The 144,179-nt window shown below is 45.6% G+C and overlaps 1 non-coding gene across 1 annotated transcript; it reads right to left on the bottom strand.

Annotated features, from left to right (window-relative positions):
* Positions 1–133,728: 133,728 nt before the first annotated feature.
* LOC131832736 (5S ribosomal RNA) lies at positions 133,729–133,847 on the bottom strand. Its single transcript, XR_009354149.1, has one exon. It is a non-coding gene; the product is annotated as a 5S ribosomal RNA (ribosomal RNA).
* Positions 133,848–144,179: the final 10,332 nt, after the last annotated feature.

Genomic DNA, 144,179 nt, shown 5'->3' with positions numbered 1-144,179 from the left:
TGGAAAGTAATACCCCAATCCGAGAGTGTCCTGCGTCTGCGGACCAGCATTAACTTAGAGTCTGGTTGAAAACACTCAAAGAGAGCAAATGATTGTGGGGGGAAATTGTGGGAATTGGGGCAGCTAGGTATAGGGGCTTAAGTCCCTGAACCCAGGACAGCCACCCCTGGCGATGAGCCAGAGAGAGTGCAACAGAGAAACCAGGTCTCGGTCCTGAGCCGCCAGCATGCCCGAGATCGCGTGGGGTCCAGCTCCTGTGAGGGGCTGGGAGCCTTGCCAGAAGGCAGAGGCTCCAGAACCAGAAGGCAGGTACAACAGAGCCTGAGACACGCGCCCCCGCCTCCCTGGCGCTCTTAGACCCGCACCATTCTACCAGACCCTGAGATGTGCGCTCCTGCCACACACACTCCCCTGAGAGAGGTGCATGCAAGCCCAGAGATCTTAGACCCAGAAAGACCAGGCACTCCCAGCCAGGGCCAGTGGGAAAATCTCAGCATGTGATCACTGCTTGGAACCTCTCTGGCGGTCTGGAGCTGGCCAGACAGCCGCCACTGCCGAGGTTTGGGGTACAAACAGAAGATCCTGCGTCCCCAGGGACCGCGACGTGGAACCTGCTCTGACAGCAGCCAAGGGGGAATTTATTTGGGCTCTGCAGCCAGAATGAGGCTTCTCTCTCAGAGGGAGGTCAGAGTGCAGTTTGCTTTCCTCTAAACCTACAAAAATCATGAAAAGCGGTCAAGACAAGGAAAAAAAAAAAGTGAACAAACATAAAAATCTCCAGAGAACAAAAGTCTGAAAAACAGGTTTCCTCAGAGCCCAGCCCCTGGGGGCAGAAGGACTTAATTCAGGGAACATCATTGACTAAAAACGCACATGGCAGGACCCTCCCCGAGAATACCAACCAGGAAAGAAAAAAAAAAAAAAAAGACAAGAGAACAAAAACCACTACTTCATAGGACAACTTTTATTTTTAACTCATTCCCACTATTCTGGTTCATTTATTTTTTTATATACATAATTTTTAACCTATTTACAATCACAGTTAGATGTCCAGTATATCAAATTCCATAATAACCTTCTAACCTAAACTTTTTGATTCATACACCTGTCTTTTTCTTTGGCATTTCTATTTTTTATTTTTTTAAATTTAGTTTAATTTAGTCTAGTTTATTCTTTTTATATTTTTATTTTCTAGTATTCATAGAGAGTTAAACTTCAAGATAATCCCCTTTCCCCAATCAATGCTACACCTATAGGTAAACCAATTTTTAATCCCCTTTATCTTAGTAAAGTTGAGTCCTTTAACAAAGATATCAAGATACATCCAGGAAGAATCAAAACAACGTTCCTTGCCCACGCGGAGAATTTATAACGACTCTCCTATCTTTTCTTCCACCAGTGTTTCTGTGTTTTTGTGTTTCTCCTGATAGTATATAAAACTTATACATGGGGTTCTTTTTGACGAGGTTCTCCTTTTATTTGCATATATATTTTTTTCTTGTCATATACTTTTATCAGTGTTTTTGTTTGTATACTTCATAAATCTTACCTTGGGGCCCATTTGGGCTAAACCTTCTCTTTTATCTCACCTTTCTTTCCTGTCTCTCTCCCTCTCTCTTTTTATTTCTTTTCCTTTTCTTTTTCCTCTCATTTGGGTGGTGAACCCTGATTGCTCAGAATCATACCAGGGTGCACCATGACTGCACCACAGTTGATACATCCAGCTACATCTGTTCAGTCATCTCCCATCAAAATGACTAGGAGGAGGAATGCCCAACAGAAGAAAAATAGAGAGGATGGACCTTCTGAAACAGAGCAAATGGCTATAAACATAGACAATATGTTGGAAAGAGAATTCAGGGTGACAATTATCCAGGCAATAGCTAGGTTGGAGAAAGCCATGGATGACCAAAAGGAATTGATTAGGGCCAAAATGAAAGTGACCAGAGAAGACGTTCACAATGTTAGGGCTGAGCTGAAAGCTACAAGGGAAGAGGTTCAAAAAGCTCTCAATGAGTTCAAATCTAGTCTAAATTCTCTCAAAGCTAGGGTAACTGAGACAGAAGTTAGAATTAGTGATCTGGAGGACAAACAGATAGAGAGAAAGGATCAGGAAGAAGCCTGGAAAAAACAGCTTAGAAGCCACAAAAACAGAATCAGGGAAATAAATGATACCATGAAACGTTCCAACATCAGAATTATTGGAATCCCTGAAGGGGAGGAGAAAGAAAGAAGTCTAGAAGATATAGTGGAACAAGTTCTTCGTGAAAATTTTACCAATCTCACGAATGGAACCAGCGTTCATGTACTAGAGGCCAAACGGTCTCTACCCAAGATTATATATTCCAGAAAAAACATCAAGGCACCTGATAGTCAAACTGAGGAATCATAATTGTATATATACTCTCTTGAAAGCAGCTAGGACAAAGGGGCTCCTTACTTACAGAGGAAAGCCCATCAGAATAACGTCAGACCTGACCATGGAGACCTGACAAGGAAGAAAGGGCCGGCAAGATATACTCAGGGCACCAAATGAGAAGAACATGCAGCCAAGAATAATTTATCCAGCAAGACTGACATCCAAAACGGATGGAGAGATAAAGAGTTTCCAAGACTGGCAAGGCTTAACAGACTATGCAACCACCAGGCTGACACTGCAGGAAATATTGAGGGGGGTACTAGGTATATAAAGGAAAAATCTTAAGAATAACATTGACTGGAAATATAGAGAGAATCTACAGAAATAAAGACTTCAAAGGTAACACAATGTCAATAAAAATGGATCGATCAATAATCACTCTCAATGTGAATGGCCTAAATGTGCCCATAAAACGAGACAGGGTTGCAGATTGGATAAAATGACAGGACCCATCCATATGTTGTCTATGAGAGAACAATTTTGAACCTCAAGATACACCCAGACTGAAAGTGAAGGGATGGAGAAGCATTTTTCATGCCAATGGGCCTCAAAAGAAGGCCAGTGTAGCCATTCTCATATCAGACAAATTAGACTTCAAACTAAAGACTGTAGTAAGAGATACAGAAGGACACTATATCATTCTTAAAAGGACTATCCACCAAGATGATCTAACAATTGTAAATATCTATGCCCCCAGTATGGTAGCAGCCAATTACATTAAAAAAAAAAAACTGTTAATCAAGATAAAGAGTCATATTGATATGAATACGCTAATCGTTGGAGATCTTAACACGTCTCTCTCAGAAATAGACAGATCATCGAAGCAGAAAATCAATAAAGAAACAAGAGCATTGAATGACACATTGAACCAGATGGACCTCATAGATATATACAAAACATTCCACCCTAAAACAACAGAATACTCATTCTTCTCAAGTACACATGGAAACCTCTCCACAACAGACCACATACAGGGTCACAAATCAGGACTCAACTGATACCAAAATACTGAGATGATTCCCTGCATATTCTCAGATCACAATGCTTTGAAACTGGAGCTCAATCACAAGGAAAAGTTTGGAAAGAATTGAAACACCTGGAAGCTAAAGGCCACCTTGCTTAAGAATGTTTGGATCAATTTTTTATATGCACTGGGAAACCAAAAAAAAATAATAATTTGATTTAGTTTATTGAGATAATCACTTTATTGAGGCAGTTGGAACAAAACCCACAAGACCTCTGAAGTTTATCTCTACTATACTATATACATAAAAGTTGCTAAGAGAGTAGATCTTAAAATTCCTTACGATACATGCATAAAAAACAGTGGCAACTATACGAGATAGTAGATGTATTAACATTTTTATGTAGATTATATTGCAATAAAGATGTATACCAATTTATCAAATTGTACAAAATTTACACAATGTTAAAAGTTTGCAATGTTATAAGAAATCATTTCTTAAATTCACAAATTATAATATGTTGATATTTTTCAATAAAGCTGGAAAAAACTTAAAAAAAAAAAAAAAAAAAAAAAAAAAAAAAAAAAAAAAAAAAAGAATGTTTGGATCAACCAGGAGATCAAAGAAGAACTGAAACAATTCATGGAAACCAATGACAATGAAGACATTTCGGTCCCAAACCTCTGGGATACAGCAAAGACAGTCCTAAGGGGAAAATACATAGCCATCCAAGGCTCCCTCAAAAAAATTGAAAAATCCAGAATATACCAGCTGTCTCTACACCTTAAAGAACTGGAGAATCAACAAAAAGTCAAGCCAACTCCACATATAAGAAGGGAAATCATCAAGATTCGAGCTGAGATCAATGAAGTAGAAACCAGAGATACAGGAGAATGTATCAATGATTCTAGAAACTGGTTTTTTGAAAGAATCAATAAGATTGATAAACCATTTGCCACACTAATTGAAAAGAAAAGAGAGAAAGCCCAAATTCATAAAATTATAAATTAAAAGGGAGAGATCACAATGAACACCAAGGAAGTAGAAAAAACCATCAGAAGTTATTAACAACAGTTATATGCCAATAAGCTAAGCAGCCTAGATGAAATGGATGCATCCCGGGAAAGCAATAAACTCCCAAAATTGAACCAGTAAGAAATTGACAAGCTGAATAGACCGATATCTAGTAACGAGATTTAAGCAGTGATCAAAAACCTCCCAAAAAACAAGAAGAGCCCAGGACCTGACGAATTCCCTGGGAATTCTACCAAACCTTCAAAGAAGAAATAACACCTATTCTCCTGAAGCTGTTTCAAAAAATTGAAGCAGAAGGAAAACTTCCAGATTCTTTCAATGAAGCCAGCATTACCCTGATCCCCAAACCAGGCAAAGACCTACCAAAAAGGAGAATTTCAGACCAATATCACTGATGAATATGGATGCTAAGATTCTCAACAAGATCCTAAGAAACAGGCTCCAACAGCACATTAAAAAGATTATACACCGTGACAAGGTGGGATTCATCCCTTGGCTTCAAGGATGGTTCAACACTAGCAAATCAATCAATGTGATACAACAAATTAATATAAGAGAGAAGAACCACATGTTCCTCTCAATGGATGCAGAAAAAGCATTTGACAAAATCCAGCATCCGTTCCTTATTAAAACGCTTCAAAGTATAGGGATAGAGGAAACATTCCTGCTCTTCATAAAATCTATCTATGAAAGACCCACAGCAAATATCATCCTCAATGGGAAAAAGCGTGCAGCCTTCCCGCTGAGATCAGGAACTCGACAAGGATGCCCACTCTCACCATTCTTGTTCAACATAGTATTAGAAGTCCTAGCAGCAGGAATCAGGAAACAAAGAGAAATAAAATGTATCCCAATTGGCAAAGAAGAAGTCAAACTCTTTCTGCAGATGACATGATTCTTTATATGGAAAACCCAAAAGATTCCACCCCCAAACTACTAGAACTCATACAGCAATTCAGTCACATGGCAGAATACAAAGTCAATATACAGATATCAGTGTATTTCTTATACACTAACAGTGAAAATACAGAAAGGGAAATTTGAAAATCAATTCCATTTACTATAGCACCAAGAACCATAAGATACCTGGGAATAAACCTAACCAAAGAGGTAAAGGGACTATACTCGAGGAACTACAGAACACTCATGAAAGAAATTGAAGAAGACACAAAAAGATGGAAACCCATTCCATGCTCTTGGATTGGAAGAATAAACATTGATAAAAAGTGTATACTGCCTAGAGCAATCTATACTTTTAATGCCATTCTGATCAAAATTCCACCAGTATTTTTCAAAGAGCTGGAGCAAATAATTATAAAATTTGTATGGAATCAGAAGAGACCCTGAATCGCTAAGGAAATGTTGAAAAACAAAAGTAAAACTTGGGGCATCACGTTACCTGATTTCAACCTTTACTCCAAAGCTGTGATCACCAAGACAGAATGGTACTGCCATAAAAACAGACACTTACACCAGTGGAACAGAGTAGAGAGACAAGATATGGACCCTCAACTCTATAGTCAATTAATCTTCGACAAAACAGGAAAAAATATACAGTGGAAAAATGACAGTCTCTTCAATAAATGGTGCTGGGAAAACTGGGGGGCTATAAGGAGAAGAATGAAACTCAACCATTCTCTTACACCATACACGAAGAAAAACTGAAAGTGGATAAAGACCTCAATGTGAGACAGGAATCCATCAGAATCCTAGAGGAGAACATAGGCAGTAATCCCTTCGATATCAGCCACAGCAACTTCTTTCATGATATGTCTCCAAAGGCAAAGGAAGCAAAAGCGAAAATAAACTTTTGGGAATTCATCAAAATCAAAAGCTTCTGCACAGCAAAGGAAACAGTCAAGAAAACAAAGAGCCAACCCACGGTATGGGAGAAAATATTTGCAAATGACAGTACAGACAAAACGTTGATATCTAGGATCTATAATGAACTCCTCAAATTCAACACACACAAAACAGGCAGTCATATCAAAAAATGGGCAGAACATATGAATAGACACTTCTCCAATCAAGACATACAAATGGCTATCAGACACATGAAAAAATGTTCATCAACACTAGCCCTCAGGGAGATTCAAATTAAAACCACATTGAGATATCACCTTACACCATTTAGAATGACCAAAATTTACAAGACAGGAAGCACCATGTGTTAGAGGGATGTGGAGAAAGGGGAACCCTCTTCAACTGTTGGTGGGAATGCAAGTTGGTGCAGCCTCTTTGGAGAACAGTGTGGATATTCCTCAAGAAATTAAAAATAGAACTTCCCTATGACCCTGCAATTGCACTCCTTGTTATTTACCCCAAAGATACAGATGTAGTGAAATGAAGGGCCATCTGTACCCCAGTGTTTATAGCAGCAATGGCCACGGTCGCCAAACTATGGAAAGAACCAAGATGCCCTTCAATGGACGAATGAATAAGGAAGATGTGGTCCATATACACTATGGAGTATTATGCCTCCATCAGAAAGGATGAATACCCAACTTTTGTAGCAACATGGACTGGACTGGAAGAGATTATGCAGAGAGAAATACGTCAAGCAGAAAGAGTCCACAATAGCCAAACTATGGAAAGAACCTAGATGTCCATCAACAGATGAATGGATCAAGAAGATGTGGTATATATACACAATGGAATACTATGCAGCCATCAAAAGAAATGAAATCTTGCCATTTGCAACAACATGGATGGAACTAGAGCGTATCATGCTTAGCGAAATAAGTCAAGCAGAGAAAGACAACTATCATATGATCTCCCTGATATGAGGAAGTGGTGATGCAACATGGAGGCTTAAGTGGGTAGAAGAAGAATAAATGAAACAAGATGGGATTGGGAGGGAGACAAACCATAAGTGACTCTTAATCTCACAAAACAAACTGAGGGTTGCCGGGGGGAGGGGGTTTGGGAGAAGGGGTTGGGATTATGGACATTGGGGAGAGCATGTGATTTGGTGAGTGCTGTGAAGTGTGTAAACCTGGTGATTCACAGACCTGTACCCCTGGGGATAAAAATATATGTTTATAAAAATAAAAAAATTTAAAAAAAAAAAGAAAAGAAAGAGTCAATTATCATATGGTTTCACTTATTTGTGGAGCATAACAAATAGCATGGAGGACAAGGGGTGTTAGAGGGGAGAAGGGAGTTGGGGGAAATTGGAAGGGGAGGTGAATCATGAGAGACCATGGACTCTGAAAAACAATCTGAGGGGTTTGAAGTGGCGGTGGAGTGGGTTGTTGGGGTACCCGGTGGTGGGTATTATAGAGGGCACGGATTGCATGGAGCACTGGGTGTGGTGAAAAAAAAAATGAATACTGTTTTGCTGAAAATAAATAAATTAATAAAAAAAGAAAGAAAGAAACCTGTGTGAGGGGGAAGAAGGTATGATTCACTGTCATGTGATGAACTTCCCAGAAATCATAAACCTTTATGACTCCAGGGACTGGGTATCGTGCCCTCCCACAATTCCTTTGTGTTCACCAAATGTTGGTTGATGGACCCTTAAACACATGTCTGTCTTTGATCACACCATGAGGTTCAGCGTGGAATTTGGAAAGAGTTATAACAATGAAGGCTTGTTGTCATAACAGAAGTTGTTCCCTTCAAGTTGTCTTTTTTTTTTTTTTTTCTTTGACTGTGGCTTTTTATTTTTTTTTTTTTTATTTTTTATTTTTTATAAACATATATTTTTTATATACATATATTTTTATCCCCAGGTCTGTGAATCACCAGGTTTACACACTTCACAGCACTCACCAAATCACATACCCTCCCCAATGTCCATAATCCCACCCCCTTCTCCCCAACCCCCTCCCCCCGGCAACCCTCAGTTTGTTTTGTGAGATTAAGAGTCACTTATGGTTTGTCTCCCTCCCAATCCCATCTTGTTTCATTTATTCTTCTACCCACTTAAGCCTCCATGTTGCATCACCACTTCCTCATATCAGGGAGATCATATGATAGTTGTCTTTCTCTGCTTGACTTATTTCGCTAAGCATGATACGCTCTAGTTCCATCCATGTTGTTGCAAATGGCAAGATTTCATTTCTTTTGATGGCTGCATAGTATTCCATTGTGTATATATACCACATCTTCTTGATCCATTCATCTGTTGATGGACATCTAGGTTCTTTCCATAGTTTGGCTATTGTGGACATTGCTGCTATAAACATTCGGGTGCATGTGTCCCTTTGGATCACTACATTTGTATCTTTAGGGTAAATACCCAATAGTGCAATTGCTGGGTCATAGGGCAGTTCTATTTTCAACATTTTGAGGAACCTCCATGCTGTTTTCCAGAGTGGCTGCACCAGCTTGCATTCCCACCAACAGTGTAGGAGGGTTCCCCTTTCTCCGCATCCTCGCCAGCATCTGTCATTTCCTGACTTGTTGATTTTAGCCATTCTGACTGGTGTGAGGTGATATCTCATTGTGGTTTTGATTTGTATTTCCCTGATGCCAAGTGATATGGAGCACTTTTTCATGTGTCTGTTGGCCATCTGGATGTCTTCTTTGCAGAAATGTCTGTTCATGTCTTCTGCCCATTTCTTGATTGGATTATTTGTTCTTTGGGTGTTGAGTTTGCTAAGTTCTTTATAGATTCTGGACACTAGTCCTTTATCTGATATGTCGTTTGCAAATATCTTCTCCCATTCTGTCAGTTGTCTTTTGATTTTGTTAACTGTTTCCTTTGCTGTGCAAAAGCTTTTGATCTTGATGAAATCCCAGTAGTTCATTTTTTCCCTTGCTTCCCTTGCCTTTTGCGTTGTTCCTAGGAAGATGTTGCTGCGGCAGAGGTCGAAGAGGTTGCTGCCCGTGTTCTCCTCAAGGATTTTGATGGATTCCTTTCGTACATTGAGGTCCTTCATCCATTTTGAGTCTATTTTTGTGTGTGGTGTAAGGAAATGGTCCAATTTCATTTTTCTGCATGTGGCTGTCCAATTTTCCCAGCACCATTTATTGAAAAGGCTGTCTTTTTTCCATTGGACATTCTTTCCTGCTTTGTCAAAGATTAGTTGACCATAGAGTTGAGGGTCTATTTCTGGGCTCTCTATTCTGTTCCATTGATCTATGTGTCTGTTTTTGTGCCAGTACCATGCTGTCTTGATGATGACAGCTTTGTAATAGAGCTTGAAGTCCGGAATTGTGATGCCACCAACGTTGGCTTTCTTTTTCAATATCCCTTTGGCTATTCGAAGTCTTTTCTGGTTCCATATAAATTTTAGAATTATTTGTTCCATTTCTTTGAAAAAGATGGATGGTACTTTGATAGGAATTGCATTAAATGTGTAGATTGCTTTAGGTAGCATAGACATTTTCACAATATTTATTCTTCCAATCCAGGAGCATGGAACATTTTTCCATTTCTTTGTGTCTTCCTCAATTTCTTTCATGAGTACTTTATAGTTTTCTGAGTATAGATTCTGTGTCTCTTTGGTTAGGTTTATTCCTAGGTATCTTATGGTTTTGGATGCAATTGTAAATGGGATTGACTCCTTAATATCTCTTTCTTCTGTCTTGCTGTTGGTGTAGAGAAATGCAACTGATTTCTGTGCATTGATTTTATATCCTGACACTTTACTGAATTCCTGTATAAGTTCTAGCAGTTTTGGAGTGGAGTCTTTTGGGTTTTCCACATATAGTATCATATCATCTGCGAAGAGTGATAATTTGACTTCTTCTTTGCCGATTTGGATGCCTTTAATTTCCTTTTGTTGTCTGATTGCTGAGGCTAGGACCTCTAGTACGATGTTGAATAGCAGTGGTGATAATGGACATCCCTGCCGTGTTCCTGACCTTAGCGGAAAAGCTTTCAGTTTTTCTCCATTGAGAATGATATTTGCGGTGGGTTTTTCATAGATGGCTTTGATGATATTGAGGTATGTGCCCTCTATCCCTACACTTTGAAGAGTTTTGATCAGGAAGGGATGTTGTACTTTGTCAAATGCTTTTTCAGCATCTATTGAGAGTATCATATGGTTCTTGTTCTTACTTTTATTGATGTGTTGTATCACATTGACTGATTTGCGGATGTTGAACCAACCTTGCAGCCCTGGAATAAATCCCACTTGGTCGTGGTGAATAATCTTTTTAATGTACTGTTGAATCCGATTGGCTAGTATTTTGTTGAGTATTTTCGCATCTGTGTTCATCAAGGATATCGGTCTATAGCTCTCTTTTTTGGTGGGATCCTTGTCTGGTTTTGGGATCAAGGTGATGCTGGCCTCATAAAATGAGTTTGGAAGTTTTCCTTCCATTTCTATTTTTTGGAACAGTTTCAGGAGAATAGGAATTAGTTCTTCTTTAAATGTTTGGTAGAATTCCCCCGGGAAGCCGTCTGGCCCTGGGCTTTTGTTTGTTTGGAGATTTTTAATGACTGTTTCAATCTCCTTACTGGTTATGGGTCTGTTCAGGCTTTCTATTTCTTCATGGTTCAGTTGTGGTAGTTTATATGTTTCTAGGAATGCATCCATTTCTTCCAGATTGTCAAATTTATTGCCGTAGAGTTGCTCATAGTATGTTCTTATAATAGTTTGTATTTCCTTGGTGTTAGTTGTGATCTCTCCTCTTTCATTCATGATTTTATTTATTTGGGTCCTTTCTCTTTTCTTTTTGATAAGTCGGGCCAGGGGTTTATCAATTTTATTAATTCTTTCAAAGAACCAGCTCCTAGTTTCGTTGATTTGTTCTATTGTTTTTTTGGTTTCTATTTCATTGATTTCTGCTCTGATCTTTATGATTTCTCTTCTCCTGCTGGGCTTAGGGTTTCTTTCTTGTTCCTTCTCCAGCTCCTTTAGGTGTAGGGTTAGGTTGTGTACCTGAGACCTTTCTTGTTTCTTGAGAAAGGCTTGTACCGCTATATATTTTCCTCTCAGGACTGCCTTTGTTGTGTCCCACAGATTTTGAACCGTTGTATTTTCATTATCATTTGTTTCCATGATTTTTTTCAATTCTTCTTTAATTTCCCGGTTGACCCATTCATTCTTTAGAAGGATACTCTTTAGTCTCCATGTATTTGGGTTCTTTCCAAACTTCCTTTTGTGGTTGAGTTCTAGCTTTAGAGCATTGTGGTCTGAAAATATGCAGGGAATGATCCCAATCTTTTGATACCGGTTGAGTCCTGATTTAGGACCGAGGATGTGATCTATTCTGGAGAATGTACCATGTGCACTAGAGAAGAATGTGTATTCTGTTGCTTTGGGATGAAATATTCTGAATATATCTGTGATGTCCATCTGGTCCAGTGTGTCATTTAAGGCCTTTATTTCCTTGCTGATCTTTTGCTTGGATGACCTGTCCATTTCAGTGAGGGGAATATTAAAGTCCCCTACTATTATTGTATTGTTGTTTATGTGTTTCTTTGATTTTGTTATTAATTGGTTTATATAGTTGGCTGCTCCCACGTTGGGGGCATAGATATTTAAAATTGTTAAATCTTCTTGTTGGACAGACCCTTTGAGTATGATATAGTGTCCTTCCTCATCTCTTATTACAGTCTTTGGCTTAAAATCTAATTGATCTGATATAAGGATTGCCACTCCTGCTTTCTTCTGATGTCCATTAGCATGGTAAATTCTTTTCCACCCCCTCACTTTAAATCTGGAGGTGTCTTCGGGCTTAAAATGTGTTTCTTGGAGGCAACATATAGATGGGTTTTGTTTTTTTATCCATTCTGATACCCTGTGTCTTTTGACAGGGGCATTTAGCCCATTCACATTCAGGGTAACTATTGAGAGATATGAATTTAGTGCCATTGTATTGCCTGTAAGGTGACTGTTACTGTATATGGTCTCTGTTCCTTTCTGATCTACCACTTGTAGGCTCTCTCTTTGCTTAGAGGACCCCTTTCAATATTTCCTGTAGAGCTGGTTTGGTATTTGCAAATTCTTTCAGTTGTTGTTTGTCCTGGAAGCTTTTAATCTCTCCTTCTATTTTCAATGATAGCCTAGCTGGATATAGTATTCTTGGCTGCATGTTTTTCTCGTTTAGTGCTCTGAAAATATCATGCCAGCTCTTTCTGGCCTGCCAGGTCTCTGTGGATAAGTCAGCTGCCAATCTAATATTTTTACCATTGTATGTTACAGACTTCTTTTCCCGGGCTGCTTTCAGGATTTTCTCTTTGTCATTGAGACTTGTAAATTTTACTATTATGTGACGGGGTGTGGGCCTATTCTTATTTATTTTGAGGGGCATTCTCTGAACCTCCTGAATTTTGATGCTTGTTCCCTTTGCCATATTGGGGAAATTCTCCCCAATAATTCTCTCCAGTATACCTTCTGCTCCCCTCTCACTTTCTTCTTCTTTGGAATCCCAATTATTCTAATGTTGTTTCGTCTTATGGTGTCACTTATTTCTCGAATTCTCCCCTCGTGGTCCAGTAGCTGTTTGTCCCTCTTTTGATCAGCTTCTTTATTCTCTGTCATTTGGTCTTCTATATCACTAATTCTTTCTTCTGCCTCATTTATCCTAGCAGTGAGAGCCTCCATTTTTGATTGCACCTCATTAATAGCTTTTTTGATTTCAACTTGGTTAGATTTTAGTTCTTTTATTTCTCCAGAAAGGGCTTTTATATCTCTCGAGAGGGTTTCTCTAATATCTTCCATGCCTTTTTCGAGCCCGGCTAGAACCTTGAGAATTGTCATTCTGAACTCTAGATCTGACATATTACCGATGTCTGTATTGATTAGGTCCCTAGCCTTCGGTACTGCCTCTTGTTCTTTTTTTTGTGGTGAATTTTTACGTCTTGTCATTTTGTCCAGATAAGAGTAAATGAAGGGGCAAGTAAAATACTAAAAGGGTGGCAACAACCCCAGGAAAATATGCTTTCAGAAAGTGGTTGTTTTTCTGTTTCCAGAATTGCTGTTCTTCTTCTCTTCGATCTGCCGATGGATTTTCAGGTGTTTGCAATCTTTAGATAAGCTATCTAGCTGATCTCCGGCTAGCTGAAGCAGTCTCAGCTTGCTACTTCTCCACCATCTTGACTCCTCCCCCCCTTCAAGTTGTCTTAAGTGACTCTGAGGTTGCTGTCCTTAAAGGTACCAATGGAGAAGTATTAGGAGAGCCCATCCCACATGTGGCCAGTGGCATTCATTCACTAGTTAATTGGAAAATCAGCCTCAGCCCTGATGTGGTACCATGAGATGCATCTCATTGAGTTTTAACTTTTGTTTTGTGCTCCTTTTCTCTGGTACCCTTCACGGCTGGATTTGTGGAGGTTGGTAGAGCTGTTTTTAAGTAGAAACATAACCTTCCAAGAGGAGGGATAGACACCTGCCCTGGGGCAGGTTCCCTGAGGATTGAGTGACCTTAGGTAACCTGTCCCAGGGCAGGTGTCTTCCCTCCTCTTGTCAACACAGCCATGTGGACACTATGCAGAAAAAGAAAAGCTCGCTGTTCACAAGACCACCAAATATTACACCTTACATTTTAAGTAGAGAGGCATTGCTCACTGATTTTTGAAAAGGGGTGTTGAATTGTAGGGATAGTCTGGTTAAGTCCCTGGAGAGTGTTCATCTCCCAAAGACTTAATATCATCAGCTTCTGCATATGAACTGAGGGGCTGGAGGACCTAACTTTCAGTCCACAGCACCTGCCCATCTAAACCTGTGGAGGGATAAGGTCACAAGCTCTAGGAACTTCCATAACAACAAGTGTTCAGAGGAATCCAAACACTTGAGTCTTTTCATCTCAGATGGCCAGGTGACCTGAGCTCTTTCCATGCTCTGCCCTTCTTCAAAGCCAGTCTGGACCACACATGGAAGAAGGATTTTTCTCATGTAATTCCATGCCTACAGCAAACTGTCCCAACCTTTCAGCCACATCAGGTTCCTTAGACACTGTTCTTACATGCTGACTTTCCACACTGATTCTAGCCCTGAGCACGGAGCCTTCCCAGAAGTACATATCCCCACTCTGGTGTGTGCCACACATTGTTATCTTCACCATGCATGCCCCCCCCCCCAAGCCAGGAGGCCACCTTGCTAACCTCTGGGAAATGCACAGCCTCACCGGAGCTGGAGAGGGAGAGGAAGAGGAAAACCAGTCTCTGTTACTTAAAGGTGAGAAGAAAATAAAGCCACATGAAAATTACTTTTTGAAACCTCTTAGGAGGTAAATCAGACTAACACACTGGAGGTGTCAATGTATTTGTTGGTCCATTTGAGATGTGGGGAGAGTGGTGGAGAATCCTAACATCTTGTCAGTCCATCCTTTCTAAGCCCTTGGAGAGTGACATTGGTGGGGTAGTGAGAGTGGGGTAGTGAATCCCACAATGAGAAGAGATGACATGTAAACAGAGGACATGAAATCTAACATATTTCAGGGGAGAAAAGGAGCTTGATTTTAGGTAGGACAAGGGCAGAGGCAAAGACAGAAAAACTGCCATTCCTCGGTGATTCACTGGTACTCCTTTCCATGGGAGCATCACAAGGTACCAGGGCCCTGGGACACATGTTCTGTAGAGGCACAAGCTGTTTTTGATCTTTTCAAAATAATATTTGAACAAGGTTGACAAGCAAGTTTAACTCAAGCTGCCAAATATTGATGTGACCAGTTATCACAGGGGTGTGGGAGGGCTCCATTTTGGGCATGCTGGTTCTGGGAGTGAGAAGGGCAGCTACTACTGTAAGAAGTCTCACGCATCTGCTCCTTGGACAACTATCACGTGTGCCCCCTGCTCGTGGCTGCACCACAATGGGCTTGGTGGTAACACAGAGACCCAGGCCACGTGCAGGTGGCCCTTGGGAAAATGGCTCCACATATAGGTCATGTAGGACTCTTCAAAGGCCCCCCGTGCATCTTGATGAAGGCAGGAGTCCCACCTGGCCTCCAGGGAGGGCCCAACCCACAGCTCCCAACACAGGACAGAGGAGACTCACAGCAATTTCTCAGTCACATACACTGACCAGGGAGGGAGGCAGGGCGCACCCGGGCCTGGGATCAGCAGACCTGCTGGGCCAGGGGACCCTGCCTGGGAGACAAAGTGGGAGGAGCATGTGGCTAAGCCATCTTGGCCCCTCCCACTTTACCCTAATGTCAAGGCTGCATGTAATAGAGATTCCACTGTTAAGTCTCACAGCACCTTGTCTCCAGCAGGGGAAAGGCACGGACTGGCAACGTGGGTCAGAAGCACAGTGTCTTTCCATATTATGAACTGACTCCCAGGTTGAGCCCCCATCTGGACTTTTGCTGCCCCCCCACCTTTTTCTGCCTTCCACTGGGGCCGCTCTGATTTCAGCTGTAGGAGAAGGCTCATGTTTAGGATCCCTGTCTCTCTACAACTTCTATTTGAGGAATCAATTCCCTTCACCCTCACAGATTCACTTGGCTTCTGTCCCAGTAACTAACTAGCCCACTTTCACCCCTCTGCTTTTAACCCCAGCCACCATCTCAGGGTCTGCCCTGAGACCTGCCCAGCCCTGGCCCTGCCCCTTCCCATTTTCCAGCTGAGGAGCTGTCTATCCACTGCTCAGAAGGTCCTATTTCCTGCAAAGCAACCCCTTATATTGCAAAACCAACCCACATCCCGTCCTGCCCACTCCCCATGGACATTGATTTGGACACAAGATTGCCCTTTTAGGAACCACTTCTGAGGCCAGGACATCCCATCACTGACCCCCACCTCCTCCCAGCAGCTACCCTCACCTGCCCTGCAGCCCTAGTCAACCACTGCTCTGTTTTCTGGGCTGTAACTTAGATTGATATTTTCTAAAATTTCCTGTAAACAGAATCACAGTATACACGCTTGTGTCTGGCTTCTTTGGCTCATCAAACGTGTCTGAGAAATCCCCGTGCTTCTGCACACATTGGTTTGTCAATTCTGTTGCTGGGTGGCCTTGCACTGTGTGGACAGACCATTCTCTGCACCCATTCACTGGCTGATGGACAGCTGCCCTGCTTCTTGGTTTGACAAGGATGATTAAAGCTGCTATGAGCATCGTGCACAAAGCTCTGTGAAGACAAGTGTTTGCATGTCTTAGACAAATACCTGAGTGTGGACGCCAAATTTCAAGATAGCTGAGCTGTGTGTTTATTTCTAAATGAATTGGCCAACCCTTAAAGTTTAGGAATATTGTGAAGAAAATCTTGCAGAAAAGAGGGGTAAGTATTACAGAAATGATGTCAAGGACGTGCCATCAAGTCAAACCTGGGTGGAAGCAGGGAGGGCTTCCCGGGGGAGGTGGCATTTGTGCAGAGACTCAAAGCATGAGAAGGAGTTTGTCAGAAGGACAGGGTTACTGAAAAGGACCCAATGCAATGTGCAAAGAATAGTGTCCAATGCTGGTCTGAGGTGCTACAAGCAGTTTCCAGAACAGAACACTCTCATGGTGGTTTCATGATGGACACTGAGTCAGTACCCATTTTTTAATTAAAACGACTCAAAATGTGTTGTTTATATTAACCTAAAAGCAAAGGAGTACCAGGGGAGCAAACTGCAATCTGATGAGAAGCATAACACGTTAACAACAGACCTTTGTTTACATGGAAGCTGACTCCCGGGGGGCAGAAGGGGAGGGACCTCGGCAGAGCTCCTCTGTCCCTGAGGCTCCCTCTCCTCCCCATGCTGGGGCCCCAGAAGAAACCCTGCCTGCCTGTCAAGCTTCTCAGATACAAACTCCTCGGTTACGGCCACCATGCTGAATATGGACAGAGCTCAGAGCATAGCCTGACACTCAGGACCAAACAATGCCTGGCTGGTGGGCAGAGTTGGCAGGAGATGAAGCCAGGATAGACTTCTCTGCATCTGTCTGCTGGAAGCCCTGTCCACACACTGTGGCTCCCTCCTTGGCCAGGGGTTGAGGCTCTGCTGGGCCACGCATGGAGCTGTGGGAGCCCCACCTGCTGGAATCTGCAGAGGGACGAAAGGGGAGGCTGAGATGCACCCACCGTGGTTCTGACTGCAGCAGACATGCTCCATCTTCCAGGAATCTCTGCCTTCTGACATGAGACATGTGACATATGACAGGAGGTGATTAACTCCCACAGAAACCAAGAGGTGCCCTGTGTTTCTTGGGTCAAAGATGCAAGGTCCTTGTGCTCTTTGGCTGGGAGAAGTGACCCCAACACACCTGGCACCCCATGCCTTGGGATCCAGAAGCCAGACCCTTCTCTGCCCTTGAGTTGGAGGCAGAAATACTAGACCAGGGCCTGGGGTGTCCCAACACCACCCTCCATGCCAACCTCCCAGAGCAAGGGAGATCTGGAGCCTTCAGGGGCTCACCTTCCAGAGAAGTCACTATCATCCTTGGTTGGGGTGTGCAGGCTCTGCACACAGTTACACAGACACGTCCTTCAGGGAAGGGACTGGGATCCTGGATACAGGTGCCTTTCTGGTCAGCTAGGGCAGCCAGTACAAAAACCCACAAACCCTACAACTTCAGCACCGGACAGTTGTTTCCTTGCAGTCCAGAGGCTGGAACTCCAAGATCAAGGTGTCAATACAGCTGGTATCCCAAGGCCTCTCTCCTCGGCATGTAGGCAGCCGCATTTTCCTTGGGCCCTCATGGGGTCCTCTCTGTGTGCTTCTGTGTCCTGATCTCTTCCTCTTATACAGACACTGGTCATATGGGATTAGGGCCACTTCTATGACCTTATTTTAACTCCATCCCCACATCAAATGCATGATACATACCAGGGGATGGAACTGAATGTATGAACTCTGGGGAAGGGGACACAACACAGCCTCTAACAGGTGCATGAGCTGTGGTGGTAGTTTGTTGGTTTTCCAACCCAAGCCCCTCAGAGACAGCTGCACATGCAACTCGCCAACAGGGTCACTGTTGCCTGATATCACCGGTGATAGCCCTCCTTAGTGCTAGAGAGTCAACATGAGATCAAGTGTGACCTTGAATAAGGACAGAGGGTTTTCCCAACCCTCTACCCAACTGGGGTTCATTTCTTGTCTTCTCTTTCTCCTCGGTGTCTGGACTCATGTCTCCTTCCCAGTATTCCACATATGCACAGCCAAAGCCCTCATCGGCACCCAACGTGCATTCCAAACTAGCACAGAATGGTGCCATGCAAGCAAGGAGCAAAGACAGTCATGTTTAGAAGTCTATGAAGCAAACCAGTACTAGCGTTTATGTCTGTGGGGAGAGAAGGGGACTTTTAGCTTTGGACACTACCAACTTCTGTGGTGGATTTTCCAAGTGAATGGGATTCCTTTAACAATTAACCAAAACTGAAAACAAAGCAGAAAACAAAGAGGGTATTCATTATTTAGTCTTTCCTGGTGGGTCTGGGGTCCTTTCATGGGGAGGTGTGAAGTCCCAGGCCCCACAGGTCTTGCGTGGTTGGTTTCCAGGGAGGCACGTGGAGCCAAACTGAGTGCCAATCATGACAACTGCATGCACCCAGGAGAACTAGGGAGCCACATGCTTGATTCGCCAATGCAGGCCTCTCTCTGTTCTGGCCTGGAATCAGTATGGGGCTCCTGGCATTTTTGAAAGACTTTGGCCCCCTCTTTTGGACAACCTATTGTCCAGCTGTCATCTTCCTCTGAGAGAGTTGAACACATTACAAGACACAGAAATCCAGCATGAGCAAGTGTTACCCATTCACCGCAATCTTCATTTTGATATGCTTGGAAGTGACTGCTTATGTTTCAAAGAGGCAAACTCCATGAAGCGGGACCCTCTGTGTCTGGTGCAGACTGTTTACTTCACCTGCATCCTGTTCTCTACAGAGGCTCACAGAGTTTTCCATTACTATACCAACAAGACAATTAAAACATTTTAAACTAATTTTTTTATTAACAGCTTGCTATTAAGTTTCAGCCCAAAACATGAAGCCCCCATACCCATGTTTTCCCTCTCGGTAGAAGCCAAGGAGACAGACAGACAGCAAAGGGCCTGTCCTCACACATGTCCACACAGCCCATAGTACTGTTCCTGTTGGGAGAAGGGAGGTTGGGGAAATGACCATATTAGGCCATGGTGAGACTCAAGTCTGTCAGAGTGCAGAGGCTCTGGGACTTTGTATGGCTGAATACTGACCCCAAAGATGTCCCCATCCATGGAACCCGGGAATTTGCTGCCTTAGGGAGCCAAAAAGACGTTGTAAGATGTGAGTCAGTTAGGAAACTTGTGGGGAGGTTAACCTGCTGTAGTTCAATGGGCCCAGTGTAGTCATCAGGGTCCTTGTAATAGGGAGATGGGGGGAGCTGACCACAGGCAGACAGATGGACAGAGGAAATGGCTTGAAGATGCTATGGTGCTGTCTCAGAAGACAGAGAAGGGGACCACGGTTCAGGCGGGCTCTAAGAGCTGCAAATGGCCAAGAAACAGATTAGCCTGAAGCCCTCCAAGGAGTTTGGAAGTCCTGACCTCTAGCCTATAAGAGAAGAAACTGTGGTTGTTGCAAGTCCCTGAGTTTGTGATGTGTTACAGCAGCAGCCGGGCACTAATATGGCTTGTAAAGGTAAAATGAGGACATATTTGTTTCCTAAAAGGAGGGACAGAGAGTTCCTGTTGCCTGCAGGAGATAATCAGCAGAGGGCCAGCTCAAGGTGATCCACTGGAGCGTGAACGCAAGGGAACATTCCCTGACCCTGCTCATAGTTCTAAGCACCAAGGGACTGGGACAGATGCATACCTCAGGGCTAAGATATTTTGCCTTCACCTCCTTCAATGTAAGGGAAAGGGCAAAAGCAACCATGAAAACACTTCCAGACCAGAGACATATTCATCTCTTCACTGTGCCCTTTCAAGCCACACATCCCTGACCAAAGACTCTCACTACGAGTGTTAAAGAAGAGGCTTTTTAAAAACCCTTTCCATAAGGTGGTATTCCCAGGGGCAGCTCGTGCAGCTCTGAAAGCAGGCAGAAAGCCACAGAATAATGACAATAAAGTCCAACATCACTTGTATAATACCCACTCAGCCCACCCAGCTCCTTTCTCTAGAATAAATGTGTGGGGAGTCTTTAATCCCCACACATTAATTCCGCCATGTCACTGGTGGGACCACCGCTGTCCCAACAAGTTTGTGTTTTTCATTTTGAATTTTGTGGAATGAAACGCCTAGGAGGAACACAGCTTCCTGAGAATGGCACATAGAGTTTAAGGCAATCTGGAGGGTTTTCACTTGTGAGTCAAGCCCACCCACCAGAGGAGAGAAATCTGGAGGCATCCAGACGTGGCTTTATCCACCTCTGAACCTTGCACGACAGGCCCATTCTGGCTGACCCAGATTCTTCTCTAAACACTTGTTGACTAACTGAACAATTCTCCCAAAGAGTTACTAATGCATCCTCAGGAAGTGAGATTATGTATCCTGTTTTCTTCTCCTTCTCCTCTTGAAGACAAAAGCAGGCATTAATTGCAAGGTGTAAGAGCTTTTCAAAGCCAGCCATCCAAAGGGTGTCAGTTGTGACACCGTGGCAATCGGTCTTCCCACGTTCCTCCTTAATGACAGAAAATGCAATTTCAAAAGTTGTCACATAGTAAATCTCTTTTTGAAGGAAACAGAGGGGAATTCAGACCCACCCCCATGGGAGGAAATGAGTGCTTTCCAAGCACTTGGAAATGAGTGATTTCCAAGCCACTCACTTATTACCCAAACTCGCTTGGCCAGAACATACTTCTCTTAAAAACACAGGAATTTGAAAGGAATAAAACCAAAGGTAAATATTCCCAGAAGAAAGAAATTAATTATAATTTTCTAGTATGATCTTCAGCAAACACTCTACAGTTCTGCTCAAAGGTGAGCAAAATCATGACAGAAACATCAACAGATCTGTGCCTTCGTTTGAATATGGTAATGAAGAGAAAGGAATGTGTCCTCACCACCAAGGGTCCTTAGGAGCCAATGCTTCAAACATCTAGTGATGGGTCCCACCAGTTTCACATTTCTGTCAGGAAGGATTATATTTAACCTCTATCAGAGCCAAGAGAGGACCAGATGATTCCACAGCAAAATGCTGAAATCACAAGAGGAGCCATGATAGTGCAAGTAGAAACTGTCTTCCTCAAGCACCTTCCAGAACAATTTTCACTGGTCAAAACAACCTTGCCTTCTATTGAGCATTTATATGTTCTGTCCATGTAAATCACACACACCAGATTTTTTTTTGAGAGGACAAGCCACCAAAGTGGAAGGTAGAGGCAGAGAGAGACACAGTCTCCCCATTGATCAAGGAGCCCAATGTGGGACTAGATCCCAGGACTCTGGGATCATGACCGGAGCTGAGGGCAGCAGCTTAACTGACTAAGCCACCCAGGTGTCCCACACACCAGATTGTAAAGATTAGGACCACAAAGAGAAAGTAAAATATCTCCTTTACATTCAACACATCTCATTGACATATTTGGTTATATGGGATTAAATAAAACATATTGTTAAAATTAATTTTACCCATTTCCTTTTTTTTTAATACAATTACTAGGAAATTTTTAAATTACAGAAGTGCCCACCTCTGAGGCCAGAGCTGTGCCCTTCTTGCATAGTTCTGGTCTAAACAGAGCTCGAGTTCCCTCCAAGGTCTGTAGCCTGGTTCCACTGCCCTATCATAATAGGACCAGCCTGGGTCTGCTCCAGCCGGCCATGGCAACAAAGCAACACCAACCAGGAGTTTTTAATAGAGGCCATAAGTCTAAAATCCAGGTGAGACAGATTTGATCCCTTCTGGGGCCATGAGGGAAGGATCCGTTCCAGTCTTGTCTCTGGCCTATAGACGGCTGTCTTCTCTCTGTGTGTCTTTATATGTCTTCCCTCCTTGGGTCTGTGTCCAAATCTCACCCTCTCTAAGGACACCAGTCGTACTGGATTACAGCCCAGCCCAATGCTCTCAAAACAACTGGTTCCCTGCGTCAAGACCCTCTCTAAATAAGGTCACCCTCTGAGTTACTGGGGGTTAGGACTCCAGCACATGAATTTGATGGCAGACACACAATGCAACCTGAAACAGGACGTGAGTCTGGAGAAATCCCCCCTGGATGAACAGGGCAATTTGTCAAATCAAAGGAGTGGCAGTGTCCCACAGCGGTGCTTACAAGACTGCCTCCTCTGTTTGGCAAATCACTCTCCATATCCAGGTCGTTTGTACCAACCTCCAGTGGCTGCTACAGTAATTCCCCTCTGATGTCACTGAAAGCTTCCATTTCCTACAGATTTCCCCCCAAAGACTCAAACTTCTCCTTTTTCTATGTTTTTCTAATTTTTCTAATAGAAAATCCAGCTATATAAATGCATAATTGATTATTAGGGTCACTACGGAAATGTTTAAGCTTAAAGTTATACAGGGTGGCAAAATTCTTTTTATTACACTTCATACAATTTGTTTTCATTTCTATCTCAATTAAAATTTAAAAATGTGTCTGAATTTTTAATCCCTAATTTCAAAATCTGCAACTTTGTTTGGCTATGAAAGTTGGCAGCATTATAAATGTGCAAAGCAGGCCAGTTTAGAATTTTTTATATTCTCCCTATGCATACTGCAGGAGGGCATAAGGAGCTTGAAGAAAGAAAAGCAAATCCTGGGCCTAGGACGGGTTTCTATAGAGGCAAAGTGGAAGGAATCTGTAGAAACTAAAGACATTTTTGTAAATAATTATGAGAATGCTGACTTCTGACTTGATTTGAAGTCACATCTGACCCAAAGTCAACCTGTTTTACAGCTGACCAAGGATCGTAGGCCTGGATGTGAGTGGCCAGTGGTAGCACTCAGATATCGGGAATCCTCAGGGACAGGGGGCCCCCCAAGAGGTGGACCCAGATATAAGGGCTGGACTTTTGCTTGTACACAGTGATCCTCCCACTCTGCCGCCTGCCTCACATTGGGGAACTTGCAGTGTTTAGGACAGTTAGACAGGTGTTCACCGGTGACCAGGTTCTAAGATGATGAGCACAGCAGCTCAGAGCTGATTAACTTTTCCTTGCCTGAGACAAAGAGCAAATGAAATAAAAATCACTAGGACATCATATGAGGCTTCTAACCCCACCTCCTGGATTTAGTGTCCTCACTTTCTTTATTGTTTTTTTTTTTTGGGGGGGGGTGTGGTTTGTGTGGGTGTGTGTGGTTTGTTGTTTTTGTTTTGTTTTTAAGGAAACATGAAGAAAAGGCAGAAGACCCTGTGAGTTCAGCCACACAAAGCCCGGCCCACCTCCCACCTGCCTTCAAATCTTCAAGTGCCATGAAAACTGTCTTTAACCCGAGCCATTCGGGCTGTTCTTCTGATGCTTTCCCAGGCAGAACCTGATACATGCTTCCCTCTGGTGTGAGCTGAGGAAGTAAACCCTAGAAAGAAGCAGAGTGTTAGGGCCCCACAGAGTCGGAGCGGCCCCTGGCTTCCCACATGGAGGCTGGAAGTAGCAGTTCCTGGATTTCAGATGCGAGGAGTAGGTTTCCTTCGTCATCTTCATGACCTGAGCCCAGATAGCACACCCGCGCCATACCTGCATGCTCACTGCTGTTCCAAGCCCGTAGCTACAGTGTGGCTTGGGGCTAGGGGCCACCTGTCCCGTGGGTAGCCACCAAAAGGAGCTGTCCTGTGCGTGTTGTGGGCTTGCCCATTAGGTGAGGCTCAGGGAGATGCAGGCTTTCTCCCTTCCTAAAGGGCAAAGGTACCACTTGACCCTCCCATTCTGAGAGCACATCTGGGGACAGCTGCATGGGGCTTGTCCATGTGGATCAAGGAGCCATGGGGGAAACTGTATGGGGTTCATTCCATGTGCGTGAAAGAGCATGCGGGTGGGGGCATCCTGCAGAGTGGGACATTCGCACACAGGGACCACATGGAAAATTCAGCACTAAGATTCTATAATCTCTCCTGATCTTGCCTTGGCGTCCTTCAAGATCTAACTTCTGGTCCTTTGGAACACATTATTTAACAAGCCGTAACCAGCCTGTGCTGTAGTTTGAAACAGCAGTTTGCTCCTCGCTGGGGTGTAAACCTTTATAGTGCAGCTAGGGAAGTCACCCTGTCAAACAGGGGCAGCGGAAAGTTGGGGAGAAACCATTTCTACATGGAGGGCTCTCTCGATTCCTTTGCCATTTGGTGGCAAGTTCTGACCATGCTACTGACCCATTCCATGCTGTTTTGTTTTACAGTGAGAAACATCTACACAGAGCAATTTAATCCTAATCCGGACAGATTATTCTACTGGTGTGGAAGCTTCTGGAAGAGCTCCAGATCAGATTCAGCCCCTCCTTTTCTGGGGGACAGGGAGGCATCTGTAACAACACCAACTAAATAATATGGGGAGTTCTTTCCTCTCGGACAGAAGGAAGGAAAATTCACCATCACATCATATGTATGGGGCTCAGAGCCCTTCCTGTGTTACCTAGAAAGCCCATCCTCTTTATGAACTTGAGAATTTAAATAAATGAAATAAAGTGTCTTGGGTTGGGGTAAAAACCATAGGTGATGCAAGGGCCAGATGTGGGGGGGGGGCATGGCTGGGTCAGGATGGCCCCTCTCCCTTCACTGTGCTCTCAGCCAGCCCAGCCCCCTGGGTTTTTTTTTTTTGTGTGTGTGTGTGTGTTTCTTTTTTTTTTTTTTTTGAAGATAGAAATAATATATGTATTTTATTTTATTTTATTTTATTTTTTATTTTTTATTTTTTATAAACATATATTTTTATCCCCAGGGGTACAGGTCTGTGAATTACCAGGTTTACACACTTCACAGCACTCACCAAAGCATATACTCTCCCCAATGTCCATAATCCCACCCCCTTCTCCCAAACCCCCTCCCCCCAGCAACCCTCAGTTTGTTTTGTGAGATTAAGAGTCACTTATGGTTTGTCTCCCTCCCAATCCCATCTTGTTTCATTGATTCTTCTCCTACCCACTTAAGCCCCCATGTTGCATCACCACTTCCTCATATCAGGGAGATCATATGATAGTTGTCTTTCTCTGCTTGACTTATTTCGCTAAGCATGATATGCTCTAGTTCCATCCATGTTGTCGCAAATGGCAAGATTTCATTTCTTTTGATGGCTGCATAGTATTCCATTGTGTTTTTAATGTAAAACTTCACCATTCTAATTTCCAACCTTGGTCTTCTCTTTGACCTAATTCAGTGAAGGTTTTACACAAACAGGCTTCCAAAAATTAGTGAAAAAATAAAGAACAAAATTTATTTTTTTTAATTTTTTATTTTATAAACATATATTTTTATCCCCAGGGGTACAGGTCTGTGAATCACCAGGTTTACACACTTCACAGCACTCACCAAAGCACATACCCTCCCCAATGTCCATAATCCCACCCCCTTCTCCCAAACCCCCTCCCCCCCAGCAACCCTCAGTTTGTTTTGTGAGATTAAGAGTCACTTATGGTTTGTCTCCCTCCCAATCCCATCTTGTTTCATTTATTCATCTTATTTCATTTATTCTTCTCCTACCCACTTATGATGTTGCATCACCACTTCCTCATATCAGGGAGATCATATGATAGTTGTCTTTCTCTGCTTGACTTATTTCGCTAAGCATGATATGCTCTAGTTCCATCCATGTTGTCGCAAATGGCAAGATTTCATAAGAACAAAATTTAAATCCCAGATAGAAACTTCATCTTTTGAAATTCAGCACCAGATCCAAATTCACAACCTACATCCCTCAGATGATTTATGAGTGGACAGTGAGCCATAGATAGTTATTCCCATAAGGGAAAGGTAGCATCATTTCAGGAAGTTAAATAAATGAATGTGCACTGCTCTGAAAGAGAAAGGAGATGCCTTTTCATATGGTAGTTCCCCAGGGGATTTCTGCTCCCCTCCTGATCCCTGTGGGGTTTGGAATCTCAGAGCTAATGATGGAAAATATAATACACCAGGAACACAGAGTTGACGAATCTCAGAGCTAATGATGGAAAATATAATACACCAGGAACACAGAGTTGACGTCAGATACAAAGTCCTTAGAAGATCTGGCATTTTGTGTCCACAGAGACAAGGGAAGACAGTTCTCAGACCACTTTCCTCATTACGAGCAGCCCTACAGCATTATCTGAGGCACAAAAAAAAAAAAAAAAAAAAAAAAATGGAAGTGAGAGAAAGGCAGCTTTTGCATGCAAAGAGCCATACAGACAAAATGCAACAATACAGACTGAAACAGTAAACAGTTTATTAATGGGTGAAGTTTTAAAGAAAAGCAAAACAGGGGATAATGAATTAATCCACATAATAACACACTTGGTAGCAGACTCACAGTGGACCAATTTCTTTGGAGAGGATTATGAGAACCTACAGGTCATCATTGACGCTAAGAACTTATTAAATGGCGCATAAAGCAAAGACTGAAGACTCTGACACTGTCACAAACTTAATTTACTCTTTTGCCTAGTTGTCTCATTTCTTTGTGTTGCAAAGAACTTCCAGCAGAAATAATGGCATCACAGTTAATGTTTGTTTTTCCTGCAATTGATATACGCTCACCCTAAAAATGTCCCCGAATTTTCCAAGAGTAGATACATTAGGGAACACAGTCAAGGCCATCTTGTATATAGATGATGGGTACAATTCAGATCTTCTATTGCAAGAGAGGCATCTTGGCTTTTGTAATCCAAATGCTCGTGATCAGTCTTCATGTACAGCTGTATCCAGTACACCCACAATAGCTTGGATCAGGTCTGTCTCCACCCTTGCCTTCTTTGGATTAGTGTCATTTTCTTCTGTTTTCTGCAGTGACTCCTCTCTGGCTTTCTTCATGTGTTGGTATGTCTTAGCTACCTGTTCATGTTTGTGGAGTGGAACCACGACTGCTGGAGAGCTGGTTTCTATCTCCTGAGTCCAGATGAAAACCCTCTTCCCTGGAAATGGATGTGGTTTGGAAAAGAGGAGGCTAGCTCTGGGTGATATATGCAGTGCAAGCTTTCCTCCAGAGTGTGGGCATCTCTGATTCAGGTACTTTCCTGCTCTAACCTGCATTACCCTCCCGTGGCATTGCCCATCTCTCTCAGACACTCAAAGGTCAAGGGGCATGGATTCTTCATTTCCCCATCTCCCACTTACCCTATTGGACTTCCAGGCCCCTCATGCCATCAAACAGCCCTCCTGATGATCCCCCCGCATCATGTAATTGTCTTTCCCAGAAGATCTCAGGCACCACTGTACCAACTCTCAGCACCAGGGGACAACTGTGACAGCTCACACCTCTGTAAAGCTCTCTCTGTGCCACAAACCCTCCTGGTTTACTTCCTGCCTCCCAGAATGTCATAACTCCCTCCAACTCCTGACCAGGTGCTTCCTACCAGACTCAGGCCTCAGCATTCTCCTTTCCTTGTTCTCTGTCCTCACCCTTGCCTGCTCTCCTCATCTGTGTATGGAAGACACGATACACACAGGCACTCCTGTGCTGATGAATGAATGAATGAATGAGCTGCCAGGTTGGACTGAGCCCTCCAGCACTCTAATTAACTCCTTCCTAGCCTGGGGGCATTGACGTCTGCAGGACCACTCAGAACACCCCATTGGGAGCTCCCCAGGGTATGACTTTTCCCAGCATGAACTGAAATGGCCCCAGACACGTGTCATAAGCAATGATGCTAGTGGTCCCCAAAGTTCATTCCCTATTCAGAGAAGGAGCACCTGAGAACCTGATGCTAGCTGACAACTTCAATATATTATAAGTAAAACAATGACATTGAATTCCCACAGGCATATCACAGACAACAATGATTTATTTAACAATAAACACAACAAAAAAATGTGTTTGATTTTCTGCGGTTGTCTTAAAACAGAAGTAATGAGTAAATGCTGACAAATAAAATCTATTCAGAGCAAAGTCCTTTCGAATTCTGTATCACAGCAAAGCAAAATAAATAGACCAGAACCTTCGAAAGCCATTCTGACGTGCAATATTATATTTCCTGACAGTCTAAGTTATCAATTTTATAAGCAGCCATTATCTAAACATAAAAAAAAAGAAATTCAAACTTTGTTGCTACTTTTCTAGTTGCCAAGAAAAGAGAAAGATATATGGAAAGATCAAATGTTCTTTAATGACGAAAGAAGCCATTGTTTTTCCCTTGTAGATACTACAGTAAGAACTATGTATTTATGTGTCTAGACATATGCTTCTGTGCTCTTTTAGATAGTGATGCATTTTCCTTGTATATACTATACATGGAATTTGAAACTGAAAGTACGTGAAAGAAAAATGAATAAACCCTCAAAAAATAGGAAAATAAAGAATAACACTACCAGGATAATTTATCTTCACAATTTTTATTCTGAGTGTTTGGATCATATTTAGTGCTTTGAAACCTTAATATGGATGTATATTCAAAAATGTCGACTTCCACAGAACTTTTCCATTTGATTTTTTGTACTAACCAGTAAAAGTCCCCTGGTGCACAGCTGGCTGATTCGGAGGAGTGTGTGACTCTTGATCTCAAGGCTGTGAGTTCAAGCTCCACATTGTGTGCAGAAGAGACCACAAATCGCTAAGAAAATGTTGAAAAACAAAAGTAAAACGGGGGGGGGGCATCATGTTACCTGATTTCAAGCTTTACTACAAAGCTGTGATAACCAATACAGCATGGTACTGACATAAAAACCGAGTAGAGAGCCCAGATATAGACCCTCAGCTCTATGGTCAAATAATCTTTGACAAAACAGGAAAAAATATACAATGGAAAAAAGACAGTCTCTTCAATAAATGGTGCTGGGAAAACTGGACAGCTATATGTAGAAAAATGAAACTCGACAATTTTTTACACCATACACAAAGATAAACTCGAAATGGATAAAAGACGTCAATGTGAGACAAGAATCCATCAGAACCCTAGAGGAGATCATAGGCAGTAATCTCTTCGACATCAGCCACAGCAACTTCTTTCAAGATATGTCTCCAAAGGCAAAGGAAACAAAAGCAAAGATGAACTTTTGGGACTTCATCAATATCAAAAGCTTCTGCAAGCAAAGAAAACAGTCAAAAAAAAAAAAAAAAAAGAGGCAACCCACGGAATGGGAGAAGATTTTTGCAAATGACAGTAAAGACAAAAGTTTGATATCCAGGATCTATAAAGAACTCCTCAAGCTCAAATACACAAAACAGACAAACATATCAAAAAATGGGCAGAAGATATGAACAGACACTTCTCCAATGAAGACATACAAATGGCTAAGAGACACATGAAAAAATGTTCATCACTAGCCCTCAGGGAGATTCAAATTAAAACCACATTGAGATGGGACACCTGGGTGGCTCAGTTGGTTAAGCAGCTGCCTTCAGCTCAGGTCATGATCCCAGCGTCCTGGGATCGAGTCCCACATCTGGCTCCTTGCCCTCCGCAGGGAGCCTGCTTCTCCCTCTGACTCTGCCTTCCACTCTGTCTGCCTATGCTCGCTCTCGATCACTCTCTCTCTGACAAATAAATAAATAAAATCTTTAAAAAAAAAAAAAAAGAAAACCACATTGAGATACCACCTTACACCAGTTAGAATGGCCAAAATTAACAAGACAGGAAACAACATGTGTTGGAGGGAATGTGGAGAAAGGGGAACCCTCCTACACTGCTGGTGGGAATGCAAGTTGGTGAAGCCACTTTGGAAAACAGTGTGGAGGTTCTTCAAGAAACTAAAAATAGAACTTCCCTATGACCCTGCAATTACACTCCTGGGTATTCACCCCAAAGATACAGATGTCGTAAAAGAAGGGCCATCTGTACTCCAATGTTCATAGCAGCAATGGCCACGGTCACCAAACTGTGGAAAGAAACGAGATGAATGGATAAAGATGTGGTCCATATACACTATGGAGTATTATGCCTCCATCAGAAAGGATGAATACCCAACTTTTGTAGCAACATGGATGGGACTGGAAGAGATTATGCTGAGTGAAATAAGTCAAGCAGAGAGAGTCAATAATCATATGGTTTCACTTATTTGTGGAGCATAACAAATAGCATGGAGGACATGGGAAGTTAGAGAGGAAAAGGGAGTTGTGCGAAATTGCAAGGGGAGGTGAACCTGACCGAATATGGACTCTTAAAAACAATCTGATGGGTTTGAAGTGGCTTGAGGGGTAGGAGGTTGGGGTACCAGGTGATGGGTATTATAGAGGGCATGGATTGCATGGAGTACTGGGTGTGGTGCAAAAATAATGAATACCGTTATGCAGAAAATAAATTAAAAATAAACTTAAAAAAGGAAAAAAAGAATGAATACCCAACTTTTGTAGCAACATGGAAGCGACTGGAAGAGATTATGCTGAGTGAAATAAGTCAAGCAGAGAGAGTCAATTATCATATGGGTTCACTTATTTGTGGAGCATAACAAATAGCATGGTGGACAAGGGGAGATGGAGAAAAGAAGGGAATTGAGGGAAATTGAAAGAGGAGGTGAACCATGAGAGACTCTGGGCTCTGAAAAACAATCTGAGGGTTTTGAAGGGGTGGGGGTTGGGAGCTTGGGGGAAGCAGGTGGTGGGTATTGGAGAGGGCAAAGATTGCATGGAGCACTGGGTGTGGTGCAAAAAACAATGAATACTGTTACGCTGAAAAAAATAAATAAACTTTAATAAAAAAGAAATTCTCAAAGTGTAATAAAACATCTACAACCATGCTAAAAAATAATAAAATAAAATCTTTTAAAAAGAATAATGAAAAGTCTCTGCAGAATAGCAGTGTGCTACGCGCTGTACAACACCTCCACCTAGTGGCCATGTGGATTCATTACATAGCAGCCAAAAATGAACTTCACCACCTTAAAGAGGGGTTTTTTGTTTTGTTTTTTGTTCTTTGTTTTATTTAATTTATTTTTTATTTTCAACATAACAGTATTCATTATTTTTGTACCACACCCAGTGCTCCATGCTATCCATGCCCTCTATAATACCCACCACCTGGTACCCCGACCTCCCACCCACCCCCCGCCCCTTCAAAAACCTCAGATTGTTTTTTAGAGTCCATATTATATCATGGTCAAACTCCCTTCCAATTTCCCCATAATCCCTTCTCCTCTCTATCTCCCCATGTCCTCCATGCTATTTGTTATGCTCCATAAATAAGTGAAACCATATGATAATTGACTCTTTCTGCTTGACTTATTTCACTCAGCATAATCTCTTCCAGTCCCGTCCATGTTGCTACAAAAGTTGGGTATTCGTCCTTTCTGATGGAGGCATAATACTCCATAGTGCATATGGACCACATCTTCCTTATCCATTCATCCATTGAAGGGCATCTTGGTTCTTTCCGCAGTTTGGCAACCGTAGCCATTGCTGCTATAAGCATTGGGGTACAGATGGCCCTTCTTTTCACATCTGTATCTTTGGGGTAAATACCCAGGAGTGCAATGGCAGGATCATAGGGAAGTTCTATTTTTAATTTCTTGAGGAATCTCCACACTGTTCTCCAAAGAGGCTGCACCAACTTGCATTCACACCAACAGTGGAAGAGGGTTCCCCTTTCTCCACATTCCCTCCAACACATGTTGTTTCCTGTCTTGTTAATTTTGGCCATTCTAACTGGTGTAAGCTGATACCTCAATGTAGTTTTAATTTGAATCTCCCTGACGGCTAGTGATGATGAAAATTTTTTCATGTGTCTGATAGCCATTTGTATGTCTTCATTGGAGAAGTGTCTGTTCATATCTTCTGCCCATTTTTTGATATGATTGCCTGTTTTGTGTGTGTTGAGTTTGAGGAGTTCATTATAGATCCTGGATATCAACCTTTTGTCTTTACTGTCATTTGCAAAACTCTTCTCCCATTCCGTGGGCTGCCTCTTGGTTTTCTTGACTCTTTCCTTGGCTGTGCAGAAGCGTTTAATTTGGATGAAGTCCCAAAAGTTTATTTTCACTTTTGTTTCCTTTGCATTTGGAGACATATCTTGAAAGAAGTTGCTGTGGCTGATATCGAAGAGATTACTGCCTATGTTCTCCTCTAGGATTCTGATGGATTCCTATCTCACATTGAGGTCTTTCATTCATTTTGAGTTTATCTTTGTGTACGGTGTAAGAGAATGGTCCAGTTTCATTCTTCTACATATAGCTGCCCAGTTTTCCCAGCACCATTTATTGAAGAGACTGTCTTTTTTCCACTGTATATTTTTTCTTGTTTTGTCAAAGATTATTTGACCACAGATTTGAGGTTCCATATCTGGACTCTCTACTCTGTTCCACTGGTCTACTATGTATCTGTATTTATGCCAGTACCATGCTGTCTTGGTGATCAGAGCTTTGTAGTAAAGTTTGAAATCAGGTAATGTGATGACCCCAGTTTTATTTTTGTTTTTCAACATTTTCTTAGAGATTCGGGGTCTCTTCAGATTCCATACAAATTCTTGGATTATTAGCTCCAGCTTTTTGAAAAATACCGGTGGAATATTGATCGGAATGGCATTAAAAGTATAGATTGCTCTAGGCAGTATAGACATTTTAACAATGCTTATTCTTCCAAACCAAGAGCTTGGAATGGTCTTCAATCTTTTTGTGTCTTCTTCAATTTCTTTCATGAGTGTTCTGTAGTTCCTTGAGTACAGATCCTTTACCTCTTTGGTTAGGTTTATTCCCAGGTATCTTATGGTTCTTGGTGCTATAGTAACTGGAATCGATTCTCTAATTTCCCTTTCTGTATTTTCATTGTTAGTGTATAAGAAATCCACTGATTTCTGTACATTGACTTTGTATCCTGCCAGTTGCTGAATTGCTGTATGAGTTCTAGTAGTTTGGGGGTGGAGTCTTTTGGGTTTTCCATCTAAATAATCATTTCATCTGCAAATAGAGAGAGAGTGACTTCTTCATTAACAATTTGGATACCTTTTATTTCTCTTTGTTGTCTGATTGCTGTTGCTAGGAATTCTAATACTATTTGAACACGAGTGGTGAGAGTGGGCATCCTTGTCATGTTCTAGATATGAACGGGAAGGCTGCAAGCTTTTTCCCATTGGGGATGATATTTGCTGTGGGTCTTTCATATAGAGATTTGATGAGGTTCAGGAATGTTCCCTCTATCCCTATACTTTGAAGCATTTAAATCAGGAACGGATGCTGGATTTTGTCAAATCTTTTTCTGCATCCATTGAGAGGACCATGTGGTTCTCTCTTCTCTTATTAATTTGTTCTATCACATTGATTTTTTTGAAAATGTTGAACCATCCTTGTAGCCCAGGGATGAATCCCATCTGGCCATGGTGGATAATCTTTTTATCCACCATGCAAAGGGTATTCGTCCTTTCTGATGGAGGCATAATACTCCCTAGTGTATATGGACCACATCTTTCTTATCCATTCGTCCGTTGATGGACGAATCTTTTTATCCTATTTGCTAGGATCTTGTTGAGAATCTTAGCATCCATATTCATCAGTGATATTGGTCTGAAATTCTCCTTTTTGGTAGGGTCTTTGCCTGGTTTGGGAATCAGGGTAATGCTGGCTTCATAGAAAGTGTCTGGAAATTTTCTTTCTGCTTCAATTTTTTGATAAAGCTTCAGGAGAATAGGTGTTATTTCTTCTTTGACAGTTTTGGGCCACATCTTCCTTATCCATTCGTCCGTTGAAGGGCATCTTGGTTCTTTCCACAGTTTGGCGACCGTGGCCATTGTTGCTATAAACATTGGGGTACAGATGGCCCTACTTTTCACGACATCTGTATCTTTGGGGCAAATACCCAGGAGTGCAATGGCAGGGTCATAAGGAAGCTCTATTTTTAATTTCTTAAGGAATCTCCACACTGTTCTCCAAAGAGGCTGCACCAACTTGCATTCCCACTAAGAGTGGAAGAGGGTTCCCCTTTCTCCACATCCCTTCCAACACATGTTATTTCCTGTCTTGCTATTTTTGGCCATTCTAACTGGTGTAAGGTGATATCCCAATGTAATTTTAATTTGAATCTCCCTGACGGCTAGAGATGACAAACATTTTTTGGGAGATTTTGATCACTGCTTCATTCTCATTACTAGATATCGGTCTATTCAGGTTATCGATTTCTTTCTGGTTCAATTTTGGGAGTTGATAGTTTTCCAGGAATGCATCCATTTCATCTAGGTTGCTTAGCTTATTTGCATGTAACTATTGATAATAATTTCTGATGATTGTTTCTACTTCCTTGGTGTTCGTTGTGATCTCTCCCTTTTCATTCATAATTTTATGAATTTGAGCTTTCTCTCTTTTCTTTTGGATTAGTGTGGTCAATGGTTTATATATCTTATTGATTCTTTCAAAAAACCAGCTTCTAGTTTCATTGATACATTCTACTGTATCTCTGGTTTCTACCTCAATGATCTCAGCTCTAATCTTGACAATTTCTCTTCTTATGTATGGAGTTGGTTTGATTTGTTGTTGATTCTCCAGTTCTTTAAGGTGTAGAGACAGCTGCTGTGTTCTGGATTTTTCAATTTTTTTTTTGAGGGAGGCTTGGATGGCTATGTATTTCCCCCTTTAGACCGCCGTGGCTGAATCCCATAGGTTTTGGACCGAAGTGTCTTCATATTCATTGGTTTCCATGAATTGTTTCAGTTCTTCTTTGATCTCCTGGTTGATCCAAGCATTTTAAGCAATGTGGCCTTTAGCTTCCAGGTGTTTGAGTTCCTTCTGAACTTTTCCTTGTGACTGAGCTCCAGTTTCTAAGCATTGTGATTTGAGAATATGCAGGGAATAATCTCAGTCTTTTGGTATCGGTTGAGTCCTGATTTGTGACCCAGTATTCTGGAGAAGGTTCCATGTGCACTTGAGAAGAATGAGTATTCTGTTGTTTTAGGGTGGAATGTTCTGTATATATCTATGAGGTCCATCTGGTCCAATGTGTCATTCAATGCTCTTGTTTCTTTATTGATTTTCTGCTTCAATGATCTATTTCTGAGAGAGGTGTGTTAAAAGCCCCAACGATTACTGTATTTATACCAATATGACTCTTTATCTTGATTAACAGTTTTCTTATGTAATTGGCTGCTCCCATATTGGGGGCATAGATATTTGCAATCGTTAGATCATCTTGCTGGATAGTCCCATTAAGAATGATGTAGTATCCTTCTGTATCTCTGACTACAGTCTTTAGTTTCAAATCTAATTTGTCTGATATGAGAAGAGCCACCCTGGCCTTCTTTTGAGGCCCATTGGCATGAAAGATCCTTCTCCATCCCTTCACTTTCAGTCTGGGTGTATCTTTAGGTTCAAAATGGGTCTCTTGTAGACAACATATGAGTGGGTCCTGTCGTTTTATCCAGTCTGCAACCCTGTGCTTTTTTTATGGGCATATTTAGGCCATTCATATTGAGGGTGATTATTGATAGATACGTTTTTATTGACATTGTCCTTTTTTATTGACATTACCTTTATAGTCTTTATTGCTGTAGATTGTCTCTATATTTCTGTTCAATGCTATTCTTTGGCCATTTCCTCTTTTATAGAACCCACCTTTTATATTTTCTGCAGTATTGGCTTGGTGGTTTTATAGTCTTTTAAGCTTTGCTGGTCTTGGAAACTCTTTATCTTTCCATCCAATTTGAATGTCAGTCTTGCTGGATAAAGTATTCTTGGCTGCATGTTCTTCTCATTCAGTGTCCTGAATATATCTTGCCAGCCCTTTCTGGCTTTCTACGTCTCTGTGGACAGGTCTGATGTTATTTTGATGTGCTTTCCTCTGTTCGTAAGGATCTTCTTTGCCCTAGCTGCTTTCAAGAGGTTCTGCCTACAATTATAATTCTTCATTCTTACTATCAGGTGTCTTGAGGAAAAACCCTCCAGCCTCTAGTACATGAACGTTGGTTCCATTCACGAGATTCGGAAAATTTTCATGAAGAACTTGTTCCACTATATATTCTAGACTTCTTTCTTTCTCCTCCCCTTCAGGGATTCCAATAATTCTGACGTTGGAACGTTTCATGGCATCATTTATTTCCATGATTCAGTTTTCATGGCTTCTAAGCTGTTTGTTCCAGGCTTCCTCCTTATCCTTTCTCTCTATCTGTTTGTCTTCCAGATCACTAATTCTATCTTCTGTCTCAGTTACTCTAGCTTTGAGAGAATTTAGATTAGATTGGAACTCATTGAGAGCATTGTGAAGCTCATTCCTGGTAACTTTTATCTCTTCCCTAACATTGGAAACATGATCTCTGGTCGTTTTCAGTTCAGCCCTAATCAATTCCGTTTGGTCACCCATGGCTTTCTCCAACCTAGCTATTGTTTGGATAATTGTTAGCCTGAATTCTGTTTCTGACATATTGTCTATGTAGATAGCTGTTAGCTCTGTTGCAGAAGGTCCATCCTCTGTATTTTTCTTCTGTTGGGCATTCCTCCTCCTAGTGATTTTGGTGAGAGATGGCTGAATGGGTGTAGCTGGATGTATCGACCATGGTGCAGTCAAGGTGCACCCTGGAATGCTTCTGAGCAATCAGGGTTCCCCACCCAAATGAGAGGAAAAAGAAAATGAAAAGAAAAAAAGAGAGAGAGAGACAGGAATGAAAGGTGAGATAAAAGAGAAGGTTCAGCCCAAATGGGCCCCAAGGTAAGATTTATGAAGTATACAAACAAAAACAGACAAACAAAAAGACTGATAAAAGTAAATGACAAGAGAAAAAATAATACATATATGTCTATTTGCATATATATATATATATATATATATATATATATATATATGCAAATAAAGGAAGAACCTTGTCATAAAGAACCCTGAGTGTAAGATTTATATACTATCAGGACAAACACAAAAACACAGAAATACTGGTGGAAGAAAAAGATGGAAGAGTGGTTGTAAATTCTCAGTGTGGGTAAGGAAGGTTGTTTTGATTCTTCCTGGATGTATCTTGACATCTTTGTTAAAGGACTCAACTTTCCTAAGATAAAGGGGGATTAGGAATTGGTTTACCTATAGGGGCATTGATTGGGGAAAAGGGATTACCTTGAAGTTTAACTCTATATGAATATTAGAAAATAAAAATTAAAAAAAGGAATAAACTAGACTAAACTAAACTAATTTTTTTAAAGAAATTTAAAAAATAGAAATGCAAAAGGAAAACACAAGTGTATGTATCAAAAAGTTCAGGTTGGAAGGTTATGGAATTTGATGTACTGGACATCACACTGTGACAGTAAATAGGTTAAAAAAATTATCTATATAATAATAAAAAATTATCTATATAAAAAAATGAGCCAGAATAGTGGGAAAGAATTCATAATAAAAATTGTCCTATGAAGTAGTGGTGGTTGTTCTCTTGTCGTCTTCCCCCCCCCCCCTTTCCCGGTTGGTAATCTGGGGAAGGGGCCTGCCACGTGGGTTTTCAGTCAATGATGTTCTCTGAGTTAAGTCCTCCTACTCCCCTCAAGGGGACGGGCTCTGAGGAAACTGGTTTTTTCAGGTTTTTGTTCTCTGGAGGTTTTTATATTTGTTCACTTTTGTTTTTCTCTCTTGCCTTGACAGCTTTTGATGGTTTTTGTAGGTATAGAGGAAAGCAAACTGAACCCTGACGTCCCTCTCAGAGAGAAGCCTCAGTCTGGCTGCAGAGCCCAGATAAATCCCCCCTTGGCTGCTGCCAGAGCAGGTTCCCAGTCGCGGTCCCTGGGGACTCAGGATTTTTTGCTTGTACCCAAAATCGTGGCAGTGGTGGCTGTCTAGGCAGCTTCAGACTGCCAGAGAAGTTCCAAGCAGCGATTGCACACTGAGATTTTCAGGCTGGGAGTGCCTGGTCTTTCCAGGTCCGAGAGCACAGGGCTGGCGCCTATAATCACCTCTCTCAGGGGAGGGCATGGGGCACGATTCAGACTCTGATGGCATGGCAGGGCACTCGCGTGGGAACTGCAATAAGGCTGTGCTTCTGTTGGCTGGCAAAGCTCCCAGCCCCTCACAGGAGCCTGGCCCCATGCGCTCTCAGGTGCACTGGAGGTTCAGGGACCAAGACCTGGTTTCTCTGCCGCACTCTCTCTGGCTCTGTGCCAGGGGCAGCTGTCCTGGGTCTGGGGACTGAAGCCCTTGACCCTATCACCCAGATTCCCGCAATCTCCCCCCAGTGATCCTTTGCTCTTTTTGAGTGCTTTCTACCAGACTCCCAAGTTAATGCTGGTCCCCAGATGCAGGGCACTCTTGTATTGGGATATTACTTTCCCATGGGTCACCTCTGGTGGCTCCCTCCCCCTTTTGTTTATCTTCTGATATCAGTCCAACTTTCCCACTCTGCTTTACCTACCCACTGTCGTCTTCTGCTCTGGTAGAGATACAGACGTGTATAATTCTGATCTCAGGCTGATTTCGTGGGTAGTCAGAGTTCTTTGGAAGGTAATCAGTTCACTTTAGGGTACAGGTTGAAAGGGTGCCTCCTCTGACTTCCCCACCATCTTGTCTCCCCTCTCCTCTACCCCTTTTTAAAAATGGCCAATGTGAGCCAGAAAGGGACAGAAACTAGTTCCTAATACAGTTTCACTTAAAAAATTATTTTGAGCAAATGTGTGCTTCTCTGAAGCTCCTAGAGGTCCTTGCAGCTTTATTCAACAGCATAAACCCAGGGGTCACCCCCGTGTTTCTCATGATGCTAAGTTACGACTGTCCCTTTGGGTAGTACATAACATCCGAAGTGCAAAATAGTATTTAAACTCTTCAAAGATTATTGCTTTAATAAAAATGTGCAATTTACTTAACAATTCTGAGCTCTGGCTTCTCTCTAAACAGACCCAGGAAGATAAGCTGTAGTCCATGGCTTGGCCCCTGAGGTGTGTCCATCAGTAGACAGCACCCCACAGACACCATCACAGTCACAGCCAAATTGTCAAGAAATCCTGAAGCACCAGAAATTTCCTTAGCAATGCATTCTCTGATGCCGCATTCATGGCTCCTGCCTGTTTTCATGTTCATGCTCTATGTAACGGCATTCATTCCATACCTGTGCCATAAATATTCAGAAGAAACCCAATTAGTGGGTAACAGAAGATGTCCTTGGAAATACTTATCAAGGGTACATTTTTTTAAAGCTGACAGATTTTTCCCCCCAGAGTTTGGCATGTTTTGGAGGATGGGTTGTTTTCCACTTTCTTCATTATCATTTTGAAATCTGAGATGTCACGATGACTCACTAGCCTTTCACTTTACTTAACTCTGCAGCCTTTCTTATCATTCTTTTTAAAATATATATATATATTTATTTGGGAGAGAGTGATAGAAAGCACAGCAGAGGGGGAGGAGCAGAGAGAGAGAGAGAGAGAGAATCTCCAGCTGACTCCCTGCTAAGTGCTGGTTAGCCCAGCTAACCCTGAGATCCTGATCTGAGCTGAAATCAGGAGTCGGGTCCTTACCCACTGAGCCATCCAGGTTGAGTATCAGCCAGCCACGGGTGTCCATGTTTATTTCGTTGTTACGTATCTTCACCCTGCTCAATATGACCCACTTCTTATGCTGATTAGGGAGCTAGTCAGATTTCCCAATCTGTCCTAGGAACAGCTGACCCCAGAGCCATGTGCCCTGGCCCGCTGTGAATTCCAATGTGAGTCGCCTGGCTTCCGAGCTTCCTAACCAGGCTCTTCTCTGTGAGAGGATATTACACTAGCTTGGGGGTGACATTCATTCTTAAGAATCACAATTGTGGCTGACGCTGCTATTCTTTGTGTTCAGGCTCAGGCTGAGTGTGTGACAGATGGTTTATCAGCAATTCTCTGAAGCAAAGAAAACCACAGCTGAGTTCTTCAGTGGGTAGCTCTCTGCCAGAGGATCAAACCCAGACTGACCTGCTCAGAGTTTGGAGAAACCCAGCATCCTGGCTCCATTGCCTGCAGGAGAAGCAAATCCCATGCTCATGTTTTGTTGATATCTGGTTATTTGTCCCTTCTTAATTGCAGTTGTGTTTCTTATTTGATTAATTTTATTCTTACAATCACTTTGCCTACTACTTCATGCAGTTACTGTATTTTTGTTTTGTTTTGTTTTGTTTTTTTCTGGGTTTTGGTATATAGCCTAGTCCTTTTCTATACTTTCTTTGAAGGTGCTTGTTGATAATTTACTAGAAACTCCTGTTAGAATTTTTATAATTAATAACCAAGGCACATGCCAATAATTTCTGAGTAAATATGATACCCATCTTCCATTCTTTATTCATCATTTTCTTAATTACAAGTGTGAAGTACTTTTGGTAGTAGGATTCTAGAATGTTTGTGTGTGTTTACTGGGAGAGAAAAAGAGAGATACAGAGACAGACAAAGAGAGAGATTTATTTTAAAGAATTTGCTGACTGTGAAAGCTGACATGTTTTAATTCTGCAGATTGGTGGCAGACCAAGCTGATGTGGCAATTTGAGTCTGATCCCTGCCTGGAGGCAGAACTTCTTCACACTTGGGGACCCCAATCTTTTCTTTTAAGACCTTTAACTGATTAGATGAGGCCCACACATGTTATGGAGCATAATCTGCTTTTTTCAAAATTTAAGTGAAAATCACATAAAAAAATACCTTTGCAGTTACATCCAGACATGTATTTGATCAACTATCTGGTTCCTCTGGCCTACACAAGTTGTCACATAGAATTAACCATCACAATTAACCCTTGTCAATTTAGGACCCATAAATGTCTCTTCAAGTCATGCTTAATCTCCAAATAAAGACAATAACAAGGTTATATTTTGTCTATCATGACACAACTGTCTTACATACAACTTAAAGTGCATTAATACATTCCCTAGCCGAGGATACAAAGTCCTCTTCTCCCTGATAAACTGTAACTTCAATACCATGGTTCAAACTCCATGGATTGTATGTTCTCTGATAATGGACCAAGAGAAGGAATAAAACAGATGGATCAACACAAAAATGCTCATAACTACCCAATAAATTTTAGAATGACTTGTTATTATTCTTATTATGTATTTATTTCCATTGCATCTGGAAGGTTTATCTCCCGTTGCCACCCCAAATATCTCCTGCCCCTTGGCACAATGGTTGTAAAGGCATTAAAGATACATTACTTTGGGTTAAGTAAAAAAAAAAAAAAATGCTCATAACAAAATAAGGAAGAAATACTCTTAAGAATTAGAGTCCTGGAATGCCCGGGTGGCTGAGTTGGTTAAGCATCCGACTCTTGGTTTTGGCCCTGGTCATGATGTCAGTGTCGTGAGATTGAGCACCACATGGGACTCTGTGCTCAGCATGGAATCGCTGGAGATTCTCTCTCCCTCTGCCTCTGTCCCACCCACCACTTGCACTCTGAACAAAGAAACAAACGAACAAAATCTTATGAAAAAAAAAAAAAAGAATTAGACTCCTTATTTCTGTAACCGGTCACATAGTCATAGCTGGTATTCTACCTGCTACTTCGGCTGCTCATTCTACATTACATTTTCTGTGAACAAGCACCTCATCTGGTCTTGATTCTTTATCTGGTGGAGTGACTCAACCCCTCATTCCTGAGTTTTCTGGACTACCAGTAGCTCTGCCTGGATTGGGCAGTTGTCGTTTTTCACTGACATTTGTACAGGGCTTGCTGGTTCAAAGGAATCTCTGATACAACAGATATGACCTCCATTTCCTCCACGGTGGATTAACAGTCTCATTTTTCTACGTAGTCAGGATCATTAAACACCTTACTTCTCATCATGTCATCTGTGAAGAGATAAGGATTTGGGCAGAAAGCTCCTGTGAATTGGCCAGAAAAAAACCTGGCAAACACGCTTCCTGTGCCACAACTCTGCAGCGCCACCCCCTGGGCCTGGCCAGGGTTCCCAAGTTCCACCAGCTCCAACGCTGCAAGAAAGCCCTCAGTGAGTCAGGAGCTGGTGAGGCCACAGTCTCCTGCTTCTCAGCCTCCTGGGGTACCCTCCCTGGCGCAGGCAGATGGGGCCTGGGCCCTCACCCTCACTTAGATTTTTAGCCTTCCTTTTCTAGGGTCCTGTACATCGAGCCCTCCAATTGAGGAAACCCGAGTCACACCCCATGGGTCCACATGTCAACCATGAGGAAACTGTTCCTTTCAGAGATGCGGGATACCCTCAGAAACTTTCATGTCCCCACTGAGGCCATCCTCAACCATTGGCGCCACACTGGGCCAAAAAGTCAGAGGCTGATGCCCAGCCACACTCTCTCCCTCAGCTGGGCCCCCAGAAAGCTCCCCTGCGCAAGGGCCCTTGGGTGGGCAGTGTGTTCTCAGTGTGTTTTCCAGATGGTCCTGACATGCACCAAGCGAGAAAGCGCTCTAGGCCATAAGAGACAGTGCGGTTTGAATAGCTGCCCATCGCCGGCCAATTCTCATGAGCTTTCTGCCCAACGTGATATTGATATCATTTTGGGCAGAAAGCTCATGAGAATTGGTTGGAAAACCTATGGCGAATTCACTTCATGTGCTGCATGTCTGCAGGGCCACCCCCTGGGCCTGGCACAAACTCTTGAGTTGTCCTGGCTCGAACCCTGCCAGTAAGCCCACAGTGTGTCAGGCACAGGTGAGGTCACTGCCTCCTGCTACTCAGCCTCCTGAGGTACCTTTGGTGGTGCTGGTAGATGGGGCCTACCATGCCCCTAGGCCAGGGCCCTCACCCTCCCTTGGTTTATCTGTCTTCCTTCTCCAGGGTCCTGTTCCTCAAGACCTTCAACTGGAGGTGTGAGTCACACCCTGAGTCACACCCCATGAATCCACCTGCCACCAAGAGGAAACAGTGTCTTTTGGAGCTGTGCAAAAACCTCCAGAGTAAGAGAAACCTTCATGCCCCCACTGAGGCCATTCCCAACCATTGATGCCAAACTGGGACAAAAAGTGGGAGGCTGATGCTTGACTCCAAACTCTCCCTTAACTCTGCTCCTAGAAAGCTCCCTAGGGCAGGGGCCCTTGGGTGGGCAGGGTCGTCTCAGCACGTTTTCTGGATGGCTGCAACATGCACCGATTGAGAAATAGCTCTAGGCCACAGGGGACAGTGCAGTCCCAATGGCCGCCCAAAGCCGCCACTTCTCATGAGCTTTCTGCCCAAATCAATGGGGGACAGGGCAGTCCAAAGAGCTGGTGTTAATTGGGAAGAAAGCTCACGAGAATTGGCCAGCATTGGGCAGCCCTTTGGACCGCCTTGTCCTCCGTGGCCTAGAGTACTTTCTCGCTCAGTGCATGTCTTGGCCATTGGGAAAACACACATAGACAATGTGGCCCACCTGGGAGCCCTGGAACAATGGAGCTTTCCTGGAGCAGAGTTGCTGGAGGGGTTTTGGCTAGGTGTCAGCCTCCAGCTTTTCAGCCCACTCTGGCACTGTAGACTGGGGATGGCCTCAGTGGGGGCATGAAGGTTTCTCTCACTCTGAGGGTTTTCCACAGCTTTGAAAGGTACCATTTCTGGCTCGGTGGCGGTGTACTCGTGGTATGGGACTCAGGGTTCCCCAATTGGAGGGCTCAAGGGACAGGACCCTGGAAAAAGAAGATTGAAAAACCAGGCAATGGTTTGGGCCTGGGCCTAGGGGCATGGCAGACCCCATCTCCCAGTGCCAGGGAGGGGACCCCTGGAGGCTGAGGAGCAGGAAGCACCTGACTCACAGATGGCTTTCTGGAAGGGTTCCAGCCAGGACAACTCGGGATCCCGGGCCAGGCAGACATGCATCACAGGAAGCGAGTTTGCCGGGGGTTTTCTGGCCAATTCTCAGGAGGTTTCTAACCAAATTGATATCAATTTGGGCAGAAAACTCGTGAGGATTGGCCGGCGTTGGGCAGCCCTTCAGACCGCCCTGTCCCCTGTAACCTAGAGTGCTTTCTTGCTCGGGGCATGTCTCAGCCATCTGGAAAAGGTGCAGAGAGGACGGGGCCCACCTGGGGCTTCAGCACAGGGGAGCTTTCCTGGAGCAGAGTTGAGGGAGGGCTTGTGGTGGGGCATCAGCCTCCGACTTTTGACCCACTGTGGCACCAGAGTTTGGATATGGCCCTGTTGCATCACAAAGGTTTCTCTCACCCTGAGGCTTTTCTGCAGCTCCCAAAGGCACTGTTTCTGCCTGGGTGGCAGGTGGACTTGTGGGGTGTGACTCAGGGTTCCCCAGTTGGAGAGCTCGAGGGACAGGACCCTGGAAAATAATTCCCCTTTCTCCATATCCTCTCCAACACTTGTTGTTTCCTGTGCTGTTTAATTTGGCCATTCTAACTGGTGTAAGGTGGTATCTCAAAGTGGTTTTGATTTGCATCTCCCTGATGGTAATGATGATGAACATTTTTTCATGTGTCTGTTAGCCATTTGTATGTCTTTTTTAGAGAAGTGTCTGTTCCTGTCTACTGCTCATTTTTTGACGAGATTATCTGCTTTTTTGGTGTTGAGTTTGAGGAGTTCTTTATATATCTTGGACAACAGCCCTTTATCTGTACTGTCCTTTGCAAATATCTTCTCTCATTTCATGGGATGAACAAAACCTCTGTTTTGTTGACTGTTTCCTTTGCTGTGCAGAAGCTTTTGATCTTTATGAAGTCCCAAAAGTTCATTTTTGCTTTCATTTCCTTTGCCTTTAGAGACATATCTTGAAAGAAGTTGTTGTGGATGATGTCAAAGAGTTTACTGCCTATGTTCTCCTCTAGGATTTTGATAGATTCCTGCCTCACATTGACGTCTTTTATCCATTTTGAGTTTATCTTTGTGTATGGTGTAAGAGGATGGTCAAGCTTCATTCTTCTATAGATAGCTGTCCAATTTCCCCAGTACCATTTATTGAACAGACTGTCTTTTCTCCACTAGATATTTTTTCATGTTTTGTCAAAGATTATTTAATGATAGAGTTTTGCCCATGTCTGGGCTCTCTCCTCTGTTCCACTGGTCTATGTGTCTGTTTTTGTGCCAGTACCATGTTGTCTTGGTGATCACAGCTTTGTAGTAAAGCTTGAGATCATGCAACATAATGCCCCTGATTTTGTTTTCCTTTTTGAACATTTCCTTAGCAATTTGGGGTCTTTTCTGGTTCCATACAAATTTGGGGATTGTTTGTTCCAGCACTTTGAACAATGCTGGTGGAATTTTAACTGGGATGGCATTGAAAGTTCCATAGAACTGGGATCTAATTGAAAGCTCTGTGCAGCACAGACATTTTAACAATGTTTGTTCTTCCGTTTCATGAGCATGGAATGTTTTTCCAAATTTTTGTGCCTTTTTAAAATTTCTTTCATGAGTATTCTTTAGTTCCTCAAGTATTCTTTAGTTCCTCAATGCTTTACCTCTTTGGTTAGGTTTATTCAGTGTTTTGTGGTTCTTGGTGCTATAGTAAATGGAATCAATTCTCTAATTTCCCTTTCTGTATTTTCATGGTTAGTAAATAAGAAAGCAAGTTATTTCTGTGCATTGATTTTGTATCTTGCCACATTGCTGAATTGTTATGTGAGTTCTAGTAGTTTGGGGGTGGAGTTTTTTGGGTATAAAGTATTATGTCATCTGCAGAGAGAGAGAGTTTGACTTCTTTCCCAAATTGAGTATTTTTTTTAATTTTTGCTGTCTTCTGTTTCTAGGACTTCTAGTACTATGTAGAACAGGAGTGGTGAGAATGGACATCCTTGTTGTGTTCCTGATCTTAAAGGGAAGGCTGTCAGGTTTTTCCCATTGAGGATGATATTTGCTGTGGGTTTTGCATAGATAGATTTGATAAAGTTGAGGAATATTCCCTCTATCCCTATACTTTGAAACATTTTAATCAGGAACAGATGCTGTATTTTGTCAAATGCTTCTTGCATCAATCCTCTTGGGTCATGTGGTTCTCTCCTCTCTTACTGATTTGCTCTATCACATTGAATCATTTGCAAATATTCAACCACCCTTGCATCCCAGAGATCAAACCCACCTGGTCATGACAAATAATCCTTTTAATGTACTGTTGGATCCTATTACCTAGAATCTTGTTGAGAATCTTGGTGTCCATATTGATTGGGATATTGGTCTGAAATTCTTCTTTTTCATGGGATCTTTGCCTAATTTGAGGACCAGGTTAATGCTGGCTTCATAGACAGAGATGGGAAGTTTTCATTCCCTTTCTATTTATCTCTTTTTCTATTTATTTTCCTTCTGTTTTGTGTTTATCTAAAGAACCACTTAAGCATTGGCATGGGGTCATCATGTGAAAGTTCATACAAATGCTAGTATGGCAAATTTTTAACTCATGTTGACTGTACCTCCACAATGGCCAGTCTTACAGGTAATGCCCAGAAGTCAAGACAAGAATTCTGAGTATGAGCATCCTCTTGGACCCTGTGCCTTCTCTTGAGGGAAGCCTGGTGATGTTTGGGTCTCAGTTTATTGTATGCCAAGTAGCACCTCAATAAACCTGGGGATAAATGCCATCACCACTGAAAAAACATGTTCACAGGGTTGTAAATGAAAAAAACCACATTTCAGAATCTCTGTTAATGAGTCAGTAATAACTTAATCTAACAATAAATTTCACCTTTGAGCAGACTTTAAATTTCCTTCATGGCATTTGATCAAGCATGAGAAAATAAAAGGTATCATTATGGTCTTTGTGTGCTGTGTGAGGGAACAGAGACTGGAGGACTATGTAGGCACACAGCCAACATATGAGAAACTGGGCACTGAAATTTTGGTGCCTTGGTTCCAAAGCCCAAGCACTTTCTCTCACATCTCCACTGCCTGGAAGGGACTGTAAATTTCTACTCTGAGTTTGGCATCAACTATGGCTTTAGTCCTTGCATGAGAGAGCCTCCTGTGGGGACACATGCCAGGTGCAAGACATCAGGCCCAGTCCTTGCTCAGCATTCAAGTACTTTTAGCATCCAGTGAGTATTTCCCACACTGATGCTTCACTGTATCTCCTTCCTTCAGTCCCAAACTCTTTTGATTACAGGCAGTTTCAGCATTAATCCTCCCATAGTCTTCAAAGTCTGGAGTTCTGAAGCAGTGCTCCTTGCTGTAGCAGTCAGGCCCTGGGGCAGTCACATCCCACATTCACCTCTGGAAGGAGTTGAGGAAAATTCACTCCAAATTTCTCCAATTGGGATCTAACATTTCACCTGAGATAATGCTGCCAAAAGTGGAAATGCAGTTCCCTTGTGGGTAATCTGTCTTCTTCACCTGGGCCAGCCATTGTTTCTGTGTGATTAGCAGAAGACTATATATATATATATATATATATATATATATATATATATATATTCAATCCCTGAAGAATATATATCTATATCAAGATACATAGATATATTCAGTCCCTGAAGAATATCTAGATCTAGATCTAGATATAGATATATAGATATATTCAATCCCTGAAGAATATCTAGATATAGATATGGATATGGACAGCGAGAGAGAGAGAGAGAGAGAGAGGGAGAGAAAGCACAAGCAGGGGGAGTGGGAGAGGGAGAAGCAGACTCTCCACTGAGCAGGGAGCCCGATGTTGAACTCGATCCCAGGATCCTAGTATTATGACTTGAGCTGAGGGCAGATGCTTAATGACTGAGCCACCCAGGCACCCATATACACCTTCATTTTAGAAGAGAGAAGACTTGGATTCATTCTAATATATAAGGGAATTGCTGGCTGATATGGTTGTTCTATATCCATTTTTAAAGTACTCTCTACCCCCAATGTGAGGCTCAACCTCATATCCTGACATCAAGAGTCTCTCACTCTTTTAACTGTGTCAGCAAGGTGCCCCTATTTTAATTTTTTATTTTAGAAAAATTGATACTGTTTTCCATAGTGACTGCACCCACTTACAGTTCTACCAACAGAGCCTGTTTACAGTTCCACCAAAAGAGCACAGTTCCCTTTCCTCCACATTTTGGCCAAAATTATTGTTTGGTCTTCTGGATACTAGTCATTCAGACAGATGACACGTGACATCATTTTGGGCTTTGATTTGCATTTCCCTGATAAGTGGTGGTGAACATCTCTTCATGTATTTTTCGGCCCTCTGTGTGTTTTCTTTGGAAAAATATCTAGTCTGAACTCAGCTGATCTTGTAACTGCTATCTGTTTTTGTGTTATTAAGTTGTAGGAGTTCTTCAATATTTGGGGTATGAGACATTTGTCAGGTAGTTTGCAAATATCTTCCCCTTTTAGTATGTTGTCTGTTCAATATGTTGATGACTGGAGATTTCCTTTGCTGAACAGAAGGGTTTTAGTTTGATGCAGTCCCAGTTGTTTATTGTTCATTGTAGCCTTTGCTTCTGATGTCAAATCCAAAACTGAGTGTCGGGAAGGATCTCAAGAAACATTCTTCCAAAAAAAATTGTGTTAAGGGGAAGAATGAATAGATATATTCTGACACCTCTGTGCCACACAGTTTTAGTAGGCTCTTGACCTGCTCAGTCAGCACAGCATCTGATTCTAGAACTCAGAATCTGGAGTTCAAATTTTGGTCATAGGGCTTATTATAAAAATGCAGGGGTGTTAATAACATTCTGTCTAATTTCCAGCTAGGTATTTTATGGGGGTAGCTGTTTTGTTGAAGTCCTTGCCACATTGTGACTTCGTTGTTGTGGATCAGGTGGTATAAACATCCAGCTGCATTGCTTTACTTGAGGTTTCCCAGTGTTTCCAAAGCACTTATCATGGAGACTGATGCATCCCGATTTTACATTCTTGGAGCTTTTGTTGTAAATCAATTGACTACATATTTGGGGTTTTTTTCCTGGGTTTTCTGCTCTGTTCCATTGATCTGTGTGTATGTCTGTAGGTCGATACCATAGGATTTCCATTTCTACAACTTTGTAATACATTTTGAATTCAGAAAGCATGATGCTTCCTAGTTTGTTTCTTCTCAAGATGCCTTTGGATATTCAGGGCCTTTTGTGGTATTATTCACTTTGTAGGATTATTGGTTTTATTTTTTTTAAATGCCATTAGAGGGAGAGGAGTCAAGATGGTGGAGAAGCAGGAGGCTGAGACTACTTCAGCTAACAGGAGATCAGCTAGATAGCTTATCTAAAGATTGCAAACACCTACAAAATCCATCGGCAGTTCAAAGAGAAGAAGAACAGAAATTCTAGAAACAGAAAATCAACCACTTTCTGAAAGGTAGGACTGGCGGAGAAGTAAATCCAAAGTGACGGGAAGATAGACCCCAGGGGGAGGGGCCGGCTCCCGGCAAGTGGTGGAGCAATGCAGCACAAAATCAGGACTTTTAAAAGTCTGTTCTGCTGAAGGACAGTGCTCCAGAGGCTAAACCGGGGTGAAGCTCATGCGGGGTCAGTGTGGCCTCAGGTCCCGCAGGATCACAGAAGGATCGGGGGTGTCTGAGTGTCTCAGAGCTTACAGGTATTAGAATGGGAAAGCCGAAAAAAAAAAAAAAAAAAAAGAACGGGAAAGCCGGCTACAGAGACAGAGCCAACAGTGAGCTCACAGATTGGGGTTACCTTGAACTGGTCGCAGGCTCAGTGAGCTTGGAGCGCGGCTGGAGGTCAGGCAGATGGGAGTTACTGGGCGCTGTTCTCTGAGGGCGCACTGAGGAGTGGGGCCCCGGGCTCTGCGCTCCTCCAGCTGGAGACCAGGAGGCCGCCATTTTTATTCCCATCCTCAGGAACTCTACAGAAAGCGCTCTGGGAACAAAAGCTCCTGAAAGCGAACCCTAGCAGATTACTCAGCCGGCCCCTGGTAAGGGCGGTGCAATTCCACCTGGAGCAAAGACACTTGAGAATCAATACAACAGGCCCCGCCCCCAGAAGATCAACAAGAAATCCAGCTAAGACCAAGTTCACCTGCCAAGGAGTGCAGGAGAATTCCAGAGGAGGAGAAAGCAAAGCACGGAACTCATGGCTTTCTCCCCATGATTCTTTAGTCTTGCAGTTAATTTAATTTTTTTTTCTTTTTCAACTTTTTTTTCTCTTCTTCTGCTAAATTTTTTTTAACTTTTATCCTTTCCTTTTTTTAACGATTTTTAATTAGTTTATCTAATATATATATTTTTCTTTTTTATACTTTTTCTTTTTTGTTTTCTTTTAATTGTTTCTTTTCTTTTCTTTTCTTTTCTTTTTTTTTCTTTCTGAACCTCTTTTTATCCCCTTTCTCCCCCGTCACGATTTGGGATCTCTTCTGATTTGGTTAAAGCATATTTTCCTGGGGTTGTTACCACCCTTTTAGTATTTTACTTGCTCCTTCATATACTCTTATCTGAACAAAGTGACAAGGTGGAAAAACTCACCACACACACACAAAAAAAGAACAAGATGCAGTACCGAAGGCTAGGGACATAATCATCTGTATCTTTAGGGTAAATACCCAGGACTGCAATGGCAGGGTCATAGGGAAGTTCTATTTTTAATTTCTTGAGGAATCTCCACACTGTTCTCCAAAGAGGCTGCACCAACTTGCATTCCCACCAACAGTGGAAGAGGGTTCCCCTTTCTCCACATCCTCTCCAACACATCCTCTCCATTCTAACTGGTGTAAGGTGATATTTCAATGTAGCTTCAATTTGAATCTCCCTGATGGCTAGTGATGATGAACATTTTTTCATGTGTCTGATAGTCATTTGTATGTTTTTATTGGAGAAGTGTCTGTTCATATCTTCTGCCCATTTTTTATATGATTGTCTGTTTTGTGTGTGTTGAGTTTGAGGAGTTCATTATAGATCCTGGATATCAAACTTTTGTCTGTACTGTCATTTGCAAATATCTTATCCCATTCCGTAGGTTGCCTCTTTGTTTTCTTGACTGTTTCTTTTGCTTGCAGAAGCTTTTGATTTTGATGAAGTCCCAAAAGTTCATCTTCGCTTTTGTTTCCTTTGCCTTTGGAGACATATCTTGAAAGAAGTTGCTGTGGCTGATATCGAAGAGATTACTGCCTATGTTCTCCTCTAGGATTCTGATGGATTCCTGTCTCACATTGAGGTCTTTCATCCATTTTGAGTTTATCTTTGTGTACGGTGTAAGAGAAGGGTCGAGTTTCATTCTTCTACATATAGCTGCCCAGTTTTCCCAGCACCATTTATTGAAGAGACTGTCTTTTTTCCACTGTATATTTTTTCCTGTTCTGTCGAAGATTATTTGACCATAGAGTTGAGGTTCCATATCTGGGCTCTCTATTCTGTTCCACTGGTCTATGTGTCTGTTTGTTGCCAGTACCATGCTGTCTTGGTGATCACAGCTTTGTAGTAAAGCTTGAAATCAGGTAACGTGATGCCCCCAGCTTTATTTTTGTTTTTCAACATTTCCTTAGTGATTTGGGGTCTCTTCTGATTCCGTACAAATTTTAGGATTATTTGCTCCAGCTTTTTGAAGAATACCGGTAGAATTTTGATCGGAATAGCATGGAGGTGGAGAAATGAGAACCTTCTTCCACTGTTGGTGGGAATGCATATTGGTGCAGCCTCTTTGGAGAACTGTGTGGAGATTCCACAAGTAATTAAAAATAGAGCTTCCCTATGACCCTGCCATTGCACTCCTGGGTATTTACCCCAAGGATACAGATGTAGTGAAAAGAAGGGCCATCTCTACCCCAATGTTTATAGCAGCAATGGCCACGGTCACCAAACTGTGGAAAGAACCAAGATGCCCTTCAACAGACGAATGGATAAGGAAGATGTGGTCTATATACACTATGCCTCCATCAGAAAGGATGAATACCCAACTTTTGTAGCAACGTGGATGGGACTGGAAGAGATTATGCTGAGTGAAATAAGTCAAGCAGAGAGAGTCAATTATCATATGGTTTCACTTATTTGTGGAGCATAACAAATAGCATGGAAGACATGGGGAGTTAGAGAGAAGGGGGTTGGGGTAAATTGGAAGGGGAGGTGAATCATGAGGGACTATGGACTCTGAAAATCAATCTGAGGGGTTTGAAGTGGCAGGGGTTGGGAGGTTGGGGTACCCGGTGGTGGGTATTATAGAGGGCACGGATTGCATGGAGCACTGGGTGTGGTGAAAAAATAATGATACTGTTATGCTGAAAATAAATAAATGAAAAAAATTAAAAATTAAAAAATAATAAATAAATAAATAATTTATAAAATTATTTTTGTATATAGAATCTCTTTCCTTTTGTTTAGGACTTAATCCATCTGTTAGTTCTACAAGGACCTTTGTAGAGCCATTAAGAGTTTAATATATGACACCATCTTTTCCTAATAAGTAAAAAATAAGCTGGGAATATAAGTTGATGTTTTCTAACTGGGAAAAGAGGATATAGATACAGTGAGTAATAGTTTTCAAATTGTCTAAAATGTTTTATAATTAGTGTAAGCAAAGGAATCCATAAATATGGCTTCTTTTCTTTTACTGATCTCTTTCAACCAGATATACAGAGCTGGTGTGGACCAGCACTATCCCACCGTACACCATGTGCCTCTGGGGAAGCATCCACCATTCTCTCTACTTTCTATCCTGAAACCCAGGGCCTGACTCAGCTACTCAGAAAATATTTCTCAAAATAGTGCATTTGGGAAAAAGCCCATTTTCCACAGATTTCCTAGAAGACACACTCCAGAATGTTGAATTTTATGGAACTGTTTTGATCTCTCTGTGAATCCTCCAAGATGCCCAACATTGACTGTGGCTTGTTTTGTAGAGATAAGGGAACCCCTGCAATGTCTCCTGTGGCCACCAGAGGGGTGTTTGTGCACTTAACAAGGACATGGACACTGCTCCACCTCCACAGAAGATACAAGTTAACCTCCTTTTGGTTTTTCTTGACAATCTCAGCAAATTTCTTCAAGGAGAGAATACATATTATCCTACAGATTCTTGCGGATCTATTTACAAGTCCCTAGAAGTGACAACCTAAGGTACTACAGTGAGTAAACCATTGCATCCATTCTTACAACTACCAATACATAAAATTATAAATGACTGAATGAAGGTCCATGGACCCTCCCTTCAGAGAGACAGAAAATGAACCTCAAATGGGTCACAGATCTAAAGAGCCAAAGCTATAAACCTCAGAGAAGAAAGCCTAACAAGAAGTCTTCCCTGACCTTAGCTTTGGCATCTGTTTCTTAGGGATGACACCAGAATCAACAAGTGGAAGAACAGGTATATGGGTAAATTAGTCACTGACATGAATGCCTTTCCCCTGGACTCCTCACGTGCTCCCAGAAACCAGGCAGGAACTGTAGGAGTCATTTCTCTCTACGTCTCACTTAGCAGTACCCATTACATTCTCCAGTTTAGGGATAGGGTCTGTAGCTTCAGAGCCCTGCTTGGGGTCACCCAGCCATAAAGAGGCTGAGCAGGGGATAGAACTGCTATCACTCTGCCATTGGACTCTGTGTTCCATCCACATGGCTCACTCCTGGAACTCAGAGGTGCAGAAAGATCCATATCCAACCCTGAGGCCTGGGGACCTCACTGAATTCAAGGGGCAGTGGTGCCACCTCTGACTTGGGCTTGTCCTGTGTCTGCTGTCTGATGATGCTGTGCCTTGGCACTGAGGACTCTCCCAGTACCAGCCAGAATTTTTCTGTGTAGGAGGAGGTTTCTCCCTGGTTTCAAAGGCTCATGTAACCTCATAGTTGAGAAGTCTCTTCTGAAGCATCTGGATGCAACCTTCTTGTTAGGTTGGGCCCACAACCCTGGCAAGCCCTGGGTTCAAATCCTGCCTGTGACTCAATGTGGATCATGGAAAGGTGCAGTTTCTTAAATCCTTGGTTTCCTTCTTCATCAAACAGAAGTAGCATTTCTAACTTCCACATGGAATTGTTAGGGGTATCGACTGATGTGATTCATGCTCTAAAAAGATACTCAGTAATCATTAGCTTTACCTGATAAAATTAGCCCACAGGGAGCACATTGCTATCATGGGCTCTGGGTCTCTGCCTGTGTCTCTTCAGCCTGCCAATCCAGGCTCCCCTGACTCAGTTTTATTTCCAGAAAGACTTCATCCCCTCCAGTATGGGATCCCACAACACGGGGGCTCAACCATCAGACCCAGGCCATCCCTGGGTCAGGAAGCCACCCAGAGCTTCTGTCCTGGACATGGACAATCCTCACTGTGGAGACTGGAAGGCTGGAGCCCCCAAAACTGTCATCAGTCTTTTTGGAACACATATGGAGGTGCTTTTTTATAGGTCTCTTTCTCCCAAATTCAGGGAAATAGCTGCCCACAGTTCCATTAGCCTGTCCCACTTTTTCCCCACTGTATAATCTTTGGTACAAAGAATCTTGGGCCTCCTTGGCTGCCTGGGTCCAACTGCCTTTCCGTGGTTGGAGTTGAAAGTATTTTATGGATGTCATTTTGGTTTTTGATGGACCTATTGGTAGGAGGAAACTTGGCCACTCCCTGCAAGCCAACACAAAGCCTGAGCCACTGACCAATATGGCAGTGCCCAGCCCATGGGAGCCCTTCCCCTAGTGCTCAGAGCTCTCCTTTCTCACTGAGCCCCACTCACAGTTTTTTTCTCTCTCTTCCTGAAGGGAGAGCCCCCAAATGTCTCTCTCTGATGATCTTTCTTCTCTGCCTGTTTAGCTCCGTCTTATGACAGAGAAGACCAGAATTACTGACTTGACCTCTATGAAAGCATCAGATCAAGTGGACTCCCTCTTACCTGACTTTGGGGGAGGAGAGAGATTTCATCAGGAAGCACAACTCCCTCTCTCAGACAAGCTTAACTTGAGGTATACCAAGGGTGGGGCTGGCAGGGTCAGAAGGTCACAGCTAGAGCATCCTGAGGGATGTGGATGAGCAATGTCCAGTGCCAAAGACCCTGGTTGAGGCTCTGTCCATCCTGCAGTTTCCATGAGCAGCCAATGCGCTTTGTAAAGGCCTGTCTTGCTCACACAAGTTCAAGTGGTTCTTTCTGTTGCCACTAAAACTACATCTGGATAAACACGTGTCTGTAACCCACTGACCTGCACTGTCCTTAGAGGTTCCTCCCTGAGAGGATGGGGTTTATCCAGGAAGTACAGTGAGCAAGCTGAGAGGAGCGGCCTGGCCTGCACCCCTCTGCTGGCCTGGAGTAAGGCCTGGTTGCTCTAGTTAAAATCTGAGTTAAGGAGCACGAGGGGCTGAAGTGGCTTGAGCATGTCACCATATAGGGCATAGGTGAGGTGTGTTCCAGGACACAAGGCAGGGAAGCTTGTGGGAGAGGAAATATGAGGGGGGTTTTGGGCAGACTCTTCCTTGCTCTATGGTCATTCCAAGTACCCTGATGACATCACTGCTGGCTTGTTTTCATGATTTCAGGTCTCATCTATAGAATCGTATCCCTCCTTTCAAAACAATGATTCTCCTTAATAAAGAAAGCAGAGAGGAACCAGCAGCAAGTTCCCCCAAAATGTGGTTAAATTGTGTTCTAGTATTGGTGTTTATAGAAATCATTTGTAGAGAAACAGAGATTAATGGCACAGACATGTTTATCACTTACATTATTAGAGTCAAATAAATGGAAATGTCTTAGTTGTTTATCAGATGGTGCTGCTGAGTACTGTCACTGAGAATTCCCAAAGAGACAGCAGTGATAGTGCCTGTCTACTGTGGATACATCAGGTTGAACAAAAATGCAGCCCTGGAACCTTCAGGGACCCACTCTGACACACACACACACACACACACACACACACACACACACTACACTTAGAGGGAAAGGTAAGGAAGAAGGACACTGTGTGTTATGGGCGATTATTTCTTGGCAGAAGGAATTTGCTTTCTTTTTTTCATATTTAAATCATTATTTACTACATAAACATAGTCTGGATAAAACCTAAAGAAATATTTACTTTATTACCTAACTTGCTAGCAATAAATGAGAATATTTAAGATATGATTTTAATATTTTATAATATGCCTATTAGAATAGTTTAAATGTAGACTATTTTCTGCCTGTAGACTATTTTCTGTAGGCTATTATTTGCCTGGGCACATGTAAAGCTAAGATGAGGTAAAGTACCAGAGACAGAGGGAAAAGCAGTGGTTGCAGGGACTGTGATGAGGGAATGAAGAATGAGTGATTACTAGCACAGTTGTTTCTGAGATGGAAATGTTGTAGAAGTAAATGGTTGTGCCAAACTCTGAATGTACTTAATGAGACCTCGATAGACCATTGAAAAGGATCTGAGTAAAATTTTATGTAAACTGAATTTCTACCTTATTTAATAAACAAAATCTATTAAGGCATTATGCAGGTGTATACAAAACACAAATATTACAAAGAAGTCAATGACGAGGAGGGGAAGGCTTTGTTTGGGGCTGCAGCCTGCACCAGCTGCTGCACAGGTGCTGAAGCTGGTTTCTCCACTGAGGCCGCTGGTGGTTCAGGCCATTCAGGCATCCCAGGAGCAAGGGCAGGACCCTGCTGGACCTCCAGGTCAGGCAAAGGGGCTGATGGCTCTTGCATCTCAGGAGAGTGAATTAGAGCCCTGACTACCAGGGCAGGTGGTGTCAGTGGTCATCCTGACAGGTGAACCACAGCAGCAGGGATGGGGTGGGCCAGCTCAGGCTCCAAAGTTGCAGCAGGTGCCAGAATGGGTGCTGAGACGAGTTACTGAGGTGGATCAGGATCTTGCTCTGGGGCTGGTGCTGTAGCTCCAAGAAAAGAAAGTATCATCAGCACGATTGACTTCCCTTTTGCCTCGTACATAAAATAAACTTTTCCCACCACTCAATGTGGTCTGTGTTCAAGACTCAATCCCTGGAATACCTCCCCATCTGAAGCCCATGGGGACAGTGATCTGAGACTACTCACTCCTCTTGGCCCAACTACAATCTATGGAGGCTTACTCAGTGTGGCCCACCCTGTCTCTTCCTCAGGCCCTCATCAGTCAGCCCCAGTCCTCCTCACCCCAGCCTCTGGCTGGGTGGGCTAGAGGTGTTGCGACTATGAGAGCTGAAGCTGGGAACAGCACTCCAGGTCTGAGTCTGGCATATTGAGATCCAGGTATGCCTGTAGGCCATTCAGGCTGGGAAATTCTGGGGGATGGAAAAAGTCCCTGGGATACTGTTCCAGCAATGTGCTCAAGATGGAACAGATTGTCCTAGGGACAGACAGGTAGGCAGAGAAGTCACAGGACAGGGCACCTTCCCAAACCAATATCTCAGGGAACCCTGTGTGAACCTGGGTCCTGGGCTTCCATATCCTGTGATAAACCAGTCCTACTCCTTGTTCACCTGCGATCTCGCAGTCCTGCCTGACACAGACCTTGTTGCAAATGGAAAGGTAGCAGAAATTCACTATGATTGTGGGTCCTTGATCAATGATGTGAGCATTTCTGTCCTCCTCAGGGTAGCTGGACAAACTCCTCAGCCTGTCTCCTTGCCCACTTGCCACTTAAATTCAATAGCATGTGTCCAGGGAGGTGTGGTGCCTGGCCTCTTCATTACCCTCATTGCACATGCCACTGCTCTGGGAAGATACAACCAAGATGGGAACCAAGGAACTCTGTCTCTAGCCAGGCCTACCCAGGACCCTCCCAATAGCTCCCAATACCTACTGTGCCCATGTGCTGCCTTATTCACTAGGTGCCATGAGTGGGTCTCCTTCCACTGACACTAATCTCCCACATGTGTGGGATGTCCAGTCCCTGAGCTCTCGCTGGGTCTCCTGAGTACCCTCTGAGCATCTGGTGTCCAGGTTCCAATGGACTTCTGTGGGATTGTTTCTAAATCCTCAGTTCTGGGTCCCAGAATTGAGGTAGAGATAGGGCTGGGAGGGGGCAGGCATGGAGAATGACCCTCTCAGGGGTTGAAGCTGTCCTCCATCCCTCTATGCTCTCCCACAGTGTTCACACACCATCCACATCTTCCCATTTTCCAGAAGAAGCTCTTAGAACGTTACCCTAAAGCAAGAATAACAGATATGTGGATGAAAATTCAGCAGCCCCTCTAATTTACAGTGCTTCACTACCTGGTGGAGAGGGAAGGCCCTCCTTTATCAGGGCCATGGATGTGCTCTGGCACAGATAAGAGTCACCTCAGGAATCCTCTTTTCACCCTGCCCACAATGACATTGGTGTGAAAAAGAAGAAGGGATCACCACGGTATCCACTGTGCTCAACCTCCTCCAGTCCAAGGGCAGGAACACCCACATATTCCTCTTTCCCTAAAACTCAAAAGGAATGGATGGGGCTGCCTTGGATAGTTCAAAGGTGAGGGCATCACCTAGTCTTCTCAGTATTAAGTACCTTATGGCACATGTTGCCAAATGCCCTGAGGCATTGAGGGAGATGTTTGAGCTAATGTCTGCAGCATGTAAAAAATTAATTTCCCTGGGGTTTCTGGAAGCCAGAGCCCTGGAAAGTAGGCAAACATCAAGAGAACATCTTTCCATATCATATGTCTCCAGCCAAGTAACCCTGATACTGGACTACACTAGAAACTTGGTGTCTGGTTGCTGGGGTTCCAAGTTCTGTTGGGGTCTGTGGTCAAGGAATTGACATCACTGCCTAGGTAGGATCCCCTACCACAGTCCACTCCTGGTTTGACACCTACACAAACAGTGCTCTGGTCTGCCATCTCTTATTGCCTTTCTGCATGAAAGGCCACATCTGTACACAGTGACATCAACACACTCCTCTCCACAGGACCCCACGAAGATCTGGGTGCAGCCAAGGCCCCAGCTTGGAAACACACCTGGTTTCAGACACAACTCTATTCTTACCTGTTTTTTGACCCTGGATAAACCATTGTACCTGACAGGGATGGTCTTCTCTGTAAAATACACATGATTCTAGCATGTCCTTCTACCAGATATCCATAGGCGTAGGTCGGATAATATCTGTGATGCTAGACGAGCGGTGTCACGTGTAGAAAATACCTCCAACCAAATTTCTTTCCTCTTATCAACTTCTTTGAATCTGCTACTAGTCAGATTCCACTGCACAGTCCCTACTGGTTTGTGTGTTTTTGTGTGTACATGCACACTCTCTCCTATGTGAAACAGATGTGTTCATCAGTGCTCACATTCTGGAGTCCCAGAAGAACAGGGTAATAGCTTGGGTAATAGCTTCCCAAGATATTAGGCTTCTAATTTTCAATGCAACACTAAAGAAGTGATTGGATCCTTGTCCCTTGAGGGTCAGAATCCAACCTGACCCATAGAGATTGCCTGTCCTGTGATGTAAGCCATTACCTTTTTTCCAAAGTGTGTGATGTCCATTCAGTGGGTTTCCATGACCTGGGGTCCTCCTCAGAAAAGAACATGGGGAAATGTCTCCTATCTCGGATATCAATGATCACCCTCATTTTGATGCCATTTCCATGTCTATAGCCAGCTCCTTCTATACAACCTTTTCCTGAGCCACCAGTGAATGGCTAGGTGTATCAAGGTCCCCAACTTTGAGTATACTCAAAGAGTTGGGTTTATGCCCGGTAAGCCTTCCTTCCAGTCTGATCCTGGTAATGCATGGACCCTGAGGGATCATCACCTTTTCCCCTCAGGGGTACCGTTGGTTCCCCCCAAATCCTCTGTAAATATCCTTGTGTAACCCCCTCCTCTGAGTGTGATCTGGATTTAGTGATTCACTTTTATTCCACAGAACATGGTAACATGACCCAAAGGCCCCGCTGAGATTTAATTATAAAAGCCCATTGCTCAGCCCCATGTTGATTCTGACCCATGTTCTCTATCATATCCTCATACTGGAGTACAGGCCCTTAGGTTGAACCATGACACAGGCATATGCACGTGGCCTAGCACTGTTGGTCAACAACAGACAGAGGAACTCAGGTCTTTGAGATGGGCCATATCTAGCCAACACCTCTAAGTGAGCTTGGGTTCTCAGTGAGGCAGGTCCTCCCTTGGTGTTGACAACAGCCCCAACCTAAAGAGAGACTCTGAAAGGAGCCCACAGGTGAGCACTGTTGGATTCTTGATCCCCTGAGACCGAGAGACAATGTTTGTGGGTTCAACCACTGAGTACGGGGAAATGTGGTCACACAGCACTGGGAGAATGGCACTGATACTGTCAAAATGCCGCAGGCCTTGGCCCTCCTACCTTCCCTCTCTGCTCTCTTCCTCAGCTTCCTCTGGCCACCCTGGCCTCCTTCCTAACCTCCACTCTGGGAACATCAAAGTCTGCCTCCGATTCTCTGCTCCAGACCTCTGACAGGCTGAATACATTCAGATTTGTGCAGGGCTGTCTCCTTCTTTTCCTGCCACAGGAATTCTCAATGTCTTCTCAGAATAGCCTTGTCATACCCTCACTTGGTGGAGCTCAGGACTTAGATGTAGTCCCTTGCTGTTTTCCTATGGAGAAATTGCTCTTTTCATTCACAATTTTGTTTCTTGTTTGTACATCTTCTCTTCAAGACCCTGAGCTCTTAGAAGGAGAACCTGGTTGGCTGATAAGCACTGGTACCATCTGAGTGTGCAGTGCCCAGTGACCAAATGAACACAAGACAGGATCCATCCTAACACTGGCCAGCTCCATTGTTTGAGCCTCATTGATTTTGCTCATGTGTAAGTCCTTTTGTTTTCTTTTTTGTTGTTGTTTTTTAAGCTAACTATACCTGACGTGGGGCTCAAACTCATAACCCTGAAATCAAGTATCCTACTGTCTGAGGAAGCCAGGTGACTCTTTGGTCATTTTTAAAGGATTTAGACTGGTAACTATTGAAGTTAACATGATTTCAACATGTTGTAGGTACATTACATTATGTTAAATTACCAAATAACTCGCCAAATTTTGGTAGCATGTCACCAAAGATTTCTCCCCATGACAGTGCTGAGTGGCTCTTCAAATTAGGAGACTGAAATCCTTTGTGTTCTTTTAGGAATGCAGATTCCCTCCACCATGGGCCTTCTCACTCCCTGGGTTGTCATGCACCTCTGATGCCATCAGCACAAGAGGAAATATGACAAAGAAATACACAAAGGAGGGTATTTCCAGCCAGGTCTTGAAGGACTAAATGTACACTTTTATGCTCAATATTTTATTTATTTATTTAGATATTTATTTCTTTATTAGAGGGAAAAGAGCACAGGAAGGAGGGAAGAGGCAGAGGGAGGAAAACCAGAGAGACACTGAGGTGAGGAGGACAGGGTTTGGCTGATATAGACCTGTGGAGGGAACAGTTTAGGCCACACAGAGCAAGCCTCCATCAACTGGTAAGCCATGAGTAATCAGTACTCTCTCAGATCCCTGTGTCCATGACTTGCCATCAGGATAGACCTTCCAGGGATTGCTTCATGGACTCAGAGAACATTGAAGGGTGGGAAAAATTTCCTTATTTAGGAGGGGCATAAAAAGTCAATCATGGTGATGATACTTTCTCTTCTTGGACCAACAGGACCAGCCACAAAAGAAGATCCTGAGCCATTTCTAGAGCTCCTCTAGCTCCAACTGTGTTGTGTGGCAGCTTCAGAGCCCAAGTGGTGTGGATGGGAATAAGTTGTGCAGGTGACATGGCTGTGGATATAGCATATGGGAGGTGCCTACTGCAAAGTTTTTATTGACAATGAAGTGCATGATTGAAACACTTAGGAGTCTACTACTGTGGGGGACATTCGTGGCTTAAAAGTGTTCAAGTGGTGAAGCAGGTTGGAATCCCAGGCATGACAACATCACCTCAGAATCCCAGGGTTCAGAAGAACAGGTGGGTACCGAATACATCAGAGTCCCCAGACATCGGTTAGGGATAAATGGTTGAAAACCACGAAGCTAGTTCCTGGCTTTCTGCTCTGTGTAACCCTATACCCTGAATCACAGCATGGTTGGGAATTCACTTTTCTGGGAAGGGTCAAGCAAAAAAGAGAAGCATGGCAAGACCCACAACACCCTGCAGGTATTGTGGGGGTTTTGTGTCACAGGAATCCATAGAAATTGGAGTAGGTAGTGCCTGGGTGGCTCAGTTGTTTAAGCAACTGCCTTCAGCTCAGTTCATGATCCTACGGTCCTGGAAGCGAGTCCCATATTGGGCTTCCAGCTCCATGGGGAGTGGACTTCTCCCTCTGACCTTCTCATAAATAAATAAATAAATAAATAAATAAAGGAGTGAATTAATAAAATAAAATATAAATAAATAGAGGAGGAGAGATGATGATGATAGATAGATAGATAGATAGATGATAGATTGATGATAGAATCTTTAAAACAAAAAATAAAAAATATTGAAGTTGGAACTCAGTTGCATGCCTGAGAAAAAAATGCCTTTTCACTGGCAGGGTGAACACAGAGTTCTGACAGAAACTGAGGAGTTAAGACTGGTGGATTGTTTTTTTCTGTGAGGGTTCACTGAAGATCTGGAGTGCAAATTTTCAGCTCCTGAGTAGAGAGCAGGGTGCAGTGATATTCATCTCACCCATTGGTGCTGCAAGCCCTCAGGGAGTAAAACAACACCACATACTGGAATCCAGAGCGGCTTACACAGAGGCCTGTCTCTGCTGCTTAGGAGAGCTGCTTTTGCACTAGTTGACTTACACTTGAGGATCAGAGCAAGAGGTCCTTCCCCTTGAAGAGGATCACAAAGGACTCCCTCCTCTCAAGTTTACTGATAATAAAGCTTCAGAGCTTAGGGAAAACACTAAGCATTCTTTGTATTTTTATTTTGTAGGCTTTTAAATTTTTTCATATTTTTCATATTTTTCATCTCTTTTAAAATAATTTTTATTAGAGAAAGAGAGAGTGAGGTGGTTGGGCAGAGGCAGAGAAACTTGAAGCAGACTTCCTGTTGAGCACAGAGTCCAACTCTGGGAAGGATCCCAGGTTGGTTTCAGATCAACCTGAACTGGAACTCAACAACTGAGCCACCCAGGCTCCCCACAAAGAGTAGATTTAATTGAGAAGAAATTAAAATAGGATCAATCCTAAATATATATGAATAAAAAGGAAGAGTAGAAGAAGGAAGGGAAAGAAGAAAGGCTTTAAAATCAGAGAAAGAATAGTCACTGAGTAATATGAATTTACTAAAGTGTGGCATGAGACAAAACTAGAAAGAAAGAACTTTATTAGTCGTATCTTTGTGGTATGACCAAATGTGTTTTGTATTTATTCTACATGCTTGAAAAAATATCTTTCTATTTTTTAAACTATGCATGAATTATTTCATTTATATCTTTAATATTGAAAGAAAAGAAGTTATATAATTTACTTTCTCAAATGTCTTAGGACTTCTGGCAGGAATTCTCCTCAACCGCACTGTATCACGCCAAAAGTCATGGAGGTGATCCTTGACTGTGTTCTCGAACATGAAACAATAATAGTAAACATTCTTGCATCATGTTTATTTCTTTTTTGTCCTTAGTGCAATGATACGTAGTAATTAATTTAGTTATGTACATATTGTGTCTTTTTCTCTATCACTTATCAACTCCAAAAGGGCAGTCACCTTTTCTGTTTTACTCACCAATATAGAATCAATTGCCTAGCACAATCACACATAAGTTGGGAACTCAATAAATACCTTGGAATGAATAAATACGTAAACCAAGAAAAAGAAATTCTTTCACAGTTTAGAAGTATAATTGAAAATCTATAAATATGAAATAATAATTGATTCATTGGAGCAAATGGTAGCAAATTTGTTGTCACAAAATGGGCCATTAGTGTCTAGATTTTTTTTCTTTTTACTACTTTTTCATTACTATTTTTCACTAAGATTTGTTATTCCCCAAAGTGAAAAATAGCCATATTGTCTGAGAAAAGAATAAATAATTGTTTTAGACGTAGTGTAAACACCAGAACCAGCACTAAGCTGAGGCAATTGAAGCATCCAGAGCACAGGTTGTCAGGAGGCATGCACACCTAGGTTTGTGCGAGCCTCATTCATGAATCTTCATGACCCTGCAAGTGACTGGCCCCTTAAATTTTGTATCCTAGTGGCCTCACTTGTCTCATTATGGTATCTCTGTTAATTTATTCTTTTTATAAACTTATCCTTAAAAGAGAAATAAGTGCATCTCCAAGTTATCTCGCCAACAATAGGATCATATACAGCTTTCTTTCCATCTCTTGACTGTCTGCAAAACCCACATAACAAAACCTCCAGATTGGTGACAACTATTTCCTTTCCTCCAATCCCATACTGCTAATTGTGACCAAGCTTACTGGCTGAACTAAACATTTTTGTTAACCAGCCTTAGCTGGTATGTAATGAGATTTCTTACTCTTTTCTTCTTCATCACTTTGTGCAGGCCAGAGATTGCAAATAAGGTGTTGGATCTCATTGCATAGACACCTTTCTTTGCCTTCAACATACTTAATGTTAACTACTTTCCAACACTTAAAATGATCAATTTTATAGGAAAATCCAGATGTAAAAAATCTCAAAAATGAAGAAAACACATTTTAGAAGATTTTCCTTTATTTATTTTAGAGAAGGAGGGACAGATGTGCATGTGCATGAGTTGGATGAGGGTCAGAGGCAGAGGGAGAGGAAGAGAAATCTAAACAGACCCCATGCTGAGCAGGCAGCCCCACATAAGTCTTGATCTCAAAACCCTGAGATCATGACCTGAGCCAAAACCAAGAGTTGGATGCTTAATCAACTGAGCCACCAAGGTGCCCAATAAAATGCATTTTTTAAAAGAAAATCTAATAAGGGTATTTTAACACATGGCTCCTGTCAGTTGGAGCTTTCTTAACATTCAACTGAAATAAATGCCTTTCCTAGAAGCTGTCAATGGGCTTACCACAGATAAAATGTTTCTTCTCAGTTTTCAGTTAATTTCACATATCTGAATTTCCCAATGATACCTAGCCCTCATATATGAAAACTCTAGTGACTGTGGGAGGGGGAGACTCCCCCATTCTAGCAAATGTAAGTTACTGCTCAACTCACTCCAGAAAACACAAGATCCCAAACATTTCCACATTATGTTTATAGACACAAACTCGTTAGACTAAGAAATGTCCCTTTCACATTCCAATCACCCATAGCACTACTACTGTACTTTTTATTTGATTTTTAATTTTTTTAGGAAAAATACTGTAGTATCATTAACATACTATGTTATATTAGTTTCAGATGGACAATACAGTGACTTGACAATTTTGTACATTACTTGATGCTTACCATGATGAATGTAGTCATCATCTATCACCACACTGCATTGTTAAAGTATTATTATATTTTAGAGCTCTACAAATTTTATTTTGTGTGTTACACAGAGAATAAACTATCTATATCATCCATCACTACTTTTAATTGATAAAAGGATATTGCAAAGCAAGTTTTTCAGAATGAAGCAACTATATATACTAACTTTATCTCACGGCTGTATCTTACTTTTTTTTTTAAATTAACATAGTATATTATTTGCTTCAAGGGTACAAGTATGTGAATCATAAGTCTTACACACGTCACAGCGCTCACCATAACACATACCCTCCCCAGTGTCCATAGCCCAGCCACTCTATTCACCCTCCCAAACCCCCCAACAACCCTCAGTTTGTTTCTTGAGATTAAGAATCTTTTGTGTTTTAACCATGATCATTTAATAGTTCACAGAGTTCTTTTTTGTACAGGATTATTTTCAATTTTTTATTTCTTTTCAGCGTAACAGTATTCATTGTTTTCACAACACACCCAGCTCCATGAAATCTGTGCCCTCTATAATACCGACCACCTGGTTCCCCCAATTTCCCACCCCTGCCCCTTCAAAACCCTCAAATTCTTTTTCAGAGTCCATAGTCTCTCGTGGTTCATCTCCCCTTCCAATTTCCCTCAACTCCCTTCTCCTCTCAATCTCCCCTTGTCCTCCATGCTATTTGTTATGCTCCACAAATAAGTGAAACCATATGATAATTGACTCTCTCTGCTTGACTTACTTCATTCATCATAATCAATTATACTCCCATCCACGTTGCTACAAAAGTTGGTATTCATCCATTCTGAGGGAGGCATAATACTCCATAGTGCATATGGACCACATTTTCCTTATCCATTCATCTGTTGAAGGGCATCTTGGTTCTTTCCACAGTTTGGCGACCATGGCCATTGCTGCTATAAACATTGGGGTAAAGATGGCCCTTCCTTTCACTACATCTGTATATTTGGGGTAAATAACCAGGAGTGCAAATGCAGGATCATAGGGAAGCTCTATTTTTAATTACTTGTGGAATTTCCACACTGTTCTCCAAAGAGGCTGCACCAATATGCATTCCCACCAACAGTGGAAGAGGGTTCCCCTTTCTCCACATCCCCTCCAACACATGTTCTTTCCTGTCTTGCTAATTTTGGTCATTCTAACTGGTGTGAGGTGATATCTCAATGTGGTTTTAATTTGAATCTCCCTGAAGGCTAGTGATGATGAACATTTTTTCATGTGTCTGATAGCTTTATGTCTTCATTGGAGAAGTGTCTGTTCATATCTTCTGCCCATTTTTTGATATGATTGTCTGTTTTGTGTGTGTTGAGTTTGAGGAGTTCTTTATAGATTCTGAATATCAACCTTTTGACTGTACAGTCATTTGCAAATATCTTCTCCCATTCAATGGGTTGCCTCTTTGTTTTCTTGACTGTTTCCTTTGCTGTGCAGAAGCTTTTGATTTTGATGAAGTCCCAAAAGTTCATCTTCGCTTTTGTTTCCTTTGCCTTTGGAGACATATCTTGAGAGAAGTTGCTGTGGCTGATATCGAAGAGATTACTGCCTATGCTCTCCTCTAGGATTCTGATGGATTCCTGTCTCACACTGAGGTTTTTTATCCATTTTGAGTTTATAATTGTGTACGGTGTAAGAGAATTGTGGAGTTTCATTCTTCTACCTATAGCTGCCCAGTTTTCACAGCACCATTTATTGAAGAGACTGTCTTCTTTCCACTGTATATTTTTTCCTGTTTTTTCGAAGATTACATGACCATAGAGTTGAGGGTCCATATCTGGGTTCTCTATTCTCTTCCACTGGTCTATGTGCCTGTTTTTATGCCAGTACCATGCTGTGTTGGTGATCACAGCTTTGTAGTAAAGCTTGAAATCAGGTAACATGATGCCGCCAGTATTATTTTTGTTTTTCAACATTTCCTTAGCAATTCAGGGTCTCTTCTGATTTCATACAAATTTTTGGATTATTTGCTCCAGCTCTTCAAAAAATATGGTGGAATTTTGATCGGAATGGCATTAAAAGTATAGACTGCCCTAGGATGCAAAGACATTTTAACAATGTTTATTCTTCCGATCCAAGAACATAGAATGCTCTTCCATCTTTTTGTGTCTTCTTCAATTTCTTTCATGAATGTTCTGTAGTTTCTCGAGTACAGTTCTTTTACCTCTTTGGTTAGGTTTATTCCCAGGTTTCTTATGGTTCTTGGTGCTATAGTAAATGGAATCTATTCATTGTTACTGTATAAGAAATCCACTGATTTCTGTACATTGACTTTGTATCCTGCCACGTTGCTGAATTGCTGTATGAGTTCTAGTAGTTTGGGGGTGAGTCTTTTGGGTTTTCCATACAAAGAATCAAGTAATCTGCAAAGAGAGAGAGTTTGACTTCTTCATTGCCAATTTGGATACCTTTTATTTCTCTTTGTTGTCTCATTGCTGTTGCTAGGACTTCTAATACTATGTTGAACAAGAGTGGTGAGAGTGTGCATCCTTGTCGTGTTACTGATCTCAAAGGGAAGGCTTCAAGCTTTTTCCCATTGAGGATGATATTTGCCATGGGTCTTTCATAGACAGATTTGATGAAGTTCAGGAATGTTCCCTCTATCCTTATATTTTGAAGCATTTTAATCAGGAACAGATGCTGGATTTTGTCAAATGCTTTTTCTGCATCAAATGAAAGGACCATGTAGTTCTTCTCTCTTCTCATATTAATTTCTTCTATCATATTGATTGATTTGCAAATGTTGAACCATCCTTGTAGCCCAGGGATGAATCCCACCTGGTCATGGTGGATAATCTTTTTAATGTGCTGTTGGATCCTGTTTGCTAGGATCTTGTTGAGAATCTTAGCATCCATATTCATCAGTTATATTGGTCTGAAATTCTCCTTTTCAGGGGGTGTTTGCCTGGTTTGGGGATCAAGGTAATGCTGGCTTCATAGAAAGAGTCTGGAAGTTTTCCTTCTACTTCAATTTTTTGAAACAGCTTCAGAAGAATAGGTGTTATTTCTTCGTTGGATGTTTGGTAGAATTCCCCAGGGAATCCATCAGGTCCTGGGCTCTTGTTTTTTGGGAAGTTTTTGATCACTGCTTCAATCTTGTTACTAGATATTGGTCTATTCAGGTTGTCAATTTCTTCCTGGTTCAATTTTGGGAGTTTATATTTTTTTAGGAATGCATCCATTTCATCTAGGTTGCTTAGCTTATTGGCATATAACTGTTGATAATAACTTCTGATGATTGTTTCTACTTCCTTGGTATTAGTTGTGATCTCTCCCTTTTCATTCATAATTTTATGAATTTGGGCTTTCTCCCTTTTCTTTGGGATTAGTGTAGCCAATGGTTTATCAATCTTATTGAGTCTTTCAAAAAAACAGCTTCTAGTTTCATTGATACATTCTACTGCATCTCTGGTTTCTAACTCATTGATCTCTGCTCTAATATTGATGATTTCTTTTCTTATGTGTGGAGTTGGTTTGATTTGTTATTGATTCTCCAGTTCTTTAAGGTGTAGAGACAACTGCTGTGATTGGATTTTTCAATTTTTTTGAGAGAGGCTTGGAAGGCTATGTATTTCCCCCTTAGGACCGCCTTTGCTGTATCCATAGGTGTTGGACCAAAGTGTCTTCATTCCCATTGGTTTCCATGAATTGTTTCTGTTCTTCTTTGAAGAAATGGTTGATCCAAGATCCTGGTTGATCCAAGCATTCTTAAGCAAAGTGACCTTTAGGTTCCAGGTGTTTGAGTTCCTTCGAAATTTTTCCTTGTGATTGAGCTCCAGTTTCAAAGCATTGTGATCTGAGAATGTGCAGGAAATAATCTCAGTCTTTTAGTATCAGTTGAGTCCTGATTTGTTACCCAGTATGTGGTCAATTCTGGAGAAGGTTCCATGGGCACTTGAGAAGAATGAGTATTCTGTTGTTTTAGGGTGGAATGTTCTGTATACATCTATGAGGTCCATCTAGTCCAATGTGTCATTCCATACTCTTATTTCTTTATTGATTTTCTGCTTTGATGATCTATTTCTGAGAAGGTGTGTTAAGATTTCCTACTATTAATGTATTCATATCAATATGAATCATTATCTTGATTAACAGTTTTCTATGTAATTGGCTGCTCCCATATTGGGGACATAGATATTTATAATTTTTACATCATCTTGGTGGATAGTCCCATTAAGAATTATGTAGTGGAAGACAAGATGGCAGGGAAGTTGGAGGAGGCGCCCTTTCAACCTGTACCCTCAAGTGAAATGATTACCTTCCAAAGAACTCTGACCACCCACGAAATCAGCCTGAGATCAGAATTATACACGTCTGGATCTCTACCAGAGCAGAAGACGACAGTGGGCAGGTAAAGCAGAGTGGAAAAGTCGGACTGATATCGGAAGATAAAAAAAAGGGGGAGGGAGCCACCAGAGGCGACCCATTAGAAAGTAATATCCCAATACGAGAGTGCCCTGCATCTGGGGACCAGCATTAACTTGGGAGTCTGGTAGAAAGCACTCAAAAAGAGCAAAGGATCACTGGGGGGAAATTGCGGGAATTGGGGTATTAGGGTCAAAGGCTTAAGTCCCCAGACCCAGGACAGCCACCCCTGGCACAGAGCCAGAGACAGTGCTGCAGAGAAACCAGGTCTTGGTCCCTGAACCATCAGTGCACCTGAGAGCGCCTGGGGCCAGGCTCCTGTGAGGGGCTGGGAGCTTTGCCAGCCAACAGAAGCACAGCCTTATTGCAGTTCCCACGCGAGTGCCCTGCCATGCCATCAGAGTCTGAATCGTGCCCCATGCCCTCCCCTGAGAGAGGGGATTATAGGCGCCAGCCCTGTGCTCTCGGACCTGGAAAGACCAGGCACTCCCAGCCTGAAAATCTCAGTGTGCGATCGCTGCTTGGAACTTCTCTGGCAGTCTGAAGCTGCCTAGACAGCCACCACTGCCACGATTTTGGGTACAAGCAAAAAATCCTGAGTCCCCAGGGACCGCGACTGGGAACCTGCTCTGACAGTGGCCAAGGGGGGATTTATTTGGGCTCTGCCACCAGACTGAGGCTTCTCTCTGAGAGGGATGTCAGGGTTCAGTTTGCTTTCCTCTAAACCTACAAAAACCGTCAAAACCTGTCAAGGCAAGAGAGAAAAACAAAAGTGAACAAATATAAAAACCTCCAGAGAACAAAAGCCTGAAAAAACCAATTTCCTCAGAGCCTGTCCCCTTGAGGGGAGTGGGAGGACTTAACTCAGAGAACATCATTGACTGAAAACCCACGTGGCAGGCCCCTCCCCCAGAAAATCAATCAGGAAAGGAAGAAAACAAAAAGACGACAAGAGAACAACCACCACTACTTCATAGGACAATTTTTATTATGAATTCTTTCCCACTATTCTGGCTCATTTTTTATATAGATAATTTTTATTATTATATAGATAATTTTTTAACCTATTTACTGTCACAGTGTGATGTCCAGTACATCAAATTCCATAATAACCTTCTAACCTTCTAACCTGAACTTTTTGATACATACACCTGTGTTTTCCTTTTGCATTTCTATTTTTTTTAATTTCTTTTTTTTATTTTAGTTTAGTTTAGTCTAGTTTATTCCTTTTTAATTTTTATTTTCTAATATTCATATAGTTAAACTTCAAGGTAATCCCCTTTCCCCAATCAATGCCACACCTATAGGTAAACCAATTTCTAATTCTCCTTTATCTTAGGAAAGTTGAGTCCTTTAACAAAGATAGCAAGATACATCCAGGAAGAATCACACTGTGAATTTACAACCACTCTCCCATCTTTTTCTTCCACCAGTATTTCTGTGTTTTTGTGTTTGTCCTGATAGTATATAAATCAGTCTTTTTGTTTGTCTGTTTTTGTTTGTATACTTCATAAATCTTACCTTGGGGCCCATTTGGGCTGAACCTTCTCTTTTATCTCACCTTTCGCTCCTGTCTTTTTTTTTCTTTTCCTTTTCTTTTTCCTCATTTGGGTGGGGGAATCCTGATTGCTCAGAAGCATTCCAGGGTGCACCTTGACTGCACCACGGTCGATACATCCAGCTACACCCGTTCACCCATCTCCCACCAAAATGACTAGGAGGAGGATTGCCCAACAGAAGAAAAATACAGAGGATGGACGTTCTGCAACAGAGCTAATGGCTATCAACATAGACAATATGTTGGAAAGTTAATTCAGGCTAACAATTATCCAAGCAATAGGTAGGTTTGAGAATGCCATGGGTGACCAAATGGAATTGATTAGGGCTGAACTAAAAACGACCAGAGATCATGCTTCCAATGTTAGGGAAGAGCTGAAAGTTACCAGGAATGAACTTCACTGTGCTCTCAATGAGTTCCAATCTAATCTAAATTCTCTCAAAGCTAGGGGGGAGGAGTCAAGATGGCGGAGAAGTAGCAAGCTGAGACTGCTTCAGCTAGCCGGAGATCAGCTAGATAGCTTATCTAAAGATTGCAAACACCTGAAAATCCATCGGCAGATCGAAGAGAAGAAGAACAGCAATTCTGGAAACAGAAAAACAACCACTTTCTGAAAGGTAGGACCGGCGGAGAAGTGAATCCAAAGCGACGGGAAGATAGACCCCGGGGGGAGGGGCCGGCTCCCGGCAAGCGGCGGAGCAACCGCGCACAAAATCAGGACTTTTAAAAGTCTGTTCCGCTGAGGGACATCGCTCCAGAGGCTAAACCGGGGCGAAGCCCACGCGGGGTCAGCGTGGCCTCAGGTCCCGCAGGGTCACAGAAGGATCGGGGGTGTCTGAGTGTCGCAGAGCTTGCGGGTATTGGAACGGGAAAGCCGGCTACAGAGACAGAGCCGACAGTAAGCTCGCAGCTCGGTGTTACCTTGAACCGGTCGCAGGCTCGGTGAGCTCGGAGCGCGGCCGGAGGTCAGGCAGACGGGAGTAACTGGGCGCTGTTCTCTGAGGGCGCACTGAGGAGTGGGGCCCTGGGCTCTCGGCTCCTCCGGGCCGGAGACCAGGAGGCCGCCATTTGTATTCCCGTCCTCTGGAACTCTACGGAAAGCGCTCAGGGAACAAAAGCTCCTGAAAGCAAACCCGAGCGGATTACTCACCCCGGCCCCGGGTAAGGGCGGTGTAATTCCGCCTGGGGCAAAGACACTTGAGAATCACTACACCAGGCCCCTCCCCCAGAAGATCAACAAGAAATCCAGCCGAGACCAAGTTCACCTACCAAGGAGTGCGGTTTCAATACCAAGGAGAGCAGCAGAATTCCAGAGGAGGAGAAAGCCAAGCACGGAACTCATGGCTTTTTTCCTGTGATTTTTTTTAGTCTTGCAGTTAATTTAATTTTTTCTTTTTCATTTTTTTTTTTCTTTTCTCGCCTTCAGGTAAAATTTTTTTTTTTAACTGTTACCTTTTTCTTTTTTAACGATTTTTTAATAGTTTATCTAATATATATATATATATATATATTTTTTTTTACATTTTTCTTAGGTGTTTTCTTTTTTAAAAAAAATTCTTTTCTTTTCTTTTCTTTTTTTTTTTTCTTTTTTCTTTCTTCCTTTTTGAACCTCTTTTTATCCCCTTTCTCCCCACTCACGATTTTGGATCTCTTCTAATTTGGCTAAAGCATATTTTCCTGGGGTTGTTGCCACCCTTTTAGTATTTTACTTGCCCCTTCATTTACTCTTATCTGGACAAAATGACAAGACGTAAAAATTCACCACAAAAAAAAGAACAAGAGGCAGTACCGAAGGCTAGGGACCTAATCAATACAGACATCGGTAATATGTCAGATCTAGAGTTCAGAATGACAATTCTCAAGGTTCTAGCCGGGCTCGAAAAAGGCATGGAAGATATTAGAGAAACCCTCTCGAGAGATATAAAAGCCCTTTCTGGAGAAATAAAAGAACTAAAATCTAACCAAGTTGAAATCAAAAAAGCTATTAATGAGGTGCAATCAAAAATGGAGGCTCTCACTGCTAGGATAAATGAGGCAGAAGAAAGAATTAGTGATATAGAAGACCAAATGACAGAGAATAAAGAAGCTGATCAAAAGAGGGACAAACAGCTACTGGACCACGAGGGGAGAATTCGAGAAATAAGTGACACCATAAGACGAAACAACATTAGAATAATTGGGATTCCAGAAGAAGAAGAAAGTGAGAGGGGAGCAGAAGGTATACTGGAGAGAATTATTGGGGAGAATTTCCCCAATATGGCAAAGGGAACGAGCATCAAAATTCAGGAGGTTCAGAGAATGCCCCTCAAAATCAATAAGAATAGGCCCACACCCCGTCACCTAATAGTAAAATTTACAAGTCTCAATGACAAAGAGAAAATCCTGAAAGCAGCCCGGGAAAAGAAGTCTGTAACATACAATGGTAAAAATATTAGATTGGCAGCTGACTTATCCACAGAGACCTGGCAGGCCAGAAAGAGCTGGCATGATATTTTCAGAGCACTAAACGAGAAAAACATGCAGCCAAGAATACTATATCCAGCTAGGCTATCATTGAAAATAGAAGGAGAGATTAAAAGCTTCCAGGACAAACAACAACTGAAAGAATTTGCAAATACCAAACCAGCTCTACAGGAAATATTGAAAGGGGTCCTCTAAGCAAAGAGAGAGCCTACAAGTGGTAGATCAGAAAGGAACAGAGACCATATACAGTAACAGTCACCTTACAGGCAATACAATGGCACTAAATTCATATCTCTCAATAGTTACCCTGAATGTGAATGGGCTAAATGCCCCTGTCAAAAGACACAGGGTATCAGAATGGATAAAAAAACAAAACCCATCTATATGTTGCCTCCAAGAAACACATTTTAAGCCCGAAGACACCTCCAGATTTAAAGTGAGGGGGTGGAAAAGAATTTACCATGCTAATGGACATCAGAAGAAAGCAGGAGTGGCAATCCTTATATCAGATCAATTAGATTTTAAGCCAAAGACTGTAATAAGAGATGAGGAAGGACACTATATCATACTCAAAGGGTCTGTCCAACAAGAAGATTTAACAATTTTAAATATCTATGCCCCCAACGTGGGAGCAGCCAACTATATAAACCAATTAATAACAAAATCAAAGAAACACATCAACAACAATACAATAATAGTAGGGGACTTTAACACTCCCCTCACTGAAATGGACAGGTCATCCAAGCAAAAGATCAGCAAGGAAATAAAGGCCTTAAATGACACATTGGACCAGATGGACATCACAGATATATTCAGAATATTTCATCCCAAAGCAACAGAATACACATTCTTCTCTAGTGCACATGGAACATTCTCCAGAATAGATCACATCCTCGGTCCTAAATCAGGACTCAACCAGTATCAAAAGATTGGGATCATTCCCTGCATATTTTCAGACCACAATGCTCTAAAGCTAGAACTCAACCACAAAAGGAAGTTTGGAAAGAACCCAAATACATGGAGACTAAACAGTATCCTTCTAAAGAATGAATGGGTCAACCGGGAAATTAAAGAAGAATTGAAAAAAATCATGGAAACAAATGATAATGAAAATACAACGGTTCAAAATCTGTGGGACACAACAAAGGCAGTCCTGAGAGGAAAATATATAGCGGTACAAGCCTTTCTCAAGAAACAAGAAAGGTCTCAGGTACACAACCTAACCCTACACCTAAAGGAGCTGGAGAAAGAACAAGAAAGAAACCCTAAGCCCAGCAGGAGAAGAGAAATCATAAAGATCAGAGCAGAAATCAATGAAATAGAAACCAAAAAAACAATAGAACAAATCAACGAAACTAGGAGCTGGTTCTTTGAAAGAATTAATAAAATTGATAAACCCCTGGCCCGACTTATCAAAAAGAAAAGAGAAAGGACCCAAATAAATAAAATCATGAATGAAAGAGGAGAGATCACAACTAACACCAAGGAAATACAAACTATTATAAGAACATACTATGAGCAACTCTACGGCAATAAATTTGACAATCTGGAAGAAATGGATGCATTCCTAGAAACATATAAACTACCACAACTGAACCATGAAGAAATAGAAAGCCTGAACAGACCCATAACCAGTAAGGAGATTGAAACAGTCATTAAAAATCTCCAAACAAACAAAAGCCCAGGGCCAGACGGCTTCCCGGGGGAATTCTACCAAACATTTAAAGAAGAACTAATTCCTATTCTCCTGAAACTGTTCCAAAAAATAGAAATGGAAGGAAAACTTCCAAACTCATTTTATGAGGCCAGCATCACCTTGATCCCAAAACCAGACAAGGATCCCACCAAAAAAGAGAGCTATAGACCGATATCCTTGATGAACACAGATGCGAAAATACTCAACAAAATACTAGCCAATCGGATTCAACAGTACATTAAAAAGATTATTCACCACGACCAAGTGGGATTTATTCCAGGGCTGCAAGGTTGGTTCAACATCCGCAAATCAGTCAATGTGATACAACACATCAATAAAAGTAAGAACAAGAACCATATGATACTCTCAATAGATGCTGAAAAAGCATTTGACAAAGTACAACATCCCTTCCTGATCAAAACTCTTCAAAGTGTAGGGATAGAGGGCACATACCTCAATATCATCAAAGCCATCTATGAAAAACCCACCGCAAATATCATTCTCAATGGAGAAAAACTGAAAGCTTTTCCGCTAAGGTCAGGAACACGGCAGGGATGTCCATTATCACCACTGCTATTCAACATCGTACTAGAGGTCCTAGCCTCAGCAATCAGACAACAAAAGGAAATTAAAGGCATCCAAATCGGCAAAGAAGAAGTCAAATTATCACTCTTCGCAGATGATATGATACTATATGTGGAAAACCCAAAAGACTCCACTCCAAAACTGCTAGAACTTATACAGGAATTCAGTAAAGTGTCAGGATATAAAATCAATGCACAGAAATCAGTTGCATTTCTCTACACCAACAGCAAGACAGAAGAAAGAGATATTAAGGAGTCAATCCCATTTACAATTGCATCCAAAACCATAAGATACCTAGGAATAAACCTAACCAAAGAGACACAGAATCTATACTCGGAAAACTATAAAGTACTCATGAAAGAAATTGAGGAAGACACAAAGAAATGGAAAAATGTTCCATGCTCCTGGATTGGAAGAATAAATATTGTGAAAATGTCTATGCTACCTAAAGCAATCTACACATTTAATGCAATTCCTATCAAAGTACCATCCATCTTTTTCAAAGAAATGGAACAAATAATTCTAAAATTTATATGGAACCAGAAAAGACCTCGAATAGCCAAAGGGATATTGAAAAAGAAAGCCAACGTTGGTGGCATCACAATTCCGGACTTCAAGCTCTATTACAAAGCTGTCATCATCAAGACAGCATGGTACTGGCACAAAAACAGACACATAGATCAATGGAACAGAATAGAGAGCCCAGAAATAGACCCTCAACTCTATGGTCAACTAATCTTCGACAAAGCAGGAAAGAATGTCCAATGGAAAAAAGACAGCCTTTTCAATAAATGGTGCTGGGAAAATTGGACAGCCACATGCAGAAAAATGAAATTGGACCATTTCCTTACACCACACACAAAAATAGACTCAAAATGGATGAAGGACCTCAATGTACGAAAGGAATCCATCAAAATCCTTGAGGAGAACACGGGCAGCAACCTCTTCGACCTCTGCCGCAGCAACATCTTCCTAGGAACAACGCAAAAGGCAAGGGAAGCAAGGGAAAAAATGAACTACTGGGATTTCATCAAGATCAAAAGCTTTTGCACAGCAAAGGAAACAGTTAACAAAATCAAAAGACAACTGACAGAATGGGAGAAGATATTTGCAAACGACATATCAGATAAAGGACTAGTGTCCAGAATCTATAAAGAACTTAGCAAACTCAACACCCAAAGAACAAATAATCCAATCAAGAAATGGGCAGAAGACATGAACAGACATTTCTGCAAAGAAGACATCCAGATGGCGAACAGACACATGAAAAAGTGCTCCATATCACTCGGCATCAGGGAAATACAAATCAAAACCACAATGAGATATCACCTCACACCAGTCAGAATGGCTAAAATCAACAAGTCAGGAAATGACAGATGCTGGCGAGGATGCGGAGAAAGGGGAACCCTCCTACACTGTTGGTGGGAATGCAAGCTGGTGCAGCCACTCTGGAAAACAGCATGGAGGTTCCTCAAAATGTTGAAAATAGAACTGCCCTATGACCCAGCAATTGCACTATTGGGTATTTACCCTAAAGATACAAATGTAGTGATCCAAAGGGACACATGCACCCGAATGTTTATAGCAGCAATGTCCACAATAGCCAAACTATGGAAAGAACCTAGATGTCCATCAACAGATGAATGGATCAAGAAGATGTGGTATATATACACAATGGAATACTATGCAGCCATCAAAAGAAATGAAATCTTGCCATTTGCAACAACGTGGATGGAACTAGAGCGTATCATGCTTAGCGAAATAAGTCAAGCAGAGAAAGACAACTATCATATGATCTCCCTGATATGAGGAAGTGGTGATGCAACATGGAGGCTTAAGTGGGTAGAAGAATAAATGAAACAAGATGGGATTGGGAGGGAGACAAACCATAAGTGACTCTTAATCTCACAAAACAAACTGAGGGTTGCTGGGGGGAAGGGGTTGGGGAGAAGGGGGTGGGATTATGGACATTGGGGAGGGTATGTGATTTGGTGTGTGCTGTGAAGTGTGTAAACCCGGTGATTCACAGACCTGGGGATAAAAATATATGTATATAAAAAATATATGTTTATAAAAAATAAAAAATTAAAAAAAAAACAAAAAACAAAAAAAAAAAAACAAAAAAAACATTTAAAAAAAAAATAAATTCTCTCAAAGCTAGAGTAACTGAGACAGAAGATAGAACTAGTGATCTGGAGGACAAACAGATAGAGAGAAAGGATCAGGAGGAAGCCTGGAACAAACAGCTTAGAAGCCACAAAAACAGAATCAGGGAAATAAATGATGCCATGAAACGCTCCAACATCAGAATTATTGGAATCCCTGAAGGGGAGGAGAAAGAAAGAAGTCTAGAATATATAGTGGAACAAGTTCTTCATGAAAATTTTCCGAATCTCATGAATGGAACCAGCATTCATGTACTAGAGGCCGAACAGTATCCCCCCAAGACTACAGATTCTCGAAAGTCCTCAAGACACCTAATAGTAAGAATGAAGAATTATAATTGTAGGCAGAACCTCTTGAAAGCAGCTAAGACAAAGAAGATCCTTACATACAGAGAAAAGCCCATCAGAATAATGTCAGACCTGTCCACAGAGACCTGGAAAGCCATAAAGGGCTGGCAAGATATATTTAGGACTGAATGAGAAGAACATGCAGCCACGAATACTTTATCCAGCAAGACTGACATTCAAAATGGATGGAGAAATAAAGAGTTTCCAAGACCGACAAGGCCTAAAAGACTATGCAACCACCAAGCCGACACTGCAGGAAATATTAACAGGGGTCCTATAAAAGAGGAAAAAGCCCAATAATAGCATTAAACAGAAATATATGGAGACAATCTATAGAAACAAAAACTTCACAGGTAACACGATGTCAATAAAAACATATCTCTCAATAATCACTCTCAACGTGAATGGCCTAAATGTGCCCATAAAACAATACAGGGTTGCAGATGGGTTAAAACGACAGGACCCATCCATATGTTGTCTACAAGAGACCCATTTTGAAACTAAAGATACACCAGACTGAAAGTGAAGGGATGAAGAAGCATCTTTCATGCCAATGGGCCTCAAAAGAAGACTGGGATAGTGATTCTCATATCAGATAAATTAGATTTTAAACTAAAGACTATAGTCAGAGATACAGAAGGACACTACATCATCCTTAAAGGGACTATCCACCAAGAATATCTAACAATTGTAAATATTTATGCCCCCAATATGGGAGCAGGCAATTACATAAGAAAACTGTGAATCAAGATAAAGACTCATATTGATATGAATGCATTAATAGTAGGAGATCTTAACATGCCTCTCTCAGTAATAGAGCATCCAAGCAGAAAATCAATAAGGAAACAAGAGCATTGAATGACACATTGGACCAGATGGACCTCACAGATATATACAGAACATTTCACCCTAAAACAACAGAATATTCATTCTTCTCAAGTACACATGGAACCTTCTCCAGAATAGATCACATCTGTCACAAATCAGGGCTCAACTGATACTAAAAGATTGAGATTATTTCCTGAATATTCTCAGATCACATTGCTTTGAAACTGCAGCTCAACCACAAGGAAAAATTTGGAAGGAATTGAAACATCTGGAAGCTGAAGACCACCTCGCTTAAGAATGCTTGGATCAACCAGGAGATCAAAGAAGAACTGCAACAATTCATGGAAACCAATAAGAATGAAGACACTTTGGTCCAAAACCTATGGGATACATCAAAGGCAGTCCTAAAGGGTAAATACATAGCATTCCAAACCTCCCTCAAGAAAATGGAAAAGTCCAGAATACACCAGCTGTCTCTACATCTTTAAGAACTGGAGAATCAACAACAAATCAAATCAACTTCACACAAAAGACGGGAAATAATCAAGGTTAGAGCAGAGATCAATGAGATAGAAACTAGAGATACAGTAGAATTCATCAATGAAACTAGAAGCTGTTTTTTTCTTTAAAGAATCAATAAGATCAATAAACTATCAGCCAAACTAATCCAAAAGAAAAGAGAGAAGGCCCAAATTAATAAAATTATGAATGAAAGGTGAGAGATCACATCTAACACCAAAGAAATAGAAACAATCATCAGAAATTATCAACAGTTATATGCCAATAAGTTAAGCAACCTAGATGAAATGGATGCATTCCTCGAAAACTATAAACTTCCAAAATTGAACCAGGAAGAAACTGGAAACCTGAATAGACTGATATATAGTAATGAGATTGAAGCAGTGATCAAAAACCTCCCAATAAACAAGAGGCCAGGACTTGACAAATTCCCTGGGTGGTGCCAGAAATTCTTCACTACAGTAACTTCCAGAGGACAGATGGTCCTGTCTACTCAGGAAAATTCAAACAGAAGTTCTCCCTTGCTCTCAGCGGTCTCTGCAATTCACAACTCTTACACATAGAGGCGCACAAATAACCAGTACTGACCTGGAGGCTGGGACAGCTCTACTCCCCTATTCAGCAGGAAAAAAATACAAAAGAAAAGACCGTCCTACTTCAACAAATTTAATGACTGAAGGGTCTAAACTGTTCAGGAGGACATGGGGAGGGAGGATAAGGCTAGCTGAGGACAAAGGAGAAGGTGGCATGCCACACCACCCTCCACAACATGTGTTATGGGTGACATTCCTCATGTACTCTGGATGCCCTAACTAAAGCCCAGGAAAGGGAAAATAAACAAATTCTTCACAAAGAGAAATCAAAACACTGCAAGACCTGAGTTTCCCTCAGTTTACAAATGTCCTAGTGATTTTCAAGGAAGATACTAGCTTGTCAATAGGCTACCTAACTTTGAGAGACCCGAAACTTCATTTCCTGAAACCCTAACATCTCCCTCCCCTCCATGACAATGAGGAAGGCTGAGGCCAAAGGAAATGTCCATAAGACAGAGTTTCTTTTCAAACCTGCAGTCCCTTGAGAAGGACCTGGGAGAGGAGGAAGATAACATTCCTCCAGGAAGCTCCCCATCATCTGTCAATTAATGCCTTCCTAGAAGGAAAAACCATCTTCACTTGACAAGATAAAAGCCTCCTGTATCCTGGGTGCCCTCTGTCCTGCTGCAACCTTCTTGAAAAACCTCCCTTTTGCCTGACCTCCCCCAATGCCATCCCAGAGAGTCAGCCTCCCGTCACAACACCAGCAAGCAACCCTTTCTACTCATGGGTCGTGTCCCCGTGCTTTAATAAAAAGCACCTTCTGCTGGCAAAGCCATCTCAAGACTTCCTTCTTGACCACCGTCCTTGAACTCTAACATCTTTCCTACATCAGTCCTGTCTCTTGTAGGCCTCCTGTGGAAACAACCCTGCAACACGGGCCCATTTCTGTCAACTCTTCCAAATCCATCCACCTAATCCACTGCACATTCTGTGTCCTCTGAGGACAGGACACTTTTGTGATTCTTGCACTGAAAACAGCACATAGCACCTCTTTCAGTCCTCGGCGTGGTTGGGGTTGCCCATCCGAAACTCCCCAGCATGCCATGTTCACTTTCTCTCTCTTGCATGTTTATCTGGTCCATAGGATCACATCACCAATACCCTATAACAGGTTTTGGCTCCTGAGTAGAGGACGCCATTTCTATCCTTTGTCATCAAACTTATATCTTAACTCTCAGATGTTTGCCTCACAACTTTCAAAAATTTTCTTTCCCCTAATGCCTCTCTACAAGTATCTCATCTCACTTTTTCAAGCCCACCCACCCTCCCTCCCTTCTTTCCTTCTCTGCATGATGTTTTTGTTCTTTGTATTCCTTCCCCCCTCTCCCTCTTTCCACCTTTCGTTCTGTTCTGTTAGTCCTCATACAGCACTTCAGTACTTTTTGACATAGTGTTCCGTGACTCATTCTGTGTGTAGAAGACAGAGGATCTCATGGCAATACATTCCCTATTATAAAGGATGAATGGATACCCACACAGGGGCATCTCAAAGTTCTGCTAATCTGCAAGTCAATGGGAAGCTTCAGGGTCATGAACCCTGGCCTTCCACACTACAGCTGGACATGGGCTATGCTAAGCATTCCCCACAATCTCCTGTCTTCCAAGACCCTGAGCATACGGGCTGTCCCACCAGAAATCTGAAGAGTTTCATTTCATGGCTGAAATGGGCCTCTAGTCAAGCCACCGCCTGAGTGTCTGTAAAAGTCACTGGCTTCAACACGACTCACTGGTATAGTCTTTGAAACTGAAACATCTAAAATTTAATCATCAGTGGACGTGGGATTGAGGCTACCATGTAGAAAGATCTATCTGAATTCGAGAAAGTAACCCTCACCTGACTACAAGTGGCTTGCAGAGACTATTCCTGAAGGAAGGGGCTGTAATGTGGATGTTGAATCAGGAAGGGAGGAACATCAGTGAGAAATCCTTCCACAGCCCCTCCTGTTCTGGCCATTAGCAGAGGGTTCACACTGCCCAGGAACCCAGCCAATGCTGGAGCACAGGAGGGAGATGTCTCACGTCCCTCACCTCACTCCATGTGTGTTGTGTCCTGGGAAGAAAAACCTTGTATTTACTGACAATGTGGAAGAACCTTCAGCCATGTGTCCCTGGTGCCAGTGACATCAGAGTTTGTTCATCCTGGATTGCAGCACACACATCACCCCAGTGTTGGAGAGCCTTTGGTCGGGGCTCTAACCTCAGAAGACATGAGAGAACTCACCCTTCTGAGGAAAGTAGACATGACACGCATGGGGGAAATGATCCCAGGGCAGTGCTCACATCTGTACACAGCAAGACCACTGGGAGGCACCTTAGGAATGGAACAAAGGTGGGAGACCCTTCATTCAGAGCGCTCTGCTCTTATTCATGCCCAGGACCTCATAAGGGGTAGAAGCCATGTGATGGGATTGCTGTACCAGAGCTTGCAGCAGTATGCATCCCTTCCAGGCCATGGGCATGTTCCCACACACAGAAACCGGTTGAATGCCAACTTCAGGGGAAAACATTTAGTCCAGCCACACCCTTAGCCAGCATCCGATGATTCACACCGGCGGGAACCCTGGCAAATGCGTGGAATTTGCCGTTAGATACAGCTCTCACATCTGGAGACACCAGACAATGCAGAGCAGAGAAACCTGTGTCTGTCATCACAGGGGACCTGCCTCTACCCAGAGCACCCATCTTTCTCAGCACCACAGAAATCACACAGTACAAACCCCGTGTCTCCCATCACTGAGGCATAGCCTTCAGCCAGAAGTGGACCCTTTCCCAACACCAGAGAACTCACCTGGTGGAGAACCACCAGCGCTGTATCCTGTTGGGAGAAGCTTCAACTGGGCCTCAGGCCTGAGCTCCCACTACCTTCTCAGAGTGCACATCATCCCTCACATGGTAGTGAAGGTGCAGGCACCTCCTGGGACCCCCGCATCATCACTGCAGCTGAATGCTGATGATATCCATGTGGGAATCCATTTCCTCACAGAGCCAAAACATAAAGGGACTTGGAGGATTCACACACAAGAAAATCCTCCTGGTGTGATGAGGAAAGGAATGGGCTCAGGTATCCCTTCTTTCTTAGCCAGCAACAACACCCTCACACTGAGGAATTACTGATCCCAATGCAATGGGGGGAAATTCTGCCCCAGACACTCACATCTTAAAATCACTGGGCAAATACCTCTCAATGATTTCTTAGAGTGACACTGAAATACAAACTTAGACACTGCAAACACATAAAACTGAGTCCCATTCTGAGGCATGTGGAATGTGCCATTCCTGTAACCAATACCGCGAAATAAAGGAAATCTGCTCCCATCCATCAGTATGTGCTTAAAGGCCAGAATCACCGAACAGGCATGGTCTCACAATGGTGTACACTGTGCCAAGTAAAAATCGGGGACTTTACCTTTACGAGCTCTCACAACTTACACAGGTACTGTCTCTTGGTAGGAAGTTGGATCATAGGAATAACACTGCCTGGGACCCATTAGAGCATCAGTTGGAGGGTTAACTAAGAATCTCAGAACACAAGATGATAGATGTATGTTCATGAAAACATTAACCCATCGATGTATGAAGGTCACAAGGATTAATGGCCACAAGATTCAACAAACACATGGTTTGTGATCTACTTCTCATGTGTCCTTAATTCTACTAATATTGTCCTCACAAATTGCAAAGGATTTACAAATTAATTACATGCTTAGAAATACTTTTATTTACTTCACTTATTTGAGAGCAACAGAGCTAGAGAGGAAGCAAGAACAGTTGGGGTCAGGCAGCGGGGAGGAGGGAGAAGGGTGTCCAATGCAGGCCTCGATCCCCCAGGATCCAGGGAATCTGACTTCAGCCAAGGGCAGATGCTTACCCAACTGCACCACCTGTGGGCTGGAAAATTAATTTCATATTATACAAGGGTGCTCTTCTGGAAGACCTGTTGGGACCATGGCAGGAAAACCTCTACAGTTCAGCATCAGGCAGTGAGGGCTTCCTCCCCATCTATGAGAACGTGGGAGCCAAGGGCTTTTCTCCACCACCAAGAACAGCTATGTATCTCTGGGCCTGAGATGGTGTAAGACCACTGCATACATGGAAATACTCCCCGATTTGGAAGATTTTAGAACAGGAGGGGGTTCTTATGCTCCCTTCCATAAAGACAAAGCCTGTCCAAGAATGCCTGCGTGGTTCTTTCAGTTAAGGGACCAACTTTTGGGTTTGGCTCAGGTTATGATGTCAGGGTTATGGGACTGAGCCCTGTGTCAGGCTATGCAAGGCATGTGGAGCCCACTTAAGGGTCTCTCTCATCCTCTGAAACTCCTACACGCCAGCCTCAAAAAAAAAAAAAAAAAAAAAAAAAGGAGAGAGGGGGAGAGAAAGAGAGAGAGAACATGTGCGCAAGTCCAGTCAGACTCGCCTTTGTACAGATTCCCAGTATTCTTTGCTCTAGATGAATGGGCCAATAAAGCAAGGGTAGACAGAAAGTTGATCATCGAGAGAATGTCTATTTATAAGGTCAGCCAGCAATAACTTGGATTCTGCTACCAGAGGTAACCTGGAGTTCAGAAGTTTTGTGTGGGGCAGGGACTTGCAGAACCTTCTCCATATGTGCCACTGAGTCATTTTGCCCAAGCAGCAAACTGTAGACATTCTGGTTAAGGGTACATCTCCATTTTAATCGACAAGAAGAGGCTACCTTTCCCTCCGGAAGAAAGACAGAAGCCGGCAAGAAAGACACCCAACCTCAACCCAGGCGGGAGCTTCAGAACCAAGACAACTTACCACTGCGATGCACATCCACCAGGGAGATGACAGGGCTCACACTCCTGGACGTTCTGCACTTCCATCTGCACTGAAGAGACAGAGGCCAGATGCTTTGGATGTGACCCAGGAGGCGACGTCCCCTGAGCCTCGAGGCATCACCTGTAAGAACAAGGACAGCAATCAGTCGAGGTCTCAGGACCTGCACGTGGGGAGACACAGAGTCACCCATAATGGAAAGCAGGCCTCTCCCTCCCAGTAGGGAGTGCAGGCTCAAGGAGGCCAAAACCACAGGGCCCCACCATCTGTCAAGTCTTAGCATTGCTGCTGGAAGACCTTCCCCTAATACATGCTTGGCGATTTGGCTGCCAGGAGTTCCATGAGGCTGAAATGGACCTCTTGTCTTTCCTTGCTAAGACATGCCTCTCATGGACCCTGGAACTCAACAAGAAAAAACAAAACAAAACAAAAAGTGAAAACTGACAACAACTACCTTCCCCTTCCATAACACCCTTCCACTTCAGGGTCGTGGCTATGGCAGACTTCACACTGTGTGCATTTTGCCCTGGTAAATGCCAACCCTCCAATAAAGCACAGAGCATAAAGCCAGGCTTCAGCACCCCAGCGACCTGGCTGGCTGCTGTGGCTGCTTGGGCCTGACTGCCTCCCTCCCTCTCTGGCTCCAGTCCTTTCCTATTAGCATCTGCCTGGGACCTGGGACACTGGCTCTGCCCCAGGTGCCCCAGGCCCTGGGTGCAGGCCATCAAAAGGCAGCTGAGGGGCCGCAGACTCCAGTTGGCCGGCCCTGTGCTCCCCTCAACCCAGCCACTGTGGTGACCAACGTGGGCCCAGGTGCCAGATCGAACTGCAGCCCCCGCCTTCCTGCTCAAACACAGGGGGTGCCCCGGAAGCAAGGCACATTGGCCCCAAATAACCTGCCCCTTAGCCCCCACCCCACCGGCCTGAATATCCCCTGGGGACAGAAGCCCCAGACGCCAACACAACCTCCACTCCAGGCAGCTCATTTCACTCATCCTCATGTCTGGCAGAGGTTATCTGATGGTTCCAGAAAAACCCACCTAAGTTACGGCCTGCGTGCTGTTGTGATGTTAGGAACCTTTCACCTCCCCAGATTTTGAAAGGTCACCTGACCCATTTTGGAGGGCTGTCCCAGCAACCACGCCCACTTCTCCTGCCAGCCTGGGACTCTGCCTGCAGAGGGAATTCCCATCATTGCTAGCCAGAGGCGTGACACTATGACTGCCCCAGCTGACCTGAGCAGGAGCCCCAGCAGAGGAGGGAAGAAGGGACAGGGCCCTTGGCTCAGAGATGAGCCCACATGGCGCTCCACGAGACAGGACATCCCTCTGGGAGCCACCAGAGAAGGGGCAGCTAGGACAACAAACTCAGAGCCTTCATCTTATCACAAAGGGCTATAAACAATGAGCCATGGCGCTTTCTCAGACTGAGAAGGGGCTGTGACCAGCAGGTCAGGCTGATGTGGATATCGGGTTGCTACAGGCCCACCTGGCACCATGGGCCACTGAGCACAGACTTCTCAGCAGAGGCCAAGGTCTGCACATGCCTGGATTCCTCAGGAGGCATTCCCTGCCTCTCTCCGGCAGCATGTCCTGGGAAGCAGGAGAATGCCTCCAGGTGTGAAATAATCCCTCAGTTCTGAGGGCAAGACTGGAAGCATCTCTCTGTTCATTGGGTTGGCCCAACCCTCCACAGAGCTCCTTGTTCCCAGTAGGGACCTGGAACCTACAGTCTCCCCTTCCCACAATTCCCCGGAACCATGCTCCTCAACAGGGGCATGCTGCTAGGCCCCTGAGAGATGCAGGCCAGGACTCCCAGAGGGCAGGGGCACCCGGAGCATACCGGTCTCCCTCAAAAACACCTCCATGGTGCACTAGATGGGCTCAGGCCGATGCTCTTGGAGGCCGTCAGGATGACCCCAAAGTGCCGGTATCTCTTCACACATACAGGTGGAAAGAGACAGGGAACAGGGGGTCGGGAACCACTTCCCTCTCTTGGAACTGCACTGAGCTTCTGCAGGCAAAGTCCCAGGCATCCCCAGAGAGTTTGTGTGGAGCGGCATCCTCCTCCTTCCCTGACCGGGGACTTTCATCCACCCAGCACAATAGCAGATCCACCCAGCCCCTCTCTGCTCAGGGTCAAGGGGACAGCAGGCTCTCTTCCAGAGGAAGAACAGAGGCACCAGAACACAACGTCATGGGTTTTGTCATTCCTCCAGAATCTCTCTGTGAGAACAGATGGGGAAAGACCCCAGTATCGGAGCAAGAATTGCACTGTTTGGACTCTTGAGTATTTTAAATTGTCATTGTCCAGTGGCTTCAACCTTGCGTTTCTCCTTGCAGTACTACTGAAAATGTCAAAATAAGTTTTCTTGCAAGAATGCAAGTCAGCCATCAGGACTACCCAGAAATGAGACCCTAAGTCCCATCGAGATAGGCCATCCTCAAGTCTTCTTCTTAGTGGGATGCAGTCTGAAGACTCAACTAGCTTGGATAATCCAGGAACTAGGAAACTGCCACCTTCCAGGGACAGAAGGGACCCAAAGCAGGTTGCCAGCCACCCAGAGAGTGAGAAGGCATGGTAGGAAATCACACTCGGATCGTTGCTGTTTTCCTGTTAGAAGGATGGCAGGAAAGAGATGGACAAGAATTCTCAAGGAAGATTCATGACGATGGAAGCTTTGCTAAGAGAGCCACTCTGAAACTAGAGTGTGAAGGACAATCAGGAAGGAAACCTTAGGCACATCTCCTGTTTCAAAGGTCCGAGCACTGTGAACTTTTGACATCTGGCCCATGGACCTGCTCAGTGGCAGATCCACCACCACCTGGTACACAACCCTCTACTCTGGACTGAAAGAGAGACAATGCAACGCTTGTTAGCTGCCAGCACTTGTCGTCCTTGCAAAACACCTGCCTGTGCTTTTACCTCATGAACCTGTACTCCCCAAAATCGGGAGCACACCTTATTTCTCTCCACTCTGTGTCTCCCAGATGACCGTCCCCAATTCCCCAAACAGAAGTGTCCCTTTTTTTTTTCTTTTCTTTTCCAGCACCCACTTCTTGACTGACACAAAGGTGTACCAATGCAAAGAGCCATGGTCGGCTATTTATACATCATCAGGTGATGCAAACATTAGAGGAAACGTTCAAATGCCAAACTCCACCTCACCTTAAAATGCAGATTCCTGAAATCAATGGGTTTCCAATTCAGTCTTTTTGGAAAATTTCTTTCCAAAGAACCAGCCCCGGCTGTCAGAAATAAAATGTCTGTTTTGGGGGCGCCTGGGTATCTCAGTGGGTTAAAGCCTCTGCCTTTGGTTCAGATCATGATCCCAGGGTCTTGGGATCAAGCCCCACATTGGGCTCTCTGCTCTGCAGGAACCCTGCTTCCTCCTCTCTCTCTGCCTGCCTCTGCTTACTTGTGATTTCTGTCTCTCAAGTAAATAACTTGAGAGGATAAAAAAAAAAGTGATTTCTGTCTTTCAAGTAAATAACTTGAGAGGATAAAAAAAAAGGGGGGGGGGATATAATTGCATTACCTGAACCTGGACCTGAGGCATCGGCAACTGCTTAAGCAGCTGAGAAACCCAGGTGCCCCAGGCAGAAAATATTTTAAAGAAATCATGCCATATCTATATCTATATCTATATCTATCTATCTATCTATCTATCTATCTATCTATCTATCTATATATTTGCTGCCTGTAAATGCATACATCCTCTGGGTTGTTGCCAAGGAGTTCTCAATGGTCACTTTCCAAGAGACCACACGGCAGTAGCCAGGCCCACAGGGACTTACAATGGATATGGCCCCCTGCATGCCAAGCTCCCGGGAGTGCACGCACAAGGGGTGAAACCAGCAGAGAGGTTTTGGGTCCAAACACTCCGGAGTGCACAGACTGACCTCGGCAGCCAATAGGGTCCTACCCAGCTGTCACCTGCCTCATCCTCTGTGTCCATGCAGGGACACCATGTATGCAGGACCTGTAGGTGCCATCCAGTGCTGGAGATGACCCACTGTCCATAATGGGCGACCCTCCCTGCAGACTGGAATTGGAGGATGGGGGGCAGGCAAGAGGGAAGTAAGTGTACTAAGGGCCTTTGAAATCAGACACGCACAGAGAATCTGGTATTCTCAAAGGGTATCTCTCTGTCCCCTGCAGAAAGGGCACCTTGAGATCCAAATTAATGCAGTTCACTGAAAAATGACAGACATATGTTTGTATCCTTAGCTTGTGGCTCAGGCGGTCCGCCCCACAGACAATGTTAGGAACTGTCACCCTTGGCTCCATGGGGCTCCTGAAAGGAACACAGGGTCTTCCTGGGGAGGGGAGCGCCAGAGGAAGCCCTTTACATATTTTCCTTTTTTTAAATTTTTATTTATTCATTTTTTAAATATCTTTTCAGCATAACAGTATTCATTGTTTTTGTACCACACCCAGTGCCCCCACACAATACGTGCCCTCCTTAATACCCACCACCTGGCTCCCCCAACCTCCCATCCCCACCCCTTCAAAACCCTCAGGTTGTTTTTCAGAGTCCATAGTCTCTCATGGTTCACCTCCCTTTTCAATTTCCCTCAATTCCCTTCTCCTCCCCATCTCCCCATGTCCTCCATGTTATTTGTTATGCTCCACAAATAAGTGAAACCCTATGATAATTGACTCTCTCTGCTTGAATTATTTCACTCAGCATAATCTCTTCCAGTCTCATCCATGTTGCTACAAAAGTCGGGTATTCATCCTTTCTGATGGAAGCATCATACTCCATAGTGTATATGGACCACATCTTCCTTATCCATTCGTCCATTGAAGGGCATCTTGGCTCTTTCCACAGTTTGGCGACCATGGCCATTGCTGATATAAACACTGGGGTACAGATGGCCCTTCTTTTCACTACATCTGTATCTTTGGGGTAAATACCCAGTAGTGCAATTGCAGGGTTCTTATTCGACACAGCATGCATGATGTGAGTGAGGGGCAGAGGGAGAAGCACTCCCCCTGTGCAGGGAGTAGGGAGCCTGATGCTAGGTTTGATCCCGGACTCCAAGATCAGGACCTGAGCTGATGTTCAATACTTAACTGACTGAGCCACCCAAGAACTCCTGGAGAGACTTTGTGAACCAATCTCATATAAATAGAAGTTTTCCAGAGTAGCAGTTAGTAAAATGAACATTTCAGTCTCCTAGGTGCCCTCAGGAGTATCCTTTTTTTAATGTCAAAAAATGGAGTTAGTTAACTTCCAGCACAGTATTGCATTCTGCAGTAGAATTCAGGGACTCATCACTTCTCTCCACCACTCAGAGCTGATCACAACAAGTGCCTTCTTCAATGGCCATCATTCATCGACCCCTCCCCAACCCACTTCCCTCCATGACCCCACAGTGTGCAGGGATGCCTTCACCCTGAGAGTTCTGTCATGAGCCATCGCCATGGTGACCCAATGACACACATCCAACCTTCCGTTTCACCTGTCACTCTGTGAGCCGAGCCCCTTGCAGTTCAGTGAACAGCTGTAAAGATCCCCATGATGGGAAATCTCAACTGCTGTTCTACGGGTATGTGCCTAACGATTTTCTCAATTCTCTTCTCTCAAGCTGGCTGCTTCCCTTTTACAGAGACCGGCTTCTCCTTTTCCACCTGGAAAAAGCCACCCGGCTTTTCCTTTCCATCCTCTGATTTCTCCTCCCAGTTTGATGCCTGTATTTGTTCGTTTGTCTGGGTTATTTCATTGGGATTTCTTGAGGAAGCTGCCTTCCTTAAATCGCTTCTACGTTCAGAAAACCATACTCTTTCTAAATGCCAATTTTGGACACAGTCATACAGGGACAACACACAGGTCACACACCACACTGTTGTCCCTGGATCAGGAAAATTTGGTGTGACCCAGGCAACACATTTGAGGGGAACAAATTGCTGGTCACCTCTTCCTGATGGAGATGACAAAATTGCAGAGGAACAGTAAGTGGTCAAAATCCAGCTGTTTTTAGAAGGAGAGACACTGGAAGATAGCAGGGTGTTCTCATGGGTTGATGTGGAGGGTTTCCAGGGCCTTCTGCTTGATGCCTGGGAGTGGACGGGAACGGGCTGTGCCACCGGGTAGGTGGACAGGACACATGGCAGCTGCACAGTGGACTGTCTGCTGGTCTCAAAGATACTGCTGGGCTGGGTTCTCAAGGACAGGCCTAGGGAGGGGGACAGGAGACTGTCCCCTAAACCTACAGTCTCCAGAGGGGATCAAGAGACCTGAGAGTAGACAGGGGATGCTGGCGAAGAATGAGAGAGTAGGGAGGGACTCACTCCAGCCAGGGTAGCCTCACTTCCATCCAGGCTCCTCAGAACAGTCTGCACGTCAAGAGCAGGCCATTCAGTATCATCCATCTCCTTCTTGAAATCAACCACCCCCAGCCCACATGGCCACTTCCATGTCCGTTTGTACCATCAACTGCTCCTCGGGATTAGCTAGCTCAAGGCAAGCGAGTTCTTGGCAGGGTCAAAGTGTGACCTTTGAGAGTGGAAGGCAAGCGAGGTCTCGGCAGGGTCCTATGTGACAGTTGGGAGTTTGAATCAGCTGGGCGAGTTTGAATCAAGCAGAACCCCAGTAGCTGTGGGGTGCAAATGGCCTTCAGGATGTCCTTGGGCGACTGTGCTGACCTTGCATAGAGGTGAGGGAACGTGGCCCATGCTACACGTTCCGGGTTTTTCACTAGGGCCCCGTTTGGCAGAAACCGCCACACATTTCACGTCAGGGCCCCAAAAACAGAGGTGAGTGAGGACTGAGTCTGGTCCCATGGCACTCGCTCTCCCCTACAGAAACAGTGGCACAGAGGGATTTGAGATTGTGAGGGCAGCTCTTGGTTCAGGGCTTCAGAACATTTTCTCAGGGGCCCTGGGTTGTTGTCAGGGGCTCGGGGATCTCCAGCCACAAGGAAATGATGACATTCCTGTCCCAGATCCATCCCTCATCAGGGTGGCAATTCTGGATGGTCCCTTCACCACCCTACATTTCAGGGCCCTCCACTGTCCAATGGGGCTTCCAGCCCATTGCCACTCCCATCGGTGCTTCTGTGGAGAGGATAGGAGAAAGGCACATGGATTCTCTGTTGGATGTCAAGCATCATTCTCATGGGAAGGATAAAGAGGGGGCTTCCATCCTCCCATGCCATGGAGCCATCCCAAGTCCCATGTCTGGCTTCACCCACAGCCAGCCGTCTAGCTGAGTCTGTATGCAGTCCGTTCCTCAACACCTGCCAAGTGGCTGGGAAGCATCCCATCCTCCCCTAGGTCCCAGGCGCTCCTTGGACTCAATCACTTGGGGCACTGTGATGGCACACTAACGTCTAGGCCGGAGGGCAGGGTAACGGGGCACAGAGGGTTCTGGGGAACACTCTCAGGTAGGTGTGGCTACTCAATGGGATGTGAACCCAAGCCATCAGGCATGCTCACGGCACTCTTTTGCATTTCTGTCATGTCTCTGCTCAATACAAGGCATTGCCCACAGAACCCGTGCATGTGGGAGGGGGCAGAACTCAGAGCACGGGACCCGGCGACCTCTTCCTAAGTTCCACCTAGAGGGAGGAATGCCTGCTGGACAGCTGGTGAGTAGGGGCAGGAGATGGATGGACTAGAAGCAAAGAATGTCCAATCCCCCTATGGGCTTCTGACAACAAGATGCAGTGTCTGAACTCAAGAGCAATGTCGATTGCTCTCTATTTCTATGCATCTCCTGGCAATCTGTGCGGAGTTCTCCCTGAGGATGTGGAGCCGCCCACAACCACGCCGGCCCCTCTACGACCACCCAAGAAGAGAGTCCGGTTCTCCCTCCACAATCAGGTCTACTCCACTGAGGACACCGAGGAAGGTACCTTGGAGATTGACTCATTACGTTGATTGGAGATGCATTCCTTCATTCGGTAGCACAGACATAAGTGCAGCTTTTAAAACTGCTGAGACACATTGTCCTCTGATTTCACTGGTAACCATTTCCCTCTATGCCATCCGTCCTCTTTTAAGTCCACAAGTCACGATGAAATTCTCATTCAAACTGAATCCAAGAGGCACAGGAAAAAAGTGTCTACTAGCTGAAGGGATGGATCTTAAGTCTTTCTGGAACACCCAGGTCCCTATAGGTCTCTCCAGGAAACATGGTTCTTAGATGTGTAGGAAGGAAGAGACGAGGTTTGCCACCAGGAACGCTGAACAGAAAAATGGAACAGAATACGACAGGAGGTTTCACCATCTCCCCCCTCCACTTCCGTCCATTAGCCACATCTTACATGGGTGTGCTACATACCTTCAAAGGAACAAAACGACCTCACCACATTTGGGGAACTCAAGTACCCAGTACATTTCATGTGGTTGCCATTCTACATATTGGGCCAATGCATTCAGTGACGTCTTCTTATTCTGGAAACAGACAGAAATCTGTGCACTAATGTCTCACACAGATGGGGTCCCAATAGCCATAGACAGGCGCAGCCTCCAAATCCATCATGGGAGGAAAGGACCCATTCAGTGGCATTCATACACATCACAGAGTGCAATTCAGGCATAAGAACAAACAAAGGTTTCCAATTTTAGGAAATGGAAGGACCCTGGAAACCTAACACACATTTTGAAAGCAAGCACACAAGAAAGAGGTACATTACATGATCCCAGGCTTTGAGGACACTCGAGTAGGGACATTCGTAGACCCAGAAAGTGGAAGGGACGGTGCAGGGAGGAAAGTGGGAGGGCCGGTCATGGCATCACGGATACAGAGGTTCCATGAGATAGGATGGCAACGTTTTCCCCATAGATTGCAGCGCGGTCTACAAAGCATCAGGGATGTGAACAGTGTCACCGAACATACACGTACTAACAAATACAACCATCCACAGTACTTAGATTCCATCACCAAAAAACCCACTACTCCAAGGTGATAGTGGCCCTATAGGGTCCCAGCAGAGGTGCAGGGAAGACAGTTGAACAGGCCCCATGACCAGCTGAAGAAGTGGCAACCTGACTTGGCTTCACGGTGGGCAGGAGGGCTCAGAGGACTGTGCCCTGAAACCCAGGGTGCCTTGAGGGTTTCCCAGACAGACACTGATGAGTTCCCACTGATCACTTTCCCTCTGTTGGAAAGCCAAGGCCCCGTTTCCCTTTTCCATCCTGCTCCCCTCCTCTGTGTTTCTGTGTACACCAAGGATGTTGGCCCAGCGGCACATCAGGCCTTGCTTGGCCACCCTTCACATCCATTCCCTCTGGCCCTGCACCCACATCCAGCAGACTTAACTCCCCGAGTCATTCCTGAGTAGCACAGTCAATGTCCTAACAGCTCCTCTCTGCTCTCCTAGACCCTGTGGAGGGCCAGTCCAAGGACCTTCCTAGGGGCTGCACAGAGGAAGGTGCCCCAACTCTCCCTGTGGTAAGCTCGCCTCTCTTTCTCAGAGACAGAAATGGTGCTTCCTTGATTTCTTCCATCAATGGAGTTTGATGAACATCTGGCACTCTCCCTCCCAGGGGAAGGGGGCAGCAGTCTCCCCTCATGGAGGAATGCTGGATCCGACCTCTGACGCACAGTGGACCCAAAAAGGGTGATGACACGGGACAGCCTCAGTTACAAACTCCATGGGATCAAACACCTTATTCAGCAGAAAAGGTTTCTCCTTGAAAAAGAACATTCTGTCTGTTGATCAGAATGGACTTCAGATATCTGCCACGAACAGCTCCAGCATCATTCAACTGTCCTCTTTAACTCGGGTGGTGGGATATGGACTCGACCACGGGACCTCATCCAGTTAACTGCCTGAAGTCCTCCCCAAACCAAAGAGCTGGCCCAACAGCCAACAGGATGCTGGGATCCTCACTGTGTTTCCTTTTCCCTAATTACAGGTAGACGCTGGGAGGAATGACAGCTGTACGTATCTGAGAGCATCGGGCTCTGGGAGGAAATCTAGAGTACAAAGAAGCCTGCCCCCGGATTCTGGGTTCCAACAAGGAACGGGGGTTGAGGGATACTGGCCGAGACTGTCCAGTAAGGCACGGTCACCACGTCAAACAGGGCCTGGAAGAACTAGGACACAGGGAAGGGGTGATTTGTGTGCACATGGGATGAAGGCCCTGTGTGTGTGGGTGCATGGGTGTGTGTGTGTATGTGTGTGTGTCCATGTGTTATGCTTGTGAACACGATTGTGTGCCTTTCTCGGGAGATCTTTCTCACATTTCCATCACAATCAGTGTCACCCTTCCAAAACACTCTCATCACCCTGGCACACTTGACATACTCCTTCCCCTGCTCACCACAGATGTCCCCAGAGAATGTTGCCCTTTGCTTTCCTGAGACAGGCATGGTGCAGAGATGAATGATCCAAACCCTTGACCTCCTATGTGGAAAGCCAAGATTGGAGCTCAGGTTTCAATCTGAAAGCTGCTCTGGCCTAAGTACCTGTGTTAGTCCCTCAGTCAGGGTGTCATGATGTACCATGGGTGCTAGCTAGCAAAGGGCCACCAGCATCTGTGCACACTGCCAAAAACCTAGATTCTATGATGGTCCCCAAAAGGACCCAACATGACACAGTGGCTCCCAAGGACACAGAAGCCAGGGCAAGGTTAGAAGCCCACGTTAAAGATTACAGCCTGATCCCTGGAGTCAAGTGCACAGAGAAAAGCCACATCCTCATGCTCAAGCCCACATGGCTGGAAAGGGTGTGGACCCGTGGAGGACAGAACAAGCTGGTCTCAGTTTGTACATATGACCAATGGCAGAAAAGCATCCCAGAGGGAACTGACTGTACTTGATAAGATTTCCCTAAGCCTCAGGAAGGTTCAAATTCTCTAAGCACACACTCACACACCACTGGCCAATAGGAAATCAAGGTCAAGTTTGGGTGGAAGCTTTGGCTCCAACACCCCCGGGGCAAATCTACAAGGGCCTACAATGTATCAGCACACACTCCAAGACTCCTCTGTGTAAGAAATTTCCCACTGGTCAGAACACCTGGGAGTGTTCAGACAGCCACTGTCTTCATGGAAAACACACAGGCACACACACACACGGGACAGCTCAAGAATAGTGGAAGGAATCCATCAAACTCATCGACGGTGCAGGCTGTTTATGGAAGCTATGATATCCGTGCTCTCCAGCGTTGCACATGGGATTTTCTGGAGACAAAGGATGAGTGAAGCAAACTACTAGGCTTCTTTTCTGAGGGTTGAATTCAGCTCGGCAAGCAAGGCTGCTTTTTATGCCATGCAAAATCATACAGGGACGTGATGCATATAGTCACTGAATATGGGGATCTTGGGCCCAGAGCTAATTCCAAAGAAGCAGCGTGGGACACCTTAGTGGCACATCAGTCAGGGGAGGTTATGGGACTCAGTCCTCACACAGAAGCCAGGTTAGGCTTCACATGTACTGGACTATTTGGCTTTGATCAGGCTCGCTTTATCTAGAAAGACAAAAACCCTCTGCACTTTTCCTCCCTGCTCCTCTCTGATTCCTTCCTCTCTGCACCAAGGAGAAGGCCCAGCAGCGGGCCCTGTGCAACCCGTACCTCCAATGCACCCGCACGTACACACTCGCCTCCTGTCCTCATCCATCCAAACTCCCTGCCTACTTCCTGAGCAGCCACACCAATGTCCTCACAGTGCCTCTGTATCCTTCTAGCTACCCCTGAGGACCTGATGGAAGAGCTACTCATTTTGAGGGCCAAGGAAGAAACTCCAACTCTCCCTCAGGCAAGCTCATTTTTCCTCAAGATTTTATTTATTTGAAAGACAGAGATACGGGAAGGGGAAAGAGACAGACAGACAGAGAGTGCATGAGAGTTCAAGCAGGGGGAGTAGCAGAGGGAGGGGGAGTAGCATAGGGAGGGGAAGAAGCAGGCTCCCCTTTTCAGCAGGGTGCTCTATGTGGGGATCCATCCCAGGACCCTAGGATTACATCCTGAGCTGAAGGCAGAAGCTTCAATGTCTGAGCTGCTTGGTCATCTTGGTAAAGTCATTTTGTGCTTCTGAGGGACAACCAGTGTTTTATTTCTCTTTCCATGAACATCTGAGCACGGACGTGCCAGAGGGGAGAGACAATGTCCTTGGTGCTGAGAGCCTGCCATGAGTTTATACCATTAACAGATGCCATATTGAGATGGGCACTGAGAAAACATCACCACCATTGCTTAGACAATGGATGGTCATGATCATTTTCCACCAGGTCATTCTGTCTATGGGAAATGGCTTTGGAATGAGTTGCTGAAGAAAATGGACGTGGGAGTTTTGACATTCCAAGCTGGAGCCTTTTCTGGAGGTCATTTTCTCCTTCTCTGGATCATAGACTCAATGACTGCAGCCCATCTAGCTTGCTGACACCACCAAGGGCACAGAGATGTGTGCACATGGTGTGCACAGGGTGCTGGGATCCTCACTGGGTTTCCCTTTCTCCAACCGCAGGAGGCGGCAACCGGATATGTCTCATGTGGCTATTCTCCCATCACTCACTTTAGGGGGACAGATCTAGCTGAAGAACAAGGTAAGGCTTTCTCTCCTCCTTTGGTCTGGAGAGCTTCCCCCATTCTAAGTTCCTCCTGGGAACAGAGGCTGGGGCAGACTGAACAAACGGAGGGTCCTGTAGAAAACCAGGAACCTGTGCTACAGTCCCTGCAAACCAGTAGGTCATTTGGGTGGTGTGCTTGGTGCGTCTAAGGGTTGGGGCTTGTTTTTGCGTGGGTCAATGCGACGGGACTGGGCGTGTGGGTGTGTTGAGTGTGTGCGTTTCATCAGAAGACACCTCCCACATAATGGAGTTGAGGACATGGGTCAAAGTTTCAAAGCCAAACCTCTTTCATCCCCGCTGCACACACACACACAGGACACCACATTCCTCGCTGACCACAGCTCCACCTGGAGGGTTGCTCAGGATTCCCTTTCCTCAGACAGGGATGGGGAGAAAGGAAGGGGTCCTAGCTGGGGATGTTTCTCAGACAGGGTCAAAACACAAAGGAATCAGAAGCTACTTTAGCCGACCAAAACATCATCATCAGCCTTACAAAAATGCTCCCATCTTGAATGCACAGAGGGAAGGCTCACTGGCAAATAACAACTGCCAGGAAAGCTTCATCATTAGCTTGGGGCCCGATCACACTTCCTGACAATCTGCTACATGGCCAGGTTAGACAGTGCCCTTCTCCCGCCTGGCCTCTGCTCTCTTGTGAACTTGCCGGTTCCTGACTGGGGGGGCGGGGGTCCTAGGAAACTGGGTCCCGCGGACTCCAAGGACACACCCACATGCCACAGGAAAAGAAGACTGGGAAGAATCAGCACTTTGTGGATGGGGACTCTGTTGGAATGGTCAGATGTTAGTACATAGAAATCCTGCGTCTTTGGTTTTCCTGATCCTGCATGACTCAGGAACAAGTAGAAACCTCTAGGGTACTTGTGTTTGCATTGAATGCAACCCTGCCACACAGTGTTCTTCTGCAGAAATATAATCTCCTAGAAGAGATGAGAGATAGGTGGGAGTGGCCAAGAAATGGTCTTGACAATGACCACGACACAGTTGCTGGTTGGAGGAACTTGCCTGTCAATTCAACGGAGCATGTATCTTAGTGTTCACCCTCTTCCGGGTTGAAGAGGTCACCCTGATTCCATTCCCTGTAGCTCAAGTTCAGAGTCAATGTTTCTCTCTCTCTTCCTGCTCCTTGTCCTGACCTCTCTTGATGCAGCAGCAGCTTGCTCAGTCCATACCCACGTAACCCAACGTCACCATACACTCCGGTGCATGCCCATCCCAAGCTAAACTCCCTGAGCTCTTCCTGCCGAGCCCCACCAGTGGACTGACCATTCTGTGGATCTCTCCCTAGCTTGGCTGGATGGACAGGAGGGTGAACGTTCGACAGGAATGACAGAGGAAGATGCCCCATTTTTCACCAGGGTGGTACGTTGGCCTTTCTTTGTGGGAGACACAAAAGTCTTCTGGCTTTTTTAATAAGGTCACATAAAAAAAAAAAAATCTCAGCATGCACAATTGACAGGGTAGGGAGAAGTTTGACAATCTGTTACCAAATGCTACCTAATCCCGAAAGGCATTGAAGGGGGGTAGGGACAACCACAGCAGGATCACCTACCATCTGGAGGGCTGGGAGCTTTGGTACGGGTAGCAGCTATTCCTCCTTGCCACCTATTTTGTCCAGTGGGACCCAGAACGTGGGACCTGTAGGAAGACTGGGCACATTTGTGGAGGACTCATTTGGCTCTCTTCATACTCTGGGGCTCACAGGCCTCTAACACACTTCCCCATCTGCTTCCTCCCATCCCCCAGGGAACAAAAGAGCCATGCAAACAGGAAAAAGCCTGATTTAATGTTCATACTGTTTTCTTTTCTGAAATCACAGGTGTCCCTGATGGAAGGGGACAGCGGTAAGTATTCTGTACTCTAGAGTCACTCACTTGTTTGCAACAACCTGGAAAAGGGGAAAGGTGGGAATTCCTCGCAGGCTCTACAATGAGAACCACCCTGATTCCAGGTTCTTCGGGACTGAGAAGAAGGGTCAGAGTAACAGAAAGGGAGTTTCTGGGGAAAGGGAGTTTCTGGGGGAAAGCCTCATGGCCCTGTCCCCGGAAACTACTGTGCTGCTCTTAGGTGGTGCATGTTTGGGTATGCAGTAGGTGTGCCTTGGAGATGGACTATTTCACGGTTACTCCAGGCACTGTAGCTCCAACAGGAGGCAGAGTTTCTATTCACATCCCCGATCCTCTCCAGGACCTTTCATCCTCCATCCAGGAACGGTCCATTGCAGCTCAGTTCATACTGATGAGCTCCCCACCTCCACACACTTGTCCACACGTGCACGCCAAGCAAAGCTCCCTGAGCGATTCCCAAAGAGTCCCGTCGGGGTCCCGACACCCTCTGTGTGTATCCACCTAGATCCCCTGGCTAGCCTGTATGATGGCCTTGATGTGGACAGCACAGAAGGAGAGGCCCCATTTTTCACCAAGGTGGTAAGTTAGCCTTTCTCCAGGTGAGGTACAGCATCCCTTGTTTCTCTTATACTCACAATTAGATCTGAACACCTCAGCACGTACAATGTCCTTGGTGGGGAGATTATTGAGGGAGCATCTGTTAGCCATGGAGACCCCATTCCAAAGACCCTGCAGGAAACAGCAGGTTCGGTTATAGTCCACAGGGTTGTGAGCTTTTTCACGGGTGCTACTGACACCGCCTTGCCACCCAATGGACCCAGGGCATGCAACCTCTAGGTGGATTCCATATCACTACCCATGACCCTGCCCATCACCAAGAGAACAAAAGAGCTGTGCACACAGGACGAGACATGACTTGATGTTCATCATGTTTTCTTTTCTGAAATCGCAGGTGGCCCTGATGGAAAGGGAGAGTGGTAAGTATGCTGTCCTCTAGAGTCACTTATTGGTTTGGAGCAATCTGGACAATGGGCAAGGTGGAGCTTCCTTGCAGGCTACATCTTGAAAGCCACCCAGAATCCAGATCCTGTTGCAATGAGACTAAGGGTCATGTTCCGGACCGAGACCTGAGGCCTCGTGACCCTGCCCCCGGAAGATATCGTGCTGCTTTTAGGTGCTGTAGGATTGGGTGCTGGGAACAAGGTGTGTTTCCATGGGAATCCATGCGCTGTGATTCTCAGGGTTGGTGTGTGTGTCAGGTGGGTGAATGGTATCTCCTCGAATGTGTCTGGTCCCCTCAGCATGGCGATCAGTGGTATCCACATAATTAGGGATGTTTCCCATCACCGTCAAGTCATGAACGTCCATTCATGTGAAAACTCTTCAACACCTACAATTGAAATAGGTGTTCTTTCCTTGCAAATACACATCAATTCCCCTAGAAAACATATCCTGTTGCTAACTAGGAAGGGCTAGACTCTGCCCCAAAGACACAAGTGTGTCTATTCCAATCCCTGTTACTGAGTCAGTGTCCATGGGTCTCTCCCACCAAGGTAAGTCTCGGGCATGAATGGTCACAGCACCTCCCCCTTGACACTGTACTCACACACACGTCTCTGCCTCAGAGGCCCCACGATGCGTCTTCCCAGCCTCATCAGAAGCACTGAGTGCTGGGACACACTCCTCCATTATGCAGGCGGCTTCCAGGGCAGCCTCGTGCAACAGCCCATTCGGGGAGGACCCGCACAAAGGGGCAGTGGTCAGGGAACAGATGGGGCCAATTCACTGTGTTTCTTCATGGAGAGCTACCATTTCCCTGCAGATACTGTGTCTAACAATGCAACTGGCCTTCTCCCAGGGGAAATCACACACCCACCACTGGTCCTCACTGGGACTTTCTGAGGTGGGCCCAAAAGGTGTACTATCCAAGGGGGAATGAGGTCATCTTCAGGGACTGAGCATCACTGGGGGGACCCGGGCCCCCTCCGTGCAGGAATGAAGGTTGCTCTTTGTGTTGCAAGGTGGCAAAAGAGAACCTCAAACCTCAACAGGTGTGACAGGACAATTGCCACACATTTCGCTGGCCATCTGTCCATGCAAGAGGGCCTTGTTAGATTCGGAAAGTTTGGGCCAATAGACAACTCAAGGGAGTTCAGTGCCTAGGAATGGAAACAGAGCCAAATCAGGGTTTCAGGATTCTTTGGCAGCAAACAAGACTTTCTCTTGTGAGGAACATGTATTGGAACAGAATCTGATTTTCTGCCATCTCTTTTCCTCACTCACATGTGCGCGATCCATGGGAGTACCTTTCTCTGCTCTCTGAGGACACTCACCACCAGGCTTTTCCAGGGTAGTTGCACCAATCTGCATTCCACGAATTGCATACAAAGTCTCCAATTTTCTGCATCCTTCCAACATGGGTTTTGGGTCTGAATTCCTGGTTTAGGTCCTCGCTACCCTAACAGACAATGTCACAGATCAGCATCCTTTGGATTCACATTGCCCTCATGGGGCCTTACGTTGAGCATCTTTTCATATGACGCCTGTTTGACTGGCCGAGTCATTCATTCCCTTTGCAGCACAGACTATTCCAGTCTTTTTCTCGATTTTTTCATTTGGAGAAATCCCGGTCTTCTTTTGTTCAGTTGGTTTTCTTTGTTGTTTTTTTCCTTTTTGTCACTGAACACACCTTTTCTGAAATAAGGATTGCAAATGGTGTCTCCAATCTGTCGGCTGCCTTTTCACTCTGTTTGCCGTTTCAGAAGAGGATGCCTTTTCTAGGTGGTCCTCTTGTCAAGCATCATGATGCCAACATGAAGGCATTTCTTTGGGCATTTCTCTTCTGCTCCCAGGTGCCCCTGCCTATTTGTTTGCCAGCACCATCCTGTTGGTTCAGGGGAGTCATCCAAGGTATTATATAGTCAGCTTCTAGGGACCCACCACCTACTTCTTCATATTCAGAAACATTGTGGCTCATTATATTCCTTTGTGGTTCCCTTATCTATTCTAGTAGCTTCTCTGTTCCGAGAACAGAGAATCTGTTCCCCATTTATTCTAGGATCTGCGGCTTCACCTTAACCTCTTAGGGTCCAAAGACCTCCAGCAGTGCCTGGTGGCTGTGTGTGAGCCCAGGAACATCTTCCCTATCAACGGCCCTGTCAGGCCAGCCACTGATGCCCGAGAAATACATGGGAGAGCAGGCCTTGTCTCTCACTCCTGGTTGGTTTCTAGTGCTTATCAATCCAAGAAAAAGTCTGTCTAGTATCCATTGTACACAGTCATTTGTTATCTCAAAGCAGTATACGGAAATCATCAAGGGAACGAAAACGTCCAGTTTCTCACTCCCACTAGCCACACATCAAGAGTCCCAAAACGACTGGAGTTTCAGATGGCTGCACTGGGAGGGAACAGCGGTCATGGGCATGCAGAACTGACACTGAGCTGACTGCTGCAGCATCCTCGTCTCATTAGAAGGGATGAAATTCCAATCCCTGTCTCCTCCAAGGGCTCTGGCTCCACCAGACCTGGGAACCTCTGATGGCACAGCAAAAGGGTCAGGAAGATGCTGCATGGCCCAGAGACATCTCAACGCACCTGAGATGAAGGGGTGAGGCATTGCTCCTCTTTCAGTTCCTACAGATATGTGTGTAGAGAGCATCGACGATTCCAACAGTGAGGACGAAGTCTCTTCAGATAGGGAATGGCACCGGGGAAGGGAACAGTGGGACAGGACTCCCGGGAACATGGAGTTGCCCCTGCTGCTCTGGAGAATGAAGAAGGTAGGGAAAAAACCACCAAGGAAAGGGATGCTCTGGCACAGGCATGATTTGTTCATTTCATGTTTTCTGAATGAAAAGAACAGACAATGTGTCCATGGACCTTTAGGGTAGGCTGGGTTTGTCATCACCACTTGACTTCTTGTGTGGCCAATTTAAGGATATTTCCCTCAAACCTGCTCGTGCCTCCCTTGGCCACTGCCACATGTCAAATCTTGGTCTCTTTGCTCATGGTCTCTCGGGAATGCTGCACAAGTGATTCTGGATCTTTCTTGGCACAGGCCCAGATCTGGTTATGCTCAGGACTTGGCGGCCCCAACCATCCTCTCCTGGGCAGGAGAACCAGGACACTACGTTCTTGTGTGACCCAGAAGGTGGAAGACAGAGGGAAGACCCTCTCCCTCTGTAACCTCCACTACCAAACCGTCCTGATTCTCTCCAAGCTGCTGTACCTTCAAGGGGACGCCCAGAGCTGCAGAAGGTAAAGTGTTCTTCCCTGGGTTCACTACACAGGCTCCCGTAAATCGTAGCTTCTGCCAGCCTTCACAGTCCAGCCGAGTCTGACCTGTGGACATGTTCCCAAGGGAAGGACGCCCCCATGCAGCTGCCCTGGAGACACCCTGTTGCTGGCCATGGTCCCCCAGGCCTGTGTGAAAAGGCTGATGGACCTCCTTCGCACACTTACTGCCCCGGGTCCACTCTACCTCTCACCAGCTGGCGTCGAGGCATAGAGTAGGGCCTCTTGGGAGCAGGGCCAGGGAGTCACAGTTCCCCTCACAAACCCACTTCGCTGGCACACAGCCCTGGCCATGCTCCCCACTCCCTAGGCATGCCCAAATGGCAAACATTCCTCAGGCCTGCCCAGGGCCCTACACACACCCCTACCCCATCCATTCCCTGCAAGCCTCAGCAGGAGCACTGGCAGGAATCCTGTGTTTCAGTGACCACACCGATGGACATCTTCCAGGGATGCCCTGAACAGCTGAGGGCACCTGCACAATTTACTTTGCTCCCATCTCCTATCAACCTCTGTAGCACCTAAGGAAATAGAGGGCATTGCGTTCCCTGAAACAAGTCCCTGGGAAGGTCATCTCAGTCCCTGGGCAGACGTGGGCTGTGGGGAGGTGGTGGCCCATCTCTCCCTGCATTTCCCCAGCAATCCCAGACACATTACAGCTGCTCCCAGCACAGAGGGATCAGGGGATTGATTCCGGGGGACCCAGGATATGTCCTCTCTTTCCTTTGTTGCCACCTCCTGGACAACAATAGGACTGGTGGAGTTTGGCAGGGGGAAGGACATGGAGCATCTCTAGGGGAGGAAGAGGAGGAGGAAGGGGATCAGGGAGGGACAGGAACAAGGACAGAGAAGACAAAGTCCCACAGAGGTAGTCTTAGGGACAGTAATGACCTCCAGAGGGGAAAGGATCACACAGACGGGCTTCCGAGTCTGGGAGAGAATCAGAGGTGGGAAGAGTAGTCTCTGGGCAACTAGAGACCCACATGCACCCTGTGGAGATCAAGCAACCAAGGCCAGGGATGACTCAGAGCTAGGGACCCACCCCACTGAGGGCAGAACCCAGCATCCCCAAGGCAGCAGACCATGGTTCATCAGCTGCACTAACTCCCCGTTGTCCTCTCTCATGGCTACCCCAGCATCCTCGCTGATCTCTGACCGGGAGGAGGATTCCACAGAAGACGAAGATTCCAAAGGAAGGAGCCACACTGTGCCTGTAATTCATGTCCACCTCCATCTCTTGGGCTTCCTCTCTCATCTGGCCATAAGTGCCTCCTCCCAGATCTTCCCCTTTCTCTGCTTTGAAGATGCCCATGCTGGAGGCCCTTGTCTCCAGCAGGCACTCAGGATTTGCATTGGAACGGCTGCATAAAATCCCTGGGCAGCCCTCCTCACCCCTTTCCTAGCGTCACCCTGACCCCTCACCGCTGACTCTGGGAAGCAGCCCCAGACAGCAGAGCAAGGAGGAGGGCTGGGAGTCGGCAGGGCACAGCTCACCTTGCTGGAGGGGCCTCAGAAAGGGAGGCTAGGCCTGGGTGGCCCCACTTGATTCTCTGCTGCCAGGGAGTCTGTGCTCATGCCCAGTACTGCTCTTGCTCTCAGCTCTCAAGAAGCTTCCCTTCTGTGGACTTGACACAAACAAAGGAAGCAGAAGAAGAGGACGACTTGGGAACATGGTGAGTTTGGCAGGAAAAGGGGCAGGTGAACATGGACACATGTTCTCCCTCATTGCCCCATCCTTGTTGTGGGCACCTCGGGAAACTGCAAAAAACCCGGATGCTGCCCTAGCCTCTGACCACAAAGAGGAAAGGAGAGGAAGATCCCAGTTCCTGCAGCCACTAGGAAGCCCTGAGAACATCCCATGGGGAACCTCCCACCTGATCCGTGCAATCCCTGTGGTGGTTGGGCACTGTCCCCCAGGAGTTGCTGAACTTGGAGGGAGGGTGCTGGCTTCCTGGAGGGACTGGACTCCAGGCAGCCCAGGCATGATGCTCTTCTGGCAAAGGGCTGCAAGACCCATTGAGCCCCTCCCTCTGCATGACCCAAGCCTTGCCCTCCCACCCTGCAAAACTCAGCAGACAGCTTGCTCCTGGATGACACTAGTCGGGAGGAGACAGTGGTGGGGTGGCCTCTTCTCCCACTTCAGGCCCCTGAGAAATGAGCAAACACGACAGGCCCCCGGGCTCACAGGAGCAGGACAGCTCACACCTCCCAGCACTGCGTCCCCATGGGCACGGAGTTGGGCCCGGTCTCCAGCTGAGTCAAGTCTGCCAGCCACTCCCGTACGATCTGACCAACACCTCCAGTCCCCCGAGCCTCCAAGACACCTCATGGGAGGTAGAGGGTCCCCTCATGGCACCATTTTGCTATGCGAGTTTCATATTCTAGACACTATCCTCGATCCCTCAGTCCGCAGGGAAGACCCACCAGGGAAAGGCCACCCTGCCTGCTCCCATCTCACCCATCACCTGCCCACAGCCTGTGGACTGTGCAAAGTCACTTCCCGTGGGAGTCGGGAGCACGTCGTCTCTGCCGCGCCACCTGCAACACTCATGTGGGCAAAGGCTCCTCCCACAGAGAAGGGCATGTCCAGGGCTCTCAGAGAGGCTGGGGAAGGGAGAGCCCAGAAGGAAGCGGACCCCGCCGTCATGGAGGAGGACGGTCAGGGAAGGGGCCTGAGTGACCCTGGCAGTGAAACCTTCATTCAATCCCAGGGGGTCCATGGGAAGCTTCCTTTTCTTCAGGTCACACATGGGTCCTGCAGGGAAACCTCTACCTCAACACCTCAGAAGACACATCCCGCAAAACCCCACAGGCCTCTGGTAAGACCTGCCCCAGGGCACATGCCACTCGCTATATCACACCACCCCACCAGTTGTCTCCACAGCTGTGCCACAGGACAGTCTGCCCACGACCCCAAGGCACCAAAGGCTCCAAGGGTGCTCCGACAAAGGGAGCCAGGAGGACACTGGGGCCCCACTTGTGGCTCGGACTTGGGTGCAGAGGAGGATTCGGCGTGAACACACCAGGAAACACGCCTGCAGGAATGGCTCTCTTACGTCTGACCTCCATAAGCCAAAGAGAAGATTTCAGGCAGCACACCTGAAGACGGCACAGGAACCCCGAGGACAAGAGGAGAGGACCCTCTGAGTCGGCCACCACACCCAGAGTTGGCTTCCCAGGCCCTGCCAATGCCTGACACTTGGAGCATGAGGCAACCATTGGGGCCCACAACAGTCTGTTGTCTAGTGAGACTGGGCCCACCTGGGACTGGGCGGGACAGCAGTCTTCCCATCGTCTCCCCTGTCTGCTGCAGGGGCTGCTCCTCCTCCCACTGTCCCCTCCAGTCCCCAGCAACCCTGCAGAGCATGACACATGCAGGATGAAGCGGGACTCCCAGGGCCCCTTGACCACGCTGGGATTGACTCGAGGGGCAGCAGCCACTCCTGCTGGATTCCCCGAGGGTGCCACCCCTGAACTGCCCTGGTCACTTCCACGCACAGGGCCATGACCAATGCTGGGCTCAACACTGGCAGCAGCCCCACAAAACGGGCCCCGCTCAGTCTGTGTGTTTGGCAGCAGCAAGAGATGTAGGGAGGAGAGCCTGTCCCTCATCTGAGCTTCAACTCTGGAGCACCCAGACACGATGACAGACGAACTGGGGCCCCAAGCACCATGCTGCACCTCGGGAAAAACTTGGGCCTCAAGGACGGCAATGCTAGACATCTAGGATATACAGAAATGGGATCCAACATTCCTTTGGAAGCACGTTTAAGCATGGCACGTTTGACTCTACTTGAGCCCTCCAAGTCAAAAGGTCTCAGGAAACATTTCATCTCCCATGGCAACCCTCATCATCTTCTGATGTTCCATGAAAATCTCTTCTCCTTGGAACGGGGCATCACTGGAAACATGGGTGACCTGACCAAGGCTTGGATGGGACTCTCCTACAGAGACAGCTGGGCCCAGACCCAGGTGGGACCAAAGGGCTTTAAGGGACTGAGGCTAACTTTCAGAGAGCCTGCAGACAGCAAGCCCCTTGGGAATGCTGGCCTGACCCCTTGCCTCCAGACTACCCACTGCCTCACCAGGAGCGGAAAGAGTGTCACTTCCTGGCAGGAGTGGGAACCCCAGAATCTATCAGGCACCTCAGGAAAAGGAACCTGCCCAAATCCACAGGTATCGCGGGCAAGTCCGATGGCAAGCCCTTCCCTTGGCTTCTGGCCTAGAGAAGACAACGGTTAGAGTCTCCTCGGAAAAGGCCCAGTGATGCAGATTCTAAGTGATCACTCAGGATCGATCACAATGCTTGCTGAGCTTAAGTTGGTAAGTGGGCCACGTGGGTTAAAGCGGGGCTTGCTTTCCAAGATCATGAGCCCTGAGTTGGCTATCTCTGGAAAGGAGGGTTCTTTTGAAGAGGAAAAGTAGGTTTCAAGAACCCACCTTTGTAGACGTTCACATCTAACTCTGGTGGTCTTTCCATATGTGTTGCTTACCTAACTAAGCTAGACAACTTGAGGTCACCCTCATAAACATTGCCACATTAGCTCGTGGACAGGCAGTCCCCTAGCTTCTTATTCTCTGGGCATAATACCGGGACCCCATGGGCTCAGGGTTCATTCAGCAACTGGAACATACGATTGATTCCCCCACTACTGTGGAACTCAACAAGCACTTTGACCAACTGGATGGGGCTGAGGGATGAGGAACTCTTTCCTTCAAAGCCAGAGAACACACATCACTCCACAGGGTTCCCTGGGGACTTATGGGGACAATGAAGAACCCCACTCTCTAACTGGAGTGGAGGGTGCACTTGGGGTGCCCTTGTCTCCTGGACGAGTTTTCTCCCACTTACCAGTGACTCCTACTAACAAGGATCTTCCAGCAGGACTTCCAATCAAAAGGGCTTCTTGGAATGGTTTCTTCCCTCCCAGTCCTACTGATCCAACAAGCCACCCCTATTCAGGTACACTGGCAAACAAAGGCTTTAGCTAAGCATCCAACTGTCCTCCTGGGAAAAGGAACCTCCCAATTCATACAGGGATGGCTCCTGATTCTAAGGACTTGGCATAAGCTCCAGAGCATCACAGAGAACAAAGGCCACCAAACCATGACAGAAGGCTGATTTATCAAGTGTCACCTTATGCTTCCAGATATGCCTGAACTAACACCTGAAACCAGCCCAACTGGAAACCCAGCGACCCTTAGGCCTGTACCCGACCACTCTACACCCATGGCTCCTAACTCTGAAACGGTTCTTAAGTCCACCAGACTGAAGAAGCCCCTACAAAAATGCAGAGGACAGGTGCTTTAGCAACAGCAACAGTTTCAGGGAAATGGGGTAATAAGAACCAGGTATGCTGTCATCAGTCAAACTCGGATTGCTGAGGCCAAAGCCTGTCAGCAAACATGTCTGCCCCCAAAGCAGAGATCCTAGTGCCCACCTGTTGGGTCTCATTGGCAACAAACCATACAAGTATTTATCCTGACTCTGACAGGACTTCCTTGTCCTCTTTGCCCATGAAGCAATTGACAAAAAAGGCTCTTCTTCCCAAGCCATAACCCGCCAACCCAATATGGGCCTGAAATGGTTGCATGCTCCAAGAATGGCCCTCCCAACCGGAGGAGCCCTTGAAAGCCTGACTGCAGTTCAAGGGGACTCAGGATTAGATAAGGGCCCCTAGCTGGGACCCAATGGCCATGAAGCTCTAACCAGGGCCCATGGCTTCCCCAAGCTCCAGAGGCCACCAGACACTTGGACTGGGCCAAATGCATGGGCGCCTTATGAAAACCATCACCGACCCAGCTGACCTTCCCCATTTCAAACAACAGTGCAGGGGTGCTCTGTTCCATGGACATGGCCACCTAGCATCCATCTTTGCCCCTCTTGGGGAATGGAGGATGTCGTGGGGCATGGGGAAGTCCTTACTGTGTACACAGCCAAGGCCCTACATGTCACCCTGAACAGGATTTATCAATGAAATATGGGAGTGATTCCAACACATAAAACAGTTGTACAAAACACAAAGGCTTCAGATGTTGTAACTGCTGCACAAAGTGGAGCCTGTGCCCATCGAAAGACACAATGCTGTGCATATGTTCCCCACGATCACATAGAGATTTCTAGGTTCCTAACAGACACTACTGCTCAAATCCACACTTCCAAGGATCCCTCTCCTTAAGTACTGGCTCAACTCTTGGACTAGGGGAGGCTTCTTACCCACTATCAGAGGACTCTTCATGGGGATTCTCCTTCTCTTTCTTCTTCTAACCCTGATGTGTTGTTTCCCACCCCCTACCCCGTCTCTGCAGGTGGTGCCAGGAACCCTTCACTGCAGTAACTTCCAGAGGAAAGATGGTCATTTCCACTCAGGAAGATCCAGTCACAATTTCTCCCCTGCACTCAGCGGCCTCTTCCTTTTACAACTCTGACAACAGAGGCCTCCCCCAGCTGGGCCTCCCCCAGCTGACCAGGAAAGACCCACAGATAGGGACAGCTCTACACCCCTGTTCAGCAGGAAGAAGTTACAGAAGATGAGACCGTCCTCCTTCAACAACCTTAACCACACAAGGCTCTTCACTGGTCAGGGGTACACGAGGAGGGAGGAGAAGGCTAGCTGAGCACCAAGCAGGAGGTGGCATGCCACACCGCCCCCCAACCTGTGATACAGGGGACATTCCTCAGGTACTCTGACTTCCCTAAAGCTAAGATGCTCCACAGATGGAGATCAAAACCCAGCAAGACCAGAGTCTCCCTCAGTTTGTAAAAGTCCTCGTGATTCTCCAGCAAGAGGCTGGCTTAACGAGAGGCTAATGACCTTCCAGAGGCCCAGATCTCCGTTTCCTGAAGCCCTGACATCTCCCTCCCCTCCATGACACTGAGGGAGCTGAGGCTGAAGGAAGTGTCCCTAAGACATATTTTCTTTTCAAACCTGCAGTCCCTTGAGAAGGACCTGGGAGAGGAGGAAAGTAACATTTCCTCCAGGAAGCTCCCCACCATCTTTCAATTAATGCCTTCCTAGAAGGAAAAACCACCTTCCCTTCACAAGAGCAAAGCCTCCTGTATCCTGGGTGTCCTCTGTCCTCCTGAAACCTTCTTGTAAAACCTCCCTTTTGCCTGACCTCCATCAATGCCATCCCAGAGAGTCAGCCTCCCGTCACGACCCCAGCAAGAAACCCTTTCTACCCAAGGGTCATATCCCTGGGCTTTAATAAAAATCACCTCCTGCCAGAAAAGCCGTCTCAAGACTTCTTTCTTGACCATTGGCCTTGAATGCTAACCTCCTTCCTACATCAGTCCTGTCTCTTGTTGGGCTCCTGTGTAAACAAACCTGCAACATGGGCCCATTTCTGTCAGCTCGTCCAACTCCATCCACCTAACCCACTGCACATTCTGTGTCCTCCGAGGACAGGACACTTCTGTGATTCTTGCACTGAAACCCTCACATGGCACATCTTTCAGTCCTTGACATGGTTAACTTTGCCCATCTGAAACTCCCTCCATCCCATCCTCACTTTCTTTGTCTTGCAGGTTTATATGGTCCATAGGTTCTCATCACCAATACCCTATAACCGGTTTCTGCTCCTGAGTAGAGGACTCCATTTATTTCCTTTGTCATCAAGCTCAAATCTTAACTCTCAGATGTTAGTCTCACAACTTTCAAAATTCATCTTTCCCCTAATCCCTCTCTACCAGTGTCTCTTCTCCATTTTTCAAGCCCTCCTTCCTTCCCTCCCTTCCTTCTTTCCATGCATGATGTTTTTGTTCTTTGTATTCCTTCTTCCCTCCTCCTCTTTCCTTATTTTGTTCTGTTCGTCCCCACACAGCACTTCAGTACTTTTTCACCTAGTGTTCTGTGACTCATTCTGTGTGTACAAGACCCAGGATCTCACGGCAATACGTTCCCTATTATAAAGGATAAAGGGATGCCCACACGGGGGCATCTCAAAGGTCTGCTAATCTGCAAGTCAATGGGAAGCTTCAGGGTCATGAACCCTGGCCTTCCACACTACAGCTGGACATGGGCTATGCTAAGCATTCCCCACAATCTCCTGTCTTCCAAGACCCTGAGCATACAGGCTGTCCCACCAGAAATCTGAAGAGTTTCACTTCTTGGCTGAAATGAGCCTCAAGTCAAGCCATCGCCTGAGTGTCTGGAAAAGTCACTGGCTTCAACATGACTCACAGGTATATAGTCTTTGAATCGGAGACATCGAAAATTTAATCAGCAGTTGACGTGGGTGTGAGGCTACCATGTGAAAGATTTATTTGAATTCTGGAAAGGAACACGGCACCTGAATACAAGTGGCTTGCAGGGGTAGACACAGCGACCATTCCTGAAGGAAGGGGCCGGAACGTGTACATTGAGTCAGGAAGGGAGGAACATGAGTGAGCAATCCTTCCACAGCCCCTCCTGTTCTGGCCATTAGCAGAGGGTTCACACTGCACAGGAACCCGGCCAATGCTGGGGCACAGGAGGAAGATGTCTCATGTCCCTCACCTCACTCCATGTGTGCTGTGTCCTGGGAAGACAAACCTTGTATTTGCTGACAATGTGGAAGAGCCTTCAGCCATGTGTCCCTGTTGCCAGGGACATCAGAGCTCGTTCATTCTGGATCACAGCACACCCATCTCCCCAGTGTGGGAGAGCCTTTAATTTGGGCTCTAACCTCGGGAGACACGAGACAACTCATCCTTCCGAGGAAAGTAGACAAGACACGCCTGGGGGGAACAACTCCAGGGCAGTGCTCACCTCTGTACACAGCAAGACCACCAGAGAGGCACTTCAGGGATGGAACGAAAGTGGGAGACCCTTCATTCAGAGAGCTCTGCTCTTCTTCATGCCCTGGACCTCACAAGGGGTAAAAGCCATGTGCTGGGATTGTGCACAAGAGCTCGCAGCAGCATGCATCCCTTCGAGGCCATGGGCACATTCCCACAGACAGAAACCGGTTGAATGCCATCTTCAGGGGAAAGCATTTAGTCCAGCCACACCCTTAGCCAGCATCCAAGGATCCACACCAGCGGGAACCCTGACAAATGTGGTCAACGAGGAAGAGCTGTTAGATACAGCTCTCCCATTTGGAGACACCAGACAACTCAGAGCAGAGAAACCTGTGTCTGTCGTCACTGGGGTCCCGCCTGTACCCATAGCACCCACCTTTATCACCACCACAGAAATCACATAGTACAAACCCCGTGTCTCCCATCACAGATGCAGAGCCTTCTTCCAGAAGTGGGCCCTTTCCCAACACCCGAGAACTCACACGAGGAGAACCACTAGTGCTGTATCCTGGTGGGGGAAGCTTCAGATGGGGCTCAGGCCTGAGTTCCTGCTACCATCTCAGAGTGCACATCATCCCTCACACAGGAGCAAAGGTGCAGGCACCACCTGGGACCCCCTGCATCATCACTGTGGCTGAAAGCCAATGAAATCCATGTGGGAATCCCATTCCTCACAGAGCCAACACAGGAAGGACATGGGAGGATTCGCATACAAGAAAATCCTCCCGGTGTGATGAGGAAAGGAATGGGCTCAGGTATCCCTTCTTCCTTAGCCAGCAGCGACACCCTCACACTGAGGAATTACTGATCCCAACGCAATGGGGGGAAATTCTTCCCCGGACACTCACATCAGAAAATCGCTGGGCAGATACTTCCCAAGGATTTCTTAGGGTGACATTGAGATATAAACTCAGACACTGTAAACACATACAACTGGGTCCCGTTCTGAGGGGTGTGGAATGTACTATTCCAGTAACCAATAGCTAGAAATAAAGCAAATCTGCTCCCATCCATCAGTACGTGCTTAAAGGTCAGGATCACTGAACAGGCAGGGTCTCACAACCATGTACACTGTGCCAAGTAAGACTTTTCCTTTACACGCTCTCACAACTGACACAGATTTTGTCTCTTGGTAGGAAGTTGGATCATAGGAAGTAACACTTCCTGGGATCAATGAGAATATCAATTGGAGGATTAACTCAGAGTCTCAGAACACAATGTGATTGATGTATGCTTACAAAAACATTAACCTATCCATGTATGTAGACCATAAGGATGAATGGCAACAAGATTCAACAAACACATGGTTTGTGATCCACCTCTCATGTACCCTTTATTCTACTAATATTATCCTCATAATTTAGAAACGACTTACAAATTAATTTCTTACTTTGAAATAATTGTATTCCTTTACTTATTTGAGAGCACTAGAGCTAGAGAGGGATCAAGAACAGTTGGAGCCAGGCTGGGGGGAAGAGGGATAGGAAGCTGGCTTCACACTGAGAAGGGTACCCAATGTAGGACTTGATCCCCCAGGATCCAGGGATCCTGACCTCAGCGAAAGGCAGATGGTTAACCAACTGTGCCACCCAGGGGCTTGTAAATTAATTTCATCTTTTAAAAAGGTGCTGCTTTGGAAGAACTGTGTGTATCAGAACAGGGATAAAACTGTACTGTTCAGAGTCAGGCAATGAGGCTGCCCCCCCCATGAGAATTTGGTAGCCAACTGCTTTTCTCCACTACCAAGTATAGCTACTTATCTCTTGGCCTGAGAAGGTGTAAGTCCACTGCCCATATGGAAATAGTCCCCGATTTAGAAGATTATAGAACAGGAGGGGGTGTGTATGCTGCCTTACATAAACACAAAGCACATCCAGGAATGCCTGTATGGCTCTTTTAGTTAAGGGACCAACTCTTGATTTTGGCTCAAATCCTGATTTCAGGGTTGTCAGATCGAGCCCCTGACATGTGTCATGCTCTGCACATCATGTGGAACCTATTTAAGGGTCTCTCTCTCCCTCCATACCTCGCCTTCCAAACTTGGCTACCAGGAGTTCCATGATGTCTATGCCAGCCTAAAAGAAGAGCGTGTAAGACAAAAGGTGACCCAGACGTCAATCACCATTGGCAACTAGTGACAAGAGACTGAATAAACTTCCTGCTGCTCCCAGAACCAAACAGAAGACTTTCAGAAACCCTATTACAACTGCATTTCACATGGCCATCTTAGCAATGCATACTTTTCCTAGAATCTTCATGTTAGAAATGTGTTCTCATTCATCTACCCTGAATCTTCAGTGATATGGAATTCCTGCAGGAGATGTGCATACACTCTACCTCCTCATGTCTTCTCTACTCTTATGTGAATGACCTTCTTGTGGACCCTCTTGATTTTGGCTGAGGTGATGATCCCAGGGTTGTGAGATCGAGCCCTGTGTCATGCTCTGCAAAGCGTGTGGAGCCTGCCCAGTGTCTCCCTCACACTCTCCCACCTCCCCCTTAAAAAAAAAAAAAAAAAAAAAAGCACATCCACTCATAGATCCATTTGTACAGATGCCCGATATTCTTTACTCTAGTTTACTGGCCCTAAAAAGAATGTGTTGGCAGAAAACACTATTTTGGAGAGAATGTCTATTTATAAGGTAACCCTGCAGTAACTCAGGATTCTGCTAACAGAAGCAACCTGGAGCTCAGAAGTTTTGCGTGGGGCACGGACTTGCAGAACCTTCTCCACATGTGAAACTGGTAATTTTCCCCATGCAGCAAACTATAGATATTCTGGTTAAGGGTACATCTCCAATTTAATCAACAAGAGGAGGGTATCTTTCCCTCCAGAAGAAAGACAGAAGCCAGGAAAAAAGGCACCCAAGTCAAGGCCTGAACCTCAACCCAGGTGGAAGGTTCAGAACCAAGACAACTTACTACTGTGATGTACATCCACCAGCGAGATGACAGGGGTCACAGTCCTGTACATGTTGCACTTGAATCTGCACTGAAGAGACAGAGGCCAGGTGCATCAGATGCTGCCAACAAGGCCAAGTCACCTAAGCCTTGAAGCACCACCTGTAAAAACAGGGAGAGCATTTAGTTGAGGTCTCAGGACCTGCACTCGGGAAGACACATGTCACACAAAACTGAAAGCATGCCCCTCCCTTCCAGCACAGAGCACAAGCTCAAAGAGGCTAAAACCACAGGATCCCGAAGTTTGTGAAAGACTTAGCATTGCTGCTTGGCAGACCTGTAAATAACACTTGCATGGTCAATTGGCTACCAGGAGTTCCATGATATCTATGCCACACTGAAGCAGGAGGATGTGGGCCAGGAGATGGTTCAGAGATCAATCACCACTTGCAACTAGTGACAAGAGTGTAAATAAAATTCCTGCTGCTCCCAGAACCAAAACAGAAAATCTGCATAAACCCTATTTCAACTGCATTTTGCATGATCATCCTAGAGATGCTTACTTCTCCTGGAATCATCTTTCATCTTTCCTTTGACATGGTTCTCATTCATCTACCCCATCACTTCAATGACACAGAACTCCCATAGGAAATATGCATATACTACACCTCCTCAATGTTTTTTCTACTCTATGTGAATGACTCTGTTAGTCTTGCTTCCTTTCTCTTTTCACAACTCTATTTGGCTGAAATGAGCCTCTGGTCTTTCCTTTCTAAGACATGCCTCTCATGGACCCTGGAACTCAAAAAAAGAAATAAAAACCAACAACTAATCACCACCCAATACAAATATAACCTATACCTTGGAGACTGAAGTTGTTTCACTCCTAACCAGAGACTATGCTACTGACCCAAAGGGCAAGCCCTCCAACAACCAGCTTCTAGAGGATTCTGGTATGATTTGGGATATAGTTATGATAGGATTTTCCTAATCAGAAAACACTGGCAGCCTCCAAAGTGAGGTGCCCAAACCTGATTGTGAACTAAATAGTTTCAGAGCTTCACGGGACCCATTGTGAGGCACAGAAAGCCTGGCAGTGGTGGCAGAGAGTGCCAGTTCACATGGGTGATGGATTTCAGTTCAACAGATTTGGGATGGTTTATTAGATGCAAGAAGGCAGCCACAAGCATACTTGGTTTCTTAGCATCTATTCTAACTAAGCCTGGCAGGCATAGTGACAGACAATTCCATACGGATTTTGAAACCCTGCTGTGCTGGAACTTTTCATGAGGAATCTCTAGAGTGAACTTTCAATAGTGTGTCCAGGCCAAAGCCAAGCACAATATTTCCATCAGACTTGACTGCAATACCTGTCGAATTGGGTAGTTTCCACTTCTCAAGGTCCCCCAAATATCCTGAGGTTGCTATACCTGCCAACAAGTAACATTCCCTACTCATCTGGTAAGGTTCCTGGGCGCTGTGTCATCGAGGTGTCAAGCTATTATTGCCAAGGGGCTCCATAAAGCCACCCTTATTTCCTGAAAATTGTCTGATCATTATCTGAGTCTATACACATTACTCTAAAATTGGACATTTCACTCAATCCCTTGGTAAAATAACCAATGTTTCCAGCGGTGTCCTGCTACAAGAAAAAGGCACTTGTGCTGAACTGATTCCAATAATCCTAAGTACCTTGGAATAAAGAATTCTTCCTGAGAGTTTCTGAATGATGGAGGGTTCAGGGAGAGAGAAGCTAAATGCTCCCATTTGCTCACACAGAAATATTTCATTACATTTCTATAGATCATGGATATTTTCAGATACAGTTTCCATCAATCTGGAAGAAGAAAAATTAAAGAACCAGCAATGTTTCAAACAACAGTCACAAAGGTAGACTGATCTTTTTTTTTTTAAATTTTTTATTTATTTATCAGAGAGAGAGAGGGAGAGTGAGCGAGCACAGGCAGGCAGAATGGCAGGCAGAGGCAGAGGGAGAAGCAGGCTCCCTGCCGAGCAAGGAGCCCGATGTGGGACTAAATCCCAGGACGCTGGGATCATGACCTGAGCCAAAGGCAGCTGCTTAACCAGCTGAGCCACCCAGGCGTCCCAAAGGTAGACTGATCTTCCTCAACTCACTCAGTTCTCCCTTATCAATTCTTGTTCAGCTTGAATGCAGCTTTTACGTGAGTTCTGCAAATCCGTACACAGTTGAGTTTGAGGATTTTCACAGTCGGACACTAAGACCCCACAAGGCACATCACCATGTACAGTCACAGGCATTTAATGGCAGTGTTGGGATGAAAGGCCTGTGGACACACGCTTAATGAGATATTTTCACCAAACACCAAAGGCAAGACATCAACATGGAAGCAGAGAGGCCACAAGACCTGCATCCTGGTCGCCAGATGGCGTGTCCATGAGTTTCTGTATCTCCAAGCCAAACATGCTCATGTCTTCTGAGCTAAGGGTTCTGCTTCTAGAATTTTCTCCCAAGGAGAAACCAGAGGAGTTGTAAAGGATTTGCAACAGTGTTCATGGAGGCTTCCTGGATGATGGCGAAGCCCTGTAGCCCACCGCCTAGCCCGAGACCCACAAACCTGTTCAGTGTCCTCTTTGCATCCACCATCATCAGGCAGGTCAAGCCCTTTCTCCCCTGGTTGCACAGCACACCATCTCCACCAGGCCCACTCAGCCTCTGTGTACCATGTCCTTGATGGATCTCTTTGGAAGAAGGTAACCCAATAGGGGTGGAAGGAGCAAATATATTCCTTCCCACCCTTTCTCCCTCCTTGCACCCATCCAAGGTTTGTTCAGGGCGAGCAGAGCTGCAGAGACATGCAGATGGGGTTCTTCTTCTGTGGTGCTTCCAAGAATACCCCTTGCACAGAGCCTGACCCTCAGCACTTAGCTGGCTCTTTTGGTCTCTACACCCACCACCCACCCCAGCCACGGGGCAGCATTCCACCTGCAAGCCTCCTTAAAAAGAACTCCCACACCCTTGCTAGATGCCCTCCATCCAATGCCCAGGTGATGACCTAGGCATTCAAAAGGAGACTGGATGAGGAGACACAACCACCGCACCCAGGTGCCTGAGTGCGCTCCACACCACACCATCTACTTCAGGGTTGTGGTGATGGCAGACTTCCCGCTGTGTGCATTTTGCCCTGATAAACACCAACCCTCCAATGCAGCACAGAGCCGGACTTCAGCCCCCTGGTGATCTGGCTGGCTGATGCGGCTGCCTGGGCCTGCCTACCTCCCTCCCTGACTCCAGTCCTTTCCTATGAGCATCTTCCAAGGTCATGTGACTCTGGCTCTGCTCCAGTGCCCCGAGGCCTGGGTGCAGGCTGTCAACAGGCAGTTGAGGAGCCACAGACTCTGGCTGGGCATCCCTGTGCTCCCCTCAACCCAGCCACTGTGGTGACCAATGTGGATCCAGGTGCCAGACAGGACTGCAGCCCCGCCTTCTTGCTCAATCTCAGGGGGCACCTCTGAAGCAAGGCACATCAGCCCCAAATACCTGCTCCCCAACTCCCTATCCACCAGCCAAATAACCCCTAGGGACATATGTATAGAGAAGCCAACACAATCTACACTCCAGGAATTGCATTTCACTCAGCCTCTCATGGTATGCAGGGAGACTCCCTCCAGCATGGTGATTCAGAGCCACCCTGATCCAGTTACACAACCTCCTCTCCAGAGACATTCCTGCCTGTCTGGTCAATATTGGGCTGTGCAGACACACTACCCTGCAAGTGCTGCCCCAGGAAGCCATGGACACAGCAAGTTTGTGGCTCCCAATTGGGCCCAGCTGTCCTCCCCGTGTCACCAGGACAGTGGACCTGGGGCTCTGGCCTTACCTCGCTTCTCAGTGGTGACGACGGTGGTCTCTAGGGGTGCCCCCAGTCCTGCTTCATCTTGGCCATCAGCCTGAAGATGTACACTGACTGTGGGGCCAGCTCAGTGGCCGTGAATTGCCTCACCATCACACCCATCTCCACTGTGGTGAACGTGCTGAAGTAGCTGTTGGCCAGGCAGTAGGCAATATGATAACTTGTGAGTGGGAGACGAGGGCCACACATCAGTCTCATCACCCTGCTCAGACACCACATTCCCTCTACCCCACCATCACCACTCTGCCATGTTTCCACCATGTCCTTCATCCTCTTCCAGTATCCGAGAGGAATGGCACAGCCGCAGTGGCAGATGGAGCCTCTGAGTGTTGGGCCCCCATGACTCTCATTCTCATTCATCCATTCTACCACCAAGATGTGGAAACAGTTTCATCTTTAGTGATTCAATACTTACATAAAACACCAGTACTCATCATATCAGCAATTTAAAACCTCACAAAAAACCAAGTTCCAGAACCAGATGCCTTCTGTGCTAAATTCTACCATTCAGGGAAGGATTCATACCAGTCCTTTGCCCACTTTTCCAAAAAAAACAGAAGATAAAGCTTCTAAAATCACTTGCTGAGGCCAACATTACTCTAATACAGAAATAAACGAGGACACCCCAAGGAAAGGATCTTACAGTCCAATATCCCTGATGACCATAGATGTAAAAATGTTCAACAAAATACTAGAAACCCAAGTTCACCAATATGCTGAGAGGATTATATACTATGATCAAGTGGGATCTTGCAGGAATGCAATGATGGTTTACAGGTGCACATCGATCAAAGTGATACAGCACATTAACAAAATAAAGAATAAAAACGATGTGATCATCTTGAGATGCAGGGAAACACTTGACAAACTTTAATATCAAAATTCTCAACAGAGTACGTAGATCAGGAACATACCTCAACACCAGAAAGGCCATATATGGGACACCTGGGTGGCTCAGTGGGATAAAGTCTCTGCCTTAAGCTCAGGTCATTATCCCAGGGTCCTGGGATTGAGCCCCGAATTGGGCTCTCTGCTCAGCAGGGAGTCTGTTTCCCCTTCTCTCTGCCTCTCTGCCCACTTGTGATCTCTCTCTCTCTCAAATAAATAAATAAAATCTTTTTAAAAGGCCATATATGACAATGACACAGATTATGTCACATCCCATAGTGTAAAGTTTTAGCTGTTACTATTTCTAAGATCGCCTAAGTTAGGAGCACTACCGATCTTTCCTTACCACTTTTGCTGAACATAATATTGAAAATCCAAGGCAGAATAATTATGCAAGAAGATAATCAGAGGCATCAAAACTGGAAAGCAAGAAATCAAACGGTCACTATTTGCAGATGATATAGAATATAAGGAAAACCTCAAAGAAGCCAGTGAAAAATTGCTAAAAAACTATGACTATATTCAATAAAGGGACAGTATACAATATCACTACCCCAAAACCTGCTGAGTTTCTATACGCTAATAACGAATCATCAGAAAATAAATTAGGAAAATCATCCCACCTGAAGTTGCATCAAAAAGAATAAAATACCCAGGAATAAACTTCATCAAGAGGTAGTATCTTGTATAATGAAAACTACAAGACGGTAAGGAAAGAAACGGAAGGCAACACACATAAACCAAAAGACACCGCATATTCATGGGTGAGAAGCATTAATAGTGGTAAAATGTTCGTACTTCCCTAAACCGTCTACATTTCAATTCCTGTCAAAATTCTAAGGACATTCTTCACAGAAAGAGAACAAAGGATCTAAAAATTTGTATGATGCCACAAAAACCTCTGAATACCAGAGCAATCTAGAGAAAGAAGAACCACACTAAAGGCATCACACTTGTTCATTTCAGACTAATGACAAACCTAGAGTAATCAAAACAATCTAGCATTGTCATAAAAACAGACACACACATCACCAGAAGACAGGAGAGAGCCCAGAAGTAAACACACACATCTATGGTCCGGGACCTTATGACAAAAGAGCCAAGAATAAACAAGGAGGAAAAAACGGTCTCTCTCATCACTGGTGCTGGGAACACCGGAGAGTCACATGCAAAAGAACAAAACTTGGGGCGCCTGGGTGGCTCAGTGGGTTAAGCCACTGCCTTCGGCTCAGGTCATGATCTCAGAGTCCTGGGATCGAGTCCCGCATTGGGCTCTCTGCTCAGCGGAGAGCCTGCTTCCCTCTCTCTCTCTGCCTGCCTCTCCATCTACTTGTGATTTCTCTCTGTCAAATAAATAAATAAAATCTTTAAAAAAAAAAAAAAAGAACAAAACTTCACCATTCTCTTAAACCATACACAAAAATTAACTCAAAATGGGTCAAACGCTTGAATATAAGCCCTGGAACTATAAAACTTGTAGCAGAAAACACAGGGTTTGGAAAGGTCCTTGACGTAGGTCTTGGTAGTGGTGCTTTTAAGCTGATACCAAAGTAAAAACAAACAAAGAAGCAAAGAGTGGGCCTACATCAAACTATAAAGCGTCCAAACAACAAAGGAAACCATCAACAAAAGAAAACGGTAACCTAAGGTAAAACATTTGTAAATTATATATCCAGTAAGGGGTTAATATTCAAAATATAAAGAATTCATGCAATTCAACAGCAAAACAAAACACTCAAAAGCACCAAAAACAACAAAAACTCCACAAGTAATCTAATGTAAAGGGAGCAGATCCAAATAGACATTTTCCTGAGGAAGACATACAGATGGTCTACACCAGATGAAAAGATGCTCAACATCATTAATCATCAGGGAAATGCAAATCAAACCAGAATGAGGCACCACTTCACACCTGCCAGAAGGGCCATTATCAAAAACACAAGAAATAGCAAGTTTGGTAAAGATGTGGAGTAGAGGAAAACTCTAGTACACCACTACTTGGAGTATAAATGGGTGCGGCCATTATGGAAAACAGTAGAGAAGTTCCTCAAAAAAATGAGAAACAGAACAACCAAAGGAGCCAGCAATTCCCTTTCTGAGTATTTATCTGAAGGAAATGAAAACACTAACCCCTGTGTACACTGCAGGATTACTTACAACAGTGAAATTAAAGAAACAACCTAAATGCCATCAGTGGATGAATGAATAAAGAAATTGTGGTCGATAAACACAGTGGAATCCTACTCAGCCATAATAAAGAATGAAATCTTTCTATTTACAACATAGTGGCCCTTGAATGCATTATGCTAAGTAAAACAGGCCAGACAGAAAGACAAATACTAGAAATCACTTACACATAGAACCTTAAAACAAAACAAAAACAAAAATATGAGCTCACAGACAGAACAGATTGGGGGGGGTGGCAGAAGTTTAGGGTTGGAGGTGGGAGAAATGGGTGAAGGGGTCAAAAGGAGAAAAGAGGACAAGCCCAACTATAGCATTTTTTTTTCAATTAAGTAATCTGTACCCCCAACATGGCTCAAGCTCATAATCCAGAGATCAAGAGTCACACACTCCATGGACCCAGCCAGCCAGGGTCCTGGAATTGTCACATCTTCTGATACTCAATGTATGGAGAAATGGAAACTAATTTAATCTATGGTATTTTGAGGGTAGGTATTTTTTGGTAAATGTAAAAATGAAAGAACACATTCTTCAGAGTCACACACTCAGAACTGTATCTAGTTCTAATATTTATCATGACACTGAGCAAAACTTACCTTTTTAATTTAACTATTTATTTGAGAGAAGGAGAAGGAGGGTGACATAAGCAGGCAGAGGGACAGAGGGAGAGGGAGAAGAAGACTCCCCACTGAGCAGGGATCCTGACTTGGTGTTTGATCCCAGGAACCTGGGATTATGTCCTGAGCCAAAGGCAGAAGCTTCAATGACTGAACCACCCCGGTGCACCTACTTAACCTCTTTTCTGCCTGTTTCTCCACCTCTGAGGATATTATGAGTATTTGCTTTTAGAATAGCTTCTATTTTTAATTTAGGAATAGTTTTTAGAATTGAATGAAATAGAGGTTACTTAGAATAATACCTATGAGAGTAAGCCCTCAAAAAATGTTTTAAAAAATCTTATTCTGGGGGTACCTGGGTGGCACAGTCATTTAAGCAGCCTACTCTTGATTTTGGCTCAAGTCAAGATCCCAAGCTCCTGAGAGAGAGCCCTGCACCAGGCTCCACACTCAGTGGGGATGCTGCTGGAGGATTCCCTTTTCCCCTCTGACCCTCCCCTCTCTAGCATATGCTTGTGCATACACTCACTTTCTGTCTATACAATAAATAAATATGTCTTTAAAAATCTTATCCTGTACATTTGATGGTTGCATAATTATTTTCATAATTGGGCAGTATCTCCTAGTTTACAAAGCACATTTATACACAATCTCTTATTGGAGTCAGGATATGGTACTGAGAGAAGAATTTATTGTGTTTATTTATAGAGAAAAAAAAAAGAAAACCAGTCTTAGAGCAGGGCTGTGCTTTGTTCATGGATGCAGAGCTAACATATGATCTTCTGAGTTTCAGTCCAATGGAGGAGAAAAAGGAAAAATCCAAACACTGTAACAAGAGCCAATGAAGGGCATTAGAAACTGATGATGGAATCAATGCAGTAAGATGATGCAACATTCATAAATATTTACCCACCCAACAGTGGGGCAACTCAATGTGTAGAGCATAGATGAGCAAACCTAAGAGAAGCAATCAGCACAAATACCATAGGTAACTTTAATACCTCACACTTTTCTCAATGATACACAATACAGACAGAAGATCACAAAGGAAACATCAGCCTCAGACAACCCGTTACTTAGATGGACTTGACAGATATACACAGAACCCTCCATCCAAAAGCAGCACATGGAATACACTCCTCTCAAGTACACCTAGAACATTCTCCACCGTAGGTCATATGTGAGGCCACAAGACAAGTCAGTAAACTCCAGGAGCCTAGAATTTTCCCAAACGATGACTGAAATCAAATCGACCATCTTTTCCAACCACAGTAGTATAGAACTAGGAATCAATTACAAGAAGAAAATTAGAAATCATAAACACAGAGACTAAACAACATGCTACTGAACAACCAATTGGGTTCATGGGAAAACCAAAATAGGAACACAGAAATACTTAGAGGCAAATAAAAAATACAACGAAACAAAAGTTATGGAATGCAGTAAAACTGGTTCTAAAATGGGGCACGCGATTAGTCGATTAGTCAGTAGAGCTCTGTGACTCCTGTTCTTGTGGTTTTGAGTTTCAACCCCACACTGGGCAGAGCTGACTTAACTTTTTTAAAGATGTCATTTATTTATTTGACATGGGGGGCAGAGAGAGGGAGAGAGAGAGACTGAGCAAAGTGGAAGGAACAATAGGCAGTAGAAGAGGGAGAAAGTGACTCCCCATGCTGACCAGGGAGCTGATGCAGGGCTCAATTCCACGACCCTAAATTCATGACTTGAGCCAAAGGCCAATGCCTAAAAAACTGGGCCACACAGGCACCCCTTAGAACTAACTAAAAAAAAAAATGTGGTTCTAAAAAGGAAGTTTATAGTGATACAGGCCTAACTCAAGAAACAAGAAACATCTCAAATGAACAACCTAACTTGATACTTCAAGGAAACAGAAAAATAAAAAATAAAGTCCAAAGTTAGTAGAAGAAAGGAAGGAACATATCAGAGCTGAAATAAGTGAAGTACAGACTAAAAAGACAACAGAAAGATACAGAAAAAAAAAAAAAAAACAATAGTAACAACAACAGATCAACAAAGAGCTGGTTCTTTGAAAAGAACAAACCTGACAGAATCTCAGCCAGACTCAAGCTAACAAAAAAGAAGAAGGACTCATCATCAGAAATGAGAGATGTTCCCTGATACCATAGATATGCAAAGGCTCATAAAAAGTACTACAAACAATTACACCCCAACAAGCTGGATAATCCAAAAGAAAAGGATACATTCTCAGAAACATACAACCTGCCAAGACTGAATCCTGAAGAAACAGAAATTCTGAACAGACCAATGACTAGTAGGGAGATTAAATAAGAAATCAAAAACTTCCAACAAGCAAAAGTCCAGGACCCCATGGTATCACCAGTGAATTCTACGAATCATCCACAGAAAAAAATGAATACCAATCCTTCTCCAATTCTGCCAGAAAAACAAGAGGAAGGAATGCTCCCCACCTCATGTTATGAGGCCAGCATGGCCCTTATCGAAACGTCCCAAGGTGCCCCAAGAAAATGACAGACTAGTATCTGTGATGAACATAGACATAAAAATCCTCACCCAAATATCAGCAAACCGAATTCTACAATACAGGAAGAGTTATGATGCACTAAGATTTATTTCAGGGATGCAACAGCAGTTCAACATCAACAAATCAAAGTAATGAGCCACATTCATAAAACAAAGGATCAACATCATAAGAAAATATCAACAGATGCAGAAAAAGCATTTGATAGTGCTGCTGCCAAATCACTGCCCACCCCCGACCTGTTCTTCTGCCGCCTGGCTGGTCCCCACACCCCGTACCACTGCCACCCCACTGTGCCATCCCCCCACTGCCACCCTGCTGTGCCCCACACACCCGCCACTGTCCCTTCCCTCCCCCATTCCTGACAGGTCACTGCCACCCGCCACCCTGCTACTCCACAGCAGTGCCCCTTTCTTCCACAATAGCTAACCCTAGCCATAGCTGCCCTGCTGCCCTGCTCGTTGCAACTGATGCCCTGCTGTGCCATCCCCAGTGCACCCACCATGCCCTTGTGCACCCAGTAGGACTCTGCCACCCTGCTGTGCCACCCTCCAGTGCTTCTACTGCCCTGGTGGCTGTGTTTCCAACAGCACCACCACTGCTACCATGGTCACCCTGCTGCTCCTGCCCATCTCCACTGCCCCAAAGCCATGCCATGCCATTGCCAGGCAGCTGATGCCCTACTGGTCCCTCCCAACCACATCCAGGCCAATCCCTCCCCGCTTTGCCTCCCTGCTTTGCCTCCACATCTGCTGCCATCCCACCATGCTTCCTCAAGTCACTGTCTTCATCAAGTCACTGCTGCCTCACTTTCCCCCACCCAATTTCTTCATTGCATACTGTCCCCTTGTTGCCGTGGCTGTGCAGAGCCCCTGCCCTGCCCACACAGCTATTTACCTGATTCTCTTGCCCTGCTGGTCCTACCAAACACCCCCGAACTGCTACTGCCTGTCAGCCCCCTACCCCTGCTCCAGTGCCTCCAGATTCCCTGAGCGTTGACCTGCTGCTGCCACCCCACACATCCCAGCCTTCTCCCAATGCTGCTACAGCCTGAGAGCCCCCGTCTCATGACCCTGCCATCTGCAGCACATCCCTCTGTCCCTTACCCTTACGCTTACCATACCCTACTGTCCACCTTACCATCGCTGCTGCAGCTAAGCTGCTTCCCTGTGCCCCAGGCCACTGCTGACCTTCACTGTTCAGCCCCCACTGACATGCATTAAGGCCCTAACAGGCCCTTCAAGCCCTTCCTGCGCAGTTGCTGTACCACTGCCTCCCAGCTGGTTCCATCCCCCGTTCTCCACACGCCACCCCACATGCACCTGTGCAGCCACGCTGTCCCACCCCGCCCACCACCATGCTCATTACTGTCCTGCTGCCCCACTGCATTGCTGCTACCATCCCTCTGTGCTCTCCCTGCATCTACCCACTCTTGCCTTATGTCCCGCTGCTGCCCTGTGTCCTCCTGCTGCTAGTTTTCATAGCCCAGCCCTACACAGCCCTGCCCTGTTGACTTGCACGACTGCCCCACCTGCCACACTGCCCCCTGCTGTTCCTACCCACCCCTCCCTTCAGTTACCACCTAGCTGTTACCCCTGCCCCCCACTCAGGACCTTCCTGATTCCTTACCCTGTTGCTGCGATGCTGCTGCCCCACGAGTCCTACTCCACCTTCCCCACACTGGTAGCACAAGGCTGCTCCCACAACATGAGCTGCTCCCACCGCACTGCACCCCCGCCCACAGTGCCCCCACTTACAAGCACCATTGCCTCTCCACTGCTACCCTGGGTCCCCGCTGCTGCTGCTAACAGTGGTCCCGCCCTGTAGACATGCACCAAGCCCAACAAAGCCAGGCCCTTGCTTCGCTGCCTGACCCACCACGCCATGACATTGACATCCCACTTGTACTCAGCTAGTCCTGCCCAACCCTAAGGACACTACCACCTAGCTACCCCCCTTCCCCCACTCCGATGCCTCCTGGCTGCTAAGGGTGTGGCTACCCAGGATGTCCACCAACTCCTGCGCTGCTACCAGCTTGCTGCCCCCCAAAAATGCATCCCCGCCACACTGCTGTGCCCCCACACAGGCCCCCTCACTGCTGCGCCCCCTCTGTCCTGTTCTCCCAGCCTCTGGCCTCTGCTGTGCTTTGCTGCCCCACCTCGTTGGAATGCACTATGAGAAGGTCCAGCAAGCCAGCCAAGCTGTTTCTGTGCTGCTGCCTCAGGGCTGGTCCCAACCTTCCTACACTGCCCTGCCACCTATATTCCACCCACCCCCTCCAGCTGCCACACTGCTGACCCACTCAGATGTCAAGCAGCTCCCGACCCACAGGCCGCTACCCCTCCCTGTGCCACAACTGACTGGTTGCCCCCTCCCCTGACTCTGGTGACCCCAGCTCTCTTCGGCACTGGTCCCGCCCCCATACCTGAGCGTTTTCACTTCTCTGACACCTCCTGGCATCCTTGTACCCCTGCTACCCTGCCCACCATGCCAAGACACTGGCCTGCCAATGATGTCAGGCCGGTCCCACCATCCCCCATGTCACCACCACCTAGCTGCTTCCCCTTCCCCTTGGCTCTGTTGATCCCACTGCCATAGGCATAGCTGCACTGCTGCCACCAAGCTCATTGGCCCATGCCCCCATGCTACTTCCAGCTTTCTGCACCCCCACATGCACCAGTGTGACCCTGCTGTGCCTCCCAGCACCACCCCGTTACCGCCACTGCTGCCACTCTGCGGCTCCCACGTGCCCCCAGGCCTCTGCTGTGCTTTGCTGCCCTGCCCTGTGGGGCATTATGCGCTGGCCCACCAACTGGCCAAGCTGTTACTGAGCCCCTGCCTTGGCGCTGGTCACACCCCTTCTCCCCCACACTGCCACCTAAATTACACCCACCCTCCACAGGTGCCACACGGCTGCCCCACTCGGGTGTCACGCAACTTCCCCTTACCCAGGAAGCGCCCCCTCCCTGTACCACTGCTGCCTGGTGACACTCCCACTCCCTCCCCCACTGGTCCCGGCCCCTGAGTGTTTTAAACTCTCTGCCACCTCCTGGCGCCCACGGAACCTGGCAGCCTCACCCACCACACCATGACATTTACGCCCCTCAGAAGCCAGACTGGTCCCTCCCCTCCACCCGCCACTACCGCCTAGCTGCTTCCCCCTCCCCCTGCTCCATTGCGCCACGTATGTTACTGCTTCCCACACCTGACCCCTTCCCCCCTGACGCTGCATTAGAGCTACTACCGCCCTGAATATCTGCTGCACTCCCCACACTTCCACCACATTGCTACCGCCACATGCACCCCTGCCACCCTGCTGTGCCCCTCACACTGCCCCCCTTACCTCAGCTGCCACCGCTCCGCTGCAGCCCTATGCCCCAGGCCTCCGCTGGGTTTTGCTGCCCCGCCCCCTTAACGCGCACGATGGGCCCGCCCACCAGGCCCCCCGAGCTGCTGCTGCCCCGCCCTCTTGATATGCGCTGCGACCCGCCCACTGCACTCGCCTAACTGTTGCTGCCCTGCTGCCTGGGACTGCTCCCACCCCCTCACCCCATCTGCAGCCGCCTAGATTCCACCCATCCCCCACAGGTGCCGCAGGGCTGCCCCACTCGGTTGCCACGCAGCTCCCACTCCTCCCTGTGCCACTACTGCCTGACCCCTTCCCCACCTCTGGTGACCCCTGCTCTCTCCTCCGTGATCCTGTCCCCCTTCCTCAGTGTTGTCTCCCAGCCGCCAACTCCTCAGGCCTGTGTAGCCCCGCGCACTACACCATGATGTTGATGCCCTGCTGATGCCCCGGATGGTCCCACCTCCCCACACACGCCACGACTACCTAACGGATTCCCCTCCCCCTGCTCTGTTGCCTTCCGGCTGCCAGTGTATTACCACGCTAATTCTGCCCTGAATATCCGCACCTCTCCCTGCGCTTCCACCACATTGCTACAGCCCACATGCACCCCTGCCACCCTTCTGTGCCCCTCACACTGCTCCCCTTACCTCAGCTGCTGCAGCTCAGCTGAAGCCCCGTGCCCCAGGCCTCTGCCATACTTCAACATCCCACCCCTTGACTTGCACTGTGGGCCCACCCACCATGCCCTCTGAACTGCCATTGCACTGCTGCCTGGGGCTGCTCCCAGCCCCTCACCCACTCTGCGGCCACCTAAATTCCACCCATCCCCCACTGGTGCCACAGGGCTGCCCCACTCGGTTTCCACGCAGCTCCCATTCCGCCCTGTGCCACTACTGCCTGCCCCCTTCCCCGCCTCTGGTGACTCCTGCTTCCTCCTCTGTGATCCCGTCCCCTTACCTCAGTGTTGTCTCCCGGCTGCCAACTCCTCAGGCCCATGTAGCCCCACCGACCGTGCCAGAATGTTGACGTCCCGCTGATACCCGGATGGTCCCTCCCCTCCCCAACACCCCTCTACTGCCTGACAGCTTCCCCCTTCCCCCCTGCTCTGTTGCCTCCCCACTGCCAGGTGTATTACCACGTTATTTTCGCCCTGAACATCCGCCCCCTCCCTGCGCTTCCTCCACATTGCTACCTCTCACATGCACCCCTGCCACCCTACTGTGCCACTCACATTGACCCCCTTACCTCAGGTGCCGTTGCTCCACCACGGCCATGTGGCCCAGGCCTCTGCTGGGCTTCGCTGCCCCTCCCCCTTAACGTGCACTGTGGGCCTGCCCACCACGCCCTCCTAACTGCTGCTGCCCCGCCACCTTGACTTGCACTGTGGGCCCGCCTACCACGTCCTCCTAACTGTTGCTGCCCCGCCACCTTGACGTGCACTCTGCGCCGGCCCACCCCGTTCATCCTGCTGCTGCTGCTGCTGCTGGGCAGCTGCCTCCGGGCTGGTCCAACCTCCACTCCCGGTTGCTGCTGTCTAGATTCCACCCCCCCCACAGTTGCTGCAGGGCTGCCCCACTTGGCTGTCACACAGCTTCCCCACAACAGGCCCGCCACTGCTCCCTGTGCCACTACCACCTGGTCGTCCCCTCACCTGGCTCTGGTGACTCCTGCTCCCTCCCCCACAGGTCCTGTCTCCCTACCATAGGGTTATCACCTGGCTGCCACCTCCTCCCACCTGGGCAGCCCCACAGCCCCACCTACCATCCCATGCCATGACTGCCCCATTTCCCCAATGAGTTGTCCTTGATTCCCGCTGCCACGCCCCATCCCCCCCAGCTACCGCACCCCAGGGACCTGCTGTCTGCTGCACATCACCCCCAGTGCCACTGAAGCCCTCCCCTGGCTACTTTCCATCTTGCCCCTTCTTGTCACCCTGACCCCGCCCCCCTCCCTACCCTACCACCCGCTGGCCTGGTGCTGCTGCCAGTGTTTCCAAGGCCACTGCCCCTTCCTTGGTTGCCCTGCTGTTAGGGTCCGTGATCAAAGGAACGAGACTGATACAAAGCGAAGGTCAAGAAAAACTTTATTTCGTGCCAAGCATCAAGAATCAAACTGACCGGTCAGAACTATCTCTTACGAAAAGGCGACAATGATGATCCCAATAAGGTCACTCCCAAGAAGGCCACTCCAGACAAGGCTGCTCTAGATGATGCTGCTCCGCAGATGAGGCTGTTCCATGATTGGAGCCGCTCCCAAGAAGAGGCCACTCTGGAAAAGGCCACTTTCAGGACGAGGCCGCTGCTCGATGAGGTCACTCCCCGGACAAGGCCACTCCCAAGAAGAGGCCATTCTGGACAAGACCGCTTCCCAGACGAGGCCGCTCCCGACGACAAAGAGGCAACAATGACAGCGACGATGACAAGGAGGACAACCCGGATGACACAGACTCTGCTCCCCACGATGCCACTCTGACAAGGCTGCCACCCAGAGGAGGCCACCGCTGTGGACAAGGCTGCTTGTGGCTCGGGGTGGTGAGGGGTTTTGCGGCGAGGCTGCTGGTGGCTAGGGGCCTTTGGCATCTCAGGGCCGCTGGTGTCCCGGGGCTGCAGGCGTTGGGACCGCTGACCGCTGGGCCACTGGTGTCTCGGGACCGCTGGCGTCCAGGGGCTGCAGGCGTCGGACCGCTGACCACTGGTGTCTCAGGACCGCTGATGTCTCAGAACGCTGGTGTCTAGGGGCTGCAGGTGTCTTGGGGCCGCTGGAGTTTGGGCCGCTGGAGGTGGGACCGCAGGCGACTGGAGGCTGCAGGTGGTGGCTCGGGGCCGCCGGAGGCGAGGCCACAGGCGGTTGGAGGCTGCAGGCTGCTTGGGGCCGCTGGAGGCGGGACCACCGGAGGCGGGGCCCCAGGCAACTGAAGGCTGCAGGTGGCTGGAGGCTGCAGGCGGCTGGAGGCTGCAGGCATCGGGACCACTGGCGATGGTTATAGCTCTTACAAGAGCTGTTAGAGCTCTTCTGCTCCACCGACTCTTCCTTCTGCTCCCACCACAGCTCTCCTGCTCCCCTGACAGCCTAGCACACCAAACTTTATGGGGTTGGTTGAGCCCCGCCCCTACACAGGTGGCCAATCGGATCTCAATTCACCCTAGTGGATATACACGCGCCCTATCGGATATACACCGATTGGATGTCTTCACCCAGCCTGCCCCATCCATACATCCAGGGTCCACAAGCAAGTTCCTCTGGGAGGGTCAGGCCCTTACATTCCCCCCTTTTCTTTGGAGATTAGTCAAATCCTTGACTTTTCAGATAGTTCTATCTTATATTGAGCATATAAGACTAACATTTTATCACCCCAAATTTCTTTAGTACAGCAATAATAAACACAGTTGTTTTTTTTTTTTTTTGTTTTGGGGGGTTTTTTTAGTCTTAGCTTTAGTCCATGATCAGCAGGGTCTGTCTGCTGCAGCTCCCATCTCTGGGAGGCATCCTTACTCTCAGCTCATTTGACATGACCTGCATGAACCCAGGCCCTAATGCCTTCTACTCTTACTGTCATGGTGGTGGTTAGGATAACAATAAATGGTCCCTTCCAGCAAGGCTCCAAGTTCCCCACTTGATAGTGATCTATCCAAATCAAGTCCCTGGGATGTGGTTCCACCACTGTCTCTGTCCCAGTGTGGGATGTTTGGATCCCTTCTTTTTAAGACAGACTGTAATGCCTGCAGTGACTGGAGTATAGACTGATCAGTCATTTCTGCTAGGGCAACCTCCTGTAGCCTAGGACAGAGTGAGGGCGGGGCATTATTTCAAAAGGGGTCACCTTGTTTAAATAGGGTGTACATTGCACCCTGAGGAGAGCAAAAAGAAGGAGATCCATCCATCCACTGCCAGCCTCCAGAATTAACTTTGTCAAGGTCTCTTCGAGTCTGGTTCATTCTCTCTCCTTGCCCAGAGCTCTGGGGCGAGTAGGCAAACTGTAGTTTCCAGTTAGTGCCCGTGGCCTTGGCCATCTGTAGCGCCTTGGTGAATGCAATCAGCTTCGCTTTTTCACCAAGGTCCTGTGTGGCAGGGCTGTCATCCAGAGTCCCTGCTCAGGAGAAACCATCGCAGCCCCTGCATACCTCTTTCCAATGACCATGTAACTACTCCCCTCTGTGAACAGAGTCATTTCCACATGCAGGAGGGGAGAGTCTCTGAGATCCAGCCTTATTCCTGTGACTTGGATTAGGACCTTCCTGCAGTCGTGTGGGTGGTCAGCCAGAACCTCTGGTAGCAACGTGGCTGGATTTAGCACTGCCAGGGGCCGTAAGATCACTTTTTTATTTTTTTGTTCAGGAGAAGGGCCTGATACTCTGTCACTCAGGCATTTGTTATCCACCGGTCTGGTGGAGTCCAGAGAAGGCCCTCGATAACGTGGGTGGTGGTCAATATGAGATTTTGACCCAGAGTCAATTTGCGTGCATCTTTGACCAGGAGGGCCATGGCAGCAATTATGCAGAAGCAAGGGGGGAACCCAGCTGCTACTGGATCTAGTTTCTTGCTAAGATAGGCCACTGGCCTTCACCAAGGCCCCAGAGTCTAAGTCAAAACTCCTTTAGTCAGCCCTGCCTTTCCATCCACATACAAGTGGAAGGGCTTGGTAACATCTGGGATGGCCAATGCTGGGGCACACAGTAAGGCTCTTTGTAATTCCCAAAATGCTCCTTCTGCCTCAGCTGTCCACACTCTACCATAGTGAGCCCTCCCTTAGCCAGTTTGTAGAGAGGTTGTGCCATCTCCACGAAGGCGGCATCCACAGCCTGCAGGAGCCTGCCGTCCCAAGAAACTCCCTCTTGGAGATCAAAGCCTACAGTACCTGGTATTCCCAGGCTGTCTTCCATCCAAGTACTAACCAGGCCCAACCCTGCTTAGCTTCTGAGATCAGACGAGATCGGGCACGTTCAGGGTGGTATGGCTGTAGACAATCATAGGGTTCTTACATGATATTCTCAGATGAGTGTACGTGACACTCTGTGTAACATGGAACCATCCTCCCCTTGCTGGAAGAAGCTGAACTTTCTCATACCCTACTGTTACCTTAATCTTCCCAGGCTTGTTTAGCTACCATATCTCTCTCGTTCACAGTTACGTTGGCCCCTGGCCTTCTTGGGATACTGATGCCTTGTGGTCATACCCATTCTGTACAAAGGAGGAGGTAGTGGAAGGTTTCTAAGTGCTTGGAACAGAATTATGTTTCAGACAGATGGACATGTCGTTCAAAGATGTAGAGGCTGCAGAGAGCCAGCATATTCAGGAACGTGTCAGCAGCTTCACATGTATCAATCGGGACAGGTCCCTGGCAGCCTCTGATGGCCAAGATTTAAAGCCTCAACTCCCGAGCTCCTCCAATGGGCCCTTGTGTGACCCATCAAGTCCAGACATCAGAGAAGAGGGACGGGCAGCTCATGGAGCTTCAGAGGGTTTTCTTCCCCTTGAAATATGACTTCCTAGACTCAAAGTGGACCCTCAGACTCTCGCTTTTCTAGGTCTGAAAGCCAACACAGAGGTGCTGAGGCTCATGGGCATGCATGTTCTAGCATGGGGGTATTGGCCACCTGGCAGCAGTGCTGCCTCGCCTGAACCCACACCGCCCACTCCCCAGGCTGTGCTCCCAGGGGCAGCAACACTCAGCAAGGGGAGGCTACCCGGCCCTGCTGCCAGTTACTGATTCCAAGTTCCTGACGATGGACGAAGGCACATAGGCACACCTTTGAGCCTACCCACTTCTGCTGGGTGCTGAGCCAGAGTCCAAATTCATTGCACAGAATTTCCCCTGTTCCATATCCCAGATTCTGGGTGGAGGAGCCCAGAGAGAACAGCTGTGATCTGATCTGCCATCGGAGCAGGGCTGTCCCTGGATGCTGTCCTGCTCGTGTCCCTCACCGGAACTTAGGAGCATCTTATCTAAGGTCTGTCTGTATAAACCCTGGACCAGGCTACTCCATGGAGTAGATGACCGTTATGCCATATGACGCCCCATGAGATTCAGGGTGCAGTCCATTCAGACTCCATAGCAGAAGCGGTGGAGCCATAGAGATAAATTCACACAGTCAGGCACTCTTCAGATTCAAACAGGTTGTACATCCTCCCCTTTGGGTATCCCTGGCTAATGGGAGGTGATCAGTCTCCCCTTCCATTCTTTTACAAATGGATTTAGCTCCGACAGTGGCCTCGGGCCTGTTTTTCTCTCTTTTTACATATCTCCTACTTTTTACATACAGAGGTGCTTTTCTCATTTCCATCAGTCTTAATTACACTTAACAGAATTTTGTACTCTTAGAAATACCTTAACCTCTACTGAAGACTGAATATAAACCAATTGTGAGTTGTTACAACAGAATTTTTTAGATGGCAAATTTATCAATCAGTTAAGCACAGAATGTGTTCACCAGCAGATTTCAAAAGTACAAACCTAGTTCCAGCAACCAGCACCCTAGCACTTCATCCCATTTGGTTAAGATCTATATGTCCAACAAATTTAACTCCATTTGTCATTCAAGCAACCCTTCACAGTTTCAGGTTACCAAAGAATTCGGAAGCCACTTTAACAATTACTCATTAAAACCTTGAAACAGACAGTTAACCATCAGCCCAGCCATCCCTTCACCAACAGACCTCATGTTCCACCTGGGCCCATTCCACTTCAGATGCCATGCTTTCCCTGCCAGCAAGGGGGAGGGGCTAGGCAGTCCACGTCAGGCCAGATAAGGCAAGGAATTCCCCAAAACAAAAGAAGTTTCGGCAGCTGCTTGGGAATATTCCTTAAAGTCTCTGTCTCGAGGTCGGATCATCCCGCAGTGCCAGTTCTGCTTACCAAAAGTGGCCCACTAGGCACTCATATTCCATGCCCGGCTCCAATGAGCATAAACATTGGACACCTCAACCCGGCATTTGACTAATTCCAGTTGGCTCGTTATAGCCCTTAACACACGAAATGAGTGAGGGAGAAGCCCCACATCTATTATGAGGAATGGAGAGATGAAAGCCAACGTCCCCTTACTCTCTGCTTGCCACATTCCTTTAACCATAACAAACAACACAATAGACAACAAAAAGACAAAGACAAACGAACAAACAACCACAACCCCAGCGGCCCTCATCCAGAGCCTGCTGCTGGGGGCACTTTCTTGGTCCCCTGCAAACACAACAAACCACACAATAGACAACAAAAGAACCAAACAAAGACAGCTGCAGACCCAGTGATTCTTACCCAGAACTTGCCACTGGTGGGGGCTATCTTTATCCCCCAACCGCCTAAGGGCACTCGAACCCCTCAACTGTCTAAGGGGAAGTGGGGGACTCATATCCCCCAACTGTCTAGGGGGACTCGAACCCCCCGACCACCCAAGGGGACTCGAACCCCTGACCACCCAGGGGGACTCGAACCTCCTGACCGCGCAGGGGGACTCGAACCCCCCGACTGCCAAGGGGGACTCGAACCCCCTGACCATCCAGGGGGACTCGAACCCCCTGTCGATCTATCAGCAGAGGGATGGGGCATCCCCGCATCCACTCCAGCCCTGGGGAGCATGGCTGTGTCCAGCTTCTCCCCGGTGGGCTATATCCTGGAGCTCCAACCAGACAGACAGATAGGATCCCAATACCCAAGACGCCAATACGTCAGATCCCAATACCTCAGATCCCAATATCTCCGATCCCAATACCTAAGATACCAATACCTCAGATCCCAATACCTCCGATCCCAATACCTAAGGTCCCCAATACCTCAGACCCCAATACCTCCGGAGGCTTTTCCTAAAAATTCCAATGCTGGCTCAGTTGTCGTTTGATCCCGGACGAGCCCCCAAATGTTAGGGTCCGTGATCAAAGGAATGAGACTGATACAAAGCGAAGGTCAAGAAAAACTTTATTTTGCACCAAGCATCAAGAATCAAACTGACCGGTCAGAACTATCTCTTACGAAAAGGCGACAACGATGATCCCGACAAGGTCACTCGAAACAAGGCCACTCCAGACGAGGCTGCTCTAGATGAGGCTGCTCTGCACATGAGGCGGCTCCATGATTGGAGCCGCTCCCAAGAAGAGGCCACTCTGGAAAAGGCCACTCTCAGGATGAGGCCGCTGCTCGATGAGGTTGCTCCCTGGACAAGGCCGCTCCCAAGAAGAGGCCATTCTGGACAAGACCGCTTCCCAGACGAGGCCACTCCCGACGATGAAGAGGCAACGATGACAGCGACAATGACAAGGAGGACAACCCGGATGACATAGACTCTGCTCCCCACGATGCCACTCTGACAAGGCTGCCACCCAGAGGAGGCCACCACTGTGGACAAAGCGGCTTGTGGCTCGCGGTGGTGAGGCATTTTGCGGTGAGGCTGCAGGCGGCTTGGGGCCTCCGGAGGCGGGACCACTGGAGGCGGGCCGCAGGCGGCTGGAGGCTGCAGGCGGCTGGAGGCTGCAGGCGGCTGGAGCCTCAGGCGGCTGGAGCCTCAGGCAGCAGGACCACTGGCAATGATTATAGCTCTTACAAGAGCTGTTACAGCTCTTCTGCTCCACCGACTCTTCCTTCTGCTCCCACCACAGCTCTCCTGCTCCCCTGACAGCCTAGCACACCAAACTTTATGGGGTTGGTTGAGCCCTGCCCCTACACAGGTGGCCAATCGGATCTCAATTCACCCTAGTGGATATACATGCACCCCACCGATTGGATGTCTTCACCCAGACTGCACCACCCCTACATCCAGGGTCCACAAGCAAGTTCCTCTGGGAGGGGCAGGCCCTTACTCTGCTGCCACTGCCTTGGCCCACTACCATGAGACTGCCGCCCTGCTGGTCCTGCCTTCCCACACCATTAGCACCAACTCCAGTACTGTCCTGCTTCACCCCCCCCAACTATGCTCCTGACCCACTGTGCCCTGCCAACGCCACTGCCACCCCACTGCACCTCCCCAACCCCCCTGTGACTGCGACCCAGTGACATTGCTTCCCTGCTGCCTGCCGCCTTCCTGCTGCCCTGCTCTGCCCTCCCTCCACTACTACCTGGCCCGAACTGCACACCCCTCACTTGATGTGGCCCCAACAAACCCTTACCCCACCACTACTCTGTCCCTGTGACTCTTACAGCCATCACTGCCAATGGGCTTCTGCCCAAGGTCCAGATGCTGCTGTTGCACTGGCTTCGCAGCCCGGCCTCCTTAACAGTTACCAGGCCCTGTTGCCACGCCCACCATGCCAGGTGTCACCACACTGGACCCCTCACTGGTCCTGTCTCCTCCCTGCCACCTTCTTTCTAGCTTCACCGCCCCTCCCCCCAGCTCCACAACCAGGTGCTGCCCTGCTGCCCAACCCACTTTTCAAGGGATCCCACTCTTGTTTTCTTGCCTCCCCTCCCCTGCCACTGCTGCCTGGCTGCCCTGGCCAAATCTCAGCCTTACAGGAGGTCCACCTACCCCATCAGGCTGGAACACAGGGCCTCTTTGCACTGAGGTTAAGGGACTGGAGGGGGAAGGTCCAGTGTGCTGATCTCACTCATGACTTCTGAGCTCTCTCCCTCCTGAGAATTCACCTATTTCTAGAAGTTTTCAAACCTAGGTAATCTTCTCCCTAGTCTTCCATAGGAATGCCTGTTCTTTTGCTCATTATGGTAATTTCTTCTGGCACTGCTGCACCAGCCTGGGAGTATCTATGGCTGAATCATATATTTTGGTCTTTTGAAATAACTCCTTGCCCATTCCCATCAATGCTGATATCTGACCAGTATTATTTCTTGCTCACTTGCACCATCTAATACTGCAAAAAGATGTTCAATAGTAACAATTCGTCACATTTCCCCATTCCTGATTTTAGAAATGTCCTCCCTCCAGCCACCCCATTAGCTATTTTCCTGACTGTGGGAATGAATGCTATGTGTGTGGAAGACAGTGTGTTCTCACAGCATGAGTGTCTCTGTTTCTATTTTATGTGGCCTTTATTAGAGCTTTGATATCAGTTTAGTCAAAGCATCTTTAAAGGTCTAGTGAGATCATGATATTGTCACTGATGATTAATAAGATACCATATCTTAGAGCATTTATCAATATGAAATCCCACTCTATATTCACAATAAATTACTATGGTCATAGTTTATGAATATATTAATCTGATATTGAAATATCACTGCTGACATTTTATTTAGAACCTTTGTACCAATATTTCATTATACTCTGCAATTTTCCTTTTTCTGTAATTTATGTATCAAGTATATGTAACAATATATTATTTCTTCATATAAGAATTTAAATGCTTGATGTTTTTCATTGTTTTCCATATACAGTATTTACATATATGAAGAAAACATGTGAAACTATGGTATCTGAAGACTTGTTAGTGATGCTTGTGAAGCTAATGCATCTTATGCTTTTATGAGGAGTAGTTCCTAAAATTATTGTCTGTTGTTTTCCTAAGGATTTGTTCTGTTTATTCATTTTTAAGGGAAATATTTTTCTCCTAATGAAGTAAGATTTTTATTTAATATTAATACAGAGTAATGCTTTTTTAATATTAATACAGGTTATGCTTTTTTGCCCTTTTTATTCACATGTCATTTCTCATTTGCAGATATGTGTATTATCCATTTTCATTCAAAAGTTAGTAACTGAGAATGAGCAAAATTAACAATACAGGAAACAACATGTGTTGGAGAGGATGTCGAGAAAGGGGAACCCTCTTACACTGTTGGTGGGAATTCAGGTTGGTGCAGCCTCTTTGGAGAACAGTGTGGATATTCCTCAAGAAATTAAAAATAGAACTTCCCTGGGGCACATGGGTGGCTCAGTGGGTTAAGCCGCTGCCTTCGGCTCAGGTCATGATCCTGGGGTCCTGGGATCAAGTCCCGCATTGGGCTCTCTGCTCAGCAGGGAGCCTGCTTCCTCCTCTCTCTCTCTGCCTGCCTCTCTGCCTACTTGTGATCTCTCTCTGTCAAATAAATAAATAAAATCTTTAAAAAAAAATAGAACTTACCTATGACCCTGCACTCCTGGGTATTTACCCCAAAGATACAGATGTCATGAAAAGAAGGGCCATCTGTACCTCAATGTTTATAGCAGCAATGGCCACGGTCGCCAAACTGTAGAAAGAACCAAGATGCCCTAAAATGGACGAATGGATAAGGAAGATGTGGTCCATATACACTATGGAGTATTATGCCTCCATCAGAAAGGACGAATACCCAACTTTTGTAGCAACATGGACAGGACTGGAAGAGATTGTGCTGAGTGAAATAAGTGAAGCAGAGAGAGTCAATTATCATATGGTTTCACTTATTTGTGGAGCATAATAAATAGCATGGAGGACATGGGGAGATAGAGAGGAGAAGGGAGTTGGGGGAAGTTGGAAGGGGAGGTGAACCATGAGAGACTATGGACTCTGAAAAACAATCTGAGGGTTTTGAAGTGGCGGGGGGCGTAGGAGGTTGGGGTACCAGGTGGTGGGTATTATAGAGGGCACGGATTGCATGGAGCATTGTGTGTGGTGAATAAATAATGAATACTGTTTTTCTGAAAATAAATTAATTAATTAAAATAATTAAAAAGTGCATACTTTGAATTGCAATATAGTATTTGAAATCCATGTAATATCTAAAATACTTAGGTGTCAGACCAATATGACACGTGTACAGACAAATTTCAGGGACTTTCTCCTGAGGGTAATTCATGTGGCAGTGGGAGGGACCATCTAACTGAATCCTGAAGTGAGATAGTTTCCAAAGACCATCAGTCCTGCCCCAGATGTGCGTCTGCCTCACCTCTGTGTTCCCATGCTCCCATGTGAGGACCTGAATGAGGACATGCAGGAAGAAACATGGACCTTCAACAGAGCATTGCTTTCCTTGGGTTGATGCATCTTCTCTGTATGAGGTAGTTGTCTATTTCCATACATCTACCCACATACATGTATCAATTCTGTTTCTGGTCTTGAACAATGGTAGGTATTAAAAAGCAACATTAGGGACAAAGTTATGAGCAGATTCTCAGAAGGAACATAGAAAAATGTAGCCCTGGGAAAGGCTCTTTCTGGACCAGCTGAAGAAAGAGGAGCAGAGTCCTTCATGGAATTCCAAGTGAAGGTGAGATTTGACCCCTATCCTCTCAGAGTTCCAGGTGATTACATTGAGAGTAAATAAGTCAATTAACAGATTGGCAGGAGAACAAATATTTGGGGATTCCTTGGAGAAAGAAAAGGTGAATCAAAGGAGAGCAGTGTGAGGGAGGGCCAGCTAAGGCAAACAGAAAGAACTCTCTGCCCGGATCATCACAGGTTCCCCACACAGAGCACCTTCCCCTCCACAGAGGAGCTGTCTGAGGAACGTGCAAAATGTGGTGGAGTGAGTCATTGAGGGCGATATGAAATTGTACAGGCAGAGAGAACCGTGGGTAGATTGATCCAGTCACAGCTCAGGTCACTCTCAGAGAAGTCCCTATGAACTGAGTGACTTGTCCCTTGTGACCTGTCACTCACTATGTCTTCCAGTTTGAGGGAGGTCCACCTCTTCACTCCTCTCAGGGCACCCCACAGATCTTCTTCCCATCAGAAAATCCCTTTCCTAACTTGCGCTCCTTGACATTTGGTCACCTGGACAGGGATGTTGATTATGCTGACTTCGTAGTTCCTGCTCTTCACTGTCCAGAGTGGGAGCGTGTGGAAGTTCTGGAATCCCACATGGAGTGGGGCTGAGTGTGCTCAAGCTCCTGCAATGGAGGGCAGGGACTTTTTGAGATACACTTGGGTAGTAGGTGGTGTTCTCATGTGCATGGCATGCTGCAAATTGAAGAGGGGCCATAGAGGAAATATGATAACACAGCCTCCTGAGCACCACAGTGGGTTTGCGGATAGATTATGCCTCCTTCTTTCCCTTTGTTCTTGGGGATACAGTCGGGGATACAGTCATTCATGCCAACTTGTGTCTGCCATTCACTGTGTCTATTCCCTGCAACTCCCTGGGCTGGTGATGTGTCTAGTCACAGGAAGAAGGAAGAGATAACCTAGGTTTTCCCATGGGCTGAGGGAAGAGCAGCATCTGAGCAGTTTCTCCAGGGGGTTAGAGGAGTCACAGTGCAGGACAGTCCCACATGGATGGGGGTCATTGCTCCCAGTCCCACTGAAGTAGGTTCAAGCTCTTCCCATCTGTTAATGGGATGGAAATCAGTCTCTGATCTCTTGACAGGCATCCAGAGCCCCCTTGTACCTCCATAATCACAATCTGCATTTAAATCTAATTAGGGCCTTGGGGCTCCTGGGTGGCTCAGTGGGTTAAGCCTCTGCCTTTGGCTCAGGTCATGATCTCATACTTCTGGGATCAAGCCATGCATCAGTTTCTATGATCAGCAGGGAGCCTGCTTCCCCCACCCCACCCTCTGCCTGCCTCTCTGCCTGCTTGTCATTTCTCTCTCTCTCTGTGTTAAATAAACAAATAAAATCTTTAAAATAAATAATCAAATCGATAAATAAATAAATCTAATTGGTGCATGAAAATTCAGTTTTTGAATGACAGAATTGTATAAACCAGTTACTAACTTTTTTTTATGATTGGCTATATATATATTTTTTTTTATTTATTTATTTTCAGCACAACAGTATTCATTATTTTTTCACCACACCCAGTGCTCCATGCAATCCGTGCCCTCTATAATACCCACCACCTGGTACCCCGACCTCCCACCCCCTGCCCCTTCAAAACCCTCAGATTGTTTTTCAGAGTCCATAGTCTCTCATGGTTCACCTCCCCTTCCAACTTCCCCCAACTCCCTTCTCCTCTCTATCTCCCCATGTCCTCCATGCTATTTATTATGCTCCACAAATAAGTGAAACCATATGATAATTGACTCTCTCTGCTTCACTTATTTCACTCAGCACAATCTCTTCCAGTCCTGTCCATGTTGCTACAAAAGTTGGGTATTCATCCTTTCTGATGGAGGCATAATGCTCCATAGTGTATATGAACCACATCTTCCTTATCCATTCGTCTGTTGAAGGGCGTCTTGGTTCTTTCCATAATTTGGCGACCGTAGCCATTGTTGCTATAAACATTGGGGTACAGATGGCCCTTCTTTTCACGACATCTGTATCTTTGGGGTAAATACCCAGGAGTGCAATGGCAGGGTCATAAGGAACTTCTCTTTTTAATTTCTTGAGGAATCTCCACACTGTTCTCCAAAGAGGCTGCACCAACTTGCATTCCCACCAACAGTGTAAGAGGGTTCCCCTTTCTCGACATCCTCTCCAACACATGTTGTTTCCTGTTTTGTTAATCTTGGCCATTCTAATTGGTGTAAGGTGATATCTCAATTTGAAACTCCCTGAAGGCTAGTGATGATGAACATTTTTTCATGTGTCTGATAGTCATTTGTATGTCTTTATTGGAGAAGTATATGTTCATATATTCTGCCCATTTTTTAATATGTTTGCCTGTTTCATGTGTGTTGAGTTTGAGGAGTTCATTATAGACCCTGGATATCAACCTTTTGTCTGCACTGTCATTAACAAATATCTTCTCCCGTTCCGTGGGTTGCCTCTTTGTTTTCTTAACTGTTTCCTTTGCTGTGCAGAAGATTTAGATTTTGATAAATTCCCAAAAGTTGATTTTCACTTTTGTTTCCTTTGCCTTTGGAGACATATCTTGAAAGAAGTTGCTGTGGCTGATATCGAAGAGATTACTGCCTCTGTTCTCTAGGATTCTGATGGATTCCTGTCTTACATTCAGGTCTTTTATCCATTTTGAGTTTATCTTTGTGTACGGTGTAAGAGAATTGTCGAGTTTAATTCCTCCACATATAGCTTTCCAGTTTTCCCAGCACCATTTATTGAAGAGACTGTCTTTTTTCCACTGTTTATTTTTTCCTGTTTTGTCGAAAATTATTAGAAGATAGAGTTGAGGGTCCATATCTGGGCTCTCTACTCTGTGCCACTGGTCTATGTGTCTGTTTTGAAGCCAGTACCATGCTGTCTTGGTGACACAGCTTTGTAATAAAGCTTGAAATCAGGTAACGTGATGCCCCCAGTTTTATTTTTGTTTTTCAGCATTTCCTTAGCGATTCAGTGTCTCTTCTCATTCCATACAAATTTTAGGATTATTTGCTCCAGCTCTTTGAAGAATACTGGTGGAATTTTGATCGGAATGGCATTAAAAGTATAGATTGCTCTAGGCAGTATAGACATTTTAACAATGCTTATTCTTACGATCTAAGAGCATGGAACGGTCTTCCATCTTTTTGTGTCTTCTTCAATTTCTTTCATGAGTCTTCTGGAGTTCCTCAAGTA

This window comes from Mustela lutreola, chromosome 5, assembly GCF_030435805.1.
Source record: "Mustela lutreola isolate mMusLut2 chromosome 5, mMusLut2.pri, whole genome shotgun sequence".
NCBI lineage: Eukaryota > Metazoa > Chordata > Mammalia > Carnivora > Mustelidae > Mustela > Mustela lutreola.
The sequence above is the reverse complement of the archived record's forward strand: the minus strand, read 5'-3'. Positions and strand labels throughout refer to the sequence as shown.